This window comes from Hermetia illucens, chromosome 6 (assembly GCF_905115235.1).
Source record: "Hermetia illucens chromosome 6, iHerIll2.2.curated.20191125, whole genome shotgun sequence".
Lineage (NCBI taxonomy): Eukaryota > Metazoa > Arthropoda > Insecta > Diptera > Stratiomyidae > Hermetia > Hermetia illucens.
The window spans coordinates 85742594-85844720 of NC_051854.1; the positions used below are offsets into that span (position 1 = coordinate 85742594).

At 43.1% G+C, this 102127-nt stretch overlaps 5 protein-coding genes across 7 annotated transcripts; 1 reads left to right on the forward strand and 4 right to left on the reverse strand.

Annotated features, from left to right (window-relative positions):
- Window positions 1-2217: 2217 nt before the first annotated feature.
- Window positions 2218-25393, reverse strand: LOC119659934 (serine protease inhibitor 3/4). Its single transcript, XM_038068274.1, has 4 exons — window positions 25247-25393; window positions 7576-8507; window positions 2965-3252; window positions 2218-2881 (listed from the first exon to the last, which is right to left on the reverse strand). Exons 1-4 carry the CDS (start codon window positions 25260-25262, stop codon window positions 2405-2407), a joined length of 1713 nt encoding a protein of 570 aa, XP_037924202.1. The 5' UTR covers window positions 25263-25393; the 3' UTR covers window positions 2218-2404.
- A 6356-nt stretch (window positions 25394-31749) lies between these two features.
- Window positions 31750-60889, reverse strand: LOC119658939 (multidrug resistance-associated protein 4). 3 transcript variants are annotated; one of them, XM_038066795.1, is made up of 16 exons: window positions 60621-60889; window positions 46711-46938; window positions 46198-46329; window positions 45894-46129; window positions 41365-41648; window positions 40835-41158; window positions 40527-40760; window positions 40020-40472; window positions 39843-39955; window positions 34312-34738; window positions 33964-34251; window positions 33515-33869; window positions 33221-33451; window positions 32629-33161; window positions 32407-32567; window positions 31750-32342 (listed from the first exon to the last, which is right to left on the reverse strand). In XM_038066795.1, exons 2-16 carry the CDS (start codon window positions 46893-46895, stop codon window positions 32066-32068), a joined length of 4233 nt encoding a protein of 1410 aa, XP_037922723.1. In that variant the 5' UTR covers window positions 46896-46938; window positions 60621-60889; the 3' UTR covers window positions 31750-32065. The 3 variants fall into 3 exon arrangements, with proteins under 3 accessions (XP_037922723.1, XP_037922724.1, XP_037922721.1); XM_038066796.1 differs by having other exon boundaries at window positions 33964-34738; window positions 46853-46938; XM_038066793.1 differs by having other exon boundaries at window positions 33964-34738.
- A 128-nt stretch (window positions 60890-61017) lies between these two features.
- Window positions 61018-74767, forward strand: LOC119659872 (sphingomyelin phosphodiesterase 4). Its single transcript, XM_038068190.1, has 11 exons — window positions 61018-61163; window positions 68376-68672; window positions 68737-69243; window positions 72839-73098; window positions 73155-73314; window positions 73375-73493; window positions 73564-73900; window positions 73955-74068; window positions 74141-74263; window positions 74323-74431; window positions 74493-74767. Exons 1-11 carry the CDS (start codon window positions 61137-61139, stop codon window positions 74684-74686), a joined length of 2247 nt encoding a protein of 748 aa, XP_037924118.1. The 5' UTR covers window positions 61018-61136; the 3' UTR covers window positions 74687-74767.
- LOC119659873 (cytochrome P450 315a1, mitochondrial) lies at window positions 74735-87732 on the reverse strand. Its single transcript, XM_038068191.1, has 7 exons — window positions 87419-87732; window positions 78371-78577; window positions 78118-78314; window positions 77722-78062; window positions 75210-75419; window positions 74938-75150; window positions 74735-74878 (listed from the first exon to the last, which is right to left on the reverse strand). The coding sequence occupies exons 1-7, from the start codon at window positions 87598-87600 to the stop codon at window positions 74765-74767; spliced, it is 1464 nt and encodes a 487-aa protein (XP_037924119.1). The 5' UTR covers window positions 87601-87732; the 3' UTR covers window positions 74735-74764.
- Window positions 87733-94011: 6279 nt separating this feature from the next.
- LOC119660066 lies at window positions 94012-94781 on the reverse strand. The gene is made up of 2 exons (XM_038068445.1): window positions 94545-94781; window positions 94012-94485 (listed from the first exon to the last, which is right to left on the reverse strand). Exons 1-2 carry the CDS (start codon window positions 94608-94610, stop codon window positions 94012-94014), a joined length of 540 nt encoding a protein of 179 aa, XP_037924373.1. The 5' UTR covers window positions 94611-94781.
- Between the last annotated feature and the right edge of the window lie 7346 nt (window positions 94782-102127).

Below are 102127 nucleotides of genomic sequence, written 5' to 3' on the forward strand. Positions count from 1 at the left end.
GACCCGAGTCTGCACGGGGACTCATCTGAAGTGGCTTCGGTCACGAAACCTTACCAGGGGTATACTGGCACCATGGGAACCGGGGTAGCCCCTGGACTCATATACTTCGGGAGAATTCCTGTCGTATATGAGTACAGCTCGGTTGTTTGCGGTTGGCCCCTAGTGGGCGTTTCATGGGGGTTTTAGTTATGCTCAAGCGAGAAGAGACCTTCAGGCCTCGGCGTGGTGTTGCGTTTCAACACGGGTGCCGTACTCCTTAGTTCGGTAGAGATTTAGGTATGTCTTGCATCCACCAGTATGCTAAGCCATGCACTTGGTATAGACTGGTACCGTTATTAAAATAGTTATTGTTCCGATGCTTGTAGTTCTTCTAAATAAAGATAAAACTAGGTAACTTTCTCCTACTACAATATATTTTAATAGTTAGTAAATACGTATTTCGAGAGCTACTTACTCTCTTCCTCAGTACTTAAGCTACCTTAAGCTTAAGTACTGAGGAAGCGCCACTTGCTGCAGAACAGCAGACCACACGCTCTCACTAACTTTCGTGACAATCCGTCCAGCCGTTTATAAATAAATCGGGTCTGACATACAGACAGCTTAATGGAATAGTAACGGATCTTTTCCCCCAGAATGTGAGTACCGCTAACATTCTCACTGTCAAGATAGACACCGCCAAAGTTTCCATGGTAAGTGAAAAGGAGGTCCTCGAAACTGCGAAACTAAAATAGTTGGAAATAAAGCACCTGGCTTGGATAGCATCCCCAATAAGGCCCTCAAGGCAGCAGTGAAAGTAACGCCAAATATGTTTGCCAAGGCGTTCACTACATACCTTAAAGAAAGAGCATTTCCTACACAATGGAAGAAGCAGGAATTAATACAAGTCCTCAAGCCAAATAAACCTTTGCGTGAAACTTCGTCCTACAAGCCGATATGCTATCCAAATAATGCTGTCGAACTATTCGCTGGCGGCCTCTCTTAGAATCAGTCCGGTTTTCGAAAGGGGAGCTGCCGAACGCAACGTCCAAACGAACGTAAGCGACCATCAGATGGTGATCCCTTTCCCTCCCTTGTTACAGACATCCAGAAGAAAACTCCTAAATCTACTGCTGATCACGAAGTGGTCGGTCTGATTGTCCTTACGGCGTCAGTCAGTTGAAACCCAATTGACCTTATGGTAAACAGCAAGATGTTGTCAGAGCCCACTTTGGCATTCAGATCAGCCATCTCTAATTCTAAAGACCCTCGCTGCCGTTGGTGAGAAGCGTGCACACATTTCAGAAACCAATCCACTCCATTTTTGTAGCCGTGAGGTCAGTCCCTATCCGAGACGTTGTTGATGCTTCGGTAGCAATATAGTTTTAAAATTGCAAGTTCCTAGCCCACAAATTTCTATCCATTTTAGTCTCCTCTCACCACAAGCGGCAAAACGTTTGAGTGTATCCTTAAGCCCCCACTCACAGGACTGTTAATGCAAATGGGAAGGATATATGATAAGCCAGACGGAAAACCTTGGTTTTGGTGGTGTTTTTCTCCCTCCCACTAAGGCAGCATGAAGAATGTCTCCGGTAACAAGAAGATGTCGAGGCTCTGCTACCTTCTCCCCACTCAATCCAAAGTAAGCGTCAATCAGATATAGTGATTTGGCACCTGGAAATTTTCAGTGGAGATGTTCTTCCGCTTGAATCGGAAATCGGCTCCCAGGTCTGAACAATGGCGCTTGCAATAGCTGATAGCACCAGTCTTGCATCGAACTCGTATTTACTACCATTGGGCTTTCCAAAGTATAGAAGAGCAGTACCGCAAGACAGAGAAGAATGTCCCCTGGTGCCTTACAGTCTTATTTCGCTGAGGCCCAGAATATCCACATTCCAGAAATCAATCAAAAATCTTTTTTGATAGCCAAAGGTTGTAGCCGTGAGATAAGTTCATATTCAAGGCATTGCTGATGCTTCCGTAATGAGAAAGTTTGAAAATTTGCAGAGGCTCCCCCACGACAGGAGCTTCGTGGAGAACCCTTAAGAACATCTGCAACATACTCGTTCACAACCAAGATTACCCTGAAGCAAGTTGCTTGGGAATTGCGATTTTCCTAAAATCGAAGCATTGCTGAAATTGGTAGAATAGCTAATTACCAGAAATTCTTTCAAGGATTCATTGCCTTGAATTTTTGGTCGAATAAATCTTAAAATAACCCCCAATCAATTTCAAGCAAAATTACGTTCAAAATAGAATACCACATTTATTCTCTCTCAAATCCAATGGACAGTTTCGAATATGTTACAAATACCTTTTAATATTTGAATAAATTTTAAGGTCACAGTTTTACTTGTCAAGTCATACTCGTAACTATTGATGTTTCCTTTCGCACTTTAAAGCTCCTAAAATTAAGTCTTTCCTTTCCTCAGAATGTAGTCTCATCTACTGGACTAGGCGACATAATTTTTCCTAAAACTAACACAAAGTTACTGTCATTATGCAATACAAAATAAAGGAAAGGACGATCCGCCACAACAGTGCGTCCTTCGTCGAGTATCCTGGTTTCAGGTCCGGCTGTAAGTGCATCCTCCCTGCAAGCTCCCTCGTCGACTCGAATATTCACATGTTGTACGATTTCATCGACATGCAGTTTATCCTCCTCAGCAATACCTCGTAGATCAGCTTCTTCACTTGAAAATAGCTTCCGCAATCCTAGATTCTTAAGTGTGACCTCAGATCGACTTGTTGAGTCAATGCCGAACTTCGGCAAGCCAATGGATAGAGGTTCAGGTGCAAGACGAGTGCGAAGGACAGCTATGTCTTCAGTTTTCAGTTTGCTGATAAGGTTGCGAAGTCCTTCTTTCTCGTTTGGTATGATAATAAGCAATGAGTGGTTTTTATCCTGGAAGTTCAAGAAAAAGTTAATAGTAACGCTACCCTAAATATTTTTATGCTTCATCTTTTAGTAATCATCATAGTACTCACATCATAGGAAAACTCAATGGCCTCACTATCCAATTCATCCAACTTTGCCGTTCTGAATTCACCGTAAGTTCTCATCATAGTAACTGGCAAGGACTCTTCCTTGTTTACATAGAAAACATCTATTCCATCTCTCAATTCTTGGAATGGGGTCTTCCAACTACCACGGAAGTGAAGACCATTGAAGAGTAGTATCTTAGTCAAATGTTCCTCGTCGTTACCAACAATAGAGTTGGCACTCAGTGCAGATGTAATGTCGTCCTTCATAAGAAGGGTTTGTGCTCTGGATAGCTGAAAACGAAATAATTTTTTTGCTTTACGGAATAAACATAAACAAACAATATGAAGGAGCAAGTATAAGGAAGTCCATCTCCGTATGCAAGATGGATATGATATGGGCACGCATATGCACGCTATCGAAGATGTTCATAAACGGTCATGCTTATGCGCAGGCGAGGTAGGTGGGATACGCAGAAATAAAACCAAATATGGAGGCACAAACGAGAAATAAACTTAGGAAACCCAGTGTTGGCGGTTTTGGGAGTAGGCAAACGGGCTCCCAGCCGTCGATATGCACTTACTGCAGTGCCTCAGTAGTGGAAACCTTGGTTAGTATGGCCTCTACTGTTACAAACATATAGAAGGGGCTAGAACTGGCTCCATTGACGTCCCCTTCAGAAAAAACTCGATTCATTGCAAATCCTGCACATATTGGAACAAGCCCCCGCTGTCGATAGCGCTATCCTCCGTGGGAAAAGTGTAGCGGGAGTATGCGATAAGGAAGAAACCTTGGCGTCATACCACCCGGGCGTGAGGATCACGACTAAGCTGCCGATGAAAATCATGTAACCGCGACTTCGGAAAAAGGGAGTGAATCTCTCAAGGTGGATAACGAAGCCAGGAGAAAGCTAACATCTCGGAAAAAATGAATTAGAAGAAGATTAAAACGGAGGTGATTATTATCAGCAAATGTGGTGAAAGGTCATACGCTGGCATTCTCAGGAAAATAAAAAAGGCCCCGAACTCACCAATTTAGGTGTGTTAGACGGTCTCAGAAAGGAAACCTTATGCTAGAGCTCAAGAAATCTAACAATGTAACCGCAAACAAATTCTTTACAAAAATCAGAAGCAGGCCGGAGATAAATATAATCTGCAAAGATATAAATTAAATCACCAGAAAGGATGAGGTTCGTGAGGCCATCGAGAACTAAATTGATCTTATCCGTCTACAAAAGTCAGCGATGAAAACGCTAAAGAAAACCTACAGTGAAACACAAACCGTCATTATCAGCCTACCAGTGGAAGCAATACTCAAACTGTCAGCAGCAGGGAGAGTAAAAATAGACTAGCTTATGTGTCGGCTTAGGGAGCAGGTGCCGCTTAATCGGTGCTTTAGATACTTTAGATCAGTCACATTGCGAAGGCATGCACCAGTCCAAAAGACAGGTTGAAGCAATGTAAGAGATGCGAATTGGAAGGTCATACCAGCAAGGACTGTGGAACTGACCAAAATTGCTTACTGTCCAAAAGGAAAGAGGGTGTGGACCATCGGACCATCGGTTTACTGCCGGCAGCAGTAGATGCTCGAAATACAGAAGAGCCACCAAAACTAATTGCCAGATGAGGTTGATACAAATCAACCTTAACCACTGCTGCCATTGAATGAGTAACAGAAACTGCTTCAAACAGCTGTGCCGCCATACCCATAAAAACTCTTGGGGTGAGGCGTACAGGGTAGTAATCAAAAGACTGCGAAAATAGCGCCAGGTGTTGCTGTTTTCCGCTACTGCGGAACTGCGGCTCATATGGGCATAATACCTATAGTAACTACGGAGGCGGGTAACATGTGGGAAGATCGGAGAAAACAAGGCCCAGGTTGGGATGGCAGTGAAGACTAGGCCCGACCAACGGAAACTGTTGACCGAGAGTCGATGGGGACAGAAGCGGCGGCATCAACAACACCACGTCGCTCTGCATGCAACAGTTTCATTACTCGCCGAAGCACTCTTCTTCACCGTCAAGCTGAGGTTTCCGCTGAGGTTCGGGACGAATTACAAAGAGCGTGTATAGAATTCTCGAAAAGGGATCCTGTGCATAGACCAGACCCAGACTCTATGCATCTCAAGCAACTCCGGGAACTCTATCTCATATCAATGATGAGATTGCATCTCGGCTGTGTGTTGATATGTCACTTCTGCAACTACGATCACTTGTACGGCCAGAAGGGGTTTTTTGGTTTGAGTGATTGAAGAAATCCACCATGGAAAATTCGTTTGGAACGTTGAGGGATCTCATAACATTACTAGACTGGCAATGCCAACAGACGGATGAGAAATAAAGTGCAGAGGGTTTATAGGAACTATGCCATCCCTAATGAAACAAGCGTAGTTGAAATTCTGGACACACTAAAGCAGAAACTTTCTGTCGTATGCAGTCCGTTACGACGGTATGCCGAAAGTCATTCCAGACGTGACGAATGCAACGCAAGGAACCAGCGGAGTTTTTTCAGATCTCTCAACGAATCCCAACAGAGCATCCAGACAGTACAATTTTTAGTGACGGAAGCGAGAGAATATTGAGGTGGGCTTTCGGGGTTACCCGCCCAGCAAGCTGCGTGCCATGATACTACGCCTAAATGAATTTTGCGGATGTTACCGAATAGGAAGTTCGGCGAGCCATAAACAGTTCGAAGAACTTGAGGGGCCCTAGTCCAGATCGGGTGCAGAATTTCTGATATAAGAAATTTACCAGTGTACACGGTCGGTTGGCACATAGCATCAATCAGGTCATTATTCGGCCAGAGAAATTTCTACCTTTCCTCACTGCGAGAATTACTTACCTTCTCCAAAAAAAGGACACGGTGCAGGACCCCCCAGACACAAGACCGATTACTTGCTTACCAACCCTCCACAAGTTCATAACGTCCATTATAGTGGATGAGCCAATGCGCACCTTGGGACCAACAACATTCTGCCCGAGGAGCAGACGAGCTGCCGAGTCGGGTCAAGGGATTGCAAAGAGCAACTCATTATCGACTCGGTAATTGTAGGACAAGCAACTAGAGGACTAAGAAACCTCTTTAGTTGCAATATCGATTTTGTCAAGGTTTTCGATAGCGTACCGCATACCTGGCTAACCGATGTCCTACGTCTGTATAGCATTGATCCCAAACTAATAAAGTTTTGGCGACAGTCATGGAAGGGTGGCATGCCATATCAGTGCGTTCATCTGAGGGTGCGAATAACTCAGAGCTCATCCGTATACGGAGAGACATCTTCCAGGGAGATTCGTTGCGTCCCGTTTGGTTTTGCACCGCACTGAATCTCCTTTCATGGCTACTGAATGATGCTAGAGAGCATGGTTTCGTAATCAAATATGGCCTACGTGCTAAGTTGGAACTGACACATTTGATGCACTTAGATGACATCAGGCTGTATGCTGGTACTGTTGCTAATAGTAGACCTGTTTACCCGTGATATTCGGATGGATTAGACAAGTGTCGAATCCAAGCCATCCGCAAAGATCATCACGAGCCGCGACGTGTAAAATAAGCGCACTGAACATATCTCTTCAGTGGCATATGCATTGGGAATATTTCCGTGGACGAAAACCAATCTGACAAACGTCCAGCGGCAGATACGAACTACGATCTCCAAATTCCGAATACATCATCTATCATCGGAGGTAGGGGTGCGGTTGACGTGCAAAGAGCAGACAAGGGACTCGCATGCGGCCGTTTGTAAAGCAGACTGTGGGCTAACTCTACTTAGCTTGAAGGATCGATCTTTCAATCCTCTGGGTGGGGTGAAGTCGGACCAAGAGCGGATCGATGAATGGAAATCGAAGGCAATGCATGGTAAGCACGTGAGTTGTCTTTGGCAGCCATTTGTCGATTTGCATTTGTCGAACAGATGGCTGTGTGCTGGGGAGCTCTCTGCAGAGACGGAGGCATTTATGTGTGTCATTCAGAACCGCGTGGTCGCCTCCCGAGCTTATAAAAAGCTCATAATGACAGAGCGAATGCAGAACCACCAGTGCAGAATGTATGGTTCGGCGTTAGAGACGTTGGACCATCTCATTTCTGGCTGCACTGTTATAGTAACGGTGCAATATACGAACACACAGAATACACGGTTTACCGATATGAGCCGCAAGCAGTACTTGATAGTTCTGCTTACAGCGTGTATTGGGACCGGCAAATTCTAACTGATCGCCACATATCGCGCAACAAGCTTGACGCTGACAAGACGGGCCACTCCGCGTATGTTATTGATGCTGCTATCCCCCATAATAGCCGATATAAAAATCGTTAACCATAATATATCTTTTTCTATCCAAAAATTTAGTCTCGAAATCGAACTCTCGAAAGTAAAGGAAGTACTATAGTGCTGATTTGTGAAGAAGTTAAAGTAGCAAATGCTACCCAGAAAATACACACTTAGTGAAGCGTTCAACCATCAAAATATGACATACCGACCAGCACACCACATTGGACTAGTCCCACTTCCTCTCATCTTACAAAATTAGGTACACTTTCATACGTCTATGATATTACCTTTTCTTAAATAATAAAACTTTACAGGCATGTCTTCAAATGGATTCACTTTTGCTTACCCTGCTCGATGGAAATTCGCTTTCCACGGTCTGCATTATTTCCAACTCGTCCAATTTTTTCAAAGGAATGGAAATCCGTTCCGGTTCACTGGCCTCGACGGGTTTAGTTGACTCCGAATCCTTTTTAAGTTCCTCTTTCTTTTCCGCATCCCTAATTGTTTCGTTATCCTCGTCATTGACCTCACCCTCCTTCACGTCGATTAGATGTTGAGCATCATTATTATTTTTGTCATCCTTCTTCTCGATTTCTTTTTCTAGTTGTTCTTTTGCAATTTCTTCCTTAATCACGGGGACTTCGACGTATTGTTTGTCCTCTACGACTTTATCGAACTTGGAAGCTTCTTTCTTTTCCTCGATATCGTCCGGTACATTATAGCTTTTTGTCGCCTGCAAATCATCAAAATTCTCTGATTTCTTCAGCGTCTCGAAGCCAATAATGTCCTTGCTATTATCATTCATCGACTCATCTATGTGGGGCTCGTTCCAATCGTATTCAGATCGATCAATATCCTTCACCTCGGCCAAATAGTAGTCCCGGACAATTTGTTTGTATTCTTCGTTGATAGTATTGTTCTTGTAAATGTAGAACCATGTTTTGAATGCCGGAGTCGTGGAAACGTCCTTCGAATTGAAGTTCTGTAGGATTTCCTTGGCGGCACTTCGCAAATCAGCTTTGTCTGCCGGGAATCCTAGAGCTGATGTAAACTCATCGTAGGTCGCGCCACGTGACCCTTCCGCAAGAATGGCCAGAACGGTTGATATTCCAAGAGGTGAGTGGACGTGATTGCCATCAATGTCAATATTATCCTTAAGGAGATTTGTCCCCAGGATTTGGGATGCTCGGGCCAAGTAATTCTGACTTAAATACGCGTCCCGTTTTGTTCTCGGAATTGCATGGGACAGCACTACAAGCACTGACAAAAGAAATGTATCTGGAAACAAAAAACAGAATAAAAGCAAATTAAACACGAAGGTGGCACTGGATAAAACAACGAAGAGATAAGAACCTCATTTGCATTTCAAATATTGACTTTGGCTTACAAGGACGAAGGCATATTCCAAACCTAATTGCGTTTATCGCTAGAAATATAATAAATATTTATGCTAACCCTATTTTAGGCAAAGGATTTTTCATTGTAAGCTTGACCTCGGAAGCATCATCGTGTCCTATGTATTTTCACATATAACAATATAAAAATATTATATATGTATTCAAAATGCGAAAGGGACGCTGTTATCAAGAGTCTAGCCAAATGCTAGATTAGAAGTCACTGCATTGATTCCAAACGAAGGATATTGGGAGGCGGAAGAGTTGAAGCCAACAAATGTCTTCTAATTTGTCACATCAAACGCCGACAACTCGATGATGGGCTACATATGATATAACGATCCGGTTGGGAGAGGAGTGATCAATACCAATCCGTTGTTTGGTAGGAACAACATAAAGCGGGTTCCATTTCAACAAAATCATCACTGAACAATGCTACTACTATTGAGGTTATACAAACTAATGCATCGAAATTCGCTGGAACCTATTCCACCATGTCGGGAAGTCATTCCCATCCCCATGGGTAGCAGCAACAATCAACGAGCAAATAGGCCGTATGAATCTGAGTTTCCTAGTGGTTTTTCGAGTTCAAGTAGCATTGTCCAATTTTGCTTATTCCAATGGATCCTTCTATGGTCTCAAAGTCTCGATAGTGTTGACAAGTGTACCCAGCATAACCTCGACTGCCAATTTCAAGGAATTGCTGCCATGAAAACCCGGAAAGTGCTCCCCTCTGTTCTTTCCACATATCCCCTATAGTTGCTACGTCTATAGAATCGCTCACATGAAAACTTACAATCTGATACTCCGGAGCTTAATTATTCCTTATTTCTCTCGTAGTTGTGTAATGTCCATGCCCATGTACTTTTTGGAAACCCTTGGCGGTGCAGCGCGGTAGGCCTTTGATATTTCTAAAACTTGTATTTTCTCACATCACGTTTTCTAATAGGCGTCACTAAATTCGGCCTCTATTTTATGAGCCTATCATTTCATCGGTTTGATTACCATTAGACTATGCATTTCTTGGCACGGTCAACATTGGCCTACTGCGAAGACCGCAATCAAAAAAGGGTCCCTGCTCCAAAAGTAGGAACCAGCAGAAGTACATCGGAGATCAGTATATTAGACGTCAAGAAGGAGACAGGACTCCAGGTGCTAAACGATATTTGTGTTATTTGAAAGAAAGCCTGAAACCAGAAAAGGACATTAAGAAGGCTCCAGATAGACCTAACTCTTCAACATCAGAGCCAAGAAAGCGCGAAGCAGTGAAGATCAAACCACAAGGGGAAATGTTCCCAAAAACCCAAACCCGAACTCAAGAAGGGGAAATCCCGGGTAAGTCAGGGTTGAAGGCAGGAGCGAGGAGGCCGCTGTTCGTTATGCTCGTGCGGTCAAGAGCATTTAACTGGTCATACTGCCGAAAACACTTCCCGAGCAAATACTCACTCGTGAAGAGCAGAAAATTATGGAAGATATTGTCGTCAGGCAGATGAGCCAGGGACGAAGTGCGAAGCTCGTATTCACCGGCCTACGCTTTCGACTAGATTATATACTGGTGAACTGCACGACGAAGGACACTGCGGAATGGCTAAGGATCATAATCCCTAAATTACAATGCTGGAAAGGAGGAGAATTGTCGACACGTGCTAAGAATGATATACACATGGTGATGATGTATCTTCCTAAAGCCGAAGCGCTAGAGATGGTGGATCGTATGGACCTTCAAATTGCTCAGAATGACGATTTCGATACGCAACTATGAAGAGTCTTCAGGGCAAATGTAAACTCCTCACCATGGGGGTGGATGACCGATCTCTGGAAATAATTAAACTTCAAAATTGCCATATCAACTATAAATCTGGCAAACAAAATTCGACGTTCCGGGCGGCCCTAATGGGTCTCCTTATCGAAGCTGAAGGCACTCTAGAAAAGCGTCCGCGGAGCGTCAGGATCGCCCGGTAACCCTATTGCCGGATCAGGTCCCGAGTTCCTTCGCTGAACCCGCGTGTTTTCAGCTAAGAGCGAAGTGATGTGGCGGTACATCGGAGGCAAGAACCACAGACTGCATTGCCGGCGGTGGTAACCGATACAGCGGATACAGCTGGCGGCCTGGTACAAAGCAAGCAGTTTAGACCGCCACCGAGTGCGGACGTATTCTCTTTGTTTTGTCTTCTTTTCAATTTGTCGAGTGTTTTTAATATCGAATCCATCATAAACTCATACCACGGGCAAAGCGTAAGAAGTGCTAAAAGCGCTAAGAATCCGTTGCTAAAAAAATAGGTACATCTAAGGACCAGGGCGAACTGACTCTATACGAGACCCTAATAAGAATAATCATCTCCGATGGAGTTCTTACGTAGCTCATGTCTCAAATAATTCCAAATATAATATGTGATTCCAAATACGAAGAATTAGAATGCCAAATACCAGACCCTGCACTGGCTTATTCTATAATCGGCGGAACTGAAGAACGCGAATAACGCATCCTCATTGGTCACATTAGCTTAAACCCTTGAATCGTAGCTGCCCAGATAATAGAAAAGTCCGCATGTACTAATTATTGAGGATAAAATAAAAATAAAATGCTGAGATCAGGGACAAAGATAAATAAAGTTTAGTTGAACTTACTTCACACTCCTGAATCCTACCAAATCTCTCTTAGTGACACGCGAGAGGCCGACCAAGAAAACGAATTCAAGATCGTTGCAAAAAGTGATCATGCCATTGTTTAAAATGCCTCGGATGCTAGAACGTACTCTTCAGCGAGCACGGTATGACGAGCCCCGGTCCTATCAAGAACTGAATACAAGTCATTGACGGATAGGCGACGTCAGGAAGTCCGGTCTGCGGCCATTGAATGCAGCGGTGGAGGCGAATTCATGTTGGCGCTTAAGTTCGCGCCTCCTATGTGTCGCCACAATGTAAACAAGGTAGTCGAAGCCACATAAAAGAGGACCTCGCTACCGAGCGAGGCAAAGGGTAAAGAAGAAGAAAAAAAAATAAATTCATTTTAAAGGTTTTGCGTAAAACAAAACCTTATAAAAATCGTCTGTCTGTCTGGCACACGCATTTTTCTCGGAAACGGTTACAGCTATTAACACCAAATTTGTTGAGAAGATGAGAACTGTGAACGCTCAGGCATACAGTCAATTACATCGTTCTAGGCGGAATGTGAAATGTTTTCCACCAAACATGGTAATGTGCGGTATCAAATGAAAAGTTTCGATTAATACTTTTCAAAAGTGGTCTTAGTTTTGATATTTAATTCACAGGAGAACGAAGGCTGCAAAGGGGTAATTTTTTTCACGGGGCCATTAGCAGAACCGACCCAACCAAAGAATCTGAAAATAATGACGAAACAGCCACTTCGTGGTGCCTACGCTCCGAAATAGCCTTCATACTGATATGTATCTATTCGAATAAAGTTAGTAATAGTATACATAATTTTTAGTAATTGACTGCAGAACCCCCCTTAAGAATCCTAGAATCATGAAATTTTCCAATAGTATAGACTATGACATAGAGCAAAGGTAGTAGTAGTCAAAGGGTAATGTAGGTTTCAGGGCGGAACGTGGATTGGTACCCACGATGGAGCATAAAACCTGGGAAACGTCTGCTGAGCCAACACCAACAGCCACCAACCCTATCTCCACCTACATGTGGTGACCGCTGGGAGCTCTTTCTTAACGAAAAGCAGCAGAAGGAGAAGAATGAACGCGAGTCTGCCACTCTTAATATAATATAATAATCGTTGGCACAACAATCCATATTGGATCAAGGCCTTGAAGTGTGTTAGAGCACTTCATTCAAGACCGTAACGGTACACCACAGTACACTGTGGGAGGCAATGTGGTCAGCATTGCGCCCGCCCGAGATTATTACCCTGATTTGACTCAGGTACTCATTCACAGCTGAGTCGACTGGTATCCGACATCCAATCACGATAACAAACTCCTCTGCCCCCAGCGAGATTTGAACCGCGACCTTCCGCTACGACAGCCCAGCGCTCTAACCACTTGAGCCATCCGGACACACACTCTGCCACTCTGCCACTCTTAAAAACGGGACAAATTGTACAAACTGGTCCTCCAGAGTGGGGGTTGGGTAAGGCTGATAACCCTACACGGATAACCGAAGTTACGAAGCCACACCAGGAGCCTCGGACTGGACGAATAACACAACGACAAACCCGGCAACGACAGAGGAACAACGATTTGCGCATTTTCTCATGGAACGTGCGTTCCCTCTACATAGAGTTTACATGGAGTTTCCAAGCAGCTACCCGATACCCTGTTCCAATATAGGGCTGATATAACAGCGTTACAGGAGATGCGTTCGACAGGGTTCGGTTTCCTGGAAAATAGTCGCTACACCATATATTATACGGGCCATCCAATAAACCATGTGCTCGGAGTAGGTTTCTTAGCCCACCGAAAAAATGAAACCTGCTTTTATCGGCTTTGAAAACGTAAGCGAAAGGCTATGCACTCTGCGTTTGCGAGGCAAATTTCGATATATAAGCTTCATTAACGTTCACGCCCCTACAGAGGAGACTGCAGAGTCGGAGAAGGATATATTCTACGAGGCAGTAGAACGAATCCTTGAAGCCTGTCCCAGATGTGATATCGAAATCATACTTGGGGATTTTAACAGCCAGTAGGGCCCGTATTCAGGCGATAAGTTTGCTCTCATAGCTTACATCAAAATACAAATGATAACGGACTGCGGATTGTTTAGTTAGCAGTGTCGCACGAAATGGTTGTTAGAAGTACCTGGTTTGCGCGGAAAACGGTCCACAAACAAACGTGGACCTCTCCAGACGGGACCACTTTCAACCAAATTGACACCGTACTGATTGAACATCGCCACCAATATAAATTCGGATCACTATCTCGTTGGCATGGTGCTGCGAGCTCGAATGACAACATCACCCAGAATCCCCTCTGACAATCAGGTGAGAGTTAACACTGAAGCCATCCACAACTCAGCTCTCCTCAACACCTATAAGAGGAAAATGAATGCCGCAATAACCGCAGTCAACAGAGATCCTGGAGGTGAAGCATCAACAAATGATCTTCACAACCACTTGAAGAACGTTATCATAAATACGGCCACAACCATACTTGGCCCCAGCCGCAAAAAGAGTCGGAATGGCTGGTTTGAGAATGAATGTAAGCTAGCAATGGAACGGAAGAATGTTGTATAGCGAGTAATGTTGCATTCTCAAAGAACGCGGACACGCGCAGAGACTTATCACAAACTCCGGCGAGCAGAAAAGCGACTTCACAGACGCAAAAAGGAAGCCTGCAAGAACTAACAGGTCTGTGAACTCGAAAAGTACAGGGAGCAACAGCACCAACCCCGAAGGCGGAAGTTTTACCAACAAGTCAGCAGGATGAAGCCTTATACACCTCGATGCTTATCCTGCCGAGATAAAGAGGGAAATCTAATTTCCGAGAGATTGAGTTGAGTACTGAACTACTGAACAACCAGAATATCGGGGAGTTAAAGGTGCCGACAAGTGAAGACGACAAATACTGTCACCACCAAGTATAGAAGAAACTGTTCGTGCGACTCGTCGGCTTGAAAATCATAAGTCGCCAGGGGCCGACTGAATTACAGCCGAATAGGTAAAATATGGACGCGACCAATTACACCAAGTGGTTCATCAACTTGTGCTCAAGGTGTAAGACAGCGAATCAATGTCTGACAACTGGCAAAGAGGCATTATCTGTCTCATACATAAAAAGGGAGATATCACACAGTGCAGCAATTATAGAGGTATCACGTTGCTGAGTACCATCTATAAGATATTCTCCTCTATCTTGCTAGGCTGGATAGCCCCATACGCCCAAAACATCATTGGTCTATACCGTCTGATAAAAGCAGGAGGATCACTCACGTTCAACATCAACAACGGTCTAAGGCAAGGGGATGCCATATCATGCGTCCTCTTTAACCTGGCCCTGGAAAAAGTGGTCCGTGAAACTGAGGTAAATGCAAGGGACACGGTCCTCTTTAAGTCCACCCAAATACTGGCCTATGCTGACGATATCGACATCATGGGAAGAACAACGTATAAACTGCCTTCACCCAGAGATCTTGGGCTGCACATCAATGAAGGCAAGACAAAATATATGGTGGTAACGTCAGCACCAAAAACCAACCAATCAACAACATCAAACCGCACTGGTCAAACAGGAAGAATAAATTTAGGAGATTACAACTTTGAGACGGTTGAAAATTTCTCGTATCTAGGGGCAAAAATCACAACGGATAACAGCTATGACGATGAAATTCGCGCACGGTTGTTGTCAACCAACAGAGTCTATTTCAGCTTACAAAAACTGTTTCGCTGGATAAACCTCACCATAGGGTCAAAGCTCTTACTGTGCAAGACAATGATCTTGACAGTCCTCATGTATTCCTCGAAGACCTGGGTTGTTAGCGAGAAAAATTGCGAACTCTTGGACGCGTTCGAGAGAAGAATCCTCCGAAGAATTTTTGGCCCCCTACATGAGGATGAACGATTCCATAACCTACATAACGACGAAATCTATGAGCGATACCATGACCGTCAGGTTGTGGATAAAATCCGGCTCAATAGGTTACGGTGGGCGGGTCGCTTAATCCGTATGGATGAGGATGATCCAGCCCGGAAAGTCTATAAGGGCAATACCTATGGTAGAAAAAGAAGACGAGGCAGACCCTGCCTGAGATGGAGCGACGGCGTAGGTCAGGACCCCAGACAGCTTTTAGTGATGCGACCTCTGCGCAAAACCGGGGTGTCTGGAGTTCCTTATTAGACATTCCTAGACCAGATACCGGTTGTTGCGCGGTTGATGATGATGAGGATTTTATAGAGTTAAGTATAGTTAAATTGAAATTGAAATTGAAGACAGGCGAAACTCCAAATGTTGATGTTGATCAAAGTTTCCCTACAACTGGTTCAAATTAATGTATTCAAGAGCGACTAGGCTGATTCCGTTTTGGAGTTGAGGTTTAAAGGTTGGGTTTGGATGCCCCACCGGTTAGGCAGTGAATCCACGAAAGTCTTCAGGTCGGCCTGCAATATTGGATAAAAATAAATATAGCAACAGGCGTAAACCACTACCTCATATAATGATTATTGCACATGCGGCGACTACTTTACATTGAAATTACAGAAGAGATATTACCGCCATGTCAAAAGATGCAATCGACTGCAGAGAGACAACTTCGTCTGGTAAATATCCGCAAGCAGGCTACGAATTTAACGAGTTAACTTTCCGCTAGCCCAACTCCTTTATGATGAGCTCTTTTTGTTCTTGTTTTGGTTTCAATCTTCTCCCCAGACACCTTTTCCTCCCCTACATTATTTAATATGCATCAAATGTTTATTCAAACTGCATATTTGAAATCCACTCGCTATGTTGCTCCGCCAACATTGCTGTGAAGCTCTAGAAGGTATTTTATAGGTCAAGTGGTTCGTTCATTTAACTTTATTGTTATTATTCACTCAATCGGTCACCGACATTGGTATCAATGCACTCGAGGTGGGGTTGGCCATTACCCAGCACAGCGGACGGTCAAGTGCGGCATAAATGGAAGCAGTGATAATGGTCTTCACAAGAGCACCCATCATAGTACCTGCCATTAACCAGGTATCTGGACGCATACTACTCGTATGCACACATGAACCTATGTACATCCATGGTTGCATTGGAACTAGTGAGGGAACTACCAAACTGGTCCATAAATTCTATGGCTATAACCTGCCGCGGCGCATACTAAAGAAAAGCCGACCATGCTAGAACCTAAGACATAATGCATAGTTTGTATGTAACACAGACTCGACCTGGTTGTATGGACGTTTAGATATGCTCGTGTTCAGTACATGCAAAAGGTTTCTAAGATAGTTCTGCAGAGCGAACCTTTTTATTGTGTAGTGACTTCGTATCTTTATCTGTTTATTATTTTAAACTAGTTTTCAAGGTTGGTGAACTCCAGAACGGCTTTGAGAAAACAGAACGTAGAATAATGCATGCAAATTTATGGAACTGGGTAGGCTTCAACCGAAATTCCTCGCTGGAGATAGTGTGGATTTTTATAGGTCAATGGAATCAATTGGCCACATCAAAGCTTACTATGTGACGAAAATTCGCAAATGTTGAAGCAGGGCTTCTTTGACGTTAGAACTAAAAATAGACGCATACCTCCAGTGCCCAGTTCCAGTTTAGCCCTCCCTAGTGTTTAGTTTGTGTTTCAAGTTCTAGATATCATCATTCGAACAATAAAATGGAATAAATTGTGACGATCAGCAATCTTCCAGTCAAACAACAACAGTCTCAGCACTATGGTATAGATATCATAATTACTTACACTTAGCGCACATCTAAACCTTCATCCAAAATAAATTTCTTCCAAGGAGTTTGGCATTACTTTCACAGTCTTTACTAGAATCACCGCAGGCTTGGAGTTTAATACAGCTTAGCAATCTGTATCTTGCAGTAATAAATCAATACCAAATCACAACTTGCCTCTCCAGTAGAATCATAGCTATAATTAACCGATATTGGTACTTCTTCTTCTTTTTCTTCAGCCTTTGTCCCGTTCACAAGCGGGGTCGGCTCGTCATGATCGGTTTCGCCATTTGGCTCTATCGAATCCCTGATCTGAGCGCAATCTCGATGCCTTTAAATCCCCTTCCAGCGTATCAAGCCACCGTTGATTCGGCCTGCCTTTTGGTCGTTTACCATCGACTTCGATGTTCAGACCAATCTTGGCAAGTGAATTCACGAATTGCTTGACCATACCATCGAAGATACCTCTCTCGCAATTTTTCCACGATCGGTTCAACCCCATATCGATCGCGGATATCCTCATTTCGAATGTGATCAAAACGTGTCACGCCACTCGTCCAATGCAACATCTTCGTCTCCATTACCGCAAGATGCCGTTCATTGTCTTCTATAGTCGGCCAACACTCAGAACCATAGAGAGCGACAAGACGGACGACATTGCGGTAAAATTTAGATTTGAGACGTTAGTTGATACATCGATCACAAAAACACCAGCTATGGAACGCCACTTCAACCAGGTTGCGTTAATTCATGAAGCAATTTCATGACACAGTTCTCCATTGGCTGATAGTCTTAACCCGAGGTATTTAAATTGTTCAGTTCTGGGCAAATCACTCCCGCTGACAGTGATTGTGCCTGTTTCATGCAGATCGACTGTCAAAAATGTAGGTTTATTCAGATTCAATCTGAGACGGTATTGCATGAGGCGATCATTCCATTTTTGGACAAGTTGTTCGAGATCATTTTTGCTATTCATCATCATTATCAACGGCGCAACAACCGGTATCTGATCTAGGGCTGCCTTAATAAGGAACTCCAGACATTCCGGTTTTGCGCCGAGGTCCACCAATTCATTATCCCTAAAAGCTATCTGGCGCCCTGACCTACGCCATCGCTTCATCTCAAGCTGGGTCTGCCTCGTCTTCTTTTTCTACCACAGATATCGCCCTTATAGACTTTCCAGTCTGGATCATCCTCATCGATACGAATTAAGTGACTCGCCCACTGTTATCTATTGAGCCGGATTTTATGCACAACCTGACGGTCACGGTATCGCTCATAGATTTCGTCGTTATGTAGGTTACGGAATCGTCGATCCTCATGTCGGGGGTCAAAAATTCTTCGGAGGATTCTTCTCTCGAACGCGGCCAAGAGTTCGCAATTCTTCTTGCTAAGAACCCAAGTCTCCGAGGAACATATGAGGACTGTCGAGATCATTGTCTTGTACAATAAAAGCTTTGACCCTATGGTGAGACGTTTCGATCGGAACAGTTTTTGTAAGGCGAGATGTTTGCTGCCAACAACCATGCCCGAATTTCATCATCATAGCTGTTATCGGTTGTGATTTTCGACCCTAGATAGGAGAAATTATCAACAGTCTCAAAGTTGTCTTCTCCTATCTTTATTCTTCCTGTTTGACCAGTGCGGTTTGATGTTGTTGATTGGTTGGTTTTCGGGGCTGACGTTGCCACCATATATTTTGTCTTTTTGCTATTAGATGCTAAGAAAACATCATCTGCATAAAGCAGTGTGTAGGGCGCTGGACGTTGGATGTCCCATGTGACGGCGTTCATAAGAAAAATAAAGAAGAGTGGTGACAGGGCGCTACCTTGATGAACACCAACAGAGACATAAAGAGGTTTTGATACACCCGCCATACTTCGAACTTTACTTTTCGGATCGTGGTAGAGCAATTGAATCCAGCGCACGAGTTCTTATGGCACTAAGATGAGTTCGTGTGGCACACGATCAAAAACTTTCTTTAGATCCAGAAATGCAATCTAAAGGTGTTTCTCCATGAGTAACCGAGCAGCGTGTATTGCGTTAGTAATTCCGCAGTTCTTGACAAATCCAGCTTGATTCACGGTTATTTCAACGATTTTGCGAATACGGTTATCAAGAATGCGTTCAAAAATCTTCATGGTAAGAGAAAGTAACCGAATCGGACGGTAATTTGAACATTCTGCTGGTGGTACTTTCTTGCCAGTCAGATGGTGTTCTACCTTCCCGAATATCCCGATTAAAGAATTCACTGAGCCACAGTGTTGGGTCCCAGCTCTTCGCTCTCTAGAGCTCAGATGCGATGTCGTCATGTCCTGTGGCTTTCCCCGATTTCATTCGTTTTATTGCTTCCTCGACTTCAATTGCGCTGACAGGGGGAACTGGTCCAAACTTGTGGAAGTGGTGGGATGAGTAAATTCTTCAGTTGAAATCTGCTCGAAGTATTGTCGCCATCTATCCGTTGTTGCTCAACGGTTAGTAAGCAAAGTAGCATTCTTGTCATTAACGGAACAGAAGTGTTTGATATCCTGTTTACGTTCGTTACGACTTTTAGCAAGTCGATATAAATCTCTCTCGCCATCCCGAGTGTCCAGTTTATCGTAAAGATTTTTGTAATGGTCCTCTCGGGTGACAGCGATTGCTTTCTTTGCTTCCCGGTTGGCATTCTTATAAATTTGCCAATTGTCCAGCTTTTTATCGTCGAGAAATTTGTGGTAAAGGCGTTTCTTTTCACGGACCTTTATTTCAACATCATCATTCCAAAGCCAAGTATCTCGGTTGATGTACCGCTTACCTGACTTAGTGACGCCGAAGGTTGCAGAGGCTGCTTTGTGGGTCGTGTCTTTCATTTGGGTCCACAATTCTTCCACATTCGTAATGGTCGGTAATCGTGTGAGTGGGATCATTTCTTCTTTTTTCTCACCAAATCGCCACCATTTAATGCGCGGCGGGCCAGTGCATTCCTCACGCTGTTTTATCGGTGGCTTAATTCGAAGGAGTCCGGATGGCTCAAGTGGTTAGAGCGCTGGGCTATCGTAGCGGAAGGTCGCGGTTCAAATCTCGCTGGGGGCAGAGGAATTTGTTATCGTGATTGAATGTCGGACACCAGTCGACTCAGCTGTGAATGAGTACCTGAGTCAAATCAGGGTAATAATCTCGGGCGAGCGCAATGCTGACCACATTGCCTCCCACAGTGTACTGTGGTGTACCGTTACGGTCTTGAATGAAGTGCTCTAACACACTTCAAGGCCTTGATCCAATATGGATTGTTGCGCCAACGATTATTATTATTATTATTATTAATTCAAAGGACGGCAATCAATGGTCGATGTTGAGGTGCGATGGTCTCATAGGAAACGGCTTTGCAATCAGTGACAGTGGGCAAAATGTCAACATCTTATGAGAATATAGTCGATTTACGTTTTACTCTTCCCACTATAAAATGTTGGAAGATGAAACAATCGTTTGATGAACCATGTATTCATAAGTATAAAGTCATAGGTGTCCGCAAAATCGACTATATGCTCGCCATCCTCATTGCGCGCTCCGAACGTCTTTCCCCCATAGCATCTGTTACCGTCTGCCTTTTCACCCACATAACTATTAAGGTCGCCGGCAATGATAATAAAGATGTCAGCAGGCACGTGACAAGTCTTTTCATCGAGAAATTGCCAGTAGGCATCTTTTTCGGCATCAGGTCGACCTGTCTGTGGTGGGTATGCGATGAAGAAGTGAATAGTGCGTTCAGCTGATATAATGATGAGCTTCATCAGTCGATCATCAAATCGTTCGACTTCTTTAATGGCATCATGGTAATCCTCTGAGATGGCAATCCCAACACCATATTGAGTGTGTGGGCTACCAAAATAGAGAAGTTTATAGCCATTTTTACCGCGTTCGCATTCAATGTCGCAGCTTTTGGCAAATTTAGAAATATAAGCTTCATTAACGTTCACGGCCCTACAGAGGAGACTGCAGAGTCGGAGAAGGATACTTTCAACAAGGCAGTAGAACGAACCCTTGAAGCCTGTCCCAGGTGTGATATCAAAATCATACTTGGGGATTTTAACAGCCAAGTAGGGTCGGATCCCTATTCAGGCGATACGTTGGCTCCCATAGCTTACATAAGGATACCAATGATAACAGACTGCGGATTATTCAATTAGAAGTGTCACACGAAATGGTTGTTAGAAGTACCTGATTTGCGCGGAATGCGGTCCACAAACAAACGTGGACCTCTCCAGACGGGACCACTTTCAACCAAATTAACCACGTGTTGATTGAACGCCGCCAACTTTCAGTCTTGATGAATATCAGAATATATAGGGGGGCTAATATAGACTCAGATCACTATCTCGTTAGCATGATGCTTCGAGCTCGAGAACAACACCGCCCAGAATCCCGTCTGACAATTAAGTGAGAGTTAACACTGAAGCCGCACCACAGCCCTCCGCAACACCTATAAGAGGGAAATCGATGCCGCAATAACCGCAGTCCGCAGAGATCCGGGAGATGAAGCATCAACAGATGATCTTCACAATCACCTGAAGAACATTATCATTGATACGACCACGAAATACTTGGGCCCAGTCGCAAAAAAAGTCGGGACGGCTGGTTCAACGATGAATGTAAGCTAGCAACGGTAGAATCCGGCATACTGCATTCTCAAAGGACGCGGACAGGCGCGGAGACTTATCACGAACTCCGGCGAACGGAGAGACGACTTCACAGATGAGAAAGGAAGGATGGGAAAACCAACAGGTCTGTGAACTCGAAAAGTACAGGGAGCAACCGTACCAGGCGCAGAAGTTTTACCTTTACCTTGATGTTCATCCTGTCGAGACAAAGAAAGAAATCTGATTTCCTAAAGAATGGACATATTGGAGCGATGAGTAGAGTATTTTGTTGAGCGCTGCTCAACAACCAGAACATCGGCGAGTTGAAGGGGTCCGCCAACTGAAGACGATGGACACATACTGTAGAAGAACAGTCCGTGCAATTCATCAACTTAAAAATTATAAGTCGCCAGGAGCCGATGAAATTACAGCCGAATTGGTTAAATAAGTAGGCGACCAATTACACCAAGCGGTTCCCCAACTATGGCTCAAGGTGTGGAACAGCAATTCAATGCCTGACAACTGGCAACGAGGCATTATCTGTCTCATACATAAAAAGAGATACATCATACAGTGCAGCAATTATAGGGGTAACATGTTGCTGAGTACCATCTAAAAGATATTCTCCGCTATCTTGCTGGGTCGGATAGCCCCATACGTCCAGAACATCAACGGCCCATACCAAAGAGACTTCACTAAAGGCAAATCAGCAACAGATCAGATTTTCTCTCTACGGCAAGCGATGGAAAAAGGGTTGGAATATAGAAATCATTTCCACTATCTTTTCATCGACTTTAAGGCCGCCTATGACAGCATAGCCAGGGTAAAACTGTACACAGCCGTGAGAAAATTCGGTATCCCAACCAAATTAATAATATTAACTAGGCTGAACCTGACCAATGTGCGAGGGAAGATATGGTAAAAGCACCAGGACCACTCTCGACATCAACAACGGTCTACGACAAAGGGATGCCCTATCATGCGTCCTTTTTAACCTGGCCCTGGAAAAGGTAATCCGTGATGCTGAGGTAAATGCGAGAGGCACAATCCTCTTGAAGACAACGTCAGCACCAAAAACCAACCAATTAACAACATCAAATCGCACTGGCGAAATTGGAGGAATAAAGATAGGAGACTACAACTTTGAGACCGTTGATAATTTCTCCTATCTAGAGTCGAAAATCACAACCAATAACAGCTATGACGATGAAATCCGCGCACGGTTGTTGTAGCCAACAGAGCCTATTTCAGCTTACAAAAACAGTTCCGCTCGAAACTTCTCAACATAGGGTCAAAGCCCTTATTGTACAAGACTATCATCTTGTCAGTCCTTATGTTTTCCTTGGAGACCTGGGTTCTTAGCAAAAAAAAATGCGAATTAGATATCGAATTGGGGGATCTCGGTGCAAAACCGGGATGTTTGGAGTTCCTTGTTGAGCCAGGCCTCGACCGGATGCCGATTGTTGCGCCGTTGATGATGATGAATATGATACACAATTTTGGAAAGTTTTATGGAAATCCAGCTGTTGTTATTTCACGTGAATTTGTCACAGTGTAAGACGTGTGGGGTTGAATATAACAAAGAATATTTTGAATTTTTAGCTAGGAATGAATGAAATAACCTGCATAGGAAATTTCTCACATAAGATGAGCACAAAATCTTCATACCCAAAGCGTGCAGCTTCTGGTACTTCGACTTGTTTTGATTTGGTGGTAGCTATTCCCACCGTGGAAAATTAGGTAGACCAAGGCCATCTGCAGCGGAACAGGCACGAAGGGCTTACACTATACGATTTCAAATCAGATTTTAGCAACAAGGTTTTGTACTGACTTAAATTATTCATAGTGGTGCGGTAATATGCAACAACACCAACTTTGGATAGAGAGGGGAAGAATGTTTTTTGTGGTAATTATACGAAATGCAGATCTGGTCTCCTAAAGGTGACTCGGTTTAATGGGAGAGTGAAAGGCCAAATTGGGCACCAATAGCTTGGTCCAGCATGCGGTTGGGTATTTTCCCACGCCAAAACGAATGTCAGTTTCGGAAAGTACAATCGAGGCCTTTCATTTGATACCCTACACGATTATATCCGATGAAAAAATTGTTTAATCCCCCCTTTGCATGTATGGGGAGCGCCCCTTTAAACTCCACCTAAATTTATGCCACTCGCTGTATGCGTGGGATTTCATAGTTCCCATCTGTCCACCAAATTTCGTTCGGATCGGTTTAGCCGTTTCAGAGAAAAGTGCGTGTGACAGACAGACAAGCGAAGCAGCGATCAAGGCACTTAGGTCCAATCAGGTGAACTCTAAACTGGTATGAGAATGCCTTGAGAGACTGGTTAGGCTCGGCTCGCTCAATAAGATCTGAATACTCTGGGTTCCAGAGCATCTTGGGTTGGAAGACAATGAGGCAGTGGACGACCTAGCCAAGCAGGGAGCGGGATGAAGAGGGCCGGTTAAGAGAGCAGTCCAGGGTGCTTATTTGGGGATACGAACACAATCGCACAAAGGATTACTTATACCCCACCAAGAAGAATCTCCGGATCATAGTGGGAATTCTCATTAGTCACTGCCGGCTAAACTATTACCTAGGAAAACTAGGGATGCGGAAACTGCCTGCAGGTTTTGTGTGGAGTGTGATGAAACCTCTATACATGTTTTAGAACAGTGTCCGGCACTTGTGCAAAGTAGGGCGTGACACCTCAGAGAACACTTAATACCAGGTCCAAAGCTAAAAGATTTAGAAGTAGGGAATATACTATACTAATTCAGATATACCTGCACACAGCATCCTGGGAACTTAGACATTTGCGGACATTATAGTATGCTTGGGTATGCCCAAAAACCCAAAAATAGCAACAAAAATGCCTCCAATGCGGAGAGTAAAAGTAAATGAAAACAAAAGCTACCAAAGTGAATTCATCCTTATTATATCCGAAACATCTCTTTCACACACACATCACATTGGGTAGGACGTGCTATCTCTCAGGTCTGGAGATATATTTTGATCGACGTATAACATGGAGAAAAAACTACTGAATTGAAGAAATTGCAACTATTATAGATCCTAAAACGACAAGTTTATACTAGCTCCCTGGCAAAAGATTTTAAGGCCCATCCCGGTTTACCGAACTTAATCTGGGAATCAATGAATATCCACAAAATTGGAAGAAGAGAACAACGAGCTTAATCAAAGTTGTTGCGAACGATAACCGATGCCCCAGGGTATGTGAAGAACTTCCAGGAAAATCCCGAAAATCCAGGATTACTTAAGCACTAAATCAGAGCCTCAGCTTTTCATGAATCGAAGACAACTTTCTGGATCAGACAACACCAAAAGAACATAAATTAATTAATTAAAGTTTCACATTTTCTGCACTAATAGCTGATCTAATTAGACATAAATTTTGAATGTTGCTCCCAAAGAAGTGCAATAGTAATTCACATTGTGTCCTCCTCCAACATCACACTTTTTGCCAATACACATTACGAACAAATGATCGAACTAAGCGATTCCAGTTTGCTATCATTAGAAAGAGTTCATAAGATTCCTGAATACCAACACTAATTCCAGCGCACCCCACACAATTTTTAATCAAATTAAAATAACTTTATTTATCCACTAAGCGGAATCAGTTGTTTTAATGAAAAAGGAAACTTACTAGTCACTAATCTCATCTTAACACTCTGATCTGCTGTTATCCAACAAAGACCTTAACACTGAATGATCGTAGCCAAGAAGATTCCAGGTGGTTTTATGCACTCTCCGCAGCCACTTCTTAACGTTGCGCACATAGAACGGGAAGCAACCGTGGTACTGTTATGTGCTGGAAGCTTACCACTTGTCTCTTGAGGCGATCTTCAGGTGGTAATGTCCCATACGCCAACGCGATCTGTAAACTTAAGTGCTAGAAGCGAATTCCTCACAACCCATGTACCTCCACTAATTGAATCGAAAGAGATTCTATAGTTTTAATCTCTGTTCGAATCTTATCTTTCTGCTGGCCATAAACGATTGTACTATAAATAGTCTGAGATGGCCACATGAAAATTCGGAGGAGTGTGGCTGTGATTAATCGAAATTTTCATATGCATACCGTTGCATCGCGGTCAATGAACTATGTTCATCAGTGCAACAGATGACATTAATTTATGTCATCAAAGATACTTTCGTCGAAACGGCTCTGGATATATCTGTATTCATCGCAGATTTTTGCGCATCTTCACAACTCAAGGGACCAGGAATGGATCTACGCATAGGAAATTTCAAATCGATAACAAACCTATTTCCCAATAACCGAACAAAAATAATACAACTCAACCCTCTAAAAAGATTATAGACATGCCAACGGCAAACCAGAAATCAAAAGTTGAAAAGTAGTAACCTCTATGCACGGAATTTAGCTAAAAATGTACGAAATAATAATAATGGCACACCAGTTAACCGAACAGTCCAATACAAAAATGTTTACGATAAATTGGACACTCGGGACGGTGAGAGAGATCTGTATCTACTTGTCAAAAGCCGACACCACTGGGATCAATTGCTCTGCCACGATCCCAACAGTAAAGTTCGAAGTGTGGCAGGCATATCAAAATCGCTTCGTATCTCTGTCAGTGTTCATCACGGAAGCGCCCTTTAACCTCCTCTTTGTTCTTCTTATGGACACTGTTACACGAGACATCCAACGTTCAGCGCCCTATACACTGCTTTATGCAGATGATATTTTCGTAGTATCTCATAGCAAAGCTGGCCTCGAGTAACTTGTTCAAAAATGGAACGATCACGTCATACAATACCGTCTCAAAATGAATTTGAATAAAACAGAATTTTTGACGACCGATCCCAATGAACCAGGCATTACCACTGTCAATGGCAGTGACCTGCCCAGAACTGAACGATTTAAATATTTCGGATCAATGGTATACTGCGTTTTGAAATTGCTTCACGCATTAGCGCAACCTGGATGAAGTGTCGCTCCCCAACTGATGTTGTTTGTGACAACGTCTCACCGTAATGGAGACGAAAATGTTGCTTTGGGCCAATGGCGTAACACCCCATTATCACACTGAAATAAGGATATCCGCGATCGATATGAGATTGCATCGATCGTGAAAAAATATGGAGAGATGCGTCTTCGATGGTATGGTCACGTAATTTGCGCTAACGAGAATTCACTTGCCAAGATTGATCTGAACATCGAAATCAATGGGAAAAAACACCGGTCGAAGCAACGGTGCCTTAATACGCTGGATGGTGATTTGAAAGCCTCTCGACTGCATCAGTACTTTGAAAAAACAAAATGGCACAATCGATCAATACGAACCGAACCCACTTCTCAACGGGGCAAACGTTGAGGAAGAAGAAGCTAAATCATTTTATTAACCAACATTTCTAATCTAAATATTCAAAATATTATCAAACTAAAAGTTACAGCATGCCCTGGGTGGTTCTCGATTGGCAATCTACCCACACTTATAGATCCTGTTCTCTTGTAAGAGATGAAAATCTGTAAAAGACTAACCCCAGGATCACCTGCCCTGAGAATACGGGATGCCATATACTCACTAAAATCACCTCTAGCTCTCGTTTGGCAACTGTCAAAAAAAAAATTTACAAAAAGCATTGTAAACATTAGGATCTGAAATACTTCATCCATTATTCTATCCGGAGAGCGGTGCAAACAATAAATAAGCTAGTCCAGCGAGCATCATCAATCCGTTTTGCAGACAGTTGCTGCGCAAAAAGCGATGTCGAAAAAGAATCAATTTTTATTCAATTCGTGGGAGCAATTTTTCAATCCAACCCTTAAATAATGGAGAAAGAGCTACCACCTTTGGTCTCTTAAGACGCACCCGAACCGATTCGTTCTAAAACCACCGAAATAGCAAGATTCATCCAGAACCACACTGACCCTTAAAAGGACTACTGGCTGTAATATCCTTTGCTTCGTTTCCCATTGTCATATAACGAGCTACTGAGGAGGTCCATCTGCTTGAAAACAGCAAGTTTTCTTTTCCTGCTATTTAACGTCATTAAGCACCTCCATTATCCTCCTTTTAAATTCCTATTTCCCATTCCAACTTCGAAAACATTAACCATAACTTTAATTTTCTTTTGAAATTTTTATCACAAAGCTTTCTCACCCTCGAATTTCCTTACCCCCTTAACCGTATTCAAAGATTATTTATGATAATTCAGTTAACTTTTAAATAGCCAAAAATGGCCATGAACCTATTTAAGGTTTTGTGTGAAACAAAATGCACACAAACACAATACACACACAAAACCTTATTATAATAAAATCGATTCAATGTCTATCTGTTCAGATGTCCGTCTGTTCGTCTGTTCGGCTGTCCGTCTATCCATCTACCCGTGTATCCGTCGGTGAAAATTCATCATGGATACACATCTGGAATCTAGGACACGCGTGCCGGACTCTTACCGACTAAGACCTCTCATATTTTCTTCACTCTCTCCCGGCGGAACCACCGTTCTGGCATTGCTTCGCGGGGCTGTTCACTCTAAATGAGGTGCTTCCGCTTTGCGTGGCGTTAATTATAGTAGCTTCCCTTCTATGCCTCCGCTGCGCTTCTACTTCTTTTAGCTACTGGTGGATCCGTTCCACCATTGCAACCACAGCATCCCATGCTGTGTTTGATTGCACCTTGTGCCTTACCAGATTTTCCACTATTAAACGGGTATTTAGTTCTGTTTCAAGCTTCCTCCTTAAGCTTTTAAATCTTGGGCAGGTGACGTTTTCTGCATCTTCGGCTGCACCTTCACACGTAAGACAATCGCGCGATTTATCGAGCCCAAACCTATAGAGGTACTTCGCCACCGTGTCCGGTTAAGAACTGAGTCTGATCGTAACTCATCTCACCGTGGTTCCGCATAGTCCACATACTTAAGTCGGGGATAAGCCTGTATGCCGCATGCCATTTGCAATGCAGCCATTGACCTCATACGCTGACTTTGCTTGTTTAGACTCGCTTCCTGATTTTCGTACAAATGACCTGCCTTATGAGTTAGAATATCTGCAGGGATCATCCCCACACTGAGGACATCCACAATACAGTCTTCCGCAACACCTATAAGAGGAAAATGGATGCCGCAATAACCGCAGTCAACAGAGATCCTGGAAATGAAGCATAAACAAATGATCTTCACAATCACCTGAAGAACGTTATCATAAATACGGCCACAAACATACTTGGCCCCAGCTGCAAAAAGAGTCGGAACGGCTGGTTTGACGATGAATGTAAGATAGCGATGGAACGGAAGAATGCTACATACCGAGTAATCCTGCATTCTCAAATAACGCGGGCACGCGCGAAGACTTATCACGAACGGCGCAACAACCGGTATCTGGTCTAGGCCTGCCTTAATAAGGAACTCCAGCCATCCAGGTTTTGCGCCGAGGTCCACCAATTCGATTTCCCTAAAAGCTGTCTGGTGTCCTGGCCTACACCATCGCTCCATCTCAGGCAGGGTCTGCCTCGTTTTCTTTTTCTACCATAGATATTGCCCTTATAGAATTTCCGAGCTGGATCATCCTCATCCATACGAATTAAATGACGCCCACCGTAACCTATTGAACCGGATTTTAAATGCTCATAGATTTCTTCCTTATGTAGGCTACGGAACCGTCCATTCTCATGCCAAAAATTCTTTGGAGGATTCTTCTCTCCAACGCGGCCAAGAGTTGGCAATTTCTCTTGCTAAGAACCCAAGACTCCGAGGAATACATGAGAACTGGCAAGATCATTGTATTGTACAGTAAGAACTTTCACCCTATGGTGAGACATTTCGAGCGGAACAGTTTGTGTAAGCTGAAATAGGCTCTGTTGGCAGCGAACAACAGTGCGCGGATTTTATCGTCATCGAAATTTTCAACGGTCTCAAAGTTGTAGTCTCCTATCTTTATTTTCCCCGTTTGACCAGTGCGGATTGATTTTGTTGGTAGGTTGGTTTCTGGTGCTGACTTGCCTTCATTGATGTGCAAACCAAGATCTCGCGCCAATCGCTGCCTGCTCGATCTGGATGAAGGCAGTTTGTACGTTTCGGGTTGCTCTTCCCATGATGTCGGTATCGTCAGCATAGGCCAGTAGATTTAAAGAGGATCGTACCTCACGCATTTACCTCAGCATCACGGACCACTTTTTCCAGGGCCAGGTTAAAAAGGACGTAAGATAGGCCATCCCCTTGTCTAGACCATTGTTGATGTTGAATGGTCTCGAGAGTGATCCTGTTGCTTTTATCTGACCTCGCACATTGGCCACGATCAGCCTATTCAGTCTTACCACTTTCGTGGAGATATCGAATTCTCTCATGGCCGTGTACAGTTTTACTCTGGCTATGCTATCATAGGCGGCTTTAAACTCGATGAAAAAATGATGCAACTGATATCCATATTCTAACTGTTTTTCCATTGCTTACCGCAGAGAGAAAACCTGATCTGTTGCCGATTTGCCTGGAGTGAAGCCTCTTTGGTATGAGCCAATTGGACGTATGGGGCTATCCGACCTAGCAAGATAGCGGAGAATATCTTATAGGTGATACTCAGTAACGTGATACCTTTATAATTGCTGCCCTTTTATGTATGAGGCAGGTAATACCTCGTTGCCAGTCGTCAGGCGTTGATTCACTGTTCCCTTGAACATAAGTTGATGAACCGTTTGGTGTAATTGGTCGCCTTCATATTTAACCAATTCGCCTGTAACTTCATCTGCTCCTCGCGGCTTATGGTTTTTAAGTCGATGAATTGCGCGGACTGTTTCTTCTATACTTGCTGGTGACAGTTTTTTCGTCTTCAGTTGTCGGCACTTTCAACACGCCGATGTTCTGATTGTTCAGTAGTTCATCAAAGTACTTAACCTATCGCTCTAATATGCCCATTCTGTCGGAAATCAGATTTCCCTCTTTGTCTCGGCAGGATGAGTATCGAGGTGTGTAAGACTTCATCCTGTACTTTTCGAGTTCACAGACCTGTTGGTTTTCCCAGGCTTCCTTTATCCGTCTGTGTAGTCGCTTCCCGCTCGCCGGAGTTCGTGATAAGTCTCCGCGCGTGCCCGCGTTCTTTGAGAATGCAGCATTACTCAGTCTGCAGCATTCTTCCGTTCCGTTGCTAGCGTACATTCATCGTCAAACCAGTCGTTCCGACTCTTTTTGCGACTGGGGCCAAGTATGTTTGTGGCCGTATTTATGATAACGTTCTTCAGGTGATTGTGAAGATCATTTGTTAATACTTAACCTGCAGGATTCCTGCGGTTATTTCCACCTTATAGGTGTTGCGGAGGACTGTGTTGTGGATGGCTTCAGTGTTAACTCTCACCTGATTAAGCTATGGGAACCAACGTATCGCCTGAATACGGGCTCCGTCCTTACTTGGCTTTTAAAATGGAGAGTGCATAACCGTTCGCTTAAATTTTTAAAGCCGACAGCAGCAGGTTTCATATTTTGGCTGACTAGGAGGACAAGAATTCAAGGCGTTTTCAATTTAAAGTAAACTGAATCCTTTGTGAACTCTTGGCCGCGTTCGAAAGAAGAATCCTCTGAAGAATTTTTGGCCCCCTACATGAGGATGGACGATTCAGTAGCCTACGTAACGACGGAATCTATGAACGATACCATGACCGTCAGGTTGTGGATAAAATCCGGCTCAATAGTTTACGGTGGGCGGGTCATTTAACCCGTATGGATGAGGATGGTCCAGGTCCAGCCCGGAAAGTCTATAAGGGCAATATATCTATGGTAGAAAAAGAAGACGAAGCAGACCCTGCCTGAAATGGAACGATGGCGAAGGTCAGCACGACCGACAGCTTTTAGGGATATCGAACTGGTGGACCTCGGCGTAAAACCGAGATGTCTGGAGTTCCTTATTAAGGCAGGCCTAGAGCGGATACAGGTTGTTGCGCCGTTGGTGATGATAATGAATGCTATCCTGAAAATCATTGCTTCGGGACCAGTGCTATCAAATAAAGACTCGCGCACACACACATAGTGTATCTACTATAAATCTTCGTCAGAATGTCCCGAAAGGAACTGCTTGATCAATTGGTAAAAAAAAGATTACATTAAAGCATATTGAACCCCTTTTCCTCAGCAGGGGCAAACCGGTCATCCGAAACAGGGAAGAGGGGGAGGATATGAACCATAATTAAATTCATGTGATAAAAATCTTTATTTTTCTTATAGTAACAATGTATAAAATTCTAATCTTAGTTGGTTCTAAAAAAACTTTAACACGCTTTTGATAAAATCGTAGAATCTTAATCCTATCGCCATAAAAGCGCCTATTCGCCTAAATATCGCGTTTAATGTAAAAGGCACATGGGCTAAAAATTTGAAAGGCTTTTTAAGGCTTGAAAATAAATTAAAGTACATCCGTATTTTGTTGTCGTCAGATCATCTTTAGAAGAATAGAACGAGAACTTGTTTGGATATATTGTCTTTGGTGTTATCGTTACCAATAAAAATATTAAAGTACTTCAGATTTCGCCATTATTTGCTTATAAGTATCTTGAGCCACTTTCTTTAGTGCATCTGCATCACTTCCCGTTGCATCGACCATATTTTTGAAAATCCCATTCGAATTTTGAAGAAGTATGTAAGGAATATCGAATTCCATAGCAATGCCAGCTTCCATTACTAGAATTCTGTCAGAGTCCATAACGGTGTGCAGACGATGCGCAACAGTCAGCACGGTGCACTCTTTGAATTTATTGCGAATGGTTTGCTGGATGAGAGCGTCCGTTCTAAATGTAAAGCAAAATTAATTTACTAATCCATGTAGATAAAAAATTATTGCCAAAAACTTACTGTGGATCCACATTAGCTGTTGCTTCATCGAGAACTAAAACTTTATTGTTGCGTAGGATCGCACGTGCCAAACAAACCAGCTGTCGTTGCCCTACACTAAAATTGCTTCCTCGTTCTGTAATCATGAAGTCCAAGCCCGGGATAGATTGTTTTAATTCAACCTAAAATCGACAGAGTGGGCTTTTAGCCACGATAAAAACTTAAACACATTCCATGCATTACTTCTTCCAACGCTCTCCATATATCCGCATCTGAATAAGCTTCGAAAGGATCTAAATTGTAACGTATCGTCGCTGAGAAAAGAACTGGATCTTGAGGTATAATTGAAATTTTAGATCGTAGTTCCTGCAAATCAATCGAACCAGTTTCCACGTCATCAATGAATATCTTGCCCTCGATATGAGCTAATCTAAAGAGTGCACCAATCAGCGAAGATTTACCAGCTCCAGTTCTTCCTACAATTCCAACTTTCCAGCCTGGTTGTATAGTGAAATCTAAGCCTTTGAGTACTGGAGAACCTTCGGGATCGTATCTTAATGTCATTTTATTGAAAACAACTTTTCCTCGCGATGGCCAACCCTTTACTGGCTTTTGAGGTGAACTTGACTCAGAAGGCAAGTCGGTATATTGCAAAATTCTTTCCACACTGGTCATTTGTTGCATGGTTTCTGCTGCTTGTCGGATCCCGTACTGTACCATTCCGGTAAGGATCATACATTGCGATATAGCTAATCCTACATTGCCACTATTTGTGTCTAGTCAAAACAACGTAAATTGTAGAGGCAAATTCCTAAATTAAATCAAAATCCCATACTTTCATGAATTAGAATGAAGCTGAATGATACTGCCGCCAGGAAAGAGCAACTGACTAAATCGAACCATAAGCCGAGCGCCGTATTCACTGATAAAGTTAAATGCCACACTGCGCTATGAACATCCTGTAGTATATCAAACTCCTTCATCAAAGTGTCTTGCAACCCTCTTGATCGTATGGTTGAAATCCCGGACAGTGATGATGATAAATGTGAGAATACCGGGCTTTTCGCTAGATAAAATAGGGACAATATTTCATCCAATTACAAAAGAATTAAAAAATTAATGCTCTCACCAATGCCATCTAATCGTTTCAAATCCTGTGACGGTTGCAAGTAAATGCGAATCAATAGGTAAAACAAAACAATTGCACCAGACAACGCCAGCAAAAGAACCGGGTTTACAATGCATATCACCACCAAAATTCCACACATTACTAGAGTTATTTGAATGAAATCCATCATCACCCTAGGCAAGAATTCGTCAATTGAACCCATATCACGAGAAAACCGATTCAGAATGCGTCCAGATGGATTTGTATCGAAAAAACGCATTCCAGCGCGCAAAATACTGCCAAACATTTTATTATGAAGATTTTTAGATGAACGCATACATGTTATGAAGAACAAATAGCCACGATATATCGTCATCTGAGAAAATCAAACAAATTAGGGGATAGACAAGATTTTCCTGTAAGATGAGATTTACATGCATTTTTGCATTATCCGTTCATTGTATACTTACCGCCACGACTCCTAAGATAAGAAGTAGGTAGATGAGAAGACCATCATTCAAGGAAAACAATGTCGGCAGATTGTTTTTCCTCAGAAATTCTTGTTGTGTCCAAATGTTAACAAAATAATCACATCCACTACAAACTACTTGTGACAAAATCATGATGAAAAGCATAAAAGAGAGCCAAACAGCATTGCCACCTGCCGAAAGATACTTCTTCCAGACTCTCAATGAGACGTAGCCTTCAGCTTGGTCCTCGGCATTTTCGTCTTCGCCAATATTTTGTTCCACACTTATCTGTAATATGTTGATCATATGTTTAGAATCATTTCGTTGGATATCAGCAAAGTTAATTACACTCTTTGTAACCGATCCAGAACTAGTCGAATCGCTCCTCTTGACAAGCGGTCGATATCCTTTCACACCATCGATATACGGAATATCATCCTCCTCGTAAACATCCTCCTTCAGAGATGTAGAGTCTTCTGGATTCTCATCATCCGATCTTTCAAGTAATTTAGCGAAATCTAATTCGCTATTAGCTAACTCTTTGTATGTTCCCTGGCGCAGGATGATGCCATTATCAACTATTATTATCCAATCAGCTTCGGTGAGAAAGTGAACTTGATGTGTGACCAGAATTCGGGTTGCTTTGTGCTTTGCGAGACGGCCTTTTGGGCCGATAACTTCATCAAAAAGATGACGACCAACGTGTGCATCCACAGCGCTCAACGGATCATCGAGGAGGTATATTGACGCTGGCTTATATACTGCTCTTGCCAAACTACAGTAAAAGAAAACAATGTCAGAATATATTGTGGCATTGGTTATAGTAGCAACCAATTTCAATTTTCTCGATTTTATCCACACTTTCACTTTATAATTTTAAAAGATTCTCTATTTAACTTTCTCTCTGGAAGAGGATAAATTTCTAACTCGTATGTGCCCATTTCGTGTATCAGTTTTACCCTTCTTCGGTACGTAGTGTTAGGCTGTGACAAAATGAAATTCAGTTCTAAGCAGTCATTGACGAACAATCGATTTGAAGCAGTCATCGACGACGACGACCACTGCCGTGGCAGTAAAAATACCATCGTTCTTGTTGTGAAACCCAGGGGCTTATTTCCTCTAACTTGAGGCCCAATTAACGCTGGCTATGCGGTCAAAAGAACGAACTAGAATGCGTTCGACATCCACTTCACGAAATAGGTGGTTGGGTGTCACGCGCAGCGGTCCGCATCGAACCCAAGCGAGTGCTAGTACCATCGCAGCTACTTACCAGCCCATGCACATTTACCGCCACAATCAAAAAGCAAAGTTCCCTGCGGACGCGGTGACATCTACCCGAATCGCAGAATCACGTCACCTAAAACAATCCCCTGACAATCCCCTTAGTAGGGCAATTTTCTTGTGGACACTGACGCGAAGGTCTCGATCCTCCCCCTCACCAGATACAACAATTTATACAATTCCGCTACACTTAAAATTAGCGGCAACAAACTCTACCCCCATCACAATGGCTACAGACAGGTACACGTGAGTCTTGGCTTGCGTAGGACTTTTTCGTGGCGCTTCATTTTAACGGACATTGATAGCTCCATATCGAGCACATGCTCTGTGTCACTATGGGCTGCTAGTGGGTATGCAACATAAGTCCCTGATATACTCCACAACCTCTCTAAGACCTTCAGGAAAAATGTCGACCTGCCAACACTCTTTCAATTATTTTTGAGGACGTTGCCGATCCGCGCAACCGCGCATTCCTCCAAAAATTCCGCAGAATTACTACCAAATGTAGTGTCTTTCCGCTAGTAAAGCATGATGTTCAGCATCACATCAATACTAGTAGCTGTTGGTCATCTCCACTCCATCTGATCCCTAAGCTTAATGGCGATTGGCGACGTTATGAAAGTTACAGACGCCTGAATGCTCCCACGATTCCGCGCGATACCCCATTCCTCTTGTCCAAAACTTTGCATATTACTGAGCAAAGTGTCATGTTTTCTCAAGCTTTGATCTCCCCAAGGCATACCACCACATCCATGGATCAAAGATATTCCAAAGACAAAAATGTGCACATATTTCGGGCTCTTCGAGTTCACACGGATAACTTTTGGCCTGTGCAATGCATCGCAAAACGTTCCAGAGATTCATCCACTCTGCACTACCAAACCTGGACTTCTGTTTCATCTAGTCGGATGCTGTTCTGGTCACCTCCTCCACCAAGTCCGAGTATTTGGAACATCTCAAGTACATTTTTCAACGATTCCTTAACAATGTCCTAGTTCTCAATGTGGAAAATGCAAATTCCTCTAACCATAGGTGGAGTTTCTAGGCGATTTTATCCCCCTGAAGGCGTCAAAGGGTAGTATAGGTCCAAGGGTAAAACGTGGATTGGTACCCACGGTGGAACATAAAACCTAGAAAAAGCCTGCTGAACCGTCACCAACAGCTCTACTACCGAACCTTATCTCCACCCCCACGTGGTGATCAATTCTCTCTTAATGAAAAACTGTAGATGGAGAAGGATGAAGCAAGTCTCCCGCGCCTAAAAACGGGACAAATTGTACCAACTAGCCCCCAGGTTGGGGATAGGGTAGGGTTGACAACCCTATATGGAAAACACAAGTTACGAAGCCATGGAGAAGCCTCGGGCAGGATGGATCTTACAACGACGAACCCCGCAACGAAAACGGAATAACGATTTGCGCATTTTCTCATGGAACGTGCACTCTCTGTACAGACCGACTACATATATATTATAGTGGCCATCTAGTAAATCATGTGCTCGAAGTAGGTTTCCTAGTCAGCTAAGGAATGGAACCTGCTATTATCGGTTTTGAAAGCGTAAGCGAAAGCCTATGCACTCTGCATTTACGAGGCAAATTTAGAAGCTTTATTAACGTTCACGCCCCTACAGAGGAGACGACAGACCCGGAGAAGAATACCTTCTACGAGGCAGTTGAGCGGACCCTCGAAGCCTGTCCCAAGTATGTTATCAAAATCATACTTGGAGATTTCAACAGCCAAGTAGGATCTTCACAATCAACTGAAGGGCATTATCATTGATACAGCCACAAACATACCTGGGCCCAGCAGATGAATGTAAGCTAGCAACGGAACGGAAGAATGTCGCATACAGAGTAATATTGCATTCTCAAAGAACGCGGGCACGCGCGGAGACTTATCATCAACTCCGGCGAGCGGAGAAGCGACTTCACAGACGGAAAAAGAAAGCCTGGGAGATCCAACAGGTCTGTAAATTCGAAAAGTACAGGGAGCAACCGCACCAGGCGCGGAAGTTTCACCAACAAGTTGGCAGGATGAAGCCTTATACACCTCGATGCTCATCCTACCAAGGCAAAGAAAGAAATCTGATTTCCGACAGAATGGGCATATTGGAACGATGGATTGAGTATTTTGATGAACTGCTTAACAACCAAAATATCGGCGAGTTGGAGGTCCCGCCAACTGAAGACGATGGGCAAATGCTGCCACCACCAAGCATGAAAGAAACAGTCACTGCAATCTTTCGGCTTAAAAACCATAAGTCGCCAGGAGCCGATGGAATTACAGCCGGATTAGTTAAATATGGAGGCGGCCAACTACAGCAAGTGGTTCATCAAGTGATGCTCAAAGTGTGGGACAGCGAATCAATGCCTGACGACTGGCGACGAGGCATTATCTGTCGCGTACATAAAAAGGGGGATATCAGGCAGTGCAGCAATTATAGAGGTATCACGTTAATGAGTACCATCTATAAGATATTCTACGCTAATTTGCTAGGCCGGATAGCCCCATACGCCCAGAACATCACTGTTGGTATGAGCCAGTGATGCCTTCAAAAAGACGAGGCTTCGCTCCAGGCAAAACCGTTGGAATATGACTATCAGTTGACCCATCTTTTCGACTTCAAGGCCGCTTATGATAGCATAACCAGGGTAAAACTGTACACGGCCATGAAAGAATTCGGTATATCGACGAAATTGATAAGACTGACTGGGCTAACCCTGACCAAAGTACAAGGCCAGATAAAAGCAGCAGTCTACCGTCATCCAGATCGAGCAGGCGGCACAAGATCTCGGACTACACTTTAATGAAGGCAAGACGAAGTACATAGTAGCAATGTTAGCGCCAAAGAACAAAGAAACAACAACATCGAATCGCTCTGGTCAAACGAAAACAATAAAGATAGGAGACTACAATTTTGAAACCGTTGGAAATTTCTATCTGGGGTTGAAAATCACAACTGATAACAGCTATGACGATGAAATCCGCGCACGGTTGTTGGCTGCCAACAGAGCTACTACTGTCATTTCCAGTCCACTCACCCCCAGTCCCTCCTTAACGCCTTCCTATCTGGGCCTACAACCAAGAGAATGGCGAGAGATTGTGTGGTCTCCATAAGCCGTCCACGTATTTGAAGCTTCCAAGCAGCAGCCGTGTTCATCAATGCCTCAGCCATCGCAGTAGGCGCTGCTCGTCAACAAAAGGTTAACCGAAGCTGGTAGTCATTGATTTTTTTCTGGAAGCACTTGAATCCCGCTCAACGGAACCATAGCACCCATCATCGTGAATTATTAGCCGCGTATCTGAGCATCAAATACTTCCATTTTTCCCTTGATGGCAGGCCGTCACCTTGTTCAGGGACCTCTCACATTTGCCTTGCGACAAAAACCCAATAAAGTGTCGGCACCAAACTTTCATAAGCCAATTGACTTCGGACAGTGAACATATGTCTGGTAAAGATGACCTAGTCGGTGACACTTTGTCCCAGATCTCAGCCCAACCTCGGTCGATTTTTCGATAATCGCTGCGGCCCACAAAGATCAGGCAATTCTTCAGAGCCTGCAGTCGGAGTCTAAATGCACGTTCAAGGAGTTCCCTACCTTGGGCTCACCTTCCTCTATCTGCTGCGAGATCTCCGAAATGAGACCTTAACTATATATTCCAGCCGCTTTCCAAATAAAAGTATTGCACGATCTTGTACATACCGGCATTCAGGCAACGAACAGGCTAGTCGTTAACAAGTAACAGACATTAATCCTTGAACCAATGAGGTCAACAAAGCGTTTCCACACCATACATCTCGCATGGCTACAAGTATTGCCTCTCGATCATTGATCGGTTTACTCGGTCGCCTGAGGCATGACTTTTGAGCTGAGGGTCGCTTTTATAGCAGGCGACGATCCTTCCTGGTCGCGAGTCTAGGGGGAGAGCGTACGACTCCCTGGCGTGTTGGTCCTTCACAGGAAAGATTGCCTGGGAGAGACTGGATTATTGCGCCTACTACGGGATGTCGTTGCCAAATTGAGGCCGCCTCCGCTAAATGAGAGACACTACGCAATGATCGCCTTTAAAGAAAGTCGTTTTCAAAAAAAATCTAATCATCGACAATTTTAGCACTTTTGCCGATAAAAACGAACATGCAGAGAATATCAATTAAATAAGTTTCCCACACGAGAAACAAACTCGGCAAAACCACTTACGATGCTTACGACTTTTAGTGGAATGTTAACTTCTTAGTCCGCTGAGTATTTGTTGTGGATCTATTCCACAACAACTAAAAGATAAGAATAGACTAACAATCAGAGAATCTTCATTAGAAACTGTTGCAGGCTGGGCGAGATGGACGCAAGTTACTATAGACACTTAGTACCCTACAATTGAAGTCGGGTGCGCTCACTAAACTGCCAGTGCATGTTGATGAGGATAACCAACAAAAAGATTATTTGAATTTGTTGCCTTTGCTGCATACGATCTTGCGTGTGGAGAACTGTGAAATGAGGTATGACTTATTTCAAATTGCCAATATCCGTCGGTGTACACAGGAAGATTTATCGTTTCCCTATTTCTGCTCATTTGTTGCTATATAAGCTCGTCTTTACCTTATTCTAGCTCGTTGACCTCCGGAAAGGGAGGCACCACGTTCACCAACCACAGTTTGGTCGCGGTTTGGCAGCTGGTTAAAATCATCAAGTAATGCACAGCATTTGGTGACCTTTAAATCATAAATTTATATATTCAATTCATTTAAAAATATTCTTAGCGTCTTTCGAACCTACCTCATGATAACGTTTCTTATCGTATTCCTCTCCAAAGAGTATATTATTTCGAACAGTTCCCGTGAAAAGCCAAGGCTCTTGAGATGCAAACGACGTTGTTCCGTTCACAATTACAGACCCATCTAATATTGGAAGTTCACCAAGAAGGAGTTGTAAAAGAGAACTTTTCCCGGCTCCAACTGGTCCGATGATAGCACACAATTTTCCTTGAGGCAATTCCAAATCAATATTGTTCAGAGTATTCGTACGATTCAGCTCCCAAGTGGCTGTGACATTTTTCATCAGAACAGCTTTCTCATCCGACTTTATAATAAATTCATCTGTTTTCTGAGTAAGACCTTTTACTTTTTCGTCGTGCTCTTCCATCAGTAAATATTCTTGCACACGCTTTATGGATACAAGCGCTTCTGCTCCGAAAGACACAGCAAGAGGGTAAAAAATTGCAGCTACTAACTAAATTCCATACATATTAGCATCGAATAGATATTCAAATATTCGCATATTCACCTGTAAAATATTGTAAAACTGTGCCATTGAGAAGACAACATCTGCAGTCACATTAGAACCCAAGAGTGCCGCGGCAGCAACCGTAATGAAGAGCGTCGATCGTTCTGTGAAAACCATAGTACTCAAATAGAAACATCGTAAATAGGAAGCATAACGAATCTGTTTAACTTCCTTCCGGCGCGCTTCAGCTACAACTGCTTGAAATGGTTTCTCCCATGCATACATTTTAATTACCTAAAAGCGCAAAGTCACGATTCTATTCTACAGCAAACACTTCGAGTGGAAGCGTAGGGTTCAATGTCACTTACCTGTATTCCCTGTATCAGCTCATTCATTATGCCAACTCGTTTATCTGTTCTTGTGGCGATCTTCATTCGCAGCACTGATGAAAGTCTGCTGAGGGCGGTTTGAACAGGAATCGTCTTTAATAACAGACCGACGACGCCCACTAACGCTGCTATACCGATTTTTGTCCAAATTATGTAGCACATTAGCACAGACTGTATTGGCATAATCCAGATATAATGCATAAATACGAAACCATAATCTAATCGGCCAACATCATTTGATAGAAGATTTATCAAATATCCGGCCGGTGTCTGGCCTGCTGTCTTTTTAGACAGACGCAATGTCTATAAATAAATATTTTATATTAAAGAGCTACGCATATCCGGCTAAGAGGGAGTTATTCAAAAAAATGTTTATATTATTTAAAAAGGTCGTCAATTTAAATTTATGAAGCGTTGTAGCTTACACCAGTCACTGTATACGACTCCTTTTGAGCAAAACCCTATTTTCAACGCAATTCTATCTACTTTCAAAGCAAACAGGCACTTACCTTCCGATAAATTGCTGAACTGCAAGCTATTCTCATCCGAGCTCCCAGTAGCCGCTGCCTTAAATCCAAATGATGACCTATAAGGCACCCGATCACAGTAGATATCACTACGATTGAAGCCAACCAGTAGTAATCGTTCCAAATCATAGTGAAAAAATCAGGTTCACTATTTTCGCTCACCGATGTCATGTTCTTCCAAGGTTCCAAAGGCGTAAAATGTGCATTAGGTTTGCCTGTATCGTTTTTACTATCTCCTCCTGAGAGTGAATTGGGATTTCCATTTCCTTAAAAGTCGAAAATAATTTAATATTAATTTTGAAGTCCACTGTGTTACCTTGAAATTATACTTTCTCGAAATCTAAATCAAATTTCTGATTTGGTCATAATTAAAATTTAAAATGTGGATTACACATGTACATATTTCCATATCGACTTTTTTTTCTTGTCGCAAGAATAGTCTATTCTTCTTTGTTAAAAATGTTAGAGTCTAATGCTATCTTTCGCCGAGACCATCGGCCCTTTAAGTGACCTCTATTTGCTCTCTGTTTCCGACTTATTAACTGCCAATATTGGAGCGAGCTCTGATTGCAAAAAACAGACCCGAAAAAGCTAAACAGTAGCTTCCAAATGATCGGTCCGTTTCGTGACATCTGCCGTGGGCGGACGCACTTCCTGTTTGTGTCGACAGTGCTGTTTAGTTTGAAGTTGAAACTCTTTTTGCCTAACCGCGTGGGTGTAATAAACCGTGTTTCTTTTTTTTTGTTCTTTTGGTTGTGAATCTGTTCCTACTAACAAAAGGTGAGTGCTTAAGTTTTATTTTTTGCTCTTACATCCAATCAAACCTTGAAGTAGAAATCTGTTTCTGTATTCTTTGGTGTGTATTTGTAAACAGGATTTCTGCTTTAATCAAGATAGGCCATGGAGGTTAGGGATTGTGAACCTCCGGACAACGGGAAAATAAATTTATACCGGTCCGTCTCCCAAATGCCAACATCTCCTCGGGCACCTGTAGGGCCACAGTTCAAAAGCCCAACAGAAATTGGTGGATATATCCTAACCAGGAAAGAGAGAAGGGCTTCGAGGAGCCTGTCAATATCCCCAATTCAATCTCCACGATTAAACAGCAAAAGGTTTCTGGAATTCTACCAGTCACGGCTCAACTCAAAGCTTTCCCTGAGGTTACCCAGTCTCAGGACCTAAGTAAAACCTTTTCTCCAATGGAGAAGCAAAATATAGTTCCTATGGTGCAAACAACCCCATTGTACAAATACAGCGAGAACTATCAATGTAAAGCGTACACAATATGTGTGGGGAGAAGCAACCCCACGACATACATAGACAAAATTAATGGTCAAGAAAGAATTGAGACTTTCAAACCCCTCAATTTCCGTAAACTTACGAGGCGTCTTGATCTCAATGACCAGGTAATTATGGTCAAGGAAGATGGGGCTACGAGGATAAAAGTTTATTGTAAGTCAGCGTCCTGTGCGAACAACCTGGCATCCGACAATCGCTTGAGCACATTAGGGCTAAAAGTATACATTTCCTTGAGAGATACCCATAGATTTGGGATTATTAAAGTTATTAAAGGTATCCCCATAGATTTCTCAGAAGACGAAATACTACAGGATATTAACTCTCCGATTAAAGTGATCAAAGTGCAAAGACTGAGTTTCAGATCTGACTGCGATGTTGACTGTGACGTTGCCTTCCCTCCGCTGGAGAAAAGAGCAAGTCCGAACAACTGTACGAGGAATCCTCAAGATGAGTTCAACAGAACCATCAAAGGGAGTAAAAAATTCAGTTCTGCAGTCAAATCAAATCCACGCCCGAACACCAGAACCCCCTTTCCCAAAGCTGACTATCAAGGAATACCTATGCCAAATCATCCTGTTTTCGAACACGCAGCCCGCACGATTGTATCAAAAAGTATTCTCAAACTCATGAACAGCATCTCCTCAAAGATACAAGATCCATCTTTGGCAGAAGACATAAAAAAAAATCAAAAAACAGACTGACACATTCAACATTACGAGCGAAATTACAATCCTACAATATAATATTCAAAGTCTAGCTAACAATAAATCGGAAATAGAATACTTTGCTAAAACTCACGGCTATGAAATATTATCCCTACAGGAAATTTTCACTTTTAACTCATCCCATCATTCTCGTTACCTAAAAGGTTTCGACCTTATGTACAAATTCAGAGAGGATGGCTATGGCGGAGTTGCCCTTGCGTTTCGCAAAGGCATAAATGCAAGGCTAATAACCTATGATACCGAGATGGACATCATTATCGCTAAGACCCTGAACCTTAATGCAAACATCACCATTGCCTCCATATACATTCCCCCACATACACCCACAACTACTTTCCAAGTAGAACTGGACAAACTATTTCAATTTCTTAGCAATACCCCAAACACAATAATAACGGGCGACCTAAATGCCAGGTCATTTATACTCGGCGATTCCATAGAGAATAGTAAAGGGAGGCATCTCTCAAACACAATATGCAGAACAGACTTTAGACCACTCAACAACGGTTCACTAACCTTTGTGGACCAGTTAACAAATGTCAAAACAAGAGTATCTGCCCCAGATGTCACCCTCATTAATTCCAATACTATATCTTGGTCCTGCATCGCACTGGTACAACCGATTTCTAAGAGCAGGCATAAACCAATAGCCATTCACAATAACAGTATTGTAATACAATAGAAATACAAAATAGGCCTCTTGCAACTTGCAAAGATACTCGCCCGCACCTTGCTGTAAAAATAAGCATGCAGCAAGTTCATCCGCTCCATGGCAGAGTCTGAATGATGCATTCGGAATTTGAACATAGTAGCCGTAGCCGCCGCTGGACGTTTTTTAAATCGGTGTTCGTCTACTGCAATATTCCGAATGCATAAGCCAGTGAAGGGATAGCGAATACATTCAATACGTTTATTTTATTCTTCCCCGAGAGATACGATTTCAGTACCAACTTTCCACGTCGCAGGAATTCGGTCAGCAGAGCATCCTTCAGATCACCAAATCGAGCAGGAGTTCCTTGCGGAATTCCTAGGTATTTGCGGAAGTCTGCCTCTGTCATAGCTTCGATGTGGAGGTTACCAATGCTGATAAGGTGGTATGCCACCCTTTCATGATTGTCGCCAAAAATTTATAATATTAGTTTCGGATCGATGCGATACAGATGTAGGACAGCGATTAGCCCGGTATGCGGGACGCTGTAGAAAGCGATATAGCAACTAAAGAGGTTTCTTTGGCCTCTAGTTGCTTGTCCTACAACTACCGAGCCGATAACGAGTTGCTCTTTGCAACCCCTTGCCCTAACTCGGCAGCCCTTCTGCTCTTCGTACACTAGGAATACACCATCTGCATAAAGTAGTATATAAGACGTTTGACGTTGGATGACCCGTGTGACTGTGTCCATAACAAGAGCAAAGAGGATTGGTGAACTGGCGCTTCCTTAATGAACACCAATGTAGACACGAAGCGGTTTTGATATGTACGGCACGCTTCGCACTTTATTCTTCGAATCGTGATAGAACAATTTAACCCCCCGCTTGAGTTTTTTTCTAGTACCAGGTGTTGTACGGCGTACCAAATGAGTTCGTGTGGCACACCGTCAAACGCCTTTTCAAGAACCAGAAATGCAATGTAAAGAGGACGATGCGTCCCATGGTGTTTCTCCATGAGTAACCTCGCAGCGTGTATTGCTTCAGTAGTTCCGCAGTTCTTGAGAAACCGCACTTGATTCATGGTTATTTGCACGATGTTGTCAAAAATGCGTTCAAAAATCTCCATGGCATGAAATAGCAACCACATCGGACGGTAATTTTAACACTTTTTTTTTCTTTTTCAATATACGAAAGGTGGTGCTTTCTTGCCAGTCAGATGGTGTTCTGCCTTCCTCAATTACCCGACTGAAGAATTCATTGAGCCACAGTGTTGGGTCCCTGCTCTTCGCTGTCCAGAGCCCAAATGCGATGTGGTCAGGTCCTGTTGCTTTCCCCGATTTCATTCATAAAGCACTTTCTTCATTTTTCATATTATATTGACTCGCCCATTTTCTTTCCAACCAGGTTTGTAAACCTTTTCAACAGAATTCAAATAAAAGACATCGTAAAATAAGATGAAATTATGAAGATCAATCCCTAACTGCCTACAAGGTTACTCAACATGTCTGCTTAGGAAAATGCTGCTTCTTTATCAAAGTAGGCAAGATTGTTTCAGGTCCATTATATTTTAATGCGTTGTCCGCAAAAAAAAGAGAATATGTATCAAAAATAAAATCCAAATCGTAAAGCCCATGCACAATTTAGCGACCGTTGGCCACAAAATATTCATCATAATTATGTATTTGTTTTTGCTACAGTAATAATTCCTAACCAAACACAAACCAATAAACTTGAACATTAAAGTTGGCTAAACAACTCGTCCATATACATATATATTATCCAAGATAATAATGGATTACCTGACCGCACGATAAATAAATAAAGGAACAAATATCTCACCATTTTCAATATCGGATACCAAACTGAACACGCCTAGATTCTCATATTCGCCAAAATTATTCCTAAAATCTCTTAAACCATCTGAAATGCTTCTTTTAATTATGGGGAGCTCTGAAGACGTTGCTGATACTGCACTAGCATCTTCTGCCGATAGAGAGGTGCTATTTGTTCCCCCCGGCGCTAAAGGTTGTTGAAATTGCAGCAATAGCTGAGCCAAAACAACTGGTATAAGCGATCTACAAAACAAAAATACAATTAATCCCGACTGCGACTTGGCGGTCACCATGTGTAAATATTTACTAACTTGAGCATAACATAAGTAAATGCCATAATTCCATCGACAACAGAATGTCTCCAAAAAGTCCGAATCATTGCATTACGCAATAATGGCTTCCGATCATTCCGTTGGGCACGATCGATCTCTTTGAACCATTGTCTGGAAAAGAATTAAAGTTAAACGATGATTCTTCTACAATTAAATTATTTTATTTAGATAAAAAAGCAACCAAAAATACACATTCAAAAATAATTATCTTCTCTGAAATTTACCAACATAAGCACAGTCCGAATAACAAACATGCAATTTCATTTTTTTGAAGAAAAATTCTCATACTCCATTCACCACGGTGAATGACATCCCAGTTTACTTTTATGAATCGGAACAGCTTTATTTGCCAAACTTATGATTAAAAGTACATTCAACTCCTCAGAATATCACACAAAACCCAGACTAGTCAAATATTTTCATTCCATAAAACTGTACGCGATATCGTATCCATACTTCTTTTTTGAATTTGGCTAAGATTTAAATACATACTCTTCTAATTTATCCCCCAGATCTTCAGAGCTATCTTTATCCAAACATTTAGTCATGTCGTCAGGTTGCAGTCCATATCGAGAGCCATTATATAGTGTTGGAATGACCCAGAAAAATAACAATTGTGACAATATATTTGCACCTGATTTAGGATTTTCCTTTGTAGGTTTCTTCGAACTATCCATAATTTAGCGGTGTGGATTTTAAGAATGTTCTCATGTTATTATTCTGAAAAAAAGATCAAAGAAAAACCAATCATAATTATGTTCGTTGTGACAAGTTTTGATCGTGACGCCTGTATATAATAATTAAATATGTTAGCTTGTGGACGCGACAATGTTTCAGATAAATAAGGTAATTAGAAAAATAAAACAATGATGTTGTTTCTTTCGCTGATCAGATGTTAATACCAGTATTTAAGGAACAGCTTATTTCCTTCATCATTAGTAGGCTTCTGTTGGCCAACTTTCAAACTTTTGTTGACATGTTTAATTGCTTCCCAAATGAAGTGAAATCCATGACTTATCATTTCTGACCATAAATCCATTCAAGAGAACTTCATTCAACATCGTAACGGTACACTATAGGAAACAATGTGGTCTTCATTCGCCGGTAATAATTACACTAATTTGACTCAGACACTTATTGGCAGCTAAGTCGACTGGTATCCGGCATCCAGTCACAATAGAAAACCCTCTGCTACCAGTGAGATTAAAACCGCGACCTGCCAGTGCGACAGCCTAGCCTCTATAGTGTGTCAACCAGATCTATGCGCCATCGAAGGTCCGCTGAAATACGTTTCAACTCCTTCCACGACTTCCCGAGAAACCCGCACTCCTCTACTATTGCGCGCCAAGTTCTCTTGGGACGACACACTCGTCGGGCATCTTGGGACAGTGGGTTCCACTGCATGACGGGGCCCACAATGGAATTGTCGACCATCCTTAATGTGTGACCTATCCATTAGAGATGGGTGGGTGATGTTTTCAATATCACAACAGTGATATCACATTACAAATCATCATCTTATATCACCCCTCTTCGTAGTACAAGTAGTATCAACAGTTGTCGAATGCCCACGCCGAGTATCGCTTGCGAATCTATTGCTGTTATAATTGTCTGTTTTTTGGCTGGCTTTGGACTTGACTTGGGCTGGCTTTGGGCTAGAAAATGATTTCGGGTGCATGTCAATATGGAGATGCAGATTCTTGACTTTAAGTAATTGATTTGTAATGCTACCGCTCGGTAATGAATGTCGGCTGCTGATTGATGTGTGTGTGATGTTAACCTATGTAATATTTTTTAGTACAAGCAATTATAATGCGGCGACCTCCAGTTCGATGCCGCCGCCGGTAAGAACTTCGATGCTATACTCATTAATGCAGATGAGGAGAGTGTGTTGATCAGCCAGACTGAGAATTTTGGTTTTGTTGATGTTTATCTTTGTATGTCCGACTCTAGGGTTCATGACCCGGTAAGAGAATAATAATTGCCACCAGCGTAGTCGCAGTATTTGAGGAAAAATGTCATTGTGCACTAAACTTCCTCAAAACAAGACCGCATGAAGAACATTACCGATAGCAAGAAGAAAAAATATCGGAGATTTTATCTCAATGCAACAGGTGACATTTTGCGCCATCATATATCACTTTGCTAATAGCTATTAGTTTCTCCGAAATGCCGAAACCTTCCAAGTGAATCCAAGGTGTAAACTCCGCACATTGTTGGTGGTGTGTGGATTCCCATGATTTCCGTACGAATGGAAATAGCAAATCTTTAGAAACTGTAGGTGCAGCAATGAACTCTGTGGGGGATGGTCTATCTTAGCGTCTTAACTCCGATTTCCCTTCTGTGTGGAAGAACAGTCCGTACCCGGATGTTATGGTCAATGACCATTTATCCACAACAAGTGGAATTTCACCGAATATAATACGGTTAGTGACCGTGCTGAAATGCTGCTCGTCATCGTGGATGAGGAGTTGACCGTTAAGGTCTTTCGCAGGACCATCGAAAGCTTTACAACCACATGTACGTTCTCTCGTCATGCGGTATACATTTCTAAAAACATTGCATTCTGAGGCATCTTCTGCTTCCCTCACCAATGTAATAACAAATTTCTTTTTCTCCTGGCGCCCACTATACTGAACTTCCCTGGATTTCGCACGGTAACGGAGTTCGAGCGCGTCATATCACTCGTATCGGGCAATATAGCCTTCAATCCCAATGCCCATCGACTGTCTCAAGTGGGTTACTCAAAGTACCCATCGTCCGTACAGTAAGATAGCGCTGCTACTGTCGAGGAGCAGCCGGATCATATAAGCTGTCGATATTGTACTTGGCCGGTTTCGAGACCGATGTCAGCGGCTCTCTCGTTACACACTGCCAAAAGACAGCTCCTAAATCTATTGTTGATCCCATAGTGCTTATACGGTATCGGCCAGTTGAAATCTTGTTGACCTTATGCCAAGCTCCGTTCTCGGACAATCTGCCACTAATGACGTTACGGTCGCCAAAACCGTTATGAGAAATCCCCTTGGCATTTAGAGCATCCATCACAATCACAATGACATCTATGGGAAGCCTCTACTGAACTGCGTGTAATTGCTCGTAGAAAGCATCTGCCTTCGCTGTATCGGAAAACTCCGTTGGTGCATAACACTGTACATGTGATGCTCTTTAGCCTGAACTTTGCAGTAAGAAGGTCAAGAGAGCGTGCCTTGCAGTAGCCGTCAGTAACAATCCAACATCGGATTCGCGTCTACTACCATTTGGTCTTCCAGAGTATGAAAGCACACTACCCTAAGTGTGGAAGGAGAAAGAGGAGTACTCTCCAGAGTCCCACTATCTTACTTCGCTTAAGACCAAAAACGTACAATTTTCGGCGGAATTTCTGCTCGAGTTGAAAAAAGTGAACATTCTGAACGTGCGCATATTCCAAAAATCTTAGGTCAATGCCCATCCGCATATTGACATTTCGATGCAGAAATTTAGAAATTTGCTAGTTCACAAATTTCTACCCCTTTTAGTCGCCTACGACAAACAGAGAAGATTTCAAGTATATTCTTAAGCCCCAAGTCACGAAAGGTAGGGCTATTTTGAAGCCTAGATATTCTAATTTTTCAGTTAGGTAGTTTACGAAAGTCAGTCCTTGAATTTATTTACGCCGTACTCCCACTCCTTTACAACTAACTACAAAGCTTCTACTCCCATCGAAAAGTATTAATCGAGATCTTTCGTTTCATACTCCACCTGATTATATTTAGAGAACCAAAGATCTAATAAAATAAAATAAAAAATAAAATCCGGCTCAATAGGTTACGGTGGGCACTTAATCCGTATGGATGTGGGTGATTCAGCCCGGAAAGTCTATAAGGGCAATATTTATGGTAGAAACAGAAGACGAGGCAGACCTTGCCTAAGATGGAGCGCTGGCGTAGATCAAGACGCCAGGCAGCTTTTAGGGATATCGAATTGGTGGACCTCGGGGCGAAACCGGGTTGTCTGGAGTTCCTTATTAAGGCAGACCTAGACCGGATACCAATTATTGCGCCGTTAATGACGATGATGAAAGATCTACTGTATGCGTGAAGGTTCACAGATCCAATATTTCTACCAGATTTTATATCAGTAGGTGTAACTATTTCCGAATAAAGTTCATATGACAGACAGGTGGACAGCAAACCAGTTTTGATACGGTTTCTCTTTCTATACACGTACAATATCATTAGCTGAATTTTGAAACAATAGTGAACAATAAGAAGAGCCTTAGGCGAACATTAAATAGGCTAAAAAACATGTTAATTTTTGAAACACTAACTCCTCAATGAAAAGTCAACAACAGTTCACACGATTGTATTCAATGTTAACCGCTACCTTCCCAAGCCAGACTTTTGTTCTGGGATAAGCTAATGATAAAAAAACTCCCACCCCGACTACAGCATCTAAGATCTAAACTGCAATTGCTGACGCCTCAACCTGCATTTTCCCCCATTAGTCGGTCTTTGCTAATCATTTTTCATATGTCTCCGCCTCTCACCTCACCTCTTTCAAAGAACAAAATAATTACCGTCCGGCACTACATCTGCACACCACACCGTACCTTTCTCTGGTTTATTACTTAACGGAATTAGGACGGACTGGATTTTGAAATATGCATATTTCGAATTTTAGGGGCGTTTCTTTTGCTATGAGAAATTTTTCATATTCAATGATGCACTTCTCAATCTACTTCAACTTGAATATTCACTCACAGATTATAGATAGTAAAAATCAGTAATAAATGTTTATATTCATCCACTGAAATGTACATAATACAAATAAACCGGGATGAGATAATTAAATGCATGGATGAACACACTTAAGTTGCATATGTGTATACAGATTAGATAAACCCATAAATATAGCGAGATAAGTTAAACTCACGGTGATCCCTCAAAGATAAATCCGACTGTATTACATAATGAGTACAGATAAACTTAAGGCCGTTTTTAAAATGCACATAACATAACGGAGGCTTATTGAAACGTTGTAACGAATCGATACTAAGCTTGAAAGCTGGACACTGAACATATTATCCACTAAGTAAGGCAATTCTCAAAGAAATCAAACGTAAGGCGATAGTGCGTGAAGGAGCGCTTATGAAAATAAACACAAGTATTGGTCAAATTACACTGCAATTCTCCAAAGCGCAATAGTGTCCTTATATCTTCGTGGTACAAGAGCCATAAATTCGTTCTAACAAAGTCTGTAATATTGGTTAATGACAAGAAGATATACTACATAGTTGGTCCTTTGTGTGTTCCCCAAAGTAAAAACTAAGGGATCTGGCAACGTATGCAAACCTAAGTGGTCTTGAACAGGCTCGACATCTTCATTAGGGACATCGAAATGTGAGCCAGGAGGAGACAAGCTGAAGAGGAGAGAGAGAGGAGACAGGTGAAATCAAACAATTTCACTATTTCAGCTGATTTTACTACTGCAAAAGTAGAGTGTGCCCCAGCGTTGATAGAGTTAAAGAAAAGCGAATTCGCTTGATAGTATTACTATCAAGTCACCGTTAGTTAAGATTCAGTTGTAATATAAAAACGGGACCCGAGGAAAACGAATTAGGTTTAATGAACTTCTTGGCAGTAAAGTGCGTTTTGTGACAAAATTATAATTGGAAAATTTACATTTGAATGCTAAATGTGGAAAAACGTTTTCTGGTAGGATCGAGAATTGCAAAAACTCCGAAAATCAACCAGACAATCGCGTTTAAAAAACAGTAAGAATGAAAAGTATAAGAGATTCGTAAGAAGTTCGAAGAAAGACCCCTTTACAAAACACTCTAAGGAATTGCAAAAGTAAAGTTAGATTTCAAGGCTGTGCAGGATCCCTAAACAGGATGACGACCAAGTTGAACTCTCTCAGAAAACCGGATGCTGCTTTCACAAACTATAGAGTTGAGTCAGTACAGGCTTTCTTGGAAGTACATCATCTGGGAGAGCAGCTAATAGAGTTTCAACACGGTAGTATTGCAAGAAGAACCAGAACACCATTAAAAAAGCAGGTAGCGCTTTACTACCCTTTGCGGATTTCAAGGGGCCTGGAATGGATGCCATCTATCCAGCTATGATAAAGGAAAGTAAAAACCGACTTCTGTGGAATATTTTGAAGAGTCTTGCTCTGAGCTACGCGCCTACCTCTTGGCAGAAGCATGACTATTCACACCCAAAGGTCTTCACACAAATTACTATTACCAGTTTTTAAAGTCCTGCGAGTCTGCGCTCCACTCCTTAGTTATAAAAATAGAAGAGGTGAATCTGAAAAACGAGAACCCGATTGGAGATGTTCATGGACATTGAAGGTTCTTTTGACTGTGCCCCTCGAATGTGATGCTATAAGGGAGCATAGTATCGATAATTCTTTGGATCTATTCTATACTAACACAGAGACTGATATGTGCTGAAATAGATAGTGATCGCTACCTCATCATAGAAGCAACGAAAGACCACAATCGCCTTTTCTCTGAGTGATTTCAAAACCTACCAATAGGCGCTCGAGCATATGCAGATAAAGGGTTTCATCCACCGTTATTATTTTTTCTTGTTATAGGTGACGTTCTTCGTGCTGCCTTTTCCAGAGGACGTGAAGGAATTCTCGATTAGGCTAATGATATGTTTTTTATCTCACCGGGTCATGCACCTTGACCAAATAGCCCTGGGTTCGGAATAAGAGGCAAGTAGAGTTAAGATAAACACCAACAAAATCAGAGTTCTCAATCTGACGGATCATCGCACTCTCCTTATCTGCAATAATCGAAGCGAGCCGACGGTGGCACCGAACTGGTTGTTGTCCAACGCATTAACAATACTAGATCCGCTTTCGCTGTCCTGTTTAAAATCTGGAGATGCAGTTATCTGAACAACAAAATCAAGTTGAAACTGTTCTGTGCTAGTGTTCTTCGTGTGTTGCTATATGGGAGTAGCACATGAAAAGTGAACTCCACTGTCAATCAAAAGCTCCAAGCCTTCTTCAATACCTGTCTGCATCGTATCATCTTACGATGGCCTGACACTATTTCAAACGAATAACTTGGTCGGCGCACAGGCCTGACAATAGTACGCACTATGATCGGAGGGCGGAAGTGGCAGTGGATAGGTCACACATTAAGAAAGGACGACAATTCCATTGCGGGCCACGCGATGCAGTACATCCACTCTCAAAAGATGGCGGACGAGTGGATCGCCCCAAAGATACTTGGCCCAAAACAGTAGGAGAGGAGTGTATCCATGTAATAAGGAAATGGAATCCATGAAACATTTTCTTTGTGAGTACCCCACACTCAGATGTAAATTTTTTAAACGGATGTGCTCCAACTGCAGGGGTAACATCACATCCACTATCACTAACGAATCTAGGATATTCCATTAGACGGGAGAATCAAGTAAAATGGACGACTACAGTCTAATTTCTAAGGGACTGAGTCTCCCTCGCATTTTCTCATTCTGATAGTTTAAATAGCAATGTCCCGTTAAAGAGCTTAGTAGGATTTTATGTTCGACCTCTGAAGGAACAACATAAATGGCACTCGAGTAGCACAAAGATTTTCGCCTACCGATAGGAACTCAATTTGACAGTTCATGGTCGGATGCCAAATGCTGGCTCTGGTCGCACCAGACGAGCCTGTCTGTCAGTTTTCTCAGTTGTTACTATCATTTTCATCAATGAGTGAAAATAAGATGTATTGGCCGATATCTCGAATAATTTATGCCCAATTTACTTAACATTTTCGCTATATATTCAGAACTACGTGTTCCTCGATACAACGTATAATTTTTGTTTTATATTGTACTGTTCAACCCTGAAAAACAATTGCCTCTGGAACAGAAAAGTGAAAGTCTATTAATTATTTGGTAATTTCAAAAGACTGATTAAGATTCCTTGTCCCAACATTGAAGACTTTAATTCTTTTCATAGAACAATATTAACTTTTCAACATTTCTAACCCATAATACAGTATATTTTGGAATTGTCAATCATCTTCGCTGATAAATAAATCTGGCTTTGTTTACCAATTCATACAAATACCAACAGATTCTATTGGTCCATTACCGTATATAGATATGTATATATATACCTTCCTTAAGCATGGAGCTGATTAAACAGAAAAAATGCTCTACATCAACAACTAATAAAAGAAGTCAGCTGGGATTACACAAGCTAGATGTAAGCATTGCGTTGGGACAATATCAGAAATGCCATTTTTCGTAAATAAAGTCAACACTCCAATGAAAAACAGACTGTGGACAATTAAAATAAACGCCGTTGATTGTACAAGGCAATAAGAAAGTTGTAGAGCTTTCTTATGTAATTAAAAGGTATCAGGTGTAGTGATGAGTACCTATCCCTTTCCAGCGCTCTAGGCGAAATATGACAAATTGCAGTAATTAAGGGGGTCATCCCGTGTGTCGGATCCGCGGAATCGATTTTTTTTGGCATCAATTGTATCTAGAGGCAAAGTGATTTTTAAATATTCGGAGTCGTTCGGAAATTATATTATTAAACACGTAATAAGTCACATGTCAGATTTATGTCGATCGTTGTAGTAAAGCGCGTATTTATCGGTCGGAATGACGTTCGAATGACTTCACTAAAAGGACAAGAATTGAAGCCAAGAAAGCTAAAGTTTATAGACTAGGTATAGCAGATTAATGATCAGTTAAGATTTTATGGCTAAAAATCACATTCTACTTTTTAAATGCGTTTTTCTCAAAACTGCATATTGAAATCTGTTGCCACCATAGCCCAAAATCTATCCAAACAAATTCTTTGAAATTTTCACGACTTATTCAGAACATATTTCTACTGGTGGATCTCGGCGCAAAACCGGGATGTCTGGAGTTCCTTATTAAGGCAGGCCTAGACCGGATACCGGTTGTTGCGCCGTTGATGATGATGATATTTCTACGGTCCGCAAACTAGGATAATTACGATTCTTTCAGTAGTTTTTTTTTATTCATTAAAGAAGCCTTAAAAAAACACCAAAATTCACAAAAAAAAATTTAACACGGCAGCAAAAATTTAGTTTTTAATAATCCTAGTTTGCGAACTGTAAGTAAATCTGCCCGTTAAAATGCCGTTTACTTCTTTTTTCTTTAAGATGATCGAAGCGCCCTCTAGCATGGCAGCAGAAAAGCATTTTTTGGAGATGGGTGTATAAATTGCTCTGTATTTCAATAATGAATTGTGCTATCGAGCTTGGAAAAATTATTACGCATGCTCAAGATATTAATAAATATATGATGAAAAATTCGTATTTGTATCTTTATCCAGTTCTTCACAAAAAGTTTCCAAAAAAAACGAAAAAACGCCCTTCACACGGGATGACCCCCTTAAATAATAAATACAGGAATAAAATTTTTGATAAGCTACTAGAAAAAAATTAGCCAATCCTTCCAATTACTTCCCACCAAAGCCTTTAAAATAAGAATAAGAATTCGAAAGAGCCGCTCACCTTTTGCTAATTATTATAGCTTTTGTGTGAATTAAGCAGAATTGTGAAATTGTTCCAACCACTCAACTAATACAATTTAACAATCCAACAAATCCCTTTCATTAGATAATACAAATCAATACAAATATAATTGGAAAGTACTATCAGGCTCCTATCAGTCGTTTCAATAGCCACAAATTTAAGAAGACTCTTGCAATCCCTCTTGTTTACATTTACATTACTGTCATAAATAGTTTTCCTGCAAATAATAACGTACTCTAATTATTACGCAAGTCACTATGGATGTGTAGAGCAGGGTACCTTTGATTGCTGAAGATTTGATTAAACAAGATAACGTTGGGTTGACCGTGTTGCAACTGTCCAACACTATGATGTGAAGTATGAGATTGTACTTGATCGGAATAGATGCAGATAAAGTGAATAAATAGATTAGACACACTGAACTTGAGAATTCCATGCAAACTCGAATCATTTACAGATAAATATGTGGGTGGTGAGAAATTTATGAAATTGCTAGTTATATTTCAAAGAAAAACCAATGTAACTCTAAAGTGAGGATTGATGATTAACCTCGTCATTCGTTAAGCGTCGTCTTCACATTATTCTGGTCTATGACATTTCACTTCGATTTTCATATTCAGTCAGTTTTCAGCAGGTAAGATCAAACGGTCGCTCCCCCTCGGGTTTCAAACAGACACCCGTATTGAAAAAGTTAACTAATGAAACACTAAAATAGAAACGATTATGGATTTTAGAAACGAATTGACTGACTGAATTTTAGCCAAGACCCAATTGAAAACCTGAAATGGTAGAAGCTAAATAATGATAACATCCCCTCACCATCATCATCAACGGCGCAACAACCGGTATCCGGTCTAGGCCTGCCTTAATAAGGAACTCCAGACATCTCGGTTTTGCGCCGAGGTCCACCAATTCGATATCCCTAAAAGCTGTCTGGCGTCCTGGCCTACGCCATCGCTCCATCTTAAGCAGGGTCTGCCTCGTCTTTTTTTTCTACCATAGATATTGCTTTTATACACTTTCCGGGTGGGATCATCCCCATCCATATGGATTAAGTGACCCGTCCACCGTAACTTATTGAGCCGGATTTTATCTACAACTTGACGGTCATGGTATCGCTCATAGATTTCGTTGTTATGTAGGCTACGGAATCGTCCATCCTCATGTAGGGAGCCAAAAATTCTTCGGAGGATTCTTCTCTCCAACGCGGCCAAGAGTTCGCAATTCTTCTTGCTAAGAACCCAAGTTTCCGAGGAATACATGAGAACTGGCAAGATCATTGTCTTGTACAGTAATAGCTTTGACCCTATGGTGAGACGTTTCGAGCGGAACTGTTTTTGTAACCTGAAATAGGCTCTGTTGGCTGCCAACAACCTTGCGCGGATTTCATCATCACAGCTGTTATCGGTTGTGATTTTCGACCCTAGATAGGAGAAATTATCAGCGGTCTCAAAGTTGTAGTCTCCTATCTTTATTCTTCCCGTTTGACCAGTGCGGTTTGATGTTGTTAGTTGGTTGGTTTTTGGTGCTAACGGCTCCACCATATACTTTGTCTTGCCTTCATTGCTGTGCAGCCCAAGATCTGGCGCCAATTGCCGCCCGCTCGATCTGGATGAAGGCAGTTTGTATGTCTCGGGTGGTTCTTCCCATGATGTCGATATCGTCAGCATAGGCCACTAGTTGAGTGGACTTAAAGAGGAACGTACACCTTACATTTACCTCAGCATCACGGATCACTTTCTCCAGGGCCAGGTTAAAGAAGACGCATGATAGGGCATCCCTTTGTCGTAGACCGTTGTTGATGTCGAATGATCTTGAGAGTGATCCTGCTGCTTTTATCTGGCCTCGCACATTGGTCAGGGTCAGCCTAGTCATTCTTATCAATTTCGTTGCGATACCGAATTCTCTCATGGCCGTGTACAGTTTTACCCTGGTTATGCTGTTATGGGCGGCTTTAAAGTAGATGAAGAGATGGTACAACTGATGTCCATATTCCAACAGTTTTTCCATCGCTTGCCGTAGAGAGAAAATTTGATCTGTTGCTGATTTTCCTGGAGTGAAACCTCTTTGGTATTTGCCAATGACGTTCTGGGCGTATTGGGCTATCCGGCCCAGCAAGATCGCGGAGAATATCTTATAGACGGTACAACGTGATACCTCTGTAATTGTTGCACTGTGTGGGGAGATACCCTTTTTAAGGTTTTGTGTAAACACAAAACCTTATTAAAATCGGTTTACTGTCTGTCCGTCTTTCTGTCTGTCTGTCCGTCACACGCATTTTTCTCGGAGACGGTTATAGCGATTGACACCAAATTTGGTAGAAAGGTGGGAACTGTGAACGCTCACGCATACAATGAATTACATCCTTTTACGTCGAATTTAAGGGGGGGGGTCCCCATACATGCAAAAGGGGTATGTAAAATTTTTTTTCATCAAATATGGTCATATGGGGTATCAAATTAAAGGTCTCGATTAGTACTTTTCCAAGCCGATCTTAGTTTTGACATTCGTTGGAAGGGTGGGGAGCGCGGAGGGTTGAAAGTGATCACTTCTTTAAGGGGGCCATTCTCAGAAACTACGAAACCGAAAAATCTGAAAAAAATCAGGAGGTTGCCACTATATGGTGCCTGGGCTCCGAAATACCTTCCATGCCGATATCTGTTTAAATAAAGTTAATAATAGTATATTACTACAATTTTTTGTAATTGGTTAGAAACCCCCCTTAAGTTCATCCTAGTACCATGAAATTTTGCAGTGATATACGCTATAATATAGAGCATGATCTTACCAGGTTTGGTGGAAATCGCACTATTACTAACAAAGTTATAATACCTCAAATTTGTTGCTACTTTGAAAATTGAAGACTATGAATGTCAATATCACCCGAAAGTGGATACTCTCACATAATATATGGATATATTACGTGCTACGTACTAAGAAAGACACAAAACTTTTCGTACTTGAAGCGTCCAGCTTCCGGTTTCCCGACTTGTTATGTATGAGGCCGATAATGCCTCTTTGCCGTCGTCAGGCATTGATTCGCTGTCCCACACCTTAAGCACAAGTTGATAAACTACTTGGCGAAATCGGTCGCCTCCATATTTAACCAATTCGACTGTAATTCCATCGGCTCCTGGCGATTTACGATTTTTAAAGTGACACTATCCAGAAGACATAGAATCCGGCCGCAAGTCAATGCAAAGCTTAGCGCTGACTTTTCCTGCAGTTCTATATGATTTGAACAAAAAAGCAGCAGAGCGTAAAGTGGAGAAAGTGCCCAAGGCAGCGACTCCAGTCAAACCATCAGCTAAGCGTGCAAAGGTAACTCCAGTCAAAATGTCGACGAAGCGCACTAAGGTAAAGGAGTCTCCACCATCTAGCGAGAACGTGAAATTCATTCTTTCATTCTTTGTTGAAAACTCTTTCCACGCAAATTAACTATCGCCATCTCTATCTACTGCATTGGAAATGCGCCAGAGTGTGTACCAGCTATTGGAAGTACAGGTTTTACTTCATTTTCCCCCGTTTTTAGCAGATTTTTCAAGGGTGGCCACAACTAAACTAAAATTTTTAACGTGAATTTTGTAGTTTGTAGTTTTTTCCCCAGTATAACTACTGGAGAAGGTTTCTAGCTTTTGAGGAATATGCATATATGCGAATTATATTGACATGGACCTGAGTTATGAGTGAAAAACAAAAGGGTGACCACAACCGAACCTCTTCCCCTACAGCATATCTTTAATCATCGTTCATGTACATCAAAAAGAAAGCAACAGACGGCACGCTGATGATAGAGAAACTCCCTGTATTTAAATAAGATAACAAATTTGCCGAGAACTCAGTACTAATCATATCAAGCACAGATAACTCATAATCTCAGTTTTACTGGGTCATTTTTGCCGACTAAATAGAGGTTTATGAGACATGGCGAGATTCGTCTCGGAATTCATATAAGCTAACCGACGAGAGAGAATTACAAAACAAAGCCTAATCACATTACTAAGCCGACTGTGTCCTGAAACTGTGATTCTTGGGGTAAACAGAATATCACATTATCACGTTCGATGAGTGCGTGATAACGTGATCTGTTTCAACCTGTATCGTAGTCTGCTTGATCACCGCCTCTTCCGTACCTGTCAATTTGAGCTCTGTTGTTGTTATCAGCAACCTGGAAGTTTTCACTGTCAATGTAACAATTACAGCTCCTCCCGCGTTATCATCAGTGGGAGAAATTATGCCGCAGTAGCAACCATATGTACATAGCGTACACAAATGTATACATATGAGTGCTCGTTTATTAATTGAAAATGACGAAATAGAAGACAATGACTGGCCGAGATTCGAGTTGAGCTGATTGGTAAGGAAATGAGAAATCTGAAAATAATTTATTTCTCGCCGAGGCTCTGGATAATTCAGCTTTGATTAGATAACTCAAGTTCACATACATTCAGACATGCCAGATTGTTACATTTATCTGCGATTATTCGTGTATAATTCTCTGCGTGGCGAATCAAAGTTGAGACTGCAAACATAATATTGCTAGAAGCATCCCATTATCTGAAATAACGAAAACGAAGATTATTCCACACTTCGTGCAGCTGCAGCAACTGCAGCACTCGAAATTCCAAGTCCACAGAACACCAGCGCATATTCTTAAAAATGAGGACTCCAATTAATGAAACTTTCTCGTAAATCATTTAAGCAATGCATAAAATCTCCAACAATTACGCTTAGTTTCTAACTAAAGAATTCATTGACTCAGTTGCCTTCCCCTCCCAGAAGTACTTTCTATTGAATATGTGAGTTACTTCTATATATAAGCATCTTAATATAAACTAAAATAAAGTAATTAGGTTATCGCCGGCCGAAATGAAGCCATCATTTTGTAACTTACGAGCAGAAATAGGAACACCAAGTAGACTTGCCGGTGCTGAAAAGATGCACTTTACAAGCACGTAATCACTTTGCACAAAAACAGAAGAAAAAATCACAGCAACAAAACCAATATGTATAACTCAGCGTGAGGGTAGTACCGTAGTAAAATTATTCATTAAGTACACGTTCCACTTAAGTCAACACCCGCATTAGTCTCCGCCTGACTATAACACTTAATTCCAACCCGTCCTAAACTCGACCCGCTACAAATCTATACTGTTGACGGCGAGCAACAGGCTAGTCGAGTAAGCTTCTTATAAGACTTTTGACATTTCTTAGACAAGGAATATGTTTTTACGATATTTTAAAACTTCAAACTGGTAACACTCGCGAATATCAGGAAAATTGTCAAACGAATGCCATTCATGGGACCATGAGATTCGCGCCAAAGTAGTAAACATTGTATTGTCAAATTGTCGGAATTGCAATAAAGAGTGAAATTGGTGTGTGGAAAGTGTATAATGCATTGATCGAAATGGCTTTTTATAATGAGAATTATGGAGTAAGTATCTAATTAGCTGTGGGGGCAGTGCTTTGCTAATAATTCTAGTGTGCCTGCTCCTGAGTCGTCGGCAAATAGTTAATGCACATTTCCATTGTTTAGGAATTAAAGTTTAAACTGCTTGAAACTACATAAGGATACGCATTATATCATTTTATCATATATATTTTTCGAACTAATCAATGAGTTATTTCGTTTAATACTTTTTATCACCAACTCTAGACCGGCTTCCCAACCGCTTGCCGCATGAAGAAATAAAAAAGCACTGATTCCTCCCCGTATTGTCTTCTGTGAATCTTTTAATCTTGTTAACAGGATAATTCAAGTCGGAGAAAAATGAATGAAATAATAGAATTGTGAAACTGATGGAGATTAAATGCGGTGCCACACGAACGACACAGTTATTTGGCAACGAGTTAACTAACAAAAGCAACTCCTGGAGCATTATTCCGCCATTTATCAGACAGCTGTTTGAAAATCGCGGCAGAAGGCTAGTGATTTCGCGGTTGCTCTTTCCTGCATCTTTTCTTACCAAAAAGTCCAAAACTGCTCTATGAAAATTTCACGTTAGTGGCCCAATAACTCCGAAAATATTCAATCACGGCACATCAAACTTATTATCTGTTGCTCCCGTTTTCAGAAGGAAGAGTCATCATCATCAACGGGGCAACAACCAGTATGCCTTAGTAAGGAAGGTTTTGCGCTGAGGTCCTCCAATTCGATATCCCTAAACGCTGTCTGGCGTCCTGACCTACGCCACGGCTCAGGCAGGCTCTGCCTCGTCTTCTTTTTCTACCACAGATATTGCCCTTATAAACTTTCCGAGCTGGATCATACTCATCCATACAGATTAGGTAACTCGCATACCGCAACCTGTTGAGCAGGATTTTATCCACAAGCAAACGGTCTTGGTATCGCTCATAGAGTTTGTCGTTATGTAGGCTACGGAATCGTCCATGTATGGGGGCAGAAAATTCTTTGGAGGATTCTTCTCTCGACGCAGCCAAGAGTTCCCATTTTTTCTTGCTAAGAACCCAACTCTCCGAGGAATACATGAGGACTCGCAAGATCATAGACTTACAGTAAGAGCTTTGACACTATGGTGAGACATTTCGAGCGAAACAGTTTTTGTAAGCTGAAATAGGCTGTGTTGGCAGCCAACAAGCGTGCGTGGATTTCATTGTCATTGTTGTGATTGTCGACCCTAGATAGGAGAAATTTTCAACGGCGCCAAAGTTGTAGTCTCCTATTTTTATTGTTTTCGTTTGACCAGTGCGATTCCATATTGTTCGTTCTTTTGATTTTGGCGCTGACGTTGCCACCATGTCCTTCGTCTTGCCTTCATTAATGTGCAGCCCAAGATCTCGCGTCGTCTGCTCGATCTGGATGAAGGTAGACTGTACATCTCGGGTTGTTCTTCCCATAATGCCAATATCGTCAGTGTAGGCCAGTAGTTGGGTGGACTTGAAGAGGATGGTATCTTTCGCATTAACATCTGCATCGCGAATCACTTTCTTCAGGACCAGGTTAAAGAGGACGCATGATAAGGCATCCCCTTGTCTTGGACCGTTCAAGTCTCGAGAGTGATCCTACTGCTTTTATCGAACCTCGCACATTGGTCAGTGTCAGCCTAGTCAGTCTTATCAATTTTGTCGGGATAGCGCCTGCTTTTATCGAACCTCGCACATTGGTCAGTGTCAGCCTAGTCAGTCTTATCAATTTTGTCGGGATAGCGAATTCTCTCATGGCTGTTACCCTGGCTATGCTGTCATAGGCGGCTTTATAGTCAATGAAGATGGTGCAATTGATGGCCATATTCCAGTAGTTTTTCCATCGCTTGCCACAGAGAGAAAATCTGATCTGTTGCCGATTTGCCCTGGAGTGAAGTACGGGCCAATGATGTTCTAGTCATATGAAGTTATCCGGCCTAGCAAGATAGCAGAAAATATCTTATAGATGGTACTTAGCAACGTGATACCTCTATAATTGCTGCACTGCGTGATATCCCCCTTTTTATGTAAGGAACAAATAATGCCTCGTTGCCAGTCGTCAGGCATTGATTCGCTGTGCCACACCTTGAGCATCTATTGATGAACCACTTGGTGTAATTGGTCGCCTCCATATTTAATCTTTTTTTTCTTCAGCTTTTGCCCCGTTCACAAGCGGAGTCGGCTCGTCGTGATCGGTTTCGCCATTTGGCTCTATCGAATGCCTGATTTGGGTGCAATCTCGAGGCTTTTAAATTCCCATCCAGCGTATCAAGCCACCGTTGATTCGGCTTGCCTTTTGGTCGTTTACCACCGATTTCGATGTTCAGTCCAATCTTGGCAAGTGAATTCTCGTTAGCACGAATTGCTTGACCATACCATCGAAGACGCCTCTCTCGCAATTTTTTCACGATCGGTGCAACCCCATAACGATCCCCGATATCCTCATTTCGAATGTGATCAAAACGTGTCACGCCACTAGTCCAACGCAACATCTTCGTCTCCATTAGCGAAAAACGACATTCATTGTCTTTTATAGTTAGCCAACATTCAGAACCATAGAGGACGGCAGGACGGATGACATTGCAGTAAATTTTAGATTTAAGACATTCGTTGATCACAAAGAACATCAGCTACGCAACGCCACTTCACTCAGGGTGCGTTAATGCGTGAAGCAATTTCATAACGCAGTTCTCCATTAGCTGATAGCGTTGACCCGAGGTACTTAAATCGCTCAGTTCTGGGCAGATCACTGCCGCTGACAGTGATTGTGCCTGTTTCATGGGGATTGGTCGTCAAAAATTCAGTTTTGTTTTGATTCAATGTAAGACCGTGTTGCACGAGGCGAACATTCCATTTTCGAATGAGTTGCTCGAGATCATTTTTGCTATCAGATGCTAGGAAAACATCATCTACATAAAGCAATGTGTAGGGCCCTGGACGTTGGGTATCCCATGTGACGATGTTCATAACAAGAACAAAGAGGAGTGGAGGAGTTGTGAGAGGACGCTTCCTTGATGAACACCAACAGAGACACGAAACGGTTTTGATACACCCGCCATACTTCGAAATTTACTGTTCGGATCGTGGTAGAGCAATTGAACCCAGCGCACGAGTTCTTCTGGCACTAAGTGTTGTCGCAAAGCATACCAGATGAGTTCGTGCGGCACACGGTCAAACGCTTTCTCTAGATCCAGAAATGCAACGTAAAGAGGGTTATGTTTCTCACGGTGTTTCTCCATGGGCAACCACGCAGGGTATATTGCGTCAGTAGTTCCGCAATTTTTGACAAATCCGGTTATTTCAACAATTTCGCGAATACGGTTGTGAAGAATGCATTCAAAAATTTTCATGGTATGGGAAAGTAACCGGATCGGACGGCAATTCTTTGTTTTTCCATATTGGAACAGTGGTACTTTCTCGCCAGTCAAATGGTGTTCTTCCTCCTTGAATAACCCGATTAAAGAATTCACTGAGCCACAGTGTTGGGTCCCAGCTCTTCGCTTATCAGAGCTCAGATGCGATGGACCAGCCATCCTTGGCCTTGCTTTTTATACAATAGGTACACTGTTGTACAATAACTCGCGCTATATTCTTCCCTTTCAAAGGTCAGAACCGTTGTCTTGTAATTGCCAATGATCCTGCATGCATATTCGTTCAATTCTTCGGTACTTATTGGCTTATTGTTCACAGTCACCTTAGGCTCTCTAGCAATTCTTGGAAATTTAACGTCATGATCCTCGCGTTTCGAAAGATTTATGGAACGAAGAATACACGGTAACCATATGAAGCATCACGAACGAGTTGGAATGTTGTATTCGTTTCCAAACGGGTCCTATTCATATCGGGATTGCAGGTCTTATCTTCCTTCTCTTTTCCTTCTTCCTTGTTTTTGCTCGACTTAAAGATCGGGAACCACAATGATTCTCGCCCAAGCAAGAACAATGGCCCGTGGAATATAAGTAATTCTCGGGAAATTTTTCTGGAGATGTTCCTTTTGACAGAACATCTGCCAGATTGTTAGTTGACTTCATATGCCGCCACTGGTCGTTATTTGATAGTGAATGACTTATGTCGATGTTGGGAATGAATACAACAAAGTGCAATCCAAGAGTCCGTCCGTAGATAGGGAGTTGCTCCTTTAAGATTTGCTTTTAGACGCCGGTTGACGTTTTGGGTACAGGCCGTCACCCTTCATGGGTCTCACGTATACTCTAGCTGCTGCTTTTTCGAAGCCTCTACAAATGTGTAAATTACGTACTGACGTTCCAACCTCTTGAATAAACACATGTCCTGGGATCTTCACCCTCTCTAATCTCTGCAACTTTTTTCAATAAGTGCACTACCTTGTCTGCAACTCGCAAGGAACAGCCGCATCCCAACCATATTTAAGTGCTAACAGTTCCTGAAGGAGCAGTTTAAGGACATTATCATGGGTGCAATCACACCCAGTGGATCGAAGATTCGTGATATATCCGAGGCGATCATCCTTTAAGTTGCTCTGTGTAAACATTTCCTCGCATTGCTACTCTGCAGACGTGTGGGGCTCAGAAGCTTCTGGCTCGGTCAGCCAAATCAGGGTAGCATTCTCGTTTTTTAACTTTGCAGGCATCTTACTAGTCCTGCTGCTCTTCCCAAAAGTCTGAATTGTGTCAGTGATGATGATGTTTGAACAGACTGTGGAATTCCAGTCCAGAATGACGAACTTCTCAATAGTACAGTGCTATGCACCAACAGAAACTATGGGCAACCGAGCCATAGGAAGGGCTTCTTAAAGGCGACATTACTATTTTTATAGCTGATTTGAATACCAAGGTAAAATATAAAACAACTTGCTCGTAATATGCTATAGAGAAATACAGTCTTTAGGTGAGAGGTTTGTAGCTTCCTTCATTTCCGCTGGTCCGTCATTGGCAAAACATTGTTCGAATACTGAGCCTGCCATAGGGATAATTGTGTTTCAACTGGCCATATTGCGGCCAATGGACTCAGGAATTGTCTTCAAGGCGTGCCCAACTTGATAGTCGCTAACATCGACCTCGAGCGAGATCATCACCGGGTGCCTGCTTACCTTCACTTTGTATTACGTCCGCATATGCTTGTAGTGACAGAAAGCATCTCCACAGTCCATTTTCGTAATACGGCTATGATTCGGCAGTGAGAGAAGTACATTTCTGACCCGACGACAGACATCTTTAATAGCTCTCCAGATAATATTGATGGTACAAATCATGTCCTGAAGGGGCTCCGTAAGATCTGCGGAAACGGGGAAATGAATCGACGAAGATAAGAAAAGATGGCTCTTTTTGCCGCTTCCAGTTTCTGCAGAGCTGCTATTTTCAAGTGAAAGGCAAAAGAGCGAATATTCCATAAGTTTGACCGACAAAGATCAGAGAGGCTTCCACAGCGGACCCTCCTGCACTGACCATGGATTATTGTGGAGCAGTGTGCTTTGCTCAGATCTCTGCTTCATACACTTTTCATCAACTTCGAAAAAGCTGTCGGCAACTCAACAGGAAGTGTATCTGAAGCACTTTGTATAAGAAGGAAAGAATTGAAGATAAATACCAACAAAACCAAAACTTTCATCCTAACTGATCATCGCATTCCTTCTGTTTGTATAATTGTGCAGAACACTGGCGGTGTCGATCAATTTGCTTATCTTGGGAACGGTTATTTTTGCCGAAAACGGCATCGAACTTGATACAGGGTGTATATTTAAAGTAATGAAGATATTTTTGCCATCATGCGACAGTACACCATAGAGATCTCGTACCGGTTGGAATTGGTATTAGAGGGCTTGACCTGAGAAGCAGTAGCCCGCTGGTTTTGGTTGAGAAGTGATCACGCGCCGAGTGGGTAAGCAAAAAGAAGTGTGGGCACGCTCGCTTTCGATTTACTTTTGGGAATGCGCACCGTGCACCACTTGTTGCAATTGTCGATAAATTTTATGAAGTACCTAACGCCATCTTGCGAAGCTACTTCCATTTGGGCCAAGGATACAATTCGCACGTATCTTACCCGTACCCTGATGAAATTCCTCGAACTCTGCGCATTAATGCAGACACGAAAAATCCTTGGTTTCGTTGGTATTTATTTTCAATTTGATTTCCCTTGCGCTTTTATCCAAATCCAGAACGATCTGGCCAAGGCTAGGTGACAGAAATTAGATGTCATTAGCATTGTCTTTTGGGTTGCATGATGATATTATCCATATTAAGGTAAATATTAGTGACTGCATATTAGGGTGACTCTGGATAGATCGCCTATAACCAAGTCTCAGTATCCTTATACGGAAGCAAAATTGACTGAGACAACTTTTCACAAAATAGTCAGTACGTTTGAGCGGAAAATTCACTGCACCTGACACCTTTCTGGACGTGAAGGAACTGAAGGTGAAGGTGAAATAACGTAGCTTGGATGAGGTATATCAATGGGCTACGTGCTGTAAACATAAAACGGACACGATACTGTTCACTACGAAAATCTGAATACCAGACGTCAATCAACATCGACTTTGCAGCCAAAGATTGACTCTGCATCTTAGCGTAATGCTAGATAAACTTAGAAACAAAGCGTAATCTGCGGACTACGAAAACTAGTGTAGCGTATTCCACCTACAAAACTACCATCTTTGTATCTTTGCCAAATGGAAATCCCGCCGGATTCTAGTTTGTAGTATAAATTCCTCTGGAAACTTACTTCGATACAATATACGATGTTTTGCGCCATCTTATCTCGCTCTAATAATAGCTATTAGTTCTTTTGAAATGCCCCAGATATACTCCTTGTTAGTTTATAATCTCGTATAGTGGCATAGCGTTACAAAAGGATCAGAGAAAAAGGTAGTGATATCTGTGCATTCCAGGTGGCGCTATTACTGTCTAACTCAATATGGAAGACTTGTTCTCGTAGCGCTGGTCTGATTATATGGGCTCGCATATGCAAAACCTGCAATTCTGCAATAGATTCTTCTACAATTTTCGAGACCCAGGACGAACTAATTATTTAGTGTCTAGAGAGAAGTCGATAAACGTTGATATCATATACGAGCAGTAATTGTAGCTTCAGTGGCTTATTTCACAAAATGTTTCGGCTTTTTTATGCAAAGCAATACAGAATATGGCTTGTATCAAATTTCGGGGAAACGGGGAAATTTTGAGGAACATAATTACTGTAAATTTAAAATAAATAATAAAGGATTTAATTGAAATATTTTTGGTAGAATCGTATTTTAGAAATACTCAACTATCCGGTTATGCACAGATGTCCCGAATTGGGACTTCTGGTGGACCGATGTAGCATTCGAGAACTTCAGGATGTCTATCCAGCTATAGTTAGTTCTATATTCAGTTCAAATGGAGGCACGGGTTGGGGATTAAGGACAACAACAAGAGAAACTAACCCACACGACTTTGATGTTCTCTACAACTTCTTTATACCATTGGGACCGATGTTTCGTTTATGCTATCGACTCCTAAATGATGCTATAAAATTTGAGCTAAACACAGAAATCTTACCGGTAAGTTAGTAGTTTTAAAATTTCCACATTCATATAAATTCTATGCTTTTCTTATATTTCCTAGCATAAAATGGTTGAAATGCTGCAAAATGGACAGTACTCAATGTTTTATGCGGATTTACTCAATATAGATCCATTCAGACGATCGGTGACATCACTTTCCTTGAACGCATTTGACTACTTCATCCTTAATTTCGTTATCCATGGAACTGTTCCATTGCACAAAATGTTTCCAGCTGCCCTCAATGTGCACAACGAACGTTCGAAGACCGCATATTTCTATTTAACTGCGGATTATTTATGTGCATTTATGCCAAGTAATCCAGATGCAATTGTAATGCCAACGAATATATGTGGAACTGTAAAAGTTGCTCAACCAATGCCTGTGCAGCCACTTCAACCAACACGATCACCAAAATACTTAACGTTGTCACCGTTGGCACACTTTACGGCACCAAACAAATCGGTCTCCAGAACACCTGAATCACCTCGAGCATATGCTTGGCGAACGGAATCAGTTTTGTATTTCTTTGTAGATGGATGGATGCGATTTGACGTTGATGAAAACAGGGTGAGTAATAAATGAAAGATATTTTTCTTAACCATATTTTATGAGTACTGAGTATTTATGTGAAAATATTTGATTCAGCGAAATGATTTCATTGATGTGTATGTGTTTATGCTCAATGCAATGTCCATATGGCTCAGTGGCTAGAGTGCTGGATGTAATGCAATGGACTCGTAACTGCCTACGTTGTCAGCGCGCCAAAGTCAGCCGGCACACAAAAAACCCGTACCAGCCATTCGAGGTGACCGACGGAAGATTCCAGCAGTATTGTTGGACGAAGTTAGACAGACACCACTGGCAGACCAGTCTGCCGATTCCGTGGCGCTATGGGACGCTTAGGGTTATAACCACAGACCAAGGCACCCAGTTTGAATCGCCACTTTTCACTGCCTTAGCCAAAACACTGGGATGCAAGCGAACCAGAACATCCTCATATCATCTGACATCAAACGTTCTCTCAAGGGCGCTATCATGTGTTTAGAAAACAATCGTAACTGACCTCGGTCTCCGGGCAAGTATCAAACAAGACCTGAACGTGCCATCAGCAGAGCTGTTATTCGGCATCCCATTACGGTTGTCAGGTGAATGTTTCCTGGATTCGGAAGTCGAGAGTGATCCCACTTCGATTCGTATTTCTCAGCAAAATCCATCAGAACCTTAGACATGTTCACCCAACGACCATCGCCCAAGAATTAAAGTCCTGCACACACGTCTTCATTAGGGTGGATACCGTAAAAAAAATCACTGGAAAAGCCATTCACTGGACCTCACTGTGTCTTTCACTGCATTTCGCCCATACTGTTCAAGGAGGATTTCAACGGGCGGCAGGAAAATATTTCCACCGAAAGGCTGAAATGTGTCCGGATAGCTCCGTGGTTGTCATACGGAAGGCCGCGGTTCAAATCTCGCTGGTGGTTGAGGGATTTGTATCGTGACTGGGTGTTGGATACTAGTCGACCCAGCTATGAATGAATACCTGAGCTAAATCAGGGAAATACAGTGTGCTGTAGTGTATCGTTACGGTATTGAATGAAATGTTCTAACCATTCAAGGCTCTGTTCCGATTGGATTGTCGCGCCAACGATTCTTTTTATAATACAACAACAGCAATGAAGAATTAAGAACCCTGCTTCGCACACATAGATCCAGGACACATTTCAACTCTAGTTTCTTTGGCATTTTACTTTTAGTACGACTTGATTGTAAGATTCTTCTAGATATTAGATATGAATGTCGCTAGCAACTGCTTTCGATTCTGATCCTTGACATTTTAAAATAAACGTAGGATCGTCGCCAGCCATAATGGCGGCTTTCAGCATCCGGTTCCAACGCTCTAACATCCCATTGGATCGCGGGTGGTATGCCGTAGTTCGCTGGCGTTTGAATCCCAGGGGTTTGCCTAACTCCGAGAAAAGGATGGACTCAGATTGCATTCCCTGGTCAGTGATGATCACTGCAGGGACACCAAAGCGAGGGATCTACTCTCGACAGAGGGCTTCGGCACAAGATCACGCCGTAAGGTCCTTCAGAGGTATTGCCTCAGGCCACCGCGTAAACATGTCGATGATTGTGAGGCAATACTTGAAACCGTGCGAGTCTAGCAAAGGGCCTACGATGTCAAGGTGTATTGTGTGGAACCGCTTGGTAGAGCGGGGAAATGAGCCCACTTCCTTTCTTACATGCCTGGTGATCTTACACTTTCAGGTATTGATGTCCTTATTCATGGAGGGCCAGAAGTATTTTTCGGTGACTAGCCGATTTGTTGTCCTGATGCCTGAATGCGCTAAGTCGTATTTGGGTTTCAAAACGGACTGGTGTCGGGCGGCCTTGGGCAGGAAACGACGATAGAAGTTTAGCATGCCCAAGAACCTTCTCAACTCCTTCACGGTTTTCGGACGCGGGAAGCTTGAGATCGCTTGCATCTTGTCTAGATCTGACCGTATTCCGTCAGAGGAAATGGAGTGGCCGAGGAATCTCACCTGGAGCTTGCATTTATCAACGTTTGAACGTTGAAAAATGCACTCGAGATGGGCTAAATGCTCAGACTCTGAGGAAGAAGCGACCAAAACATCATCCAAATACAAAACAGAAGTCGAGGTTTCGCAGGACCAAGTGAATGAACCTTTGAAAGGTTTGCGCCGCATTGCACAACCCGAAAGTCATCCGCGTGAACTCGAAGAGTCCAAAGGGTGTGCATACTGCCGTCTTTGGAATGTCTTCTGGAACTACAGGGATTTGGTGATATGCCTTGGTTAAATCCAAAGTCGAAAAAATGCGGCAGTTTGCGAGATGATGCGCAAAGTCGTGGATGAACGGAATTGGATATCAGTCTAGAACAGTCTGTGCGTTTAGCCTTCTATAATCCCCACATGGGCTCCATTCGTCGTTTGACTTAGGGACCATATTGAGTGGGGAAGACCAACAGTTGTTTGAAGGTCTGCAGATACCCTGTTGAACAAGTTGCTCAAATTCTTTCCGTGCAATAGCCAACTTCTGGGATGATAGAGGATGCACCTTTGAGGAGATAGGGGAGCTGGTTTCGAGAGACTACATTCGGTAGTAATCTGGCTGAACTTTTGGAGGAGTGCCCGAACCCGAGAGTCAGTAATATACTCCAAAAGTAAGGAAAGTTGTTGGTGAGGTGAGATGAGATTTGGTATGACGAATTAAGACCAGTCGTGGGATCTATAAGGGACCTGTTCTGCAAGTCCACCAGCAACCCATAGTGGCACAAGAAGTCTGCGCCTAAAATGGGGAAACTGACATCCGCCACGTAAATGTCCTACGCAAGCCAAGACTCACGGTCACTTGCCTGTACTCGTAGGTGTTATTTCGCGAGAAATTTGCCGCCGCGAGTTTTAAGGGTTGCGGGAATAACCAATGGTGCCCGGGTACGGGAAGAACTGAAACCTCCGCACCAGTATCAATCAGATAACTGCGCCTGCTGAGTGGGTCATAAATTGTTAGGCGACATGGCGCTGTGCTCTGGATGGGCGTCGCCAGGACCCCCGCGGACCTAGTTTTTTGTGGAAGACGCGAATTTACACAGGAGCGGTACTTTATCGCCGAATCTACGTGATACCAACAAATGCTTCGGTCCGTAGATTGTCCCGACGACTTGCTACCCGATCGCCCTTTTCGAGCAGTAGACCGCGAGCGAGCTCGTGACCTGCCGCACGTGAGGACTGGTTGGGTGCCCTCCGGAAGCCGTCGCAGCCAGAGAGACTTCATCAAATCGCCGTCAATCTTGCTCCCACCCAATTGCCTCATTTCGCGAAGCAATTAGCTGGGAGTTCGATCGCACATCGTCAAACCTGCCAGCAAGTGATCCAGCTTAGCTGATTCACTTAACGACAGGCGCTTGATTAGCTCCGTTTTCAATAAGGTGCAGGAGGCCGACTTAACAATGTCGGCCACCAGGAGGTTGGACTCCCCCACAATTGCGTAATTAAACCTAGTCGCGTCCATTGCCACTTCCGCCTTCTGATCAGTTCGTCCGTCGGTAACTGGCCTGCGCGCCGACGAAGTTCTTTGTTTGAAATAGTATCAGGCCAGCCTGTTTAGATTTGTAAAAACTCAAGCTATATTTAAATTGCAGGACCTCCCAAGCAGTGAATTCATTCGTGTCGTGCGGATTTTGGTTAAACAACTACACGCATTTGGAAATTCAGCAGAACTGGATAATACATCAATGGCATCGCTGAGAAAGTTAGCACAACCAATGATGAATGCTAGAATCTACCCGTTCTTGAAAAGCATTATTGCACGATGGCCACTGGATAGTTCAATGTCCGTCGTCTTAGAACTTTGGTTGAGTTACATCCAACCTTGGAGATATACATTTGATAGGAACTATAGGTAAGACCTGAATTAGTGACTTAAGGTACAAATTATAATTGGAATTATTTCTGCAGCAACACTAGCTATGAAGCCCCCATAAATCCAAAATATGAACAATTCATTTCGGAAAACTTGGTTATCTACACACAAATATTCATCCAAATATTGCCCCGTTTTGAGAGGCTTGATTTCACTTCATTCCGAAATGGTGTAATGCTCCATCGTCTTATCAAAGTAGGTTTCCCTTTTGTTGAGTGTGAACATGGCTTATATTTGTAATAATATTTTTAACAGGTTTTTAGTCAAAGTACGCTGCCACAAATGCTTCGTTATTGCGAAGAAAAAGCATCTCACAATATCGGAAATGTTTCAATGACACCCCAAACATCCCCAAAAAGGACAATTTATTACAGGTATCTATAGTCTAGCAGCTTTGGGATGAACATCATTTTAATACTCGATTTTATCATTTGAATATTCAAGTTCGCGCTCGATAGAAGCACCACCAGAATGGGATACCTTTGGAAGTAGTAAATTTTTCCAAGAAAGCTCTTACATTTACATGTTTGGCGATTACGTCCAAGCTCAAATCCAGCAGTTCATCAAGAAAGTGTACATATCTAAGATGTATGTAATGCAGGAAATCGAAAGCATAGAAACTTCGATAAAACGTGAAACGCAAGGCTTCTTTAAGTACATTGCTCACTTCTTGTCCAAACTTTTCGAGGATATGACTGACGAAGAATTAAAGCTACAAGAACTTCGTAAGATACCCGATGTGCTTGATATTGCGATTCAGTCGCTATCTTACATTTTTGACGTAAATTATTGTACGTTTTACTTTTGCTGTTAATTTACTATATTTAATTTCTAGGTAAATTTACCAGACATTTCGATTGAGCATATTGAACCCAGGGAGGTAAACTATTCTGACTTGGATCTGTCAGCCACTGACGAATTGGATATATCTAGAATATCACCTGCGCAAGTAAATAGATTTTCGCTTATAGCTATTCGGTTGTAATATATGTTGTTTTATATTTTTACTTCCATTACTCAGATGCGAAACTGCATAACGCATTGTAAAATCACATCTGATCCAGCCCTATTACCAATTCAGGCGCACGAATGTACAATTCTAGTGAGATTTCTGCACCAAGTCACCTGCAAGTTGAATATGATGGTAAGAATCACAATATTGAGCACAATTTCAGTTTCATCGAAGTCGTTTTCTTTCCTCAGTTCGCCCGCGATATGAATGAATATTTCCAAAGAACAGACATATGGGGCAAAATAGCACGTCAAATTCTGAATCCTCCCATGGCTGTGCAGCGCTTTGATAAATCTAAAGGTAGGATATGGAAGGCCCTAATATTGTGAACAATCATTGAATTACCATCTGCTCTTTCCAGGTTATAGCATATTGTGTGAAAATCAACTACCACCAAGATTATGCCTCCGTTTCCTGGCGTCATACAAAACTCTCGTTATAATTCCAATATCATGTTTTATTGCACAGACTCTCTGGGGGGTCCCCAGCCTGGGCCTGCTAATATTAATATTTCTTACATTTATGTATATTATTATTATGGCATTGATTTCTTAGCGAAATATATAACAGTAACGTACGAGTGTGTATTAAGTTATATTTGAACTGAATTAATAAAAATGTTTTTATATAAAGTTACTCTATGGGTTTTATTGCTAGTTTCACTTCGGAATCTGGCGTCGCTACTAATCGCAATATAATATCCACAGGCTTATCATTGAGACATTTTAGTCGGAAGCTAGAAACAACCTATGAAAACGCTTTGTGTGAGGAACGTGGACGTTTAATCCTATTACATTGAATCTTACCAGCTCAATCAAGGACTGCATCTGAAGGGAAGCAATCTTCCGGCCAATACACGACCGACTGCCTAAAGAGAAGGGCAGTGTAGCGTGGGGATGGTGAACTCCGCACAATTCTCCACTCTCATTTCGTAACCACCGATTCGGAATAAACTGGTTTGCATCAACGAAATTCATCTCATCCCGACCGGATGTGTATAAAGACAAAATAACTAAAGTCTAAAATTAAAAAATATGTGAGTACGAATTTCTATTTTTTTTTTCGATTTTCTACTTACTCCTTTTGGAATCTCATATCCTCCGATCAGAGCATCTTTGGCTAGAAATCGCCCAATAAATGGGGCTACTGGGTACAACCTGAGCGTCTCTCGAATTATTGCCTTTATGTACTTATGATCTTCGTTATTACATACGTCGGAGCGGGCCTGGTTTTGTATTTGCTCGTTTGAAGCTAAGCAATATAAAGCCCAGATACTTGCAAATGCTGTCTGTAATGAAATAAAATTAAAAAAGAAAAGAAAAATCATAGAGACAAAAAAAATTTTAAGAGACATCATTAGGGGAGAACCTTTATCAATTTTACAGATACAAACTGGCGTGGAAGTCTCAGCGTAAGGCTAGTGCTGGGATAGTTGCAATTTCAAATTTTAGACAAAACAAAACAGCAGATTTAGTACTGTTATTGGGGAGAGCGACATCAAGTTCCGTGCCGCCGTGAGCAGAAATAACACTAAATATACAAATTAATCACCTCACGCGATGTTCTGCCCATTAATGCGAACAGGTGCGATGACCAGTGAAACCGAGAACCTTGATTTTGTTATTGCCTATCCTTAATCTGGATCTGCTTGCCTCCTAACTCGGTAAAAAAGCAAATAGTTGTCATCAGCGTAGTTTACGGTGTTTGGGGAAAGATAACATTGTCCATTGAACTTATTCACGTCCTTCATCCAAGACAGCATAAGGAACCTCACCGAGAATGAGCACAGAAGAGTATCAGTGACAAAATGCAACCCTGGTGAATTCTGTTTGGGCTTCGAATTCCTCTGAGATTCCTCTACCTCTTACCGTCATTATATCCCACTCTGGCAATAGCCATTAGATTTTCGGGAAGCTTTAGAGGTGTTCCTTGATGCGCTCCAGAATGATTTTAGCTAATATCTTCGCGACAGCATGCACACAAATACAAGAACTTCTCCAGTTGTCGCACTCAAGACAATTACCTTTCTTCGGAATATTACCAGTCACTCTCTTCTTCCCCTCATTGTCAAAGATTTCTGATGTCCAGCATTTGCGAATGAGTGGAAGTATTGTAACAAATCGTAACAACAACTGTAAAGACAGCAAAAAATACACAGAAAGTTCCACAAGGGGACAATCAAAGCCGGCGGCTTTACTTCATTCGAGTGCACTGGGGACAAGGATAATTTCACTTCTGTTTGGAAGAGTATTCCGTTTCCATTTCCATGTTATGGCGGCTTGCCATGCGGAGGAGTTGGAACTTCAACAGATTGTATGCAATTCAGAATAGTGGTGAAGTGCTCCTGAATACTCTTCAGAGTCCCATCATATCACTTCGGCTAGCCACAGAATGTCAAATTTATACAGTTGGAATTTTCTCTTGAATTGGAGAAAAAAAGCATTATATCATCATCATCAACGGCGCAACAACCGATATCCGGTCTAGACCTGCCTTAATAAGGAACTCCAGACACCCCGATTTTACGGCGAGATCCACCAATTTGATATCCCTGAAATCTGTCTGGCATTCTGACCTAAGCCATCGCTCCATCTCAGGCTGAGGTCTGCCTCATCTTCTTTTTCTACCATAGATATTGCCCTTATAGACTTTCCGGACTGGATCATCCTCATCCATACGGATTAGGTGACCCGCCCACCGTAACCTGTTGAGCCGGATTTTATCCACAACCAAACGGTCGTGGTATCGCTCATAGATTTCGTCGTTATGTAGGCTACGGAATCGTCCAATCGTCCAATTCTTTGGAGGATTCTTCTCTCGAACGCGGCCAAGAGCTCGCAATTTTTCTTGCTAAGAACCCAGGTCTCCGAGGAATATATGAGGACTGACAAGATCATTGTCCTGTACAGTAAGAGCTTTGACTTTTCTCACCGTTTCGACCTAAACAGTTTTGTAAGCTGAAATAGACTCTGTTGGCAGCCAACAACCGTGTGTGGATTTCATCGTCATAGCTGCAGTCTACCTTCATCCAGATCTCGATCTGGATGAAGGTAGACTGCACATCTCGGGTAGTTCTTCCCATGATGGCAATCTAGTCAGCATAGGCCAGTAAATGGGTAGAATAGTGCCTCTCGCATTCACATCTGCACCGTGAATCACTTTCTCCAGGGCCAAGTTAAAAAGGACACACGATAGGGCATCCCCTTGTCTTAGGCCGTTTGTTGATATTGAGTGGTCTCGAGAGGGATCCTGCTGCTTTTGTCTGGCCTCGCACATTGGTCAGAATCAGCCTAGTCAGCCTTATCAATTTCGACGGCATACCGAATTCTCTCATGGCCGTGTACAGTTTACAATAAGAAAGCATTCTTAAACTACAACTCACAGGTCAAAAGTAAACTTGCATGTGCCTAATTAATGCCTTAGAAATGGTTAAAACGTAAATAAATGGGAAAATGTAAAGATTGAGCTGGAGTAAGCCGGTCGTGTCTCCTTCCTGAAAAGTAGACTAAAACCCAGTCCTTTATGCTACCAGATCTCTTTTGGAAAACTACTTCTTTATAATCTAAAACATTAAATAGGTTACCACTAACCGTATCGCCTGCTGCAATAATAAGATCTAAAATGATTCTTTTGGCGGTATCTGCTGGCATTCCATGTTGTAACATCATAGCCAACATTCCGTCTCCATTGGAAAATTCCACCATCGATTGGTCCATCACCTGATTTCCTAACTCCAATACAGTGGTAACATTCGTCTCGAACTGCTTCCAAGCATCTAAATTTAGAAATTCAGCTATCTTTGCTGGAAAAGTCATCAACTTCGAACTATCCTCAAAGATTCTATAAATGTTTTTTGAAAATTCCTCCATTTTCGTCAAAAGTGCAGGAGAAGCGTTGTTGTAAGTATCGCCGAACATCACGAACAGAATAACTGGAAATGAAAAATTACAACAATTTACGTGCATTGTTAGTACAAAGTGCATTACCATCAATAGACCAACGATAAAGAGCATTCTCTAAATTTTTGACCTCGTAATATTGTGATGAATTTTCACACAACTCTTTCCATTTGTGTATCAGTCTTTTAGTAGCTATCAAGGTTAATTTCTTCGCGTATTTTTCATCTCCATTGAGCAGCAGTGGATTCATCACTCGCCTATTATTATACCATTCTTCCCCGTTCCTAAGAAGAAGTAGCTTCGTTAACATTTTTTTTTTAGTTAAACATATCGGTCTTACATAAAAAACAAGCCCCGACGACAACCGTGCTTCTTGTTGTAAATTACCCAAGCGTCTGGCAAAGGATGCGCTGGAAACTGTCCTTCGTAAAGAAAAACTGATCTCATCATCTTCGGACACGATAGGAAAACTATTTCAGCTGGACCCAACGGCTCTCGAAATATTGGGCCAAGGAGCTGATGTCTTCCATCTATAAATTTATGTAATCTGAAAATTTATGTCAGAAGGATATGAATATTTATACTACATCGCAACTAGGATTTGGAATAATCATAATGGGCGTAAATCTAATTGGCGCCTAAAAACGGGACAAATTGTATCAACTAGTCCTCCAGGTTTGGGGTTGGGTAGGGCTGACAACCCTACATGGAAAACCGAAGTTACGAAGCCACAATACGAGCGTCGGACTGGATTGACAACAAAACGACGAACCCGGCAACGACAACGGAATAACGATTTGCGCATTTTCTCATGGATCGTGCGCTATCTGTACAGAGATGAAGCAGCTAGCCGATACCCTATTCCAACATAGAGCTGATTTAACAGCGTTACAGGCGATGCGTTGGACAGGGACTGGTTTTCTGGAGAAGAGTCACTACACCATATATTATAGCGGCTATCCAGTAAACCATGTGCTCGAAGTAGGTTTCTTAGTCAGCCAAAAAATGGAACCTGCTGTTATCGGTTTTCAAAACATAAGCGAACGGCTATGCACTCTGCGCTTGGGAGGCAAATTTAGAAATATATATAATATAATATAATTAACGTTCACGCCCCTACAGAGGAGACTGCAGAGTCGGAGAAGGATACCTTCTAGGAGGCAGTAGAACGAAGACTCGAAGCCTGTCCCAGATATGATATGAAAATCATACTCGGGGAGTCTAACAGCCAAGTAGGGACGGAGCCCGTATTCAAGCGATAGGTTGGCTCTCAAGGCTTACATCAAAATACAAATGATATCGGAATGCGGATTATTCAATTAGCAGTATGGCACGAAATGATTGTTGGAGGTACCTGGTTTGAGCGGAAAACTGTCCACAAACATGCGTGGGCCTCCCCAGACGGGACCACTTTCAACCAAATTGACCACGTGTTGATCGAACGCCGCCACCTCTCAGGCTTGATGAATGTCACGTTGGCATGGTGCTCCGAGCTCGAATAACAACAGCACCACAATTCCCTCTGACAATAAGGTGAGAATAAACACTGAAGCCATTCACAACACAACCCTCCGCAACACCTATAAGGGCGAAATGGATGCTGCAATAACCGCAGCCAACAGAGATTCTGGAGATGAAGCATCAACAAATGATCTTCACAATCACCTGAAGAATGTTACCATTGATACAGCCACAAACATAATTGGCCCCAACCGCAAAAAGAGTCGGAACGGATGGTTTGACAATGAATGTAAACTAGCTACGGAACGGAATAATGCTGTCTACCGAGTAATGTTGCATTCGCAAAGAACGCGGGCACGCGCAGAGAACCATCACGAGGACAGAAAGGTACTTCACAGACGGAAGAAGGAAGCCTGGGTGAGCCAACAAGTCCGTGAACTAGAAAAGTACAGGGAGCAAGTTTTACCAACAAGTCAGCAGGATGAAGCCTTATACACCTCGATGCTCATCCTGCCGAGACAAAGGGAAATCTGATTTCCGACAGAATGGGTATATTGGAGCGATGGGTTGAATACTTTGATGAGCTACTGAACAACCAGAACATGGGCGAATTGGAGGTCCCGCCCGCTGAAGACGACGGACAAATACTGCCACCACTAAGTATAGAAGAAACAGTCCGTGCAATTCATCGGCTTAAAAATCATAAGTCGCCAGGAACCGATGGAATTACACCCGAATTGGTTAAATATGGTGGCAACCAATTACAACAAGTTTTTTTATCAACTTGTGCTCAAAGGGTGGAACAGCGAATCAATGCCTGACGATTGGCAAAGAGGCATTATCTGTCTCATACATAAAAAGGGAGATATCACGCAGCGCAGCAATTACAGAGGTATCACGCTGCTGAGTACTTGCTAGGCCGGATACGCTCAGAACATCATTGGCGCATACCAAAGAGGATTCACTCCAGGCAAATCAGCAACAAATCAGATTTTCTCGGTGCGGCAAGCGATGGAAAGACTGTAGGAATATGGACACCAGTTGCACCATCTTTTCATCGACTTTAATGCCGCCTATGATAGCATAGCCAGGGTAAAATGGTACACGGCCATGAGAGAATTCGGTATCCCAACGAAATTGATAAGACTGACTGGGCTGACTCTGATCAATGCGTGAGGCTAGATAAAAGCAGCAGAATAGCTTTCAACACCAACGGTCTACGACCGGGGGATGCCCTATCATGCGTCCTCTTTAACCTGGCCCTAGAGAAGGTGATCCGTGATGTTGAGGTAAATGCGAGGGGTACGATCCCCTTTAAGTCCACCCAACTGCTGGCCTATGTTAATGATATCGACATCATGGGAAGAGCGACCCGAGACGTACAGACTGCTTTCATCCAGATCGAGCACGCGGTGATTGGCGCGCGATCTTGGGCTGCACCGAAAACCAACCAACCAACAACATGAAATTGCACTGGTCAAACGGGAAGAATAAAGATAGGAGAATACAACTTTGAGACCGTTGATAATTTCTCATATCTAGGCTTGCTAGGCTGGTCTAGCCACACTTCCATGAATGTTTGTTCATCCATTGTTTTCTCAGAAAATCTTAGTGTTCTTTTCGATTTTGGCTTTCGGCGTATAGGTCGCGATTGCCGGGTAGTCGCTGTACGTGAAGTCCTCGCTAACTTTCCAGGACATATTACGTGCCAAAACAGGGCTGACAAAAGTCAGATCTACAATTAAATCAGACCTCCCATTCCGATAAGTGATAAGAAGTCTGATATCTCCAGGTTTTTTAGAAAATTGTACTATTACTAACAAAGTTACAGTAGGTCAAAGTTGCCTCTTCCGTGTAAATTTAGTATAACCCAAAACACTAAATGTCAATATTACACTAAAGTGAGTAGCCAAGATCATATTTCGCCATTACATATTTGGTACTTTTTCCCTCTATTTTCAGTGAGACTGCTTATTTTATTGTCATCATACTTATTGTTGCAGCGAAGCATGCAAAATGCAAACACCCATGACTTATAGAGTCCATTTTAATATTACCTACTCAGCCCCATTCTCTTTCAAACTTATCCGTTAGTTTATCACACTGAATAACTTTAATATTTTTTGTCTATGCAAAGCCAGAATCGAGCCTGAACGTGACTCCCAGTTTTCGTATCAAGCAGCAGTAATTAATGACTGCCACGGAAAGAGTGAGTGGGCGAAAATCTAACCGGCCCAGATGTTTAGAGCCAGCCCACAGTGTTTATGAAGGATACATCCCTCCCACCCTACAACCAGAGGACCCCAAAAAATTGTCTACCTAGTGTTCAGCTTGGCAAAAGTACAACAATAAGTTATTGAAGAAATGGACTGTTCGTCAGAGTTCCACTTTCTCAGAAATAAGTAAGTGCTTATTCGAATAAATCCCCCATATCTGCAAAAGGAATCTTCATCACTTTTAGTCAGGTTTCCCATCAAGGATTTAGAAAATGTTATTATCTCAGGAGATTTATTGTAGCCAGATTCGCATATGAAGGAATCCCTGAGACACCCAAATTAATGACTCCTCTTCAGGCCTGATGAAAGGGGAGTATTGCATTTCCCCTTAGACTCGGAACTTTATCGAGAGCCTGAGATAGAGATTTCAATGAGAAAAGGATAACAAGGGGACCAGAAAATGTTCCCCCCGGACCCAGTTCTCTATGAAATTTTCACCCCGGGCCCTTCTTTTTTGTGCGTACACGGAGGAGGAAAATCTTAGAAAGACACGTCCGCCGCAGCTCCACCGCCCGAACGGCGGAACTACAGCGGGCGCGTGTGGGATTCACACCCACCAAAAACCACCCCCGGTCTCTTCAGCCCCAGCCCCGCGGGACCACCATTCAGGTATTACTTCGCGGGGTAGGTTTGCTCTTAGGCACTCATCCTTCACCTATTTGCAGCTTTCCTCCTTCTCTGTTCCTTCAGCAACTCCTCCTGCATTTGGATGATTGCGGAGCTAACCGCAAGCCACTTCTGCTCGGACTCCAGCATCTCAGTAACCAAGCTCTCCGGGGTCCCACTCCTGCCCAGCACCTGGTTTAAGCTCCTTCTCTCCATCGCAAATCGTGGGCAGTGAAACATCACATGCTCTGGATCGTCCGGTATGCCATCGCATCTGGGATAGTTCGGAGAATCATCCAACCCAAAGAGGTGCAGATACTGCCTGTAGCAACCACCGTGTCCCATGAGGAACTGGGTAATGTGGTAGTGGGTCTCCCCATGCTTTCGCTCAAGCCACACCCTAATGTTGGGAATGAGCCTGTGCGTCCACCGACCTTTCGTAGACTCGTCCCATCTGCGTTGCCAGAGATCAAGCGACTCTGACCTTGCCGCATTTATACGCTGTGCATGCCCCTCACTATGTCTTGCATTGTACAGGACACTCATTTCTTTGGCCAGAATGTCAACCGGGATCATGCCTGCCACCACCAATACTGCCTCATCTGATGTGGTTCTAAAAGCACTGCAAACCTTCAAAGCCATCCGCCGGTAAACCGAATTCACCTGCTTCCGTCTCTGAGAGTTTGCAAGCGCCTCTGCTCACACAGGCGACGAGTAGAGCAGGATGGAGCGCACCATTCCGACTAGCACCAACCTCCGGCAATGTTTCGGTCCACCAATATTTGGCAACATTTTTGCAAGTGCCGTGGTGGCACTGGCTGCCTTTTGGCAAGCATACTCTAGGTGTTCCCTAAAACTCAATTTGGTGTCAATTATTACCCCCAGGTATTTGATAGTCGGCTTTGATACGACCATATGTCCACCGACCTCCACTTTTACAGTGTTATTTTTCCTGCGTTTCGTTATCAAGACCGCTTCCATTTTCGCGTCCGCCAAGGTCAGCTCGGCCTTTTCTAGCCAGGATTTTACCGCTCTCACTGTTTCCGTTGCGTAAACCTCCACATCTTCTGGGTGTTTTGCTGCAACAACCACAGCTAGGTCATCAGTAAAGCCGACAATCGTAGTCCCCTCTGGAACGGGAAGAGCAAGCACCCCATTATACATGATATTCCACAACAGGGGACCAAGTACCGATCCCTGTGGTACCCCGGCTGTGACAATGTACTCTTTGGGGACCTCATCCGTCCCGTACCAGAGAGTCCTGTCTGAGAGGTAACTTTCCACCAAATTCGCTAAGTATCCGGGGACACCTATGTCAGCCAACGCCCCTTTAATTCTATTCCAGTTGGCCGAGTTGAATGCGTTTTTGACATCCAACGCCACCACGGCACAGCAACCGCCAGAAATCAGTGCACCTTTTACCAGGTTTACCACCATGCCAATTGCGTCCACCGTAGAGTGGGCGCGTCGGAAACCAAACTGGCGTTCCGACAAACCATTGCTGGCTTCGACGATGGGCAGGAGTCTGTTGTAGATTATTCTCTCCATCATCTTCCGCATTGTATCCAACAAGCAGATAGGACGATACGACGCTGAGTTTCCAGGTGGCTTGCCAGGCTTCGGAAGCAACACCAACTTTTGCTTTTTCCACTGGGCAGGGAATATTCCTTCTTTTAGGCACGCCTCGAAGGTGTTGGCGAAAAGGTCTTCACTGCCAGTTTCAAAGCTCGGTTGGGGATGCCATCGAAACCTGGGGCCTTGTTGTCACCGAACCTACCACATATTTCCCGCAGCTCCTCCACAGTTACAGGCGGTATTATGCCGTCATTTAGCTGGACAAAAATTTGCCTTCCGCTATTTTCGTGGTGAGGAAACAGAGTGGTAACAATCTGTTTCAGGAGGCGCGGACAGGTCACCTGGGGTGATTTCCGCAGCCTTTTCATCACCACTCTGTAAGCCTCGCCCCAAGGGTTTATGTCGGCATGGTCGCACAGCTGTTTGAAGCAGTTCTTTTTGCTCCTCCGAATGGCTTCCTTTAGGCGGCCACGCAATTGCTTGTGTGCCTCCTCTCGTCGCCACCGGGTTTTCCCCTGAGCCTCTGGCAAAGCCTCCTTGCCCGAAAACATGCGGCTCGCAAACTTGCGATTTCGTTGTTCCACCAGTAGTTGGGTTGCCTACTGGGGAGCAATCGCCTTCTGGGCATAGTAGCATCGCATGCTTCCGTCACCCATCGAGTGATCTTCGTGGCTTTCTCTCCAGCCGTAGCATTCAGGGATATGTCAGATTTGAGCACCGCGGAAAACGTGTCCCCCTCGAAAGCTTTCACTGTCCAGCCAACCATACCACCCGGCATTCTGCGAGAACTCTTTTTCGAGCTCCATCCGCCCTTGATCTCTATGCAGATTGCCTGGTGGTCGCTGTGAGTATAGTCCTCACTGACATGCCAAGCGATTCCACTGGCTAAAGTGGCACTCACGTATGTCAGGTCCACTATAGACCCCAGGCCCCTTCCCCGGAAAGTGTACGAAGACCCAACATTCGCCAGTACCACGTCCAGCTCCGCGAATGCCTCGAGGAGAACACGTCCCCTGACTTTAGTTATCCGGCTGCCCCATACAAGAGCCCACGCATTGAAATCACCTCCTATTATGATCGGCCAACATCCTCTTGCATCCAAAACAAGAGCAGCAAGCATCCGCTCATACTCGACAAGTGTAGCGCTGGGTGGAGCATAGCAGCTGTAGATGTGGATGCCCTTCACCTTCGCTCTGATGAAGCCCTCCTCCGGGTGCTCCATTATTTCCTGGAAGACTTGTTCTCCACAAGTCCACAGCGCTGCTTGGCCCGTTTGGTCTTTGACCCAAACGCTACCACTGCGGTTTCGGTATGGTTCACTTAGTATGGCCACATCGATGTTTTTCTCGCGGATGGTTTGCGCGAGTAGATCCTGCGCCGAGGTTGATTTGTATCAACCTCATCTGCGATTTGTGCTAAAGGCTCTTCTGTAGTCCGGGCACCTGCTGCTGCCCGCAATGTGCCGATGGTCCACACCCTGCTTTCCTTTGCACAGTAGACAATTTGGGTCAGCTCCGCAGTCCTTGCTGATATGGCCTTCCACTCCGCATCTCCTGCATTGCTTTGACCTGTCATTTGGGTTAGTGCGTGCCTTCGCAATGTGACCAAAGCCAAGGCATCTAAAGCACCGTTTTAACGCCACCTGTTCCCTAAGGCGACACATAACCCAACCTATTCTCACTCTCCCTGCTGCTAACAGTTTGAGTGCGTTCTCCACTGGTAGGCTGATGATGGCGGTTTGTGTTCCCCCATAGGCTTTCTTTAGCGTTTTCACCACTGACTCTTGTAGTCCGGCAAGATCGAACTGTTTCTCCAACGCTTCGCGAACCTCCTCCTTCGTCGTGATTTCATCTATATCTTTGCAGATTATAGTGATCTCCGGCCTGCTAGCTCTTATGTCGGCTTCCTGCCCTAATGACTTCCCGATTTCGCTTAAGAATTTGTCCGCGGTTGCATCCTTGGATTTCTTAAGTTCCAACATAAGATCTCCCTTTCGGGACCGTCTAATGCGGCTGACATTGTCTCCCAAATTGGTGAGTTCGGGGTCTGCCTTCACTTTCCTGAGAATGTCGGCGTATGACCCTTCGCCCCGTTTGGAAATGAAAATCACCTCCGGTCTAATCTTCCTCCGATAATTTCTTTTCCGCGGTTCTACCTTCGTCCAAGCTTCCGCATCCGCCTTTGAAGGTTCGATCCCTTTTCTCGAGGTAGCCACTGCAGTATTTTCACTGGCAGCTTCGGACGTACTTTTCAAGAACTCCGCCTTTTTGGGAGTTGAGTCTTTTTTTCTTTTCGGGGTTTGCTGGCCTGTTGAGTCATTCAGCTTCTCGCGCAGCCTCTTTCCCGGTTTCTCCCCTTTTGTGTTTTGAACCGGCGTTACTTGAGTTGCCTGGTTCACTTTTCCAATCGGAGACTTCCGCCCCCCTCGTTCATCCTGGGCCTTGCCGTACGTCAAACGGATGCCTCTTATCATGGCCCTTATATTTTGGTGAATGTTCCTGCGCTCCTTTATAAACTCACACAGCTCCATGATCTTTTTACCGAGGGCAGTAAAGGCAGCTCCAGACTGATCATTGCCCAAAACATCGCTCGAGTGAATCGGCGTCAGTGATTCTTCCTCATCGAAGACTCCCGCTATACGCTTCCCACTGGGGATAGCGATCGTGGGGGCTTGTGCCCGTGTGGGAGGGGATCTGGGAAAAATCGAGCTCCTTCTGAACGGGTCCATCACTGGAGCCAGTTCAAGTTCCTCCCGTACGCTTGTAACATTAGATGCCACAGTAGCCAAGGTTCCCACTACTGAGGCGCTGCGGTCGTTGGATATCGACGGCTGGGAGCCCGCTTGCTCACTCCCAAAAACCGCCGGTACTGGGTTTCCGAAACCCTGCACCGTAACTTCATTCTTCTTCTGCTCCTCCATGTTTGGTTTTATTTCTGGGTATCCTTCCCATAGCCAATTTTTATCCACGGGTAGGCGTTTACTTCCCACCTACCCGGCCTGCACATAAACATGCCCATACACGCACATCTCCGGATGCATGCATGTGCATGGCCATGACACATTCGCCGAGCATTCCCTTACCCGCACGAAGGGATGCGCCTGATGGGAGATTTGACAACTCCACACAGGGGCCCTGTTTTTACACATAATGGTTATCCCAAATCTTAATTGCACTACTCCTCTCTCCTTGGCCAATAGGACGCAGCTGGAGTTCGAACTCGTCCTGTTTATACATACACGCAATGGAATGTATACGGGAAGGTAAAGGGAAATATAAATCAGATCCAAGAATATGAATCTCCACTTTTTCGCTTCCCGTACGGTACAAGTTCGTTAACGTTTTTCATCCCACTAAAGTGGGATGAGCTACACTAAAACTACTCTGCTAACCAACATTAACCAAAGTTCATTGTTTTCTTCTGACTAGATCTCTTGATCAAAGTTCCCATAAAAATTTAACTTTACTTACTTCGGTGCTGAACCAGCGGCTATCAAATCCAAAGTAGTTCCAATGATAGGCAACCGCCTTGCTGCAGGTATCGCATTGTACGGCAAAAAATTCACTTTTGTTTTCAAGTGACTGTAGCGCGAGATTATTCGCGAATGAGAGGAGTATATCCTTATAAAATTCTTGTAGGAATTCGAACACATAACTGTCCTTTAAATCACGACACTTCCACTCTAACTGATCGAAAACTGTGTACCTTTCTAATCCCCGGCAGATTCCTAAGCCTGCGTTAGAATGATCCCTCATTGAAACAATATCAACTGAATTCCAATTAGGGAGAATAAGCAATTGATAGAGAGACCGACCTGGTCGGTCGAGCGCGCGGTCTACATAAATATTCGAGTAGGTGCCCATATTGTCCCGGCAACCGAATCCATTTGAATCCCCTCAGTATTAGTATTGTGATCGCATAGTGTCAATTTTACATTTCTCGGACGGACTCGACTGAAATTCTACCAGCAAAGCAGAACGAAGAAAAAGTGGCCTTTGAGAACAGCCATGACCATATGTAAATAGCGTATCTTTCTCTGATGATAGGCAAAGCGTCTGTCGAATCTTGTATCTGGTATCTTTTGTGTGGAACGTCGCAATCAGCCTTGTGCTTACGTTGCTGATTAGCCGCGAGCCGAGGTCAATGCGTTTTCATCCATATATTCACAAACCTACTCGGAGCTTGTGCGGATGGTCGCCTCTTTTCTTATGCCCATATAAATATATTTCGACTGATACAAAATGCTGATCACATATTGTTTTCTTGTGTTTCCATAGTGTGTCTCCAAGCCCAACGGCACTATCTCACTTTTCAAATAGAGGACGAAAAATCAGCCAAGCCAATGACAATGTATTCAAGCTGAATTAGAGCAGTTACAATACGGGGGAGACTGGGACCAAAGAGCTGCAACATCTTAATTAAGACGGAAGACAATATCTTTACTGAACGGTTTATATCGATTCAGAATATATTCAGTTTACAACGTGAATTTATCTGATTTGATTAGGTCAATACACCATCGTCCCATCGATGAAGAACTTACCAATCATTGGAATTTTCTAAAGGAAACTCCACATTTCACCAAGGGAACCTTTTAGCAGGCCTCAATAGTGTCAGTTGACCTAGTCTTATATCAGTCCAGTCATTGAAGCTTTCAACCTTCGAATTCTTTCAGTCAAGACCGATTGACATGAAATTTGGGGTGGGAGTAGAGGGTGGCATTGTTTCGTATGCCATACAGGGTCTTTCTTATGTTATATAGCGCGAATGTGCTTCTCCCCCCAGAGAGGGGGTGCCACACCTCTCCGGGGCGAAAATCTAGAAAAAACGAATCTTTTCATTTTTAAGGTTTTGTTTGTAAATACCACTAAGTTTGCAATACAAGTAAAAGGGAGGTGTACAATTTTTTTTCACCGAATATAGTCATGTGGGGTATCAAATGAAAAGTCTCGATTAGTACTTTCCGAAGCCGGTCTTAGCTTTGAGATTTTTGAGAAAGGCGGGGAGTGGGAAGGGTGAAAAATGAATATTTCTTTAACAGACCCATTCTCAGGAACTACACAACCGAAAGATATGAAAAAAATCATGAAGCTGCCTCGGAAAATGCACGGCGGGAGGAGCTGGCTGAAATCGAGCAAAATTGTTAATTTCCACGACCCCCGGATCGTAAAAATTTTCAAAAATTGGGAAAAATGCAAAATCATCGGAGACATCACAGAAAATGCATGGCTGGAGGGGCTGGCTGGAATCGAGGAAAATTGAAAATTTGGGCAAAAATGGCAAAAATTGGGAAAAATGGAAAATCGTCGAATTGGGGCGCGCGATACCTCGTTCGAACGGGGAGGCGACCTAGAATGCAAGATTTTTTACTCTGCGATGCCCAGAACGCGAGATATTGCGTGTAGATATTTGGCGCTGCTATACCTTTACGTTATGATTGTAATAAATGCAAGGGAAGTCATTATAGTGTTAAGTAATATTTGGTAATATCGGCTGCCGGGTGTTCATATATGCGGCTAGGGTAATGAACGGTGGTGTTTCTGATATTACTTTGTACTGACCTATGTTACGTCATTGCTCCATCTCAGGCAGGGTATGCCTCGTCTTCTTTCTCTATCATGGATATTGTGGACTTTCCGGGCTGGATCATCCTCATCCATGCGGATTAGGTGACCCGCCCACCGTTACCTATTGAGCCGGATTTTATCCACAACTTGACGGTCATGGTATCACTCATAGATTTCGTCCTTATGTAGGCTACAGAATCGTCCATACTCATGGAGGGATTCTTCTATCGATCGTGGCCAAAAGTTTGAAATTTTTTTTGCTAAGAACCCAAGTCTCCGAGCAATGCTTGAGGACTTGGCAAGATCATTGTCTTGTACAGTAAGAGCTTTGACCCTCTAGTGAGACGTTTCGTGCGAAACAGTTTTTGTAAGCTCATCGTCGTAGCTATTATAGGTTGTGATTTTCGAACCTAGATAGGAGAAATTATCAATGATCTCAAAGTTGTAGTCTCATATCTTTATTCTTCCCTTTTGACCACTACGGTGTGATGTTGTTGGTTGGTTGGTTGCTGACGTTGCCACCATATACATCGTCTTGCCTTCACTGATGTGCAGCCCAAGATGTCGCGCCGGCTGCTCGATCTGGATAAAGGCAGTTTGTACCTCTCGGGTCGTTCTTCCCTAGATGTCGATATCGTTGACATAGGCCAGTAGTTGGGTGGACTTCAAGATAATCGTACCTCTTGCATTTACCTCAGCATCACGGATCACTTTCTCCAGGGCCAGGTTAAAAACGACGCATGATAGGGCATCCCCTTGTCGTAGACCGTTGTTGAATACGGGCTCCGTCCCTACTTCACTATTTAAATCTCCAAGTATGATTTTGATATCATACTTGGGACAAGCTTCGAGGGTCCGCTATCGAGGAATCCTTCTCCCACTCTAGAATCTCCTTTATAGGGGCGTGAACGTTTATGAGGTTTATATTTATAAACTTTTCTTCGCAAACGCAGAGTGCATAGCCTTTCGCTTATATTTTCAAAGCCGATAACAGCAGGTTTCATTTTTTGGCTGACTAAGAAACCTACTCCGAGCACATGGTTTACTAAATGGCCACTATAATATATGGTGTAGCGGCTCTTCTCCAAGAAACCGGTCCCTGTCCATCGCATCTCTTGCAACGCTGTTACATCAGCTTTATATTGGGACAGGGTACCGGCTAGCTGCTCAGTAGCGTTCGGTCTGTACAAGGAGCGCACGTTCCATGAGAAAATGCGCAAGTCGTTAATCCGTTGTCGTTGCCGGGTTCGTCGTTTTAAAATCCTTCCTGCCCGAGGCTTCTTCCGTGGCTGCAATTTTTCATTAAGAAAGACCTCCCAGCGATCACCACATGGAGGTGGAGATAGGGTTTGGTAGTAGAGCTGTTGGTACTGGTTCAGCAGGCGTTTCCCAGGTTTTATGCTCCATCGTGGGTACCAATCCACTTTTCGCCCTGGGGCCTATACTACCCCTTGACCGCCTATATATTATATCACATTACCTATAAAGTTAATGGGGCTGTGTTTGCGACTGATGGAATTGCTTTATAAATGGATTGCGATTACATTGAATTCTGGAAGTACACTCGGGTTTGCGGTGGCACTTCTTGGTTTTCCACTTCTACAACAAGCCTTACCACGCAAGCAAATAAGTGCTTTGCTGAAAGCGAGCTCATTATGAGGAGGGATTGAATATGAGATGCCCATGAATTTGAATTCCCATGTGTACTTGGGAATCTTCCGTGAACTGCACACTACTGTGATTCCAATGTAAAGCTTCAAGCGTTTAACTTTAGATAAATCTAGATCCCATATATCTAAATGTTTCTTGGAAAAGTGAAGGGTTTTTTATGGCTTTTATTTTAATAGTCCAAATCTAGTAGTATATGCAGAAATTCGTCAAATAGTTCTCACTTGCATTAGCTACCTTATCCGGTCGAAGGCTAGACAAGAAAATAAGCATGTCATCCGCAAACTGTATCAGTTCTGTGCCACTCTTGGGGAAGCGAGCATCAGTCATGTAAAGAGTTTGTTCTGAAATCCATCCCTGCGGTATTTCCTGTGTGACCGGCAGGAAATCGGAGTATTCACTTCTTCCGACGATATAACAGCACCTATCTACGAAGAAATGTATCACAAAGCTAATCATCGGGATATGAAATTCGAAGTCTAACATATTAGTTTGTATATGAGTCGTACTTGGGCCGGAACTTATACCGGTGGTTTGGAATGATGTTTTCCAGATCACAGTATTGGACTAGTCCAACATTCCATGCTTTCTCGAAAGTCTTGCTCAAATTAGATTGAAGGGAGTTATGTGTCTGGAGTTATGTGGCTCGTTAACAACAATCTTTTTTTTTTTTGTGCGTACACGGAGGTGGAAAATCTTAGAAAGACACGTCCGCCGCAGCTCCGCCGCCCGAACGGCGGAACTACAGTGGGCGCGTGTGGGATTCACACCCACTAAAAACCACCCCCGGTCTCTCCAACCCCAGCCCCGCGGGACCACCATTCAGGTATTACTTCGCGGGGTAGGTTTGCACTCATCCTTCTCCTATTTGCAGCTTTCCTCCTTTTTGTTCCTTCACCAACTCTTCCTGCATTTGGATGATTGCGGAGCCAACCGCAAGCCACTTCGCCTCGGACTCCAGCATCTCAGTAACCAACCTCTCCGGAGTCCCGCTCCTGCCCAGCACCTGGTTTAAGCTCCTTCTCTCCATCGCAAATCGTGGGCAGTGAAACATCACATGCTCTGGATCCTCCGGTATGCCATCGCATCTGGGACAGTTCGGAGAATCATCCAACCCAAAGCGGTGCAGATACTGCCTGTAGCAACCACCGTGTCCCATGAGGAACTGGGTAATGTGGTAGTTGGTCTCCCCATGTTTTCGTTCAAGCCACACCCTAATGTTGGGAATGAGCCTGTGCGTCCACCGACCTTTCGTAGACTCGTCCCATCTGCGTTGCCAGAGATCAAGCGACTCTGACCTTGCCGCATTTATACGCTGTGCATGCCCCTCCATATGCCTTGCATTGTACAGGACACTCATTTCTTTGGCCAGAATGTCAACCGGGATCATGCCTGCCACCACCAATATTGCCTCATCTGATGTGGTTCTAAAAACACTGCAAACCTTCAAAGCCATCCGCCGGTAAACCGAATTCACCTGCTTCCGTCTCTGAGAGTTTGCAAGCGCCTCTGCCCACACGGGCGACGAGTAGAGCAGGATGGAGCGCACCATTCCGACTAGCACCAACCTCCGGCAATGTTTCGGTCCACCAATATTTGGCAACATTTTTGCAAGTGCCGTGGTCGAACTGGCTGCCTTTTGGCAAGCATACTCTAGGTGTTCCCTAAAACTCAATTTGGTGTCAATTATTACCCCCGGGTATTTGATAGTCGGCTTTGATACGACCCTATGTCCACCGACCTCAACTTTTACAGTGTTATTTTTCCTGCGTTTCGTTATTAAGACCGCTTCCGTTTTCGCGTCCGCCAAGGTCAGCCCGGCCTTTTCTAGCCAGGACTTTACCGCTCTCACTGTTTCCGTTGCGTAAACCTCCACATCTTCTAGGTGTTTTGCTGCAACAACCACAGCTAGGTCATCAGCAAAGCCGACAATCGTAGTCCCCTCTGAGACGGGAAGAGCAAGCACCCCATTATACATGATATTCCACAACAGGGGACCAAGTACCGATCCCTGTGGTACCCCGGCTGTGACAATGTACTCTTTGGGGCCCTCATCCGTCCCGTACCAGAGAGTCCTCTCTGAGAGGTAGTTTTCCACCAAATTCGCTAAGTATCCGGAAACACCTATGTCAGCCAACGCCCCTTTAATTCTATTCCAGTTGGCCGAGTTGAATGCGTTTTTGACATCCAACGCCACCACGGCACAGCAGCCGCCAGAAATCAGTGCACCTTTTACCAGGTTTACCACCATGCCAATTGCGTCCACCGTAGAGTGGGCGCGTCGGAAACCAAACTGGCGTTCCGACAAACCATTGCTGGCTTCGACGATGGGCAGGAGTCTGTTGTAGATGACTCTCCCCATCATCTTCCCCATTGTATCCAACAAGCAGATAGGACGATACGACGCTGGGTTTCCAGGTGGCTTGCCAGGCTTCGGAAGCAACACCAACTTTTGCTTTTTCCACTGAGCAGGGAATATTCCTTCTTTTAGGCATGCCTCGAAGGTGTTGGCGAAAAGGTCGGGCCTAGTCTTCACTGCCAGTTTCAAAGCTCGGTTGGGGATGCCATCCAAACGTTAACAACAATCTGAAACAGCCCATAACCCACCATATGCTACGTGTGACCACCCACACTATGAAATGTAGAGTTGCTAACAATTACTTCCTCCTTTTGTCGAAAGAACCTTGTGGGTGGGCGGGTAAGGAAATATTGTACAATAAAAAATAGGGAGCAATTCTTAAATAATTTTTTTAGCAATTCATCGGTAAGTATCTATCTTGATCTTCTTATGGTGACATACATGAACATGATCCAAGTTTCGACAAATTTCATTTATAAAAGTAGCCTTCATGATTTATATAAAGGAATCCAACCGAGCCCATTCGTAATTTTTCAGAGTAGTTTAGTGATACCTTCCAAGTAGTGTCAGCCCGGATAAATGATCGAAGAAATTGTGCTTGATCGCTCGCGAAACCAAAATTTTTTAAAAAGTAGTAACCAGCTGGTACCACACATTGAAGTTTGAAGTTTGAATGTTTTGAGAAGACATCCAATATTACTTGAATGACTGGATTCATTCTTCGCGCTTTTGTTAGTTCGCAAACGGAGACCGTCTTATCAAATTTGAATGTAGTACGTTTCTCAAAATACTCCTTAATGGATATCTGAAGATACACCGATCGAAGCGTCTTTTTCAAGTTGATATCGTAGTTCAACAGAAAATTTGATGTCTGACTGCAGTTTAATTCTATGTATTCATCATTCGAGATGTCAGTATGATTGGTGAATATAAAGTGCAGATTCTAAAATAAAAAAATTTTTATAAGTTGGAGTTTCGAACATTTCGAATTTGATAACCTACCGTTTGGGCACTAAGAACGCAAACGATGGAAGAGTAGATGACGGGAAGTAGGAGGCATAAATACATATTTTTCAAAACCGTGTGTCAATAACAGTGAAAACCACCTGAATGTAATATTGAACTCCTAGTCAATATGTTATCCAGATTCCATTACCACATCTGCAAATTTGATTGCAGAAGTTGATCGCAACCATAGCAATTATACGCCTCGTTAGGTCCTACCATTGGTGAATTGAGGTACAAGACATTAGCATGCTCTCCCAGAAATAGAATTGACAATAAGTGCAGCTCGTGTATATTTTTAGATCAAATTAGTGTTCACTGTCCATTAGCAAATCTTTTGTAATACATCTATTGAAAGTCAAAACAAACTGGGTAAAGTCAAAAATTGTTATGACCATTTTTAAGGTTTTGTGTGGAACCTTATTAGAATCGATTCGATGTCAGTCTGTCTTTCACATCCGACTTACTTAGAAACGGCTGAACCAATTGTCATGAAATTTGGTGAGAAAGTGTGGTCTGTAAATTCCTTTACATATATCGGATGCCATCATTTTGCACTACGTTTAAGAGGGGCTCCCTATACACTTAAAAGCGGAGGGTATTTTTTTTTCTTTTCACAGAATGTTGTCGTGTGGGGTATCAAATGAAGGGGCTCAATTAGTACTGACAATACTTTTAATACCTGGTGAAATATAGGAAAATGAGGACTCAAAATGTGTACCCCAAAAATTGTAACCGCTCTCGTTCTCAGAACTTATCCAACTGAAAAATCTGAACAAAATGACAATGGTGCATCCATACAGAATCTAGGTCACAAAATACATAGCATTCAGATGTCTGCTCAAATGCATACCATATTTGAGAAATTTACCCGAAACCCATATACAATTTTGGAATCATCGTCATCATCATCAACGGCGCAACAACCGGTATCCGGCCCAGGCCTGCCTTAATAAGAAACTCCAGACATCCCGGTTTTGCGCCGAGGTCCACCAATTCGATATCCCTAAAAGCTGTCTGGCGTCCTGACCTACGCCATCGCTCCATCCCAGCCAGGGTCTGCCTCGTCTTCTTTTTCTACCATAGATATTGCCCTTGTAGACTTTCCCGGTGAGATCATCCTCATCCATACAGTTTAAGTGACCCGCCCACCGTAACTTATTGAGCCGGATTTTATCTACAACCCGACGGTCATGGTATCGCTCATAGATTTCGTCGTTATATAGGCTACGGAATCGTCCATCCTCATGTAGGGGGCCACAAATTCTTCGGAGAATTCTTCTATCGAACGTGGCCAAGAGTTCGCAATTCTTCTTGCTAAGAACCCAAGTCTCCGAGGAATACATGAGGACTGGCAAGGTCATTGTCTTGTGCAGTAAGAGTTTTGACCCTATTGTAGGACGTTTCGAGCGAAACAGTTTTTCTAAGCCGAAACAGGCTCTGTTGGCTGACAACAACCGTGCGCGGATTGCGTCGTAGTAGCTGTTATCGGTTGTGATTTTCGACCTATGATAGGAGAAATTATAAATGGTCTCAAAGTTGTAGTCTCCTATCTTTATTTTTCCCGTTTGACCAGTACGATTTGATATTGTTGGTTGGTTGGTTTTTGGTGTTGACATCGCCACCATATACTTTGTCTTCCCTTCATTGATATGCAGCCCAAGATCTCGCGCGCCTGCTCGATCTGGATGAAGGCAGTTTGTACGTCTCGGGTGGTTCTTCCGATGATGTCGATATCGTCAGCATAGGCCAGTAGTTGGGTGGACTTGAAGAGGATCGTGCCCCTCGCATTTACCTCAGCATCACGGATCACTTTATCCAGGGCCAGGTTAAAGAGGATTCATGATAGGGCACCCCTTGTCGTAGACCGTTATTGATGTCGAATGGTCTTGAGAGTGATCCCGCTGCTTTTATCTAGCCTCGCACATTGGTCAGAGCTAGCCTAGTCAGTCTTATCAATTTCGTCGGGACACCGAATTTCCTCATGTCCGTGTACAGTTTTACCCTGGCTATACTATCATAGGCGGCTTTAAAGTCGATGAAAAGACGGTGCAACTAGTGTCTATATTCCAACAGTTTTTCCATCGCTTGCTGCACAGAGACAATCTGATCTGTTGCTGATTTTCCTGGCATGGACCAATGATGTTCTGGGCGTATGAGGATATCTGGCCTAGCAAGATAGCAGAAAATATCTTATAGATGGTACTCAGCACTGTTATACCTCTATAATTACCGCACTGCGTGATATCTCCCTTTTTCTGTATGAGACAGATAATGCCTCGTTGCCAGTCGTCAGGCATTGATTCGTTGCCCATACCTTGAGCACAAGTTGATGAACCACTTTGTGTAACTGGTCGCCTCCATATCTAACTAATTCGGCTGTAATTCCATCGGCTCCTGGCGACTTATGATTTTTAAGTCGATGAATTGCACGGACTGCTTCTCCTGTACTTGATGGTGGCAGTATTTATCCGTGGTCTTCAGTTGGCGGGACCTCCAACTCGCCGATGTTCTGGTTGTTCAGTAGATCATCAAAGTACTCAACCCATCGCTCAAATATGCCCATTATGTCGCAAATCAGATTTCCCTCTTTGTCTCGGCAGGATGAGCATCGAGGTATATAAGGCTTCATTTGCTGACTTGTTGGTAAAACTTCCGCGCCTGGTGCGGTTGCTCCCTGTACTTTTCTAGTTCACAGACTTGTTGGTTCTCCCAGGCTTCCTTCTTCCTTCTGTGAAATCGCTTCTCTGCTCGACGGAATTCGTGATAAGTCTCTGCGCGTGCCCGCGTTCTTTGAGAATGCAACATTACTTGGTATGCAGCATTCTTCCGTTCCGTAGCTAGTTTACATTAATCGTCAAACCAGTCGGTCCGACTTTTTTTGCGGCTAGGGCCAAGTATATTTGTGGCCGCATCAGTGATAACGTTCTTCAGGTGATTGTGAAGATCGTTTGTTGATGCTTCATCTCCAGGATCTCTGTTGGCTGCGTTTATTGCGGCATCCATTTCCCTCTTATAGGTGTTTCGGAGGGCTGTGTTGTGAATGGCATCAGCATTCACTCTCACCTGATTGTCAGAGGGGATTGTAGGTGGTGGCGTAATTCGAGCTCAGAGCACCATGCCAACGAGATAGTGATTCGAGTTTGTATTGCCCCCCCCCCCCCCTGAAAGTTCTAACATTCATCAAGGCTGAGAAGTAGCGGCATTCAATCAAAACGTGGTCAATTTGGTTGAAAGTGGTCTCGTCTGAAGAGGCCCACGTATGTTTGTGGACCTCTTTCCGCCCAAACCAGGTACTTCCAACAACCATTTCGTGCGATACTGCTAACTGAATAATCCGCAGTCCGTTATCATTGGTATCCCTATCTAAGCTATGGGAGCCAACGTATCGCCTGAATGAATCTCCAAGTATGATTCCGATAACATACTTGGGACAGACTTCGAGGGTCCGCTCAACTGCCTCGTAGAAGGTATCCTTCTCCGACTCTGCAGTCTCCTCTGTAGGGGCGTCAACATTTATGAGGTTTATATTTATAAACTTTTCTTCGCAAACGCAGAGTGCATAGCCTTTCGCTTATATTTTCAAAGCCGATAACAGCAGGTTTCATTTTTTGGCTGACTAAGAAACCTACTCCGAGCACATGGTTTATTGGATGGCCGCTATAATATATGGTGTAGCGGCTCTTTTCCAAGAAACCGGTCCCTATCTATCGCATCTCTTGCAACGTTGTTACATCAGCCTTATATTGGGACAGGGTATCGGCTAGCTGCTCAGCAGCATTCGGTCTGTACAGGGAGCGCACGTTCCATGAGAAAATGCGCAAATCGTTTATCGGTTGTCATTGCCGGATTCGTCGTTTTGAAATCCATCCTGCCCGAGGCTTTGTAACATCGGTTTTCCGTGTAGGGTTGTCAGCCCTACTCAACTCCCAACCTGGAGGACCAGTTGGTACAATTTGTCCCATTTTTAGGCGCGGGAGACTCGTCTTCATCCTTCTCCGCCTGCAATTTTTCATTAAGAAAGAGCTCCCAGCGATAGCCACGTGGAGGTGGAGATAGGGTTTGGTAGTAGAGCTGTTGGTGTTGGTTCAGTAGGCGTCTCCCAGGTTTGATGCTCCATCGTGGGTACCAATCCACGTTTCGTCCTGGGACCTATACTACCCTTTAACCGCCATAATAATAATTTTGAAATATTTGACAAATATGCATCTACTATTAACAAAGTTATAGAAGGCCAAATTTGTGTATTTCACGTGAATTTATCGGACTCTAAGACGTGTATGAATTGAATTTGAATTTTGAATTGAAGGTATACAAGATGAACACAAAACCGAACTCGAAGCGTCCAGTTCCCAGTATTCCAACTTGTTCTTTCTGGAGATGGGAGTGAAAAGCGCTGCGAACCTTTGATTTACTCCCTCTTTGTTTTATAAGCAGATAATTTATTTTTAACTTCTGTAGCCTTTAGGTATGTAAATGTTATATGTGCCGATTGACCTATGGTTTAAGAGTACACTTAAAGTATTCATTGCTTGTCGTAAAAGGCGACTAAAACGGATAGACATTTATGGGCTAGCAATTTGCAAATTTTGAAATTTTCTTGCAACATCAACGGCATACCAACTGACAGACTGACTTCATGACTACGGCCTTTGACTATAGATAACGGTTTATGATTGATTTCTGGAATGTGGACAGAATCCCCGACAAGGTTATCGGAGGTTCACGCTTTCTACAACTTTAGTGAGAGCGTCTAAGTGAAGTGAGATGGTAGGATTGTGCAGAACCCGCCGATATAGGCTAGACATTTTCGCCTAAGTGATGCGAGGTGGTGAGACTCCTCTCCCTCCTGAGGCACTGTGCGTTTGTGATGCGTGCCCTGTGTGTGAAGGTGAGTTCTAACAAAACCTTGCTGAAATATGTGATGGGCAAATGCGGTCTTGGTGACCATAAAAACAACGGTGAAAAATTTGCAGAATCCTGCAATTATTGCCACTCACGGCCATCTGTGTTAGATACGGAAACATGGAAGCGATTAATGAACGAAGAAGCTAAGGACATTATTGATGAACTTCACGAAGTTCAGTATAATGGACGCTGGGATTAAATGAATCAAACCATTCTGTTGGTGAGGCAAACATAAGTTACCGCAAGTAATAACGATTTTACCACCGTGTGTGAATAAGTTTGCTACTTTCCACGTGCTGAAAACTAGCCATTGTTAATGTAGTTGTTAATAAATACATGCTTTATCCTGGCCAGATTTTTTTTGAGAATATTAGAAGAGTTATCTGGCCGGTCGATTTTTTACCGTTAAGGTTTTTTTTGTGATGGCTGCGAGTTGTGATAAACTCAAAAAGGTAGTTGTGTCCATTGGTTTATAATTGGCGTTGAATCTACATACAGTCGAATTGCCAACCAGGTTGTTTCTAGGCGAAGGTGAGTTCATTTGGGCTTTGAAAGATTCCGCGAGTACTGCGTTTTTTTAGCATCCCTGCAGATGGTCTCTATCTTCTTGATCAATCTATTTATAAGCTCAAACATATTTGGCCCGGGTTTCTCATCTTCTAACTATTTCCTATTTGGTACTAACTTTGTTGCCATGTCTTTAGAAATTACGCTTACGATTTCTGCATCAAATTTGTCTGACTTTCAAGTTTTCCATGGTTTCGTGCGGCAACTTGTTGTACTGATTCTGATTGATTTTAGCGAGCTTTGTGTTTCTGCGTGTAGCAGTGTCGGGGCATCGATAGGCAATATTATAGCCTCGTCAATTTCTTTGTCTGTTAAGTTTTGTGTGCTTCCATATTTTTTAGGTTCAACTTTGGTCCTAGATAATACCTACGATATTAGTCTGGCCTCTGCAGGCTACAGGAAATAGTCAAGTAAGGATTTACTTCAGGGTTTGTGAATGTGTCCAATAAGACCATGTTAAGGTCATTGGGCTGTTAAGATGGCTCGAAAGTTACAACAAATAGTCCCGATTTTGATTTTGACTTCATCGGAAGCATCGTGATTTCCTTGTGAAGCGGCTTGTTGTTGGGAGCCACGAGGTTGGTTACAGTCTTCAGTTTGAATTGCAAATGCTTCTCAGTGAGCTCGCGTATTATGGCCGCGGAATCCATCTTTCTGTAGATACCACGTATTATAGTATTAAGGACTGAATTCTCAAAACCGGGGTAGAGGGGGTTCTGGTTATGACGTATAGCCCTTTCTTCCAAATGAGAACGAAGATAGCACCATTATCCTCTACCCTCTCCGCAAATACGAGGGTCCTATCAATCCTCGTTCTTTTCAAGCACGCTATTGTACTTTTTCTTTCAGTGTTCTTAACAATTGTGGAACATTGATGTTTTGATTTTATCTTTTTTATGTCGAGTCGTTTGGTATTGGGATGGAGTCTGTGCAGGTGGGTATACCGGTTTGGCACTTATACTGCTTGCACTGCCTCTAACTTTATTCTTCTTAGCCTCTTTTTATTCGCCGCATTCATGAATGGCGACTTCTAGCTACATGTCTCCGCTAGCTGATGCTACCGCTCAATATGGTAACTGTTGTTAGTGTTGTTGCTATTGTAAATACTGCTACCACTGCGGAACTTGCCGTTGTTGTTGTCGTTGAAGTAGCTCTTCTGTATGTTAGTAGACATCCTGTCCCCAAGCCCGAATTTAATTGCTGTCGGATGGCCGGAAACTACTTTTACTACTTCTGCAAGGAATTTTCGTAAAATTAGAAAGATGTGTACTTTGAAACAAGTGGCTCAATAATTTTGAGGCGCATTGGATTTCTTTTTCCTCCCCCATAGTTTGTCACAAGCTGATATTGTGGCATTGCCAGACGTATCTTTCACCCAAATTAGACTACCGTAACTTCGGTATGTTACCGCCACATCCTTATTCGACTCTCGAATGGTTTGTGAAGGCAGATGCACGTTTTTGACCAATCATGTGCACGTGCATGCTTACGAAGTCGTCGAAATCGGAGCATCTGGAGCATTTTTTTAAAGATACTCGTATCTTTACAGACACTTCTCCCTTCTTATCTTACCTGCGATAATCATTTTTAAACGGTTAACTTCTACCGGCAAACTAATAAAAGTGCTTCGGTATACCTCCATATGCCTTGTTTACCCCTTTTGTAGCAATCTGTTTTATATCGTTCAAATTAGTTTCTTGTTGTATCTATCGACATTGCGAATTTTCGATTTTTCCCCTTTTCTCGGTGCTCAGATCGCAATCTCCCTTCTATGTTCGATTTCTTGCACCAAAAATATTGGTCAATCTGGAAACTATGCGTGGTCCTCTCCGAGTTTCGCGCCACCCCCAATCCTGCATCACAAATCCTCTGTCGAGGATACACCCGTTCCTGACTGTTGTGGTCCGCTTCCGTTGAAACATCCAACGAGGAAGCCTTGCAAAGTGATGCAGCTGCCAGTGCGGGGTGGCAACTCCAGTACCCTGCAATGTTCCTGAGCAACTTAATTCGGGCACAAGTCGAACGAGACTGCAGTCGACTGTCCTTGCTAGAGCCGAAGAGGAAAGGCTCATTAGTAAATCCGCAACAATGGTGAAACGCATGCG

Bases quoted from the DNA above. Each gene is read 5' to 3' on its own strand.
- LOC119659873 (XM_038068191.1), bottom strand. From the start codon at position 87,600: ATGTGTTCGAATTCCTACAAGAATTTTATAAGGATATACTCCTCTCAT. The intron at 78,063-78,117 runs GTAATGCACTTT...TTTCATTTCCAG, and splicing joins TTATCGTTGGTCTATTGATG to TTATTCTGTTCGTGATGTTC. The intron at 75,151-75,209 runs GTAAGTAGAAAA...TTTTAATTTTAG, and splicing joins GATATGAGATTCCAAAAGGA to ACTTTAGTTATTTTGTCTTT.
- LOC119658939 (XM_038066793.1), bottom strand. From the start codon at position 46,895: ATGGATAGTTCGAAGAAACCTACAAAGGAAAATCCTAAATCAGGTGCA. The intron at 39,956-40,019 runs GTAGGTTCGAAA...TATGATTTAAAG, and splicing joins ATAAGAAACGTTATCATGAG to GTCACCAAATGCTGTGCATT. The intron at 33,452-33,514 runs GTGAGAGCATTA...TATTTTATCTAG, and splicing joins GAAACGATTAGATGGCATTG to CGAAAAGCCCGGTATTCTCA.
- LOC119660066 (XM_038068445.1), bottom strand. From the start codon at position 94,610: ATGTATTTATGCCTCCTACTTCCCGTCATCTACTCTTCCATCGTTTGC. The intron at 94,486-94,544 runs GTAGGTTATCAA...TTTTTATTTTAG, and splicing joins GCGTTCTTAGTGCCCAAACG to AATCTGCACTTTATATTCAC.
- LOC119659872 (XM_038068190.1), top strand. From the start codon at position 61,137: ATGGCTTTTTATAATGAGAATTATGGA. The intron at 68,673-68,736 runs GTAAGTTAGTAG...TATATTTCCTAG, and splicing joins TAAACACAGAAATCTTACCG to CATAAAATGGTTGAAATGCT. The intron at 74,264-74,322 runs GTAAGAATCACA...TTCTTTCCTCAG, and splicing joins CCTGCAAGTTGAATATGATG to TTCGCCCGCGATATGAATGA.
- LOC119659934 (XM_038068274.1), bottom strand. The intron at 3,253-7,575 runs GTAAGCAAAAGT...TTTCGTTTTCAG, and splicing joins GCGAATTTCCATCGAGCAGG to CTATCCAGAGCACAAACCCT. The intron at 2,882-2,964 runs GTGAGTACTATG...TTGAACTTCCAG, and splicing joins CCATTGAGTTTTCCTATGAT to GATAAAAACCACTCATTGCT.